This window comes from Podarcis raffonei, chromosome 8 (assembly GCF_027172205.1).
Source record: "Podarcis raffonei isolate rPodRaf1 chromosome 8, rPodRaf1.pri, whole genome shotgun sequence".
Lineage (NCBI taxonomy): Eukaryota > Metazoa > Chordata > Lepidosauria > Squamata > Lacertidae > Podarcis > Podarcis raffonei.
This window is the reverse complement of record NC_070609.1, coordinates 57454589-57597831: the sequence shown is the minus strand read 5'-3', so window position 1 is coordinate 57597831 and position 143243 is coordinate 57454589. Positions and strand designations below refer to the sequence as shown.

Here is a 143243-nt window from a genome sequence, read left to right as displayed (position 1 = left end):
CAAATGCTCAGCTAACATGTGCATAGAAATGCACAGCTCAGTGGGGGGCGGGCACCTGCAGAAATGTGTTTGATTAGGAGGGACATAAATATTTGCAAAAATGTTTATATTAGTAAAAAATGTGTGCTTCGGGACAAATTTGCCCCCAAAATGCTGGTGAATTTTCAAATTTACTTTTTTTAAAAAAAGTGATGTGTAAATGTGGAGAACTGAACTTAAAACTGAGATAACTTATAACAGATTCACACATCCCTAGTGTGTGTGTAAGTGTGTTGGTGGGAGGGTGGGAAGGAGTGCACATGTGTGTGCATGTACAAAAGCAGGCATCAGAGGTGCTACTTGGGTCCCTGCAGCTCATAGCAGAAGAGCCCAGATGGCCAACCTCAATTAATCGAGACTATTTTTAAAACATGATCAAGCCATTAATCAGCTAATTGTGCCAATTAATCACTTTACACATTCTGTCCTAAAGAGAGCGTGTTAACAGAGCTCATGGCTCCTAGTGAGAGATTTGCTGTGACTGTAAGTGCCATGATTCTGCTTATCTGTACAAGAAAAGGGTTGAGGGGGTCAGGCAGTATGGAGACTTTACATTCTAGTTCAGCGTTGTGGAATATTGGCATGAATTAGATCAGCCGTGATGCTGGCAAGTGCAGCCAATGACTGTTCTTTTGGAAACCACCACCAGTCTGGGTCAGCAATCAATTCTCCCAGAAAGCCACTGTGAGAAAACAGCTAAGAGTGAAGGTGAACCCAGAGTGGTCACAAGGATATTCTGTTTGCACAGGCACCATACAGAGGGATGCTTGAGGGATCTGGTTTTTGCAGATTCTTAAATGAACATTTACCTGACCCACACCTCTTGAACTAGAGCTGGCCAATGCGATCCCCTCCAGATGTTTTGGACTACAACTCCCCTCATTCCCAGCTAGCATGGTCAATGGTCAGGAATGATGAGAGATGGTACCTGGAAGACATCAGGTTGGCTACTTCTGCAGCAGTTGTCTGGAGATTAAAGTAGGGTAAGCCTGATTCACTAGAGGTGTCAAGTCAGGAGCATCCCAGAGGATTTCAAGGCTCCAAGGTGAGACCTGGTGATGTCACAGGGGGTGGACTGCAGTTGCTATGAGCATGTCAAATAAAAAGTCTAACACATGAGCAAATATGTCACTAGTTGAAAATTAAGATAAGGCATGGAGACTTCAGGTCAGCCTGGTGGGGTGGGGTCTGGCAACCCTATGATTTACACTATGAGCTCATTGAACCAGGGCCGGGGAAGCTGATGCTCTCCAGACATTGCTGACACCAACTCCCATCGTTCCTGACCATTGTCCATTCTGGCTGGGGTTGATGGGCTTTGAGTCCCTTCATCTGGAGAGCTACAGATTCCCTGCGTTGTAGAATGAGTGTGATACAAATGTGCTTAATAATAACTCTCTTTGCCATGCTCTCCATCCCTCCAGTGGCTCCACTGACCCTCATTCACTTGGGTCATTAGGGGAAATTGCTTGAAAGAGCATTAGGAGAAGTATATACTAAGATGTCTAATTTCCATGAGAGTTAAAAAAAAAATATTGCAGACTGTTGTGGAAATGTGATGAACTGAATGTAAGCTGGAAAGATGAGAAACTGAGAGACACCGAAATCAACAGATTTGCCTATCACTAACCAGTGCACTACCACGAAAGCATGGACATCTGATACCATTGTTGCAACAGCATTGTGTGCCTGTTGCAAGCAGATATGGAGACATAAATAGTAGTGTGGAAAAACCTGAATGCCAGCTTAGGATTCAAAATGAGGTGGATGATGAATAGTAAAGACCTTGCACTTGTCCAGTTTTATCACAATAATTTAAATGTTGTGAATGACTGTATACTGAGTTGGAAGAACTAACACCTAGTCTTCTATGACCCAACACTTGCTTGTTAAAGGATTACTTTCAGGGTTTTTTTGTTTTCATGTGTGCAAAGAATTAGGAACAATGTTCCCTAAAGGTAAAGGACCTCTGACAGTTAAGTCCAGTCGCAAACAACTCTGGAGTTGTGGTGCTCATCTCGCTTTACAGGCCAAGGGAGCTGGCGTTTGTCCGCAGACAGTTTTTCCAGGTCATGTGGCCAGCATGACATGGCACAGTGGAACACCGAAACCAGAGCAGCGCAGGGAAATGTCGTTTACCTTCCCACCAGAGCAGTACCTATTTATTTACTTACACTTTTTGGTGTGCTTTCAAACTGCTAGGTTTGCAGGAGCTGGGACCGAGCAATGGGAGCTCACCCCACTTCGGGGATTCAGACCACTGACCTTCTGATCAGCAAGCCCAAGAGGCTCAGTGGTTTAGACCACAGTGCCACCCGCAGTCATTGGGTTGATAGGCAAATGTCATAACACCAAGAGCTGCAGAACAGAATTGCTCTTTAAGGACAGTAAAATATCTCAAATGGGACGCACAAAGGCTTAGTCAAAATAAACATTAGATCAGAATGCGCAAAGGCAAGAGAAGTACATCAGAAAGCCCAGGCAAATGACTCAACTGGATGCCCTCTTGGTCTCTGCAGCATCCATGCTTAAAGCCTCTGGACACTTCGCATAAACAGATCATTAGCACCCTACATTTCAATCGAAACAGAGAAGTATGCGAGTAAGAAGCAAGCAAGTGGATGTATCAGGAAACAAAAATGCCCTGAAGAGAATGCACAAATCCTAAGAGAAATCATGTAGGTACTGACGTTTGGCTGCTTTTTCCCGTTTGAACAAATGTTGGGGTGGGCATTGTAGGGAAGAAGTGTGCCCTGTTTCACATTAGAAGAGACAAACTGCTTTCACAATTGACTCACCTTCCTTCTCCCTCTCCCCAAAGGGCCAGGGCCAGCCCAAACCATTTTGCTGCCTCAAGCAAAGGCCAAAATGACACCCTCCACTCCACATATAGAAGCTGTCCATATACAGAATCAGTGAGGTCTGACCATCAATCAGGTTGGCTTCTGCATGTGGTATTAGACTAGGGGAATCTGGCCACTTTGGTATATCTCTCTGTCGTCCCCCCACACGCACTATCTCAACCACAATTTGCATTTTTGTGAGAATTTCTCCTAACATACAGTTTTCTATGCAATTTTGTATAATATACATGTTTTTACAAACCAATTTTCCCCTCGTATAATGCATTTTTGCATATTATGTTCACTGATGTACATTTTAATGCACATATTCTCCCCCATCACAAGCATTTTTGCACATGTTGGAGATTTGCATTGCAAAATTAGAAAAAGTGTGGAATTTGAAAGGTGACTGTGTTTCGGTTCGCACGTTGCTTTGGAAAGTGTGAATTAGGTAGGCTTGCCTTCAAATGCATATTGAAATGACTTTCTCCCCTACCCATGGGTGGTAGCGGAGGTGCCCCAGTCAGGAAAACATCTTGGGCTAGCGCTGAACAGGTACTTTGAAAAAAATGCAATGTGTGGAGCAGCTTTTACCACCCTTCAGGGAGACAGACTTCGTTTAAGGAGAGTACACTAAGCTTTAGAGGGAAATGGGCCAGCAAGCCAAGGTAGCTGTGTGTGTGTGTGTGTGTGTGTGTGTGTGTGTGTGTGTGTGTGTGTGGTGATCATGCCTATGCCACCACCTGCTTCCCAACTGAGCGGGGAACGGGGAAACAGAAACATGAATCAAGTACTGTTCTGCAAAATTAACAGTTTCCACTCACACCTCTTTTCCATGTCTCCTTTCCCTATATAATTAAGCAATAAGACAAGTCATACTGCGAGCTGCCACCGATTAATATACTCCTCAGGTGCACATTGAGGCACAAGGCAATTGTAAAACCTGTATTTTAGAAGCGGCTATTTTCTTTCTTTCCCTTTTCTTAATGTTAAGATATTTACAGTTACACACATGCTTTTCTAAACGGCAGTAAGTTCAGCAAACCTGTAGTTTGGAGTGGGTGGCATCTGCGTGAGAACATTTGGTCTCTTATGTTCTTTGTCTCGCGGAAAAGCTCCACACACATTTAATGCAAGGTGGATATATTTGAACCCATTCAGAGGAATTAGTCTAAATGGCCTGCAGCCTTCATTTTAGAATAGGTTTTCTTACAATAGGAGCTGAAGAATATTTCCATGACGGCTGGCTAGTCCCAGATTCCCATAAGTGGACAAATGATGGAGGAGATCCATGATTGCATCTCTCTGCCCCCACTTTAAATTTTGTAAAAAGCAGTGGGTGCAAGTATTTATGGGAGAGGAGCCTGGACCAGAAGGGGGACCATGAGTAAAAAGCAGTGGAAGGAGATTATGGCACTGCTTGGGAAGGGTACATGTCAGCGCTGCCCAAGGTCCCAGCTCACACAAGACCAACGCTGCTTCTTGCTCAAGTTAAAAAGTCTTTATTGAAGTTCAGTCTCATTTCCAGACGCGCAGCGCGCAACGCTACATCTATCCATCAGACCGTAGAAGTCCCATCTGAATCTCCTCCCCCCTGACACCAGCTTAAGATTCTAGCCTTACTCCACCTCTTCCTCTGTTCCTTCTTTCTCTGGGTCCTTCTGCTAGTCGGAGTCTCAGCCCTCCGAGATTCTTCTGACGCTGATTCTCCCGACTCCTCCCCCCCTCTCTTTCGGGCTTTAGGACCTGGCTCCCAATCCGGGTTTTCTGCTGTCCCGCGCTCCTCCACATTTGAACTTGGCGCGCGCGCGCAGCCTCCCACTTTCCTTCTGACCGTTACACTTGTGTCACTGCTCCCCCTTTCGGGGAGGCTAGCTGGACCTGGCCTTCCCTCCGTCTCCCCACTTCCCGATGGAGGAGAAGCTGGTCCTGACTCACGTGACTCTTCCCCCCCACTGTGCTCTGGCGGGGGAACTGGCCCTACTCCTCCGCTACTCCTTTGGGACTCCCCTCTGGTTCCTTGTTTATGGATCGTCCCTCCTGGGATTCGCCTCGCCCTTACCATAGGCGCCCCCTCCTGGGAATCTTCTGATTCGCTGGAGAAGCTCATGGAATCTCTCGGTCCACTGTCATATTCCCCTACGCTCCCCTCTGATTCCTCTCCTCCGCTCTCTATTTGCTCTCTCCCCTGCTCTTCTGCTCCTGAGCCTCTGACAGTACATGTTAAACTATTGTCACAGGTGTACGCCAGCCTGTAATCACATAGTTCAAAGTTCAAAGTTGGAGTTAGGGTTAGGGTTAGGGTTTATCAGCAAAACCACAGACTTGGATGAGTGTCAGACCTAATGAGCTCATTCCCAGTAGTTGTACTCCATGAAAATCAGTTACCGAAACTGAAAGTCCCCACCTCTTCACAGCCAACTAAATCCCCTCCTCTCCAGGGCTTTCCCCAAGCAATCAGAGACTACGCCTGTGTGCAGCCAACCTCTCATCTGCCCTTTTCATGCCTCTTATAGTGCTGGGTGACAAGGATAGAGGGGAGCTTGTTGCAGCAGGAACAGGAGACAATCGTGACTCTTCAGCAGCTTGAATCATCTCTGCCTCTTGACCTACTGGCGGAGGAAGAGGAGTGCGGGAGATTCAGGTGGGGTGCCATCATGGCTGCCCCCCACCTGCGCTGAATGCCATGCCCCCAGGACACATGCCAGCCCCGCCCCTGCCTGCTCTCCGCCCCCCCAGTGCCAGAGCATGAAGCTCCGCCACTGTCTTGGCCTTCTACTCTCCTGGTTCAGCTTCTGCCTCTGATTCTACAACTGGGAACTGTAGCTCTGTGAGAAGGTAAGCTGCAAGCTCCCAGGATTGGGGGTGGAGGCTATATGCTTCAAATGTGTGTGTTTGGTGTGGATGTGACCTGTGTTCCTACAGTGGTGGTAAGAGGCATCATCTTGCCCTTCACCTCAAGCAGGTTCTCATGCTCTCTCTCTTTCTCTCCCACACACTTGCTTTTTACATAAAAAGACGAGAAATCCCAACAAACATCTCCATAATCACATTATGCTTCTGGTGCAACAGAACAAACGCCAGAGAGCACAGAAATGCCATTTACCTTCCTGCAGCAGCGGTACCTATTTATCTACTTGCACTGGCATGCTTTTGAACTGCTAGGTTGGCAGGAGCTGGGACAGACCAATGGCAGCTCACTCCGTTGCAGGGATTCGAACTGCCAACTTTCTGAGCAGCAAGCCCCAAAGGCTCAGTGGTTTAGACTCAAATGCCACCCGTATTCCTAATGTATTTCTAGGCACATGTTACCCTTGTATATCTGTTTTTGTACACATTACTTGGCTAGAGTACTGCATTGCAAATTTCAGAGAAGTGCGAATTTAGAAGGAGGATTGTGATATTGTTTCGGGGAAAACAAACTTTTTTTGAAAAGTTGTACCTCGGGTAAGTATTTGATAGCAGCTATAATTTGTGCACTAGGAATCATATGCACAGCAGCTGCCACCATGCAGATTTGCAGATAGCCTCCTCATCTGCTCTGGAGCCCTGTGTGTTAAGAAGCTCTGCTTGCTTCAAGACCTCCAGTCTGCTTTTCATCCCAGATAAGTGCTCCCATTAACTGCAATGCGTGAACAAGCGCTAGACCTGAAAAAGATACTAAAACTGTTCTTCTAAAAGAAGTAGCACAGTTTCTGCACAGAACCGTTTCTGTATTTCCACACACACACTCGGCATAAGAGGTTTTCCTCCGTTAGCTCTGGATAGAAAAATCTTTTGAGACCACAAAGTGGGCAGGAAGATGTCTTTCTGTTAAATTCCTTGCCAACTGATTATCTTTGGAGTCTGTTCGAGGGTTTTTAAGGAAAACATTGTGAAATGTATTATTTATCTGAGTAACCTTTGAAAGTCTCAATCCAAATATGACCCATTGAGTTTTATCTGAAGGGGGAGAAGATGGTGCAAAAATGACAGGTGCTAGGTGCTGTGTGTGTGTGTGTGTGTGTGTGTGTGTGTGTGTGCAAGAGAAAGAATGGGAACAGCTATTAACCATCCATGTATTTCTTATTACAAGTGTGGCACTCCAGACCAGCAGACCCAGCAAAGATCCAAGAGCTGCAGAGGGCAGGAGGCGTCTTACAGCATCAGGAGCCAAAGGGGAGAAGATCAAACAGCAGGAGCCTTTGCGAAGATGGAAGGCAACAGCAGGAATGGGAGAAATGCTGGAGGGGATAGAGAAGGCAGAACAGTCAGGGCATCCAGGGGGAACAGATAGGGGGCAAGAAGTCCAAAGCAGTGGGAGGGGAGATCAGAAGGAAAAAGGAGGCGAAGAAGAGATGGAGGACAGCAGGATAGGAGGTAGAAGTGCAGAGAAGCAGGGGGTAAGAGAAGGTCAAGGCAGAGCAACAGGAGAAGGAGGCAAAGAGGAGTGGGAAAGAGGTTAGGAATTGGAGGTGGGAGGGAGAGGCAGAGAGAATAAAACAGGAAAATGCAACCGAAACCAGCACAAAGAAGCAAAGGAGCTGCAGATGCTAAAAGCCTGAAGGAACAACAGCTGGGGAAGAGAAGCAAACTCAAGTCATCCTGGGGGGCACCTTCTTGCTCCATGCTAACCAATTCTGCCTGGGGAGTCACAGGTCCAGAAGGGTTCCCCCCCCCCTTTTGCAGGTATATTCTATAACATGTGACTGCCTCAATAATGAAGGATTTATACTGGACCATCCATGCATCAATCCACTTTACAAATTGTTCCGCAGTGCTTCATATTTTTGCTGTCTGGGGAGGGACTCTTTGTGCTATAGCATAAGAAAAGCAGGGGCAATTAGTGCATGCCCCATAGCTTCCTGCTGAAATACTTTAGCAAAACAAAAAACACACTTTTATGATAACAAATAATATTCCAAAACAACGTATACAGCATGCATGCATCAAAACAGTACTGTATAGCCATATATAGCAATGCATGATAACATCAAATCTCAAGTGCAAGCAAAGAGAAGGATTTCTAAAAATCATTTTTATACCACACTAATGTTCTGGTTTATTTGTTCTGCTTTTGTTGCACTATAACACAGGAGTGCTCCTCCAGAAAGACCTCTGAAGACTCAAAGAGCAGTACGGGTTGTTTGAAAGTCCTTTTGCAATCAGTCTCACGCTGCTTTTTGAACCTCTGGTTTTTGGCGGTATACGGAGTTGTGCAGAGCTGTTTGCAGAGCCCCCTAAACATCCCAGCACTGTGCTTTAAAAGTCCCAAAAACGGGGACATCAATGTGCAGCATCACCTGGCATGACAGTTACTTCAGGTGACTGACAGGTGGCCACTCACCTTGTCAAATTTGCCCTTCCAGGGGTGGGGAGATAAGGATTTGGCCTGCTGTCCAGAAAAGTTTAGTCACCCCTGTGCTATAGACAATATGGATCAATAGACTGACTCTGTGTAAGTCAGGTTTGTGTGCCTGCACAGAATATGGATTCGAAGCAGGAATAGCACCACTCATGCCTTGTAAGAAAAGCTACACCTGTGGAAATCCTCTTTTCTGGAAAGCCAAGAAAGGCATAGGGACCCCATCCTCCTTTCCATCTGCTTACCCTCAGCAGCTGTTCAGAGACCCTTTATGCCCCCCCCTCCCTACAAGCCAGGAAAGGGATTTTGGCAGGTCCCTACAATGTCTGCTTTTTTGCTTTAAGACAATCATTAAAATTCCATTTGGAGAGGCCTGGATTGAATCTCTATTACCTCCACTCTTTTAAAAAAGATCCTCCTGGTTTTAGAGGAAACTTTCTGCATGTAAGAACTCTGAGCCACATGGATAAAACATGAGAGGCAGGCTGAGCAGAAGCCCTAAACCAGGGAGATAGATAATGTACTCCAGGAATGCAGGAGATCTACAGGAATCTGTGATCTACATTAGTTCCTTGCTTAAGGCCACCAAGCGAAGGAGCACAAGGCTAATCCTCCGTAGGCTGAGCGGCAGACAGCACCAGTCAAACAGAAAAACAACACATTGAAGGGATTAAGGGGAAAAAACAACCCACACACCCCACAGACAAAAACCAGCATTACAATTTTTGAAAAAGGGTGGAGGAAAATATGGCAAGCAAATAAAGAGCAAATAACTCCCATATTTGCTGAAACCGGCTCACACCGGGGGTGAGCACAAAAATCAGTGTATTATGTATATGTGTGTGGTGGATCACCACCACTGTAGCAATGAGGTCTAATGCGGGAAAAGCTTCCTGTCCTTCTCGCATCATGGCACAAAGGCGATTTTTTTCCCCAGGGGGTGCCAATGGCACAAGGGGCCCTAAATATGCCTCTGCATGCACACACGCCATTTGAACAGAGCCTTGTATTCTAACCATCTCTCAGACAAGCAGAGCTGGTCCTTCTGTTAGGCAGGGTGATGCAGATGCCTCTGGCAGCAGGTAACTGGGGGAAACAGAGTGCTTGCAAGGCGTTGGAGGGCATCAGAAGATGAAGCCAGCCTGTTGGATCAGGGCTGGTGCAGCCATTAGATGGGGTAAGGCTGCCACCTCAGGTAATGAAAGACCCTGAGACGGCACCCCATGGGCACCTTACCACCTCTGCCGGTGGCAGAGAAGTGCCACAAAATCTTGCAGAACGCATGAGATCTCGCTCAAAATCGGCACCAATGCTGGTGCCACTTCTCCACAAGAAGTGGAGGTAGCGGGGCAGGTGGCACAGGCAGCAGCAGCAGAGCAGCACTTCCTGTTTCGCCACAAGGGGCAAAACAGGCTGTACTGCCTCTGCAACGACCCATCTAGTTCAACATCCTGTTCTCACAGTGGCCATCCAGATGGCCTAATGTTCTGGTCTGCCCTGACCCCCGCAGTCAAGTATGGCACATGTCCAATAGTTAAGTCCTTATTGACAAAGAAACCCTTACAGCAGATCCCATGGTGCTCCGGATACACACAACATACACACACAAACTTCTTATCTCTAGGCAGCTGTCCTCAGGTGGAGCAGTTGCAGCAACAGGGGGACCATGCCCCTGTTGTAAGCCAAAAATGGCTTATCTCCTGGGTTTATGCCAATAAAAACCCAGAAGCTTGAGGACTTAGGAGTCCAAGGTTTATTGCAAAGCAATAGGTTACAGTCGAATCGTTCCACAAAACTACAACCACGCCCAGTGGTTCTGGCAGTACAATCTATAAAGTTCCAAACAAAGGATTTCAATTTTCACCAATCGTGTACATCATTACCTCATTTTATGTTTAATACACATGCGCCATTAGCACTGGCAATTTATGCTGGTTCAGGTTTGATTCTCACCAATTTCTGTTGGCTAAGCTTTAATTCTCACCTTGTGCTGTTACATTGTGTTAGCCTGCATGTTGGGAACCTGTGTTACATGTAGCCATTTGCACTGTGTAGCAACTTATGTTTCATAAAGCAACAGGTTACCACAAGTTCCCTATTAGAAGTGCACTCAAGGATTTCCAGAGGTACACATTATCACATTTATTGTGGCCCTTTGGCTTATGCACCCTCATCTGACGGATGCACACACACAGCCTGAGGCTTGTCCTACACTGAAGTCATCTCTGCCATTCCTCTTCAAACTCCTCCCAATTCTAGAAGACAGGGGGGAGGAAGATGGCGGGGAGCCTACTGGGCCATTCCTTACCTGAACAGTCTCTTGCTCCACCACATCCTGAGCACCTCCCTCCATCTCAGACTGCCCTGCCCCTTCCTCCTCTTGCTGCTGTCCTGACTCCTGCCTTGCAGGGAGACCAAACCCCATTAATTGCCATCACCCTTCCCTGAGTCATTCCTTTGCCCTCCCCACAACTCTTCAGAACCCTGCCAGTCCCTGACACCTAATGAGAAGCCTGCAAGCTGGACATGAAGCATGACTTGGGCCAGTCACTGTCTCTCAACCTAACCTGCTTTGCAGGGTTGCTGTGAGCTTAAAATGGAAAAGGCGGATTGGGGGGGGGGGAGAGAAAAAGCATGAATGTTATCTTGGGAAAGATGGGATCACATGCAGTAATAAATAAATACAGCATGGCCTGCGGTCTAACACATAGGTAGCAGCGTCATTCAAGCACATTGCTGGGCCCTGCAAATAACCATTTTGGAGGCAGGTCCTAAGCGTGTGCCTTGCAGATGACATTATTGCTCTTCCAACACCAAAAAAAAAAAAAAAGTTGACGTGACTAAATGGATCAGAGGAGGCAGAACTCATGGTGCAATTATCATTAATAGCCTGTCTTCCGGTTCTTAGCAAGACTCTGGCGCTGCAGTGCTTTACCTGGGTCTCTTATAGATCCTTGAGCTGGGGGAAATCAATGGGACAGGGCTCTCTAATAACAGCAGGCTCTTCTATTATTTATTTATTTATTGCCGCATGAGGATCCAGAGATACTCCCCCCCCCGCCGCCCTGCTGTACCAAAACAAAGAGGCAGCTAGTTTTAGTCTGTTTGCCTGTTTGATTTGCCAAGATGCAAATAAGGGCAAGTATATGAGGAACCTTCGGCCCTCCAGATATTGCTGAACTTCAGCTCCCACCAAGGATGATGTGCATTGCAAGATGCTATTTGGATTCCTTAAAAGAAATTTCCCGTGGAAGAGGCACTGAATGCACTGGCCTGCGTAAAGTTGGGCTGCAATAATTCATCAGTCTGATTGAGAAACTTTTTATTGACAGTAGTCTGAGCTGTCCACCAGTGAATGAAATAAGTAAAAGAAGCCACCAGCCTCTTAAATCAAAGAAGCATCTCTTTTCATTCTGGATAGTGATGTATGGTCAACAACATTTCTAATAAAAAGTAGCCTAGTGGCGACTAAAATAAAACGGTGGTCAGTCTCCTAAAATAGTCACTTAGCCATGTTTTCTGCAATCAAACATGTGTATTTCCCCCTTGCAAGATAAACCCCTCCAAAGAAAGTTTCCTTGGAGTTCTACAAAATTCTTCTAGCACTGTCATTATGCTGAGAAAGATTATGACGTAGTTCAACTTTAATTTCACTTTAGGATGAAACTTAGGGCTCCTTGTAGCCTTACCTGCAACCCCATATTTCAAAGACAAATTTTGTTATTTTGTTTTGCCTGCCCCCAAACAACAAAACAAAACAGCTTGGAGGAAACGCAGGAACTTCTCTGTGTTTTGTCTTGTCTTCAGTTTGTTAAAAAGAAGAATAAAAAGAGGTTCTCCGTGGCTTTCCTAAAGGTACAAATTCCTCAAGGGCATTGAAACTTCCGAGAGAAGCACTGTAGCTCGAAGATGTTACTTGACCTAGCATAGCACTCTGCCCACTGAGGCCGGTAGAAAGATTATGAAATTTTAATTTGTCTGAGAGCAAGATACAAGAATAATTGGAGCCCAAGTGTCTGCGGAAGGCTGAGAACCAAGAAGAGGACGGAATGCCGCAACGCTGAAGCTTTTCTAGGGCCACTCGGCTTCCCTCTGCTATAATATTAAACACAAAAGCCAGGTATTCCTCTTCAAGTTGCTATCTGGGGTGCCTTTGCAGAATTAGGAGAGGCAACCTGTAAGGCTATATACATGAATTCTGCCTCTCTTCAGGCCTGTGTGTCTTTCATTTCTCCACCCTTGTTTGAGGTTATTGGTGCCAACGCAGAAACAGAAAGGCCTTAAAAGAAAACCTGCGCCAGAGCTGAAGCAAGCAGAAAACAGAAAACCCAACAAGGCCCATAGCTAGAAATCTTGTGCAAACCAGCTTAATGGGACAGGGAATCATCAAGCAGCCAGCATGTTAAGTAACATAGGCTGTGTAAATACTATACCTTTAAAGCAAATTCAAAGCATAGCCTTACCCACAGAGAATTCTGGGCACTGTAGTTTGTTAAGGGTTGCTGGGACCTGTGACTCTAAGAGGGGTAAACTACAGTGCCCAGAATTCCTTGAGGGGTAGAATATGCTTCATTCCATCACCACCCCCAAACAGTAGGTGGAGCCACAGCAAAGGAGAGGCAGAACAGAAGTAATTTTAATTTTGTCCCTATCTACCTCTGCTGAGTTTAAAAGGGCAACACCAAGAAGGAGGAAACAGACCACCAGGGCCACGCCCTGGCTGTAAGCAAGAGTGCAGGAAGGTGGGGACTGGGCTGGCTGAGGACAGAATGATGTTGGCTGGGCACTACCCTATTTACCCAAATGGATCATCCTCCACTAGCACACCAAAGACAGGGTAAAACCCATGTGTCAAAACTGGAAGCTGTGCCTGACAGGCCCCTCCTAGTATGGCCAGCCAGAAGGGCCAATACAGCTCATTTTACTAAAACAAAAATAAAAATGTGTACCTCTGCAAACTGGGTTTTTTCCCCCAAGCTTGCTGAAACCTCCCTCTTGTGCATAGATGGTATCATTTTGGCCACATTTAAACATCCACATTTGGAGAATGATTTCTGTATTAGTATACTGAGGTTGTAATTATATTTGCCTTACCTGCTTCTTGTAATTAAGTGGATTTCTTATTGTGACTGTTTAATTTGGGCAAGATTTAATTCTGCTGTATTCTGCTCTGAGATCAGTAATGATGAATGGAGGATTAGAAATAAACAAACACAGGGACAAAGCCATAAAGCTGGAGGGAGTCTTGTAAGCCATTTATCACCATCATCTGTTTGATTTCTTGCTCACCCTTTGCCATAATGTTTCAGGGCAGGTTACAACAATATAAAAACACAAAGTTAAAATACATTCTAAAATGTATAATCAAGAATTCTAGCAAAGGCACTCAGGAGGGGAAGGCCCTGCCCACCTCTGCTCCCCTCTCCCAATTAACCTCTGTCTCCAGGACCCACCCTGTAGGTCTCAGGTTTGGATCCTGAAATCTCAGGATCTGGGATGCTCCTGACTTGGCAACCCAAATTCCCAGTGGATATGAACCATGCATCTGAGTCATGGGGGGAACCACTAACAATGACACACCTGGAAACCCCACCAATTGGGCAAGGTTATAAGGGCTCAGGCAGTCCCTGAGGCATCCTGGGCCAAAGTGTTGGGCCAGCCCTGTCTAGAAGCAGGTAAAACACAGGCTCCAAAAAGGAAACTATTATATGGCTGGTTAAGCCAGGTGCTTGCTATTGTAATTACCATTTCCATACACCGTCTGCAGGAGCAGTAAATTAAGCAAGAGCTGCTCCCCACAAGAATCCCAGAGGGAGCTGTAACATTCCAGGGCACATACACTGAACCTCCCAGGTGTGTTTTTTTAAAAGAGAGAGAGACAGTGAGAAGGCAGACTTAATGAAAGGCAGCTACCCAGATGTAACTGTCCCAACCTCAGGATGGCAAAGCTGTTAATGTAAAAATATATTAGGAACATGGCTTTCCTCTTTCTGGAAACGCCCAGCCTAGAGTGCTTGAAGAGTGCCTGGAACAATAGACAGCATTATCTCCGCCAACCAACATAGAGGCCAGAGCTTTTCCTTTTCTTTTTTTAGGCTCAAGAATTCAATTTTGTTTGGATGATGGTGGTGGGTCTGGTTTCTTTCAGCATCGCAACAGTAAAGTGGGGAAAAAGTAGGAGCTGGAACAGATTCGGCTCTCCTGTGCCAAGGTGAAGTTTTGCTGAAGAGGCTGGCCGTCAGTCGGCTTTGATTTTACAAATGGCCTGTGATAGGAAGCAGGCAAACTTTGAAGGTAGGTAGGGAGATAGCAGAGGCAAGATATCAAGCCCGCCCACATTAACCGTGAAGAAGGTTGTTTGTTGTGCTTGTTGACAGCTGGTGTAACACCGCAGTGGCTAATGTTGTGCGAGCTGTAAGGCGGAAAATCCCTGCATTAAAATCTCACCACAGCCACAAACAAACCTGCTACTATGCTTCATCTGTTGTATCTGTGATACGAGGATAACAACACTCAACTGCCTTTGCATCTTGTTGCGCAAATAGCAGAGATAGAATAATATTAAACAATCTTAAATTCTAGGGGCAGCTTGAGATGACCTTCTTATTCAGCATTTATCCCAATTTGCCTTCCACAAACGTGACATGATGTTTAGACTGTGTCTGGTCTTTGTGGAGCATTTGTGCAGATTTGTTTAAGGGGCTGTTTTAGGACAATAAACACTCATCCTGTGTTCATCCTAGTTTGCTTGTGGAATGTCCACACCAGAGTCTGCCAGTCCATTCTCAAAGGCCTTCACTTTTGCCTGGAGCAGATACCTCAGACCCTGAGCTTTCTTTAAAAAATAAATAAGTTTCTAGTCTTTATAAGAAGAAAGTTATGGGGTAAAATGCACAGGTACCTTCTAAGCGTGTTCTGTGAAATGAGAGTGAGTGTGTTGTGGCCACCTGGTATATTTTCCCCAGTATAATACTGAGGAATGTTGCCTGTTGCTCTTAGACAATCTCTCTCTCTCTCTCTCTCTCTCTCTCTCTCTCTCTCTCGGTGTGGGTGGGTGTGAAATCAAAATTCACCATCAGGACATAGCTGATTTCCCATTGTAAGCATAACATTGTTGTGGGTGCCTGTCTGATTTTGTGTCACCATGGCAGCCATTTTGGGTTATGCCATGAACTCCATCAGCCATTTTGTGACTGGTGTCCCCAGCACACACATTTGAAATGTGCCCTCTGATCCAAAAAGGTTGTCGACCTGTCAGTCAGTTTTCCTGTTAACCATTTTTCATCCCACACTTTTCAATGCATTTCCCCATCACTTTCCAAACTGAGAAAGGTTCTTAAAACAAAAAAGGTGGATTGTTACACTAGTCCAAATACCGCTTTGAATGTGTGCTTGAATTCATCCTACGAAGTACTTACAATCTGGAGGCATCCTTATTGCAATGATAACAAAACAAAAAGGCTGAAATCCTATGCACACATACTGTGTGTGTCAATGGAAAATTTATTCAAATCTAGTTTTCCTGGCCAAATGGTGCTGAGAGCAGCTAGCAACATAAAATCTATTCATATCCAGTATACAATAATTTAAGTGACAGTCACGACAATTGTTGTTGCTGTTGTTTAGTCGCTTAGTCATGTCCGACTCTTAGTGACCCCATGGACAATTACAATGACAATTACAATGTCTAAAAGTGAGCTATCTCCCTTCCAAATACAGTGGTACCTCGGGTTACATATGTTTCAGGTTACATACGCTTCAGGTTACAGACTCCACTAACCCAGAAGTAGTACCACGGGTTAAGAACTTTACTTCAGGATGAGTACAGAAATAGTGCTCTGGCGACGCGGCAGCAGTGGGAGGCCCCATTAGCTAAAGTGGTGCTTCAGGTTAAGAACAGTTTCAGGTTAAGAACGGACCTCTGGAATGAATTAAGTACGTAACCAGAGGTACCACTGTAGAATGAATGAACAAATAGAAATGCCTTCAAATTCTGCCTGAATATGGCCATCAAATGGGGTGGCCTGATCTCCCCCAGAAGAGAGTTCCAGTGATGGAGACTCAGTGTTCCCTAGTTTTGTGCTTAAAAGAGCACTTTCAATTTTTCTGTTTCATCCCAGCATATGGCTTATGGAAGTTACTTGAACAATGTATTGCTTATGGGATCAAAGCCCATCCCCTATGTATGACTTGTGGAGGGGTAGCTGGGCACCCCCTCAGCCATCATTTTATATCTGGATTCACATCTTATGCCACGATTTGGTACCTAGTTTAAGTCAATTTACCTCAGGGTTTCAGAACCCTACCACCACCAAAGTAGATCCTGAAAACCTAGTGTATTTTATTTATTTATTTATGATCTAGGTTTATATTTCATCCTTCAAATTTATTAATGGTGCCTGCTCTTGATACAATCACCCTACTTATATCTGCTGTGGGACTTCTAAGCTAGGCAATGTGAGAGGAAAAGTCATTTGTACAGGAACAAGACTGGGCATGCACTGCTGGTGAAGAGGTCAGGGGCGGCTCTACCATTAGACAGAGCGAGATATCCACCTCAGAGCAAATAGCTCCTGGCTCCTAGCTGCTCTCTCTGAATCCCCTAGCTAATTCCCATTCACCTGAGCCAGTGCCCCGCTGGCAGCAATGGTTTCTTGTCACTGTTCTGAGGTAACTGAACATGTCAGGTCTAGTCATTTTCTCCCAGCATACCACAGTTTTTAAACATGTAAAGTGATGCCCGTTGACACACAGACAAAAAGCATCAATTTCCTATTTGCGTTCCTGGGGTCCCAACTGGAGGTGCGTGAGTGTCTTGAATCCTTGGCCTACCTGGCAGCAAGTTCAGTATGCCAAATCCAAAGTTCAATCCACACGAGCAAAGCCCAGAGGTCGGGAAACGGAGTTGAGAGTCAAACCTGAAGCACAGTCCCTTAGAGGCCCAGGAGCATCCAATTCAAGGTCCATCAACATGGGCAGTTGAGCAGCTACAGCACCTCAGCTCTGCTTCCCTTTTGTAATTTGCATGCTGATTGCAGCTTCTGGGCTTAACGAAGCATGTGACCCTCACCTGTCCTGAGCCTACCTCAGCTGAGGGATGACACCTGGCCCTTGCCTGCCTCAGCCTCCCAAAGCACCCCTCTCACTGCTTCCTACACCTCAGAGCCTGCTGTGTTCGTGGGGACAAGGCCCCTCTGGCACTGGTGATGGGTCCTGCTGCTCTGGTTCCTGTGCGCTGACTTCCAACCCCTGATCATCCTCCATTGCACTGTGAGAGCCAGTGTGGTGTAGTGGTTAAAAGCAATAGTCTCGTAATCTGGGGAACCGGGTTCACGTCTCCGCTCCTCCACATGCAGCTGCTGGGTACCTTGGGCTAGTCACACTTCTCTGAAGTCTCTCAGCCTCACTCACCTCACAGAGTGTTTGTTGTGGGGGAGGAAGGGAAAGGAGAATGTTAGCCGCTTTGAGACTCCTTTGGGTAGTGATAAAGCGGGATACCAAATCCAAACTCCTCTTCCCCATCCTTGTCTTCCCCTCACTGAGATTCTCTTCCTCCTCTCCGTCGTCCTGCCAGTTCATGACAGTGAGCAGGGATGAGACATTGGAGACCTGACAGATCACTTGACTAAGATGTTGGCTGTCTGGTAGCAGCGGGGGACATAATCTTGTCCTTTGCCTCAGTCAGCAACATGCCTTAGCCCGACCCTGTGAGAAAAGCCACTTTTTTGCATTTTAATTGAACACAACCAACAAAATAACTTTAGCATAGATTAGGGGGTTTCCAGGCCAGAGAGGCCCACCCCATCCCCAGGTGTTGTGGAGACCAGAAGCCAAAGGTTCATAACCAGGAAAGTGCAAACTGTACCTCCTCATTGATTAATTGTCCTAAACGAGAAACTCTGAGGAAATCGGAGACGACGGGGATTACTGCTAGGTTTTATCGCTATTATCTTCCATTATTGCCAGTTCCCCCCCTCCTCATTATTTTGCTCAGTAAGAAGCATGCTTTGCTTTTCCTTTTTTTTTAAAAAAAAAGGAGGGGAATAAAGACAGATTTAAATGAGTGTCTGCAAAACGTGGGTTACGGCGAAGCAATTCAAATAACAAGATTTTTTTTTAATTGCAGAAATAAATGCTATTAATACCTCCTTTCTAATTAAATTCCTTCAGAAATAATACAGGGGTATTCTTGTCCTCCTGCTCGTTCTTCTCCCGTCATCTTTTGATTAACTCTCTTCATGCGCAAGGAATTAAGGCATGACCTCTAACTTTGCAAAAGATGTGCTGTTTTTAATATTAACATTGGCCAGCCCTCTTCACTGTACTTCGGAAGGGTGTTGGGAGGAGAAATCTAATTACACACAATGGGGGTATGATTCATACATTACGAGCTGCATTAGAATGATAGGCAGCAAAACATAACAACATAACACCTTGCCTATTGTCCTTTTTAGTGGATTACAGCACCCTTCCGACTCCATTACAAACCGTTCTCTCTCGAGCGGATACGTTGCACAGATCGCACAATATATATTAAAGCTGCCCGGAGATCCTTGGGGAAAGGCGCTCAATACTTTGGGGATCCCTTGTGCAGAAGCTTTCAGGCCATCTAATTTAAACTTACTCTGAAACTATATTTCACCCTGAAGCTCCGTCTGAGGAGCCAGGCTGCAGGATTCCCCACGGTACGCGGGGGGATGCGGGGAGGCAAGGCGCACCGTGACATATTTTCTGATACTTTCCCTGTATTCAATCCTTCTGGAGGGGGTGTGACAGACCAAATATTGCAAATTTCCTCCAGTGTAATCCCAGTGCTCCTATTAGGAGAGAACATTATGCAGTTTGATGTATCTGGGGCATCAAAGGCCCTAGTACATGCGTGACTTTTTTCATTTGGAGGAGCAGACCCTCTTGTCCTGGACATATTCTCTTTTACCAAAATAACATAACTGAGCAGTCTTCAGCTGCCTGGAAAGGAAAATTTAGCTTTAACAGAAAAACAGAAGGGTCTCCTTTTTAAAAAAACAAAACAAAACACCACCACATACACCTGATACGTGGCCTTCTTCCTTTAGTTTAGACCTGTGTATCTATACGACTTTTGTAGTTGCGTATTAGGATTTCAGGACACGGTTTTCACATATTAGCGTAGCAAACTATGATGCTGTTTAATTCAGCCAGTTTTCAGCATAATCTACCCCTAATTCAGAGTAGCCAGCATGGGGTCTTCTGGATGTTGTTGGATTTACAGTGCCATCAGCCTCATCCAGCATGACCAATGGTCAGGGATGATGGGTAGCTGTTCCAACTTACTTAGTGTACTGGGTTAATTATCTGTGGACAGCACCCTCTCTACAATTCTATGATTCACTGCCATATTTTTTTTTGGGGGGGAGGGCACATTAGCCCAATACAGTCTTGTGCTTTTCTACCAGATTTATTGATGCAAACATTATCTGATGCAATATTTTTGCAAAAGGCAATTATGGGCTTTAGTGATTTCTTTTTACACAATCAGTCTACAGGGAGTTAACAGCACCAGGCTTAGCAATGCTTCCCAAGGGGTGACATCATGTTTGGGTGCTGCTGGGGTTGACTGCAAGCAACTGGGCGAAGTAAGAGCCATTGCCTAAGTTGAAACAACTCTCTAACTCAAGCCCACATAATATAAATGGGATGAACTGTGTCTAGTCCTTGACATCTCACCAGCTGCTTTGAAAGCCTGTTGAAAGCGTGATCTGCTCACATTTTAATATCCCTCTTCAGCAGAGGCTTAATGTACCTTTAGTTCCATGCCCTCGTCCCATTGATGAGAGGTTTAAGGTCAATGCATGGATAAATCCTTTCTGGTTCAGATTCTTAAAATGTGCAAGCCAAATCTTTGGCACATCTGCCTTGTCAGAGGTTAGAATGGAGAAATATCAAGGTCTCAGAAACTTTAACATCTTCTGCCCAGGTTTCATCAGCATTCCTTTAGGTGTCATTTCTTGTGGTTTTGACATTTTCCTTTTAAGAGCTTCTAGTTGTTTCTTTTTCTCAATGTATGTAAATGCTATTGGAGCCTTAGTAAAGGAGGTTGACTAGAAGTGGGTTTTTAGATTTGCTGTTCTGATTACTGTGAAAAAGCATTATCACGTATCAATTTTATTTAAAGGGACAACTGATCACAGTCTGAGAGCTGAAAAAATAATGTTGATTTTCTTTAATGGGTGGTTGAGGTCCTTTTTTTTTTATGAGAGCTTAATTCTTAGAAGAAGCTTCTTAATACAGTGGTACCTCTGGTTACGAACTTAATTAGTTCCGGAGGTCCATTCTTAACCTGAAACAGTTCTTAACCTGAAGCACCACTTTAGCTAATGGGGCCTTCCCCTGCTGCCGCGCTGCTGGCACACAATTTCTGTTCTCATCCTGGGGCAAAGTTCTTAACCCAAGGTACTACTTCCGGGTTAGCAGAATCTGTAACCCGAAGTGTTTGTAACCTGAGGTGTTTGTAACCCGAGGTACCTCTGTACAGGGATCTCCGGGGTATATTTGAAATGGGAAAGCCTTCAGAGTTGGGGGGAGCTGGATATAGCATACTAAACTCAGTGGGGGGTGCAGGGGAAGAAAATAAAAGAGAGAATTTGGAGAAGAGAGAGGTGTACTTAAGGCTAGAAGCATCTCTCTGAGCATCTGATGGATCTGCTGCCTGTTTTAAGTGTGCCTAATGTTTGCATCCATTTATGCTCTACTTCTAAATTTGTGAATGAAGCAAATATTACCAATGAAAATGCACATCCAAAACAGTTACACAGAAACACAAGGGATGGTCACCCCAGCAAGTGAATAGCCAGTGCTATTTTTTCTAGAAAAAGAGGTGCTGGAGCTCACCACAAACTTCTCCCTTGTTCTTAGAATGGCCATGGCACCCACCTGAGAGGTGCTAGAGCTGAGCTGATGTGAGCTCTGGCTGAAAAAAACCACAGTGAATAGCACACTCCTAAAGCAAACCTTTTCAAGTATAAGGGTGAATCATGTCTCCATTATTAATTAAGGGGAAAAACTGTGCAGATGACCCTTTGAAAGATCCACAAGGATCTTATTGACTGCATTTGGATGTTGCAATAAACCATGGCTTAGCATGATGGGAATGAGTCTAACTAAGCCTTTGGCTCGTGCTACTCTTCTACTCTGATAGAGCCATGTAGAGGTGTATGGAAGTGCTCCCTTTCCTTTTTTATTAAGTACAGTTTGTTGTTTTGCCTGCCTTAACTATGGTTTGCCTCCAATCGTTTGACTTTACCCCCAATGGCTCACTCTTCCATTGTCTCTCGAGAAAGACGGATGCCAACAGCTAACATGTCTATATATGTCTGTATAGCTGTCAAGGATAATACTTCACGTGTCTGATGAACTGAGCCTTAGTCCATGAAAGACCATCTCTGTTGGTCTTTAATGTGCTACAAGACTCTTATTACATTTAAATTTTAACTGTGTAGCATAACAGTTCTGTTAAATGAAATTGGTTGGTGTTTCCTCTTTCCCCTTTAAAGGGGGGAAAGGCAAGGAAGGACCACCCATAAGAAAAAAAGAAGAAAATGTTTTTAAAAAACACTAATAAAGAATTATATTTTTTTAATAATTTCAAGCAGAAAATATATAGGATTTCAATTTTTAAAGCTATTTTCTGCTTGAGGCTATTACAATATTAATTATTCACTTGTGTGGGTTCCAACACTTTCTATGGTGTTTTTTTGGGGAGAAAAACCAGAACAGTTGCTGCAGAATGGGAACAGGAAATTAAGTTTTGAATATTTCCTTCATAAAAATAGGACCGTTTACTCAAGGTAACAGTCCACCTTCACCTCCAGAGCTTAAGGATATCTGATGGGATGAGTTCATTGGCCCTCTCAACTTGGCAATTGACTAGACATAGATCTGTTTTCTTCCCGCTACATGTATAAACGGAAATGTATATCATGGAAAGCTGATAAGAAACACCAGTCAGGAAGCCAAGAAAGAACTTGGTTGCCTCTCTTCAGAACAGACAAGTGGCAGAAAAATTCTGATACCACCCAGAGAAAACTAAGTCCAGTGCCACCTAGTAATTAAACGCCATAATGATCCTATTAATTCATGCATCTTATGAGGCTTAGTGAGCGGCACTCAACCCTGGCTTCAGGCAAAGTTTATTCTTGGCCTCTTTCTTCCACCTCTCTCATCTTCTCCTGCTATCTCTTTCTAGAATGAGAAGATAAGGTAGACCCACACAATTTAAGGAAATTGAATAAGGGTTGACCTTCTGTTCCTAGGTCCTTTCATCTTTGACCCATTTATCAGTTGAAAAGTAGAAAACGGAATAAGCGATGTATCTACAGGTGGAGGGATTGAGATTGTTAAGAATGCAGAGAAAGGAGGAAGACAATCTGAGGTAGACCTCTTGCCACTTGGGTGAACATAGGTTACTTCCTGTTCATATTTCACAGCCCATGGTTTCTTCCTTCATCTTGACCTTCCCTTTTCCCATCCTGTTAATGTCTCAGTTTCTTACACTATTGGGAGTGGATTGTGTGCGGATCACTGTAACTTCTGGACAGGTCAGCCATCTCAGCCTGAGCGCTAACTACATGGATACCACTAATAAGAAGAAACGAATGCATCAAACGCACGACTCTCTTTATCTTCTCCTACCCCTCTCCATGGCACTCGGCTTTCTTCTGCTCTTGTTGTTCCTGCCCTTTCTTTCTTTGTCCTCTGATTTTTCTTCCGCCCTTGTATAGATGGTTCTGTAACAAGGTAAGGATGGGAAGTTGACTTTTTCCAGGGCTTCGCTGCCTGAACAAAGTCTGTCTGTTGCTAGCAATTCAAAAGGGAGGAGAGAGAGAATGGCAAGTGTCAGATAAACAGGCGTTCGCATGCACACAGGGTACAAAACTGTTCCCATTCTTTTCCTGCCCCGGCTCCTAGGTCAGTTGAAGGCAATGTGGAGAAATTATAAAGGGATGCACTTGTGGAATTTGAAAATGGCTATCTGAAAGGCAAATGTGAACCCTGAAGGTTCTATTGTGCAACTGAAAGCAATAGATGCAACACCGGCCCTACCATTTGGGAGTGTGAAGCAGCTTCCTCAGCCGGCAGGTGCAGACAGAGCTGTGTGTACCAATGGTCCATGGTCCATGGCCAATATCACAAGGGGTTCAGGCAAGATACAACATGGCAAGACATGAAGACTAGACTTGGACATTAGAACCCAGAGTTATTGTTGCTTTCAACAACTGGAAGGTTCAAATGCAAGGCCTCATATACTCAGGCCTCCTAAACTACACCCTAACCACAGCTGCTGGCCGTGAAGGAGTACCTTGCTCCCGACAGTGATGGGATTGCTTACTCATGAATAGCCTGACAGCTCTGGGTTCACTAATGCATACTGTGCCATCACTCTTTGGCTTAATGTAGAAGCTTTTGATGCCAGTGCTCAGAAGGGCTGGGCATGGAGATGCTCCACCTCTTCCTCTGACAGTTCCAGGAATTCTTCATTGAAGGCCCCTCAAAGGGATCCTCAGGATTGGATCCAGGGTGCCCTTTGACCTGTGGCATATCTGGTTCATCCTGTGAGGACTCTTAAGTCTGGTACCAGGTCAGGGCTGGGCATGACATTTTAATATGAAACTAACTATAGTAGATTTGCAACTTATGTGGTGTTTATGTGGGGATGGCACATAAAGCCAAACTCACGTTTAGTCAAAACTGACCCCACATGAGCAATCGTACCTTCCATTACTTTTAAGCTCTCTGCCTTGCCTACCAGGCTCTGGGAGGCTCCCATGAGATCAGAGCCTTGGTGAGCTAAGCAGAGAGCTTAAAAGCTCTTTCTGTGCTGGGAAAACCAAGCGCTTAATTTGTACAATTTCAACTGGCCAGTCACCAAGCACATAAAGTTGAAATCGCAAAAGTTAAATGCACGTAAGTTGCACATCAGCTGTAATTCACAATTCATTACACAACACGTGACGTGAAACAGCACTATCCTTTGAAGTTCAGATTTTGCAGTGCAGTTCTCTAATCAAAAGATGTTTAGCAATGTGTGTGTACTGGAGGAAAATATGCACACAAATGCATATACTAGTGAAAATACCATGCAAAAGTGCATTATCTTAGCATAAATTGCTATCATAAATATGTGTGTATTAGGCAAAAATTGTGTATGGAAATCCGTATCAGGAGAAATGCACAGAATATACTGATGAATTTTCATGGTGAATTTTTTTCCAATTAAAGCAAACTGATACAGAAATGTGCCCAACTCTTCTTAAGACTGGAAAAATGAAAAAATTAAATTGACGGATTTGAGTCCTTATTTCTGTAGCTTGTCATTCCACCAACTGACCTCCCTCAATGAGGGCAAAACAGCACTTGCAGAGTTTTCGAAATCTCTTTAGACAACCTCCTGGGAAGGTTAGTATTGCAGCATCAATCATAGCCCTCTTCAAATTTCCAAACCATTTTTCTAATTATTTTGTTATCTTATTTTTTTTCCCTTTTCCTTTTCCTGTTTCTGAGTTAATTTGATTTCCGCCCTTTTTCCTCTATTATCAGAGCCACGTTTCCCTTAATTAATTTTCTTCTTTCTTTTGTACCCCTACCTACATGGTATTAAATTTGATACAGTTTCAAACTCTAATACAACAAATTAAATATTTACCCAAACAATGAAGATTTAATTGCCTTCAAAGCGTGTCAGATATATTTATTCATCAGCAAATTAGAAATAAATTTCATATTAAAATACAGGGGCTTATAAGTAGATTTAAAAGCAGTATATATATTAACAAATTGTTCCTTACATTAGAAATGAATAATATTGTTTTTTATCTTAAAGTCCAATTGTTACTAAGTGCCACAACCCTGGCCTAGGCCTTAAACTCAGAAGAGGAACCTGGGAAGATTAAGTCTCCACCTGCACTCTACATTTAAAGCAATACAGTGGTACCTTGGGTTAAGAACTTAATTTGTTCTGGAGGTCCGTTCTTAACCTGAAACTGTTCTTAACCTGAAGCACCACTTTAGCTAATGGGGCTTCCCGCTGCCGCCACACCGCCGCCACATGATTTCTGTTCTCATCCTGAAGTTCTTAACCTGAGGTCCTATTTCTGGGTTAGCGGAGTCTGTAACCTGAAGCGTCTGTAACCTGAAGTGTCTGTAACCCGAGGTACCACTGTATTATACCTCCTTTGTGGGATCCTGGTTATTGCAGTTTATTAAGGGTGCTGAGAGTTGTTAGGAGACCCCTGTTCTCCTCGCAGAGCTACAGTTCTCAGAGTGGTTTAACTATCAATCCCTCATTGCAGGTAACTCTGGAAATTGCAGCTCTGTGAGGAGAATAAGGTAAAGGTAAAGGGACCCCTGACCATTAGGTCAAGTCGTGGCCGACTCTGGGGTTGCGGCGCTCATCTCGCTTTATTGGCCGAGGGAGCCGGCATACAGCTTCCGGGTCATGTGGCCAGCATGACTAAGCCGCTTCTGGCGAACCAGAGCAGTGCATGGAAATGCCGTTTACCTTCCCGCCGGAGCGGTACCTATTTACGGTATCTACTTGCACCTTGATGTGCTTTCAAACTGCTAGGTGGGCAAAAGCAGGGACTGAGCAACAGGAGCTCACCCTGTTGCGGGGATTTGAACCGCCAACCTTCTGATCGGCAAGTCGTAGTCTCTGTGGTTTAGCCCACAGCGCCACCCGTGTCCCATGAGGAGAATAGGGATCTCCTAATAACTCAGCATCCCTAACAGAGTTATCAGAATTCTTGGGGGGGGGGAGCCATAACTATTTAAAGTGATGTGATGCTGCTTTAAAATGCATAGTGGAGATAGGGCTCAAGTCTGTCATGCTACTGACTGGGGAAATGGACCAGGCTCCTGATACTGAAGCTTAAGGCTGGTGATTGAGACTGTGCAGAACTGGAACCAGGACCATCATGAGCACCTTCCCCTGCTCCCAAGGATCTTGCACTTCTGCTCCTGTCCAAAAGCATCAACACAATAGCACTGGGAGAATGTTAGCTAGAGCCAAAAACCTACAAAAGACAGAGCGTTGCCCCCGTGGTCTAACACGGAGAGCAATGGAGGTGTTTAGATTTGTTCAGGTTGGGGCAGGTGGCTAGGATTCCTCCTGTGACTTTCTGTCTCAGTAACGGCAAGACATACACCAGCCCAGTTCACACATAACAGTGAGTCAGTCTCCTACAATGCAAACAATGCAGTGATCCTTAAGAGCATGTGCCCCCCTTCTCATTATCTTTCGTGTGCCAGAGGAGATTGGAAGCTTCCAGGTTCTGTTTTAAACAAGGCACAGCTCCTTGTTACATCTCAGCTCAGGGAATTGTGATTTAGTTAAATTTAGCCCAAAGGTGGCCCTCCAGATGTTGCTGGACTCCATGCCCTAGCCAGAATGGCTGAGGATTATGAGAGCTATAATCCCAAAATATCTGAAGGGCCACAGGTTCTCCAGCCCCGGGCTTAAGCTCTAATTCTCCAGCTGTTGAGGAGCTACAACTCCCATCATCCCTGACCTTTGGCCATGCTCAAAGAGGCTGATGGGAATTGGAGTCCATCATATCTGGAGGGCACCATGTTGTCTAGCTTTGCTGTAGCTGGTGATAGCACATCAGGATCCAGCTCTGATTCCTGACCATGTTTGCATTCTGGTTTTTTTAACTAACTTCTAAATCACGGCTGAGCAGGGATATGAACTTAAGGGATCTCAGTCCCACCCATTCTCTCACAGGCATAGCAAACCCTAATGACCTTTGATATTCCTTCCCCTCCTACAGTTCATCTGCCATATTTGTCAGCTATATTAATTATGCCAGTCTGGGAGCTTCCTAGCAAATGCTGCCACTTGGACGTCAGTAGTTCAGTAATAATGATGACTGACAGCAACCAGTTCCACTTCACACAGGCGGCCAAGTTCTCGTAAGCTTCATTTGGCAAGAAAGCTGTTAAACAAATCAAAGGCCTTTATAACTTCCCCCCCAATGTTCTAAACATCCACCCACCACACATTTATTAAGAATTCACTGCCATGCCATCATTGGATATTCAGGTGAGAATTTAAGTGAACACCCTGAGAGCCTTGACAGTAATTCAGTATTAGTTAAGCATTATTTGACAGCTGTACAAAGCAAAACCATTATCTGTCATATATTCTGCCGGGACCTCCCTTAAAAAAAAAACACACCAAAAACATCCAAGACCAGACTACTGTCATTCTCACCCACTGAACTGCATCCTAGCAGGTGATCCAGGCTAGGAGCTGCCAAGAAAACAATTGGTGTCAATTATTCTAGTGTTGTTCTTTCTTCAGAATTTAGGGGTTCAAACTTCCAGGCTAATTGTTGGGGGCGGGGGAAAGAATTGCTTGTGTACATGTTTGTTTCCATTTGCTTCTTGGCTTGAATTGTCCACTCTCTCCTCCTCTCTTATCATGCACCGTATTTTTCGCTCTATAAGATGCACCAGACCACAAGACGCACCTAGTTTTTGGAGGAGGAAAACAAGAAAAAAAATATTCTGAATCTCAGAAGCCAGAACAGCAAGAGGGATCGCTACGCAGTGAAAGAAGCAATCCCTCTTGCTGTTCTGGCTTCTGGGATAGCTGTGCAGCCTGCATTCGCTCCATAAGACGCACACACATTTCCCCTTATTTTTTAGGAGGGAAAAAGTGAGTCTTATAGAGCAAAAAATACAGTATTTATATTTTCAAAACGTAACTCAATCCAGAGCTAAAATACAATCATAAACAAAGTTGTCGGGTATTATCGGCTTTAGTAATGCATTATCAGTGGGTTTTTTTGTTGTTGTTGTTTATTCCAGATGGATGTTGTAGAGATAGGTGTATTACATTCAGTCCACTTACAACCCTAGATTCCAAATCCTTGCTTATGCTCCTTAAACGTCCTCTTCCTTCCTTCCTTCCTTACCTCTTTAATACACCACCTTTTCATCAAATGAGCTCAAGGACCCGTACACATTAACCCCCTCCTCATTTTATCCTCACAACAAACCTGAGAAGCTGGTTAGGCTGAGAGGCAGGTCATCCAGGCAGCATCATGTCTGAGTGGGGATTTGAACCACCATCTCCCCCAGGTTCAACACTCTATCCATTAAGCCACACTGGCTCACTGGCTGTCGCTTGACTTGCTGGCATACAAAATAGAGTTGTGCCAGTCCACAGAGAATCTGTATGTTTCTTACCTTTTAAGAATGCAATGATTGAGTGAGCTTTTTCGTTAAGTGTGATTTGCCACACTTTGGCACCATCTTGCTTTGTGACTAGACTACCATGGGTGGAAACAGTAAATCTGGGAGTAGAAAACAGTAAGTCTGGGAGTGGGCAATGATGGTTGGTGCCCTGTGTGTGCGCTTTCTAATATTGCCATTGAAATATGTGTAATAGATTTTCCCATCGCAGTGGAGTTTGTGTACTAAAGTAAAACAACACACAGCAGCAATAAGAGATTCCTGCATTGCAGGGGGTTGGACTAGATGACCCTCATGTTCCTTCCAACTCTACAATTCTATGATTCTATGTATGTAATAAATTTATGAAATTCAGCTGCTCCCCACTCAACCCAAAGTTTCTTTACTTTGTGGTGCAGTTTTGGGCACTATACAGAAAGCAAATTTTAAAAATGGGGGAAAAATGCCTTTAATAAACCTTTCTCCAGCTTGCTTGCTCCTTTTTGTTTACTTTTACACACAAACTCAGTGGAACAAGAAAATCAATTAGGCAAAATTAGCTTGCACAGCTAAGCCATAACCGTTTATTGAACGGTTATGCTCAGAGACCTGAGTTCAGGGGATGACCTTGAAATTCCCAGTCTGTTGGCTAGTGGAAAGCCAGATAATTTTGGAGTTTAATGTGTTTGATTTCCAGGAGGATTAAAACACAAAGTATTTTCAGATCATTTCCTAGGAGTGTATAACAGTACTGCATGAATGCAGTTCTTAAAGAGGCCGCAATGCATTTGGACTAGTTAATACTAGAGATGGTGGGGAAATTCTGTTTGGTTTGGTTTTTAACGTGAACCTACCTAATTCACACTTCCTGAAACAATACACAAACCAAAAACACAGCTATCCTTCAAAATCACCACTTCTCTTAATTTTGTGATGCAGCTCCCCCCTTTAAAAAATGCACAAAAACTTGTATATTAGAGAAAAACGTACATAAAAATAATTCATAAAATAAACTATATTAATTAAAAGTCATAGCAAAAAATCATATATAGGGCAGAAGTGAATGCAAAAATGTTGCATATTAGGAGAATTTTGCACTAAATCGCTGACAAATTTTCAAAAGGACTTTAAAAAAAACCCAAATTCATAAACTGCTGCAGAAATGTGGAGAACTAAACTCAAGGGTGGAAAAATTATAAACTGGTAGTGTGTCATTGGACTCTGATCATTCCTCTCGCTTGTCTCGATGGAGGCTAGAGAGTGATATGTAGAAACTAGCTTACTGTAGAAAAGTAAAATTTACAAGTGTTGTTTTACCCAGTTTTTCTTCTGCCTCCACTCACCACTGGTACCGTATATGGCTCTTGGAAGGTTGCTTAGAAGGAAATGTGGCCCTCCGGCTAAAGTGGTGCCTTCGCCCCTGAGCTAAGCTCTGCTTGTATATTTATGAATAAATAAAATACTGTAAAAGACCGGTGTGTGTCTCTCATGAAGGAAGCCAACTCCTGCTGAGTGCTGGTTCTAGAATTTGCAGGAAAATGGGAAGACGTAACAGTATATAACTATTATGTAACTGATTGTTTAATTATACAGTGGTACCTCGGGTTACATATGCTTCAGGTTACATACACTTCAGGTTACAGACTCTGCTAACCCAGAAATAGTGCTTCAGGTTAAGAACTTTGCTTCAGGATAAGAACAGAAATTGAGCTCCGGCGGCACGGGGGCAGCAGGAGGCCCCATTAGCTAAAGTGGTGCTTCAGGTTAAGAACAGTTTCAGGTTAAGAACGGACCTCCGGAACAAATTAAGTACTTAACCTGATGTACCACTGTATTGCTTTCTTGCTTCTGATTAGGGATGAGAGAGAAATCTGGTTCCATCTGCATTTTAATGCAAACCTACTTCATTCGTGCTTCCCAAAACTATATGTGAACTAAATCACAACTTATCTTTCAAATAGCTATAAGTTCTGCAGCATCAATTACCATCCCTTTCTGCATTATGCTCAAAACCCATGCCTGTGAGCTGTGTGTGGCATGAGGAGACTTGAAGCACTGTTTTCAGAAAGGCCTGGCTATTTGTTAACAGTGGGGTCTGGACGGGAACTCATTGAGTAGAGGTGCTGCAGTGTCCATTGATGTGTTTTGTTGGGAGGAGACATGAGGCCATCCTGGGTGGGGTATGCTCCTATTATTGTGAGCTCATTGTCTCCCTCTCTCTGTAGGTGGCATGTGGATGTTGTCACCACACCACAACAGCCCCTGAAATTTGCCTTGATCTGAATATTGCTTCTCCCATCAATGATTACAAAAAAATGCATATAGCAGGGGGCAGTATGCATAAAAACGAAGGTATTATTGAAAGCAATGTGCAAAAAAATGCATTAAATTGCTTGCAAAAATATGCATTGAAAAACGTGTTTCTTTAGGAGCAAGAATGAATTTTCACAAGGAGTTTATTTAAAAAGAAAAAAGAAAAGAAAATTGCTGCAAAATGTGAATAACTAAATTTAAGACTGGAAAAATAATAAACTGAGAGAACCAAAATGGACATATCGTTCCATCCCTATTGTGATGGGAGTCAGATGTCCAGCAACAGCTGGCTCTCTCTGCTGGATAGACTTGGGCTGTTGCACTAGTATCATGGCGGCACAATTCTCTCACCCCCTGTAAGACTGCTCATCTGGTGCCAGCATTTTTGCCATCGTCAACCATTGGATTAAATTCACCCACAGCCATTCACCCCCCCACCCCAAGTTATCTCTCCATGAAATAACAACATCCTCTAATCCTAGAAAGAAGATCTCTGGAAACCACAATTTCCTCCTTACCGCCATAGCTTAGTAATGTTTTCATGTGGCTCAATTTGCAGCTACAAATGGATGAGGAACTTACACTTGGGATGGGTACGAGTTTTTCTTGTACCGAGACACCGTAATCGCTTGCATCCCAGCGATGCCTCAAATTGTCTAAGTGATGGCGTCTCCGCCAGGCAGATGCTTTGAAGCATAGCAGAAGGTGATTCTAGTAAGATCTTAGCAGGCTTTGGTCTAGGAAAGAGAGGTTTCCAAGGGCAGCCTAAGAGGAGACAGAGTAAGTTATAATGAAGGAACTCCTGCTCTGGAGGGAAGGAGTATTCTGGGAGAAGTGATCCCCGCTGAATACAGAAGGAGTTTCAGACAGCTGTGAGTGCTGAAGGAGAGAACTGATGGTCGTCTCTTCCATGACCACAGGGTCGTCTCGAAGGAAGATGTCGCTCATGGACAACCCGACTCTAAATGAGGCTCTCTCTGCAACAGCTGCAAGATGCCCCCAAAGAAGGGTTCAACTTCTCAAAACTCAAAAAGTGATATTTTCCATTCCCCTTTTCTCACCCACTCCTGCTTAGATTTTCATTAAAGAGGAAAACAGACAGGAGACAGCTTCTTTTCTCCTTTTTATATATTTTCTCCAGTAGCACTTGTCTATAACTTTTGGCTAGTGATATTCAGTCCGTTAATTAATCCAATGACCGTGATGCTGTCCTGCAGGCATTAGGAAATGTTTTCGTAGGGAAGTCCTAAAATTTAATTGTGTCAGCTTTTAAGAGAAACTCAAAATGCTCCTTAAAATAGTGGTCATTTTTAAAAAATAAATAAATTGGGTCTTCCATTTGCATTTACAGTATCACCTGCAAGTTTCCACAGGGACATAGAAATCTGACTTATACTGAGTCAGGCCATTGGTCCATCTAGTTCAGGGGTCAGCAAGGTTTATCTTGCCTGGGCTGGATCAGTCCCGCGGAGATCCCTCTGTGGGCCGTATCATGTGCATGTGTGAGCACACATGCCCGCAATTTTCAGTGTCTGTGCATGCCGGTTTAGTGCAGCACGCAAGCAGGCAGCTCGGTTTGGGGGCGGCTCGGGGGCCGGTCAAACAACCTCTGTGGGCCAGTTCCGGCCCAGGGGGCCTTAGGTTACTGACCCCTGATCTAGCTCAGTACTGTCCACACAAACTGGTAGCATCTCTCCAAGGTTACAGCCTGGGGCCTCTCCCAGCCCTACATGAAGATACTGGAGATTAAACAAGGACCATTGAGCTGTGGTCCATTCCCACGACGACATCACACTAAACCAGGAGGGGGAGCCTGCGACTCTTCATATGCTGCTGGAGGACAGGTCCTACATGTAGGTTGTGTGGAAGGATCTGACACCAGTCTCTCTTCCCCTCCCTGCATCTCCATGAATTTCCTCAAAAGTTCATACAGCCCCTGTGTGTTTTCTTTGAGGTCACCAACCCCACATGCAAACTGTAATCACTTAGGGAACATAAAATCAAGTGAATGTGTGTAGAAGAGAGTTTGCTGCTGACACCCAGGGTCAGGTCACCCATGAAGTGGCCTGAGGCAGCCACCTCAGGTGACAGAATCCCATGGGGAGGCAACCCCTTGGGCATCCCCACTGGCCCCAGACGCTGCCAGAGAAGCAGTGGCGATTTCTGGTGAGATCTCGCAGGAGTTTTGCAAGATCTTTCCAAAACAGCTGCCATGCTACTCTAGTAAGTGAGGGGCAGGAGAGGCACTTTCCTGTTTTGCCTCAGGCAGTGAAATGGGATGGACCAGCCCTGCTGCCAATCCTTCCCATGTTTACTTCATGTGTTAAGATTCATGTGAGCAGCATCCCTCAACAGGGCTAAGGACATCAATTACTTGTCTTAGAATAACCTCGTTCAGCATGAGCAGTTTCCCAATACGGGCACATAGGGGTAAATCTCCTAAGAGGAAAAAATCCTATTTTGCCACGGAAGGAAGCAAGTCTATGATGGGAATAGCCAAAGAGTGGCTGGTTCCATCTGAACTGATGAAGATCCCTTGGTGTCTCCTTCTTCTTTGGAAGCATACAGGTGGAACAGCTGCTGGTAGTGGCAGTTCTGGGATGGGGGGTGTTAAATGGTAGTTGCGGGTGTTTGGTATGGTCAGCATGTTTGCTTGTTCTTTTTGGTATTGCTCCTCCTTTTAAATGTGGTTTTAAGGTGGTCCATTGATATCAGTAAGATTCATACAACGTGTTTGTGCAGTGATCATGTCCATGCGGAACAGCAGCATCATGAAATACAGAGGGCATCCAATTCCAGTTGGTAGTTCCAAGGATGTCCCGCACCACCACTCCACACAAAGTCCCTAACAAACTACAGTAAGCCCGCAACTTATGAGGAGATTATGTTCTGGGGATCACACCTAAAGCCAAAATCGTGTATAGTCAAAACCCATTGAGTTCAATGGCAGATGGGATTGCCAAAGTCATTTTTCCTAGAACCTCATCCCCTTTTCACCCCTTTTAAGTTGTTGTTGTTGTTTGTTGTTTTCCCAGGTGCATAAAGCTGACTGCACACAAGTTTAAATGAACACAAGTTGCAGCTTTACTGTACTGTAAACCCTTTGTTTGTCTAAATTCTAGAATATTACACCTGCAATCTACCTGGGAGTAAATTTCATTGAACTCAATGTTTTCTTCTGAGTAAACATGTGTAGCGTATTAATACCGTCAATGTGCTGTTTTTCGAAATTTCAGGCTGGTACTCAAAATGGATTTATTTCCTCCTAATGTCTAAATGGATTAATTATGAAATACCTTTTCAGATTGCATATCTGTACACAACAGAAGGGAGGGTGTAACCTGCTTTGTCCGTTTTTATTCTATCTTCTATTTAAAAACAAAAAACCTCAATATATTGAAGAGATGTGTGCTTGTGTGTTTCAGGGTTAAATTTTGGAACAAATCTGCATCTGAATAGCCTATTTAATTCTCTCTTATGTCCTCATGATGCACACTGAGTCATCCCAAAGCATCCTCCTCCTTCATGTGAGGATTTGTGCAACATATCTAAGACCCCGGGGAAATAAAGCAGTAAGATCAGGGTGAATCTATGACAGGTTCCCAGGAGCAGATGCAATGCAAAACTGCTAAAAGGCTCTGCCTGAGGCCATCTGCAATGCACAACTCCTACAACATCTAAGCCCATTTGGCAGGAAGCAACTGGAAGCCTATAAACAAGTGAGAGTTTTAATTGACCACCATCTGAATGAAGTGAGCTTCTTAAAAAGGCACCTTGGCCATAGTTAGGAATGAAGAAAACTGTCTTATACTGAGTCCTTAAGTAGGATATGGACAGACTGGAATGTGCCCAGGGAAGGATGATGTCACGGACTGGCTGGACACAAAGGAATGGTGGGAGGAACCAGCTGGGGAAGAAGGCTCAGAGCCCAGGGATTGTGGGACGACAATAAGTGGTCAGAGGGAGAAGAGGGAAAAGATCCTGTCAGGTGTCAAAAGAAATAAACAACTGACTTTTAGAAGACATCTGTGTAGGGAGGTTTTTAATGTTAGGTTTTTTACTGTGCTTAATGTGTTTAATTTGTTGGAAGCCACTCAGAGTGGCTGAGGCAACCCAGTCAGATGGGAGGCATATAAATAAATCATTATCATTGGAGGAGGTTTGGAAGCTGAAGAGGTAACAGGGTTTAGTGAGCAGGGAGAGTCTGTGGCAGAGAGAAGTGCAGAATCAGAATTGGAGGCAGAAGTAGAAGACAGCTCAAGAGGCAGAGTTGGCTCAGTCTGGTGAAGAAGCCAGGTTTCTCCCCCAATTGTTGCAACAAGCTTCCCTTCCCTCTGGTCTCCCAGAACCAGAAGAGGTATTAAGAGGAAGGAGCAGAGACAGGTGTGTCGGCGTAGTTTCACTTTGCTTGGGAAGGAGCCGGGGAGGAAATTTAGTCAGCTGTGGACCTTCAGCCTCCACAACTGCCTCATAGAGGCAAGACAAACCGAGAAGAGCTGCAGTACTCATTAGGCCTGGCACACCGGAGCCAGCCATGCTTCTTCTAATAGTTAACTTCACTTACCCTGTGTTACTGGCTGGCTCCCTGACAGATGACAAATATGGTGAAGGACTGGGAGACCAAGTCCTATGAAGAAAGGTTGAAAGAGTTGGGTATGTTTTGCATGGAGATGAGGTATTGGAGAGGTGATGCCAGGCATATTCAAATAACCGAAGGATGATGGAGGAAAATTGTTCCACAGGGTCCCAACCAATGAGTGAAAAAGACAAGCAATGAGATTTTGGAAAAACATCAGGAATGGTCTGGAACTGATTGCGTCAGAAGGTGGTGGACACTCATTTGTTTGAGGTTTTTAAGTAGGTACCAGATAGCCACCTAGCAGGGATGCCTCTAGTGTTGGGGGTTGATCTAAATGACATTCACAGTACCTTTTGACTGTCTGATTCTGAGTCAGTTCTGCAACATTTAGGTGAGGGATCTTTCAGAGTCCTACCTGGAGATTGAACCTGAAACTTTTGCACAGAAAGCATGTGCTCTACCAGTTTATGGCCAGGATGAATGATGGTTATATAGAACCTCCAGCTTCAGAGGCGGCATGCCACAGTACCTGTTACCAAGGAGGACCAGCGGAGATTTGAACATAGCCATCTTCAAGTATCTGAAGGGCTGTCACATGGAAGATGGAGCAATCTTGTTTTCTCCTGCTCCAGAGGGTAGAACCCAAACCAATGGATTCAAACTGCAAGAAAGGCGATTCTGACTAAACACCAGGAAGAATGTTCTGATGGTAAAAGCCATTTGGCAGTGGAATGGACTCCCTTGGAAGTTGGTGGACTCTCCTTCGCTGGAGATTTTAAAGCAGAGGTTGGCTGACCACCTGCTGTGATTTCTTCATGTGCGATTCCTGCATTGCATGGGGTTGGAAAATACCCTGGGGTGGAGTGAAGGATCCTGGGCTAAACTGGCTTTTTGGGCAGGTTCCTGCCTTATCTTCCCCAGATAAAGGACAATACACATCTGTGTATTGTCCTTTACCTGTGGACACATTAATAAAAGGAGTTGGAAGAATCTCAAGTAAGCTAGCTCGGTGTAAGGTACAGCACCCCACAATATTATTCTAGGCCCTAGAACACGGGTGTCAAACACAAGGCCTGCGGGCCGAATCTGGCCCGCCAGACCTCGTCATGTGGCCCGTGTAGCCGCCGCCGGCCGCCAGCCTTCACCTTTTATTCTCGCTTTTTTTTTTTTGACACAAGAAAGCCGCCTCTTCAGCGCATGCACGGCAGCCTACAAGCCAGAGAACGTCTGCCCTCTAGCGGCGCCGGCCGTTCTACACAGGAAACCTCCACTTTACATGCATTCAGGAAACCTCCACTTGTTTTTATATTGAGTGCATGCCATCCTGTGATGTGACAGATCCAACGGCTGCCTGAACCCTTCTCTCCTGTACTGTAAGTCCTACAGATACAACCGGCCCTGAGGGTGAACAAACTGCTGATGCGGCCCCCAATGAATTTGAGTTAGACACCCCTGCCCTAGAACAATGTGAGAGAGGAGCAATTTACAATCTAGGGCAAAGGAAGAGAAAGGCCTTTTACCTGATGACTCTCCTCTGGCCCATCAGCCAGTTTTTCCATAGACTCCTTTCATAGCTTGGAGATTAGCAGAGACTCTATGTGCTGTACAGTTCCACATGTTTATTTCTATTACTTTAGCTAGGTTTCTTTTTCATTTTGTATGGGTTTTTTTAATGTTCTTGTGAAGCAGTGAGAAATATGTATTGTTTGTATTTTAAGACTCTTGCGAACCATCTCTCAAGAGCGTTCTGTTGAAAGGCAGAAAAAGCATAATTGGTCAGTTTAAGACACCTGATTTTATATACAAATCCCGTATCTTTGTTGTTACTTGTAAGTGCAAGATTACATATTATTCGTATGATGGTTGCTGGAACAGAAATGTCACCTTTTCCTCTCATGCCTACTACTTTGGCAAATTTGGGGGAAATAGTTTATTTCTTCCAGTTAAAGGATGCCCCCTTCTGGAGAAAAACAAATGGCCCAGTAAGCTCAGAAATGCAAGAGGAAGAGAACATACCTTGTTTGTGATTAATCTTCAGGATGATTACTTGTATGAACTACAGCTCTTCTGTCAAACTAAACTGGCACAGTTTGACAAAGCTGTACTATGCGCAATGTAAAATACAATGCGAGTGATTCTTTAAAATGGAGATTGGCTGAGCTGTAAGTTCTGTTGGAAGGGAATTTCATGAGGAGAAGTTGGGGGGACAGACAGAGATCCTTCTATTGTTATCATATGTAAAATGTAATCGCAAGTCCCTTAGGGATTTGCCATTTATTAAAATGGTGGGGCAGTGTGGCACCCTTATTCTTAATCTCTTCTATGCATCAGCAACAGTGATTGTGCTAGTCGCCTCCATATGTATCACAAACCAGCAAGCCATATGTCAGACTGAATGCATCTGGTGTGTGTGTGTACAACAGTAGCAACAATGCAGAGCATTAGTGGTGGTAGCTCCCCTGCTCCCCATGGCAACAGATGCGTCTTTTGGGAAGCACTTCCTGCTTCACTTCCAGGTATGTGGCTACCATTGCAAGGGGACATGTAGCAGTCCTTTCAAGTGAGGAAGGGTATGTAGCCAACAATCCAGTTTAAAAGCAGCCAGGTGTCAACCTTAATGCCGTGCCTGGTGCCCAACTGTATGCACAGAGAGCTCAACAAGACCACTGTCTTCCCCAATAAGCCAGTGCAACATCCAGGGGTTATATTCAGGTTGGAAAGTACTTTATAGGACATTAAAACATCACAATGTATGAAATGCAGTAGGGCTGGGAATTAAGTATGAAACAGAGAAAACTAATAAAGTGTTGACACTTGCAAGTGTCCTGTGAAAATTTACATTTTGAATGGTAGTTAACACCAATAGTAGTGCATCAGAAATCAGCAGCCCTCAATTTGTTGAGTAGAGGTTTGGATCAGTTTTTGTAATGTATTTTTTTATTATCTTGTGTTTTTAAGCACTGAATGCATCCTTGAATATTGCAAAAGCAGCCCTAAAGTATTTATTTGTAACAAACACTGCCTTAAGAAAGAAAGAAAAAAAACAACACTGTTCCAACTGTTACCATTGGCCAAATATGTGATTTGTGTTTAAAGAAGGCAAAATAGCAAGTGGAATTAGAGTATATTATTTCCTGCAATGCTTGAGAGAGCAGTAATGCATGCATATATATATATTGTAATATAAAGCAAGTTGTGGCAATGTTTAGTTTTGAGAGTCTATGGCTAAATGTCTGTGAGGCAAGTTATTCCATAGTTTTTCTGAATCTTACAATGCCACATCAGACACAGTGGAAACTAATTTATCTGGATCTCCTGGAAAAGCATAATGAGTGGCCCAAAGGCTAGCGAAGTATTCATAACGAGTGTTCAAGTCTGGCTAGGAGCTTACATATACAGAGGAACAAGTTTATCACCAGACAAATTATCTAAGTGGAGCTTAAGTCACAAAGAAATCAAATGACAAACTGTGGAAATAAGTCCTTTATTCTGGGATGATATTGGTTTTTTAAAAAAATGTTAGTACTGGGAATCTACAATACTGATAGTTCCACAAACACCTATTTTCACTCTGCCACTTAAGTAAAAAAAAAAGAAAGAAAATACCCAGGAAAGTGTACAACAGAAAACAATACACATTTAAGCTTGTCTGGTGTACTAACACACATTTGTCAGGTGCTGCCGTCTTGCAAGAGGGATGATGCAAGCAGGGACTGCCGTGTACTCCATTTAATCCAGGTGTCCAGTCAAGCTAGGAACTTTGGCTTGGGTACCCAATGATGCTGTGCCTTAGCAACTGTGAAATGAAGAGTTAAGTGGTGAAATACTCTTAGCCTTTAATTTTTATAGAACATGTTTAATGTTCAAAGTGGCCTTCTACATGCGAGAAAACAGCCTCTTGTCTGGACTAAAATACAATGCAAAAAACAAAAAACCCAACCATTCCTTTACTTCAGAACTTATCAGTGCAAACTGGAAAACTGAAACCAGAATAGGGCAGCTGTCACTTTCTGCATGCACTCGTTTTTCCTACAAGCCTCTCTTCAACTCTCCCAGAATCCTAAGGGTGCTGAAAATTCACTGTATTTTCTCATTTAAATCAGTATACTTCTCTCATTTATATTAGCTTGGACTCAGAGATAGAAAAACCAGGACCAATGAACAGTTATGGTTCTTGAGAACAGCCTGGATTGTGAAGGCTTGGGATCTCACAAAAGTTGCCAATGTGGACTTAAATTTGCACAATTTACTCCAAAAGTCATTTTGGGGCACGTCACAGAATTTTGAATGGATCTCTTGGAAAATGAGGTAGCATTGGGGAGGGAGGTGCAGATATGCTCCAAGAGCAGCAATTCCCCGTTTGACCTTTTGAACTTTAACAGACACTGCTGTGATATTTCTTGGCAGTCATGAAGGCTGCAGGCATGGACTGCACACAGTCCTGGCCCACATCCACAGGACTGTACAGTTTGGTGTTCTCATATGCTACTTGATATGAAACATGAACTGCTGTTAGTGCAGTATAAAGAATATATGCATGCAAAAAGAACTGGCTCCTAGCTTAGCTCATAAATGAAGTCTGCTTCAGTTGACAATTACTAAGAGTTCAGAGCTTTGCAAAGCTTTTGGACTCAGGAGAATATCTAGAGAAGCAAGAGCCATAACAAGACTAAATAATACTCATCAAGCCAGGGAACTGTATAACTGAATAAAAAGAATACCATAGTGGCCACAGCAATCCTGGTCTTTGAGGCTCCTTATTTTATTAATCTTAGACAAAAGTCATGAACCCTGAAAGAAGTGCCAAAGTGTGAGAAGGATTGCAAACTATTTGTTTAGCACCTCCCTCCACTGAGCTTCAGAATAAAATTTTCTTCCAGCTTCCAAGTGAGCACAATTCTCTATCCTGTAAATTCAAGGATTTACAGCCCTAGCTCAAGATTCCAATCATTATGAAGAAGTAGGCATGAATGGAAAAAAGAGAGATCTACTTTCTCAAGCACTACCTCTCCCCAGTCCCCGGACCATGCAATCATCATCCGAGGCCCTTCTTCGTGTGCCCCTACCATGGGAGGTCCAGAGGGTGGCAATATGAGAATGGGCCTTTTCAGTGGTGGCTCCCCAACTGTGGAATGCCATCCCCAAGCACCACTGTTACATAGCTTAAGTGCCAGACAAAAACATTCATCTTTCATCAAGCCTTTGGCTTTTAATTATCTATGGTCCTTTTATATGGATGGAATGTATTAATCTAGTTTTTAAAAACTGACTTGTCTTTTAGATTGTTTTTTAATGCTAGTTTTAATGTGTGTTTGCACTTATATGTTTAAAAGAACTGCAAGTGGTTTTTAGTTGTCTTGGCAAAAAAAGTGATCAATAATAATACCACTTTGAAAGTAGTGCAGAAGTTTGACTTTAAGGTTTTAAACGCACACAAAAATAGTGGAACACCCTCCTTAGTCCCCAACGTGAGCCTCTCCAGATATTGCTGGTCTCTGAACTCCCTTCAACCCCAATCAGTGGACAGAGATTATGGTAATTGTAGTCCAAAACATCTGGAAAGCACCAGAAGACTGTCCTAGAGCATCATGTTTGCAGTTGCTGAATTTTGCACACTTAAATTTTGCACGCATCTTCTGCAAAGAAGGTCACCATTAACCCAGTCAGTCTCATCAACATCTAGAAATGAGAAATCTACATTTGAAATCTTACTGAAGTTGTTCCAAATCTATTGGGCAAGGATGGGGAAGCTTTTTTGCTCAGATAAAGGGCCAGATCTTTATAAGAATTGCCCTCTCAGTCCAAATATGACAAGTGGGTGTGGCTGCCTACCAGTCAACACCCTTATGGTGTTCCCAAACATGCACTACTGCTGTGTGAAGAGCAAGAAAAAAATCTTTCCAGCGCTTCACATAGCAGCATCAGGCACTTGGGAACCCCACGAGTTTCCTTCTCACCCTTCCATTGGGGAGGGGCGGGATGACAATGAAGCTTTCTTTCTGTCCTTCAGCTCTGACAAAGGAGGGAAAGCAATCTCTCCCCACACTCCCACAGAAAGGAAAGCAACATAACAGGCTATAACATGTGTATAACATTATGCACCTTGTATATTGGATGGAACACTTTTAATGACTTGTTTAATGACATAATGCCAAGTTTGACTTGCGATCCTAGCTCTTGGAAAGGAAGTGCCAACCGTGATTTACCAGTTTTTATGCAACAACATAATACAGTTTGCTCCAAGCAGAAAATAGCAAATTGAATCGAAGAGCCGGGGTGGATGAAGAGAATGGATGCTCAAGGGTAAGGCTCCTTCCTGCAGTACCCAATGTGGGTCACCCAGGAGGTATTTGAACCCTTGGTGAAGTTCACCAGGCTGCCCACTACTCCATACCCTATTTCATGAATTGGGGAAATGTTTATTGGAAGTGCAAAATGACCACCTTTCATTCCTGTGCATTCAGCACCAAGCTTACCCAGCTCTCACCTGGTGTTGGCAGCAAGCCCGGTCTGCCACTAAGCAGTGGCCGCTTTGCAGGCAGATGTGGAGATGGAGGTAGGTGGACTGGTCTTTTAGCAGACTTTATCAGAAGTGGCGGAGGGTTGCCCTTTGGGCCAGCCAGCCCTGTTTGGAAAGAGGGAAGAAGAAAGCGTGGAATGGGGGGAAATGGCCAACATTTCTTTATTAATTGGTCACTCAAACTAGAAATTATTATTTCACTATGGTTGCTATCCTGCCTTTCCACAAATATGCACCCCATGCTGCTAACATATATCAATGATTAGTATGTAATAATATACCAAGAAGTTGCACAACTAGCAGCTAAGAAGCAGGGTAAGATAGAAACAGCAGCCGAGTATAAAGCACCTACTATCGCCTACCAGCAGAATATAATCAACTCAACAAGCAGTAGGCCTGTCTTAATAAATGTTTTCACTTAATGGTCAGCGGTCAGAAAAGGCACCAACCAAGGTTCTCTAGGAAAGAAGTTCCACAGTGTAGGTGCAACCACTGAAAAGGCCCTCTCTCGTGTGCCTGCCCAACTTGCCTCTGGTGCTAGCAGATGCAGAGAACAGCCTCTGCTGATTAACTACAATATCTGGGCATGCTCATATTGAAGGAGGTAGTTTTTCATATAGTTATCTTCCAGTAGGCCTTATCCAAAGGATTTTTTGTTTTTAAAGAAATTGATTCAAAGAGTGATATTACACTGCATATGTAGCATGTATGCATGTACAATGCATATTTTAACATTTCTGGTGGACCAATTAAGTTTCACTGTTAGTTACCCTGGGTTTCTCATCTCACCTTAGGTCTTATCCCAGAGTTAACCATCAACCACACCCACCCTTCTATTTCCACTTTCCTCTCCCTGCTTCACTGTAAATTTTAATAAAACATCAATACAGTTAACAGGGTTACCAACCTGGCGTGGGAAGAAGACCTGTCAACGGTCTTTCACCCAACAAAGCTGGCTTAGCTGAAGATACAGATGACTGGCCTAACACAGAATTCCGGCCAGGAGTTGGAAGAAGGGGCGGGGGTTTGCTTAGAGTCTGGGGGAGAGCACTAGTGCTTGGCCGGACACTTGCTGGATACACCGTGTCTTCAGCTGCAACAGCTAAAGGGTCTGTTTCTGCAACAAAGCCTGGTTTAGGAAAACCAAGAGTTAGCAAGCAACACACAATGATTAGTGAACACCCGATTTATTAAAAGCAAAGACTGTAGTTTGCCTCTGATTTATGGGAATAGCACACTCTTTAACTACCTACTTTTTCCCCTCAGGGAAATACCTCAGATCTTTTAAAGACGCCTCAAGTTAGATTTACAGACGTAAGTTAAATTTATTTTAAGGACTGAGCTTCTGAACTCTTCAGTTTGCAGAACATAATAAAGGGGTCGGGGTCTGCCATTGTTTTCGCGAATATTAAGGTTTCATATTTTAATTTAATAACTTGTTATAAGTGTAATGTCTTTTTGCTACGTGAAATGTGATGGTTACCAGAGGGTGGCAACAAACAATGGAAGTGCTTGCTCTTTAAGACTGTTTTTCCACACTGGCCTGGGGCTCTTCCATGGAATACTTCTTGTCACCCCCTAATGTGGTTGCTGCTCCTTAAGTAGCTTAATTCCTGCCTTCCATCATTAAGAACTTAGCAAGCAACAGTAAAAGCCCTGCCACACGATAAAAACACGCAGTTTCCCCCCGCTAGTGTATGAATGGGACTTTTAAAAACTGTCTTCTTGCACAGCAGTAACAACATGCTTTGAAGGCCTAGCTGGAAACAAGGGTCACTGTGTAAAGAAGAGCTGTGTGCATGCGTGTCGTGTGATGTACATGTGAGAGTCTGGATTCATTTTAACCACCAACACACACCCAGGCAAGACCTGCTGGAAATATTACCCACCAATACCACATTATAAAACTATGTCTACAAAGCCAAAAAAAGAGCAAGGTAGTTTTAAGAAGTGTTCACATTCCAGTAAGAAGTAAGATTTTATGGCTTGGGGATGGGGTAGGATTAACCTTTACATTCCATATTTTGATTATTATTTTTAATATAAGTTTTAACCAAGAGCCCGTTTTAAAATAGTGGGATTTATAGGGACATTCTTGGGGAACAGGTGGGAAAGTAATGAATACCTTCAAGCTTATTTCTCCTGGTCTTCAGGAAGTCACTTATTGAGTTCAATTCTTCCATATACAAATGTTTTCCCTCACTTAACAGAAAGAGGAGATGTCTAATGCCTAGAGGCACATGGTAACTGTCATAGAGATCCCGCTCTAGGTAGTCATTCGCCAGATCAGCTGCTTTGTGTGAAATCTCTGTGCGTTCCTGTTGTTCGCGCTCAGCACAAATTTTCTCAAACGCCTTAGCTATCAGAGCCAATGCATCCTCCATGGGCATATTACGGTGTACTATAGAGAAGAGAGATACCTTGCTTTTTAAAAGGTTACATCAAGACAAAACCAAACACAAAACTGCTGTGTTCCTGAACCATTATTCTGAAGTTCAAAGTCAACGTCTGTTTCAATACGAGCAAATTTATATTTTTAACTGAATGTTATATGTTCATGATTCAACACAAACACGCTCAGTTCTATTAAGTGTAATGTGCACATTTAACTATTGAGATCTCATTTGTGTGTTCATTTAAAGTAAGTTAATTTCATGCTTGGAACAATTTTACAAAAACTTTTCTAAATAGAGGAACAGTTCTAAGAAATTAGTGTTGAAGGTGGGTTTGTTTGCTTTTTAAGATCCAGAGAAAATACCCAATCCAATAGTTTACTTTATTGTTTCAGACAGAAGGTGAAATCTGAGAAGTGTACAAAAACACCCTCCAGTAAGATGAAATAAATTTTGCTCAGTGTAGAAAGGGTTTACAACTGTATGAATATTTAATAAATGTAAAAAGTGTTCCTCAGCACATTCAGCAGTTTTGTGAAGCAGTATTAATTTTCAGTTAGAAGTATTATTCCAACTTGTGACATGTTTTAATATTGTATATGTGTTGAGGAGGAGATCTAGATAGCATATTATGAATGGGGACCGTTTCTGAATGAATCTAAACTTACTTTTGATAGACTGATGAAGCATGATTACGGTGCAAGAGGAAAGTGTTACGTTAGATGGTTCAACAAGAACACAGAATGGGGAACCATCATTTTTAACTTCTTGTAGGGCACGTGTAAGACCTGATTCAGATGTAAGGTATATCATTTCCACAACAAGGCCATGATCCTGCAACCGATGGCCTATGGCTGTTGAATATTCCCTTGAAGGAAAAAAAGAAGAAGCAGGTTATTTTACAAATAATTCCTCCCCAAATATTAGTGCCAGTGTTCTAGTCGCTGCCATTATGTGTGCACGGAGAAGACTCAAGAGTACCAGACTTGTTATGTCAACAGTATTCCTTTGGGATTCAGGCAACCCACTGGAACTGGGAAGAGTGAGCAGATCTGGTTTGGATGGTGGACTTAAACAATAACTGAGCAGTTGTTTATGCAAATGGAAGCTTCATTGTGAACAAGGCCTATCCCAACTGCAGGGTATATACAGAGCTTAGGGCTGGAAGCTATAATTGAATGTTAAGAGCGTCTGACAACATATTATGATTTTCAATTATACTTTTTAACTATATGCTCTATACTGACATACACTTGTTGGTGAGGCAATACTCTTCTTATTTTCATTTAGTTTTCCCTTTTGGGAAACACAGATTTCTTTATCATACCAAACTGAATAGCAAAGCCTTTGGCTGCCTGAGGAATCCATTCAAGCAAGGCTGCATAGAGTCCTGAACTGGGACACATGGGTTCAATTTTCCAGTTACTGTTAAGCTGCAAAACCGCTTGGCGTCAAGGAACATTTGGACAAAATACACTTAAGTGTGGACTCATGAACACCTGTAAAATAGGAATTTGTGGGGTTTGGAAACAGGTGTGTATGGAAATTTGTTTATCACTGTGTGATTAATTGCACCATAATTGATAATGCGTATGTGAAGACATGTCAACTTTATATTCTGTTATTTTAAATGTATTTTTGAATCCAAATTGGTAGGACAGCAAGAATTAAATATCAAAGTAATTAGGAAAATTACCACCTGGTTATGGCAGTACATGTATTCTTTGACTTTTACTAGCACTTTATAAACAAAAAACACCTTTCGTGTTATGAAATCATGGCAATGCAACTAGGTTCTCAATCTGGGTCATTCCGTGCTAAATATGGACAGGAAATCAATTTCAAAGGCTTTAATTTTACAACCAAGATAAAAAGATAAAATCATGTGGGCAAAACACTCAAGTTTATCCAGTTAGATGGCACTGAGTGCCAGCCATGATGATATAATGTGATTAACTATGGGTACCCCAGCCTTTGTAATATATGTTGGTTCACATACCTGGAGCTTCAGCAATATAAAATATAGGTACTATGCACAGAACACGCACTGTGATGTTAAAAGTCTGTGTCCGTGAAGTGTAAAATGAATTGCCAATGTTGAAATTAATAGAAAGTACAATATTAGAGAGCTTTAAAGACATGCATTAACCTCAGCTACCTGAGAAAGTATGAACAGTTGCTAACTAACATTTTATTACATTTGGGCAAACGTTTTAGTAAGTGTTACTTTGCAATGACTCTTCTGGATTTAAAAAGGGAGGCGGTCATTCAACCAGAAAGGAAGCTGCTCGTGTTCTCAAGATTGTAGGAAGAGGTCTAACGAGAGACCCAAATGATTGATATCTCCAATATATCCCGCTCTATGGACTCCCAAGATCTGCTAGTGATATTAGCGGCCCAATGGATGAAAGGCAGAAACGTATTCAACATTTCCATGTGCTACTGGATGGGAAATTAGAAGAGGTGATGGAAATCGCTTACTAAAGCAAAGCAAAAAATCTAATACAACCACCCTATATTTTTCTTATTAGTATAATATCCAAGGGAAAGTTAAGAATATTTAAGGCATGCTTAAACATCATCACACAGATTCAATATACTTTCAGTGAATGAGGTGTTCAAATTATGCTGGTAACTTTTTCAGTGAAAGCCTACAGCTAACTTTGGCACTTTAAAAGAGATGGCCATTACTGTTTTGACTCAAAATATGCTTGACCATTATGTGGAGAATCAGAAAATAGTTTTCAGTGGGGTGGTTTCAGAGCAAATTAAGAAGCTCTAGTTAATATTATAACAGACTGAAGAGTCAGGTTGGAATGACAAAGTGAGAAAGACTTGGTTGAAATATCATGGAAATTTCATTGCTGTGAAGCAGAAGCATCATATTTGTCTTGAACTGATAGACACACTTTGTATTAGAAAATATTCCGGGCAGGGACCACACCAAAATGTTAAAAACAATGAAAGGTATTAACAAGTAGTTGAGTACAAGAGTATAAATACGTATTTTGTTTTAAGAAGAATATAAAAGTAGTAAAAGCTATTTTAAGAAGCAACATAGAATGTTAAATATCAGGTGCTGATATGCTTATTGAAGTTCCTAGCATTCCAAGTCGGCTTACGTAAACACTCAGTACTCAATAACAGCACAATCTAATTGATTAAACAATCTTACAGGCTGCCAGACCACCAACTTTATGAATACCCACAGTCCCGTAAACATAGAGTATGCTTCGTAAACAAGATTCATTCAGCTTAGTTTGTCATTCAAATGTTAATCTTAAAAAGTGTTGAAATATTGAGAAAGTGTGTTGTTTTTTTAAAGTCTAATTACCAGCACTACATTATGGGAACATCAAATTTCTGTTTGGGCGATCAAGGAAAAAGCGGATTTATAAATGGAAACTTTAAGATTGCAGAATAATCTCTTAATGTAAGCACTTATAGTAATTAATATACAAAAAAGAGAAACTTATCTTGGTTCATATTGTACATTTAAGATTCAGAGAGGGGTATGGGGTGGGATATACGGAGAATTGGTTTCAAAATTAATTATTAATTTCATAAAATTTATAGACCGCTTGACTATAAAAAAACAAAAAAACCCCTCAAAACGGTGTACAAAAAGATACAAGAAAATCAAGGGGGGAAATACATATATGCAACCTGCTAGTTGATGGATAAAGACTGTATTTACCGTGATACAAATTAACAACATTACAAAACTGTTTAAAGCAACCTTCCTGCTAAGTATAAACTGGTAATCAAAAGTAACAACTTCAAGAAGCACACGAGTTAAGCCCCAAACTGCACTGGATCATGGCAGGCCCACATCTTTAAATGAAAGTCTGCCACACTATACAAATCAGTTTTGGGGGGGAGGGGTTGTTTAAAGGGCACAAAGAGTGTGGGTGGTAGGAGGTGACCCCCATTACTTTTATCCCCACTGCGCATACCACTAGGTGCTTTTCCCAGGGAGGCTCCAATACCAACACAGCTAAGAAGAAAAGAACCTGAGGGAAAGTTTTGGCATGTCCCTTTAATATCTCTCCTTACATGCAAATAAGGCAGGTCCAACTTTAAAGACACACCCCTGCTGCTATCCCATGTAATACAGGCTTTAGGCTTGCATAACTGTCACAGCTGGTACCATTTCAGGTAAAATTTTGGTATGGAAGCAGAGAAATCCTAAAAAGATTAGCTGTATTTGCTCAAAACCAAATTACACATTAAGATGTTAGTTCACAGCTCAGCTCGAATCCTTAAGTACATCTTTAAAAACAAACTCACGCTTGATCCTTGCTGATGGAAACAATGACACAGTCTGAAGGTCGGTCTTTGTCGTACTCCTTCTTTAACTGCTGGTAAAACTGCAAGTACAGCTTGTCCCGAAGAACGTCCTTTGTGTAGTCATCATCTAAAGAGATACCCAGACAGGCTGAAGTGGAGTTGCTTAAAGGACTGCACCCTCTCCTTGCTAAGACAATTGCAATTTCAGGGTAGGCAAGTCAACACATTTTAATAGCTCCCAAGTAAACAGTCAGAATTTAGGAATACATAACAGGCATCTTGGCCCATAGGACTGAGAAACAGAAGCCAACAATATTTGACATGCCTATCACTGATCATCGGTGCAAGCCGCCAGAGAAACTCTCTCTTACCTTTTTGAGAATATTGGTATCTCTCATAATTATCTTCATTCCCTGTTGATGGATGATATTGCTGCCCAAAGAGTTCTTCAAAGCTAACCATACAAGACACAAAAGTGAATCAAGCAGAGTTAAAATAAAACTTCCTGTTTTTGAAGAGTGCTCTCTCTCTTTACCTTCTCATACTGGGGCGTGTGATTAATGTATAAACATTTTTCTTGATGAAGCATACTGCTGGTCACTTAGTGCAATGCTTATACCAGTGATACAGCTAATTGGGACCCCAGAAGACAAGGGCATAGTGGGGTGTCCTGGTAATATTGTTGAGGGAAGCATTTGATTGAACATTTGAATCAATGTTTAATAATATGAAGGTATAAAATAAAGAATAAACAAATGACATGGCATTATACACACACACACACACACACACACACACACACATATATATATATATATATATATATATATATATATATATATAACATGTGTGCATGTTATGTGTACCTGTGGCTCTTGGGCTGCTGTCCCCCCCCCCCATTTGATTCAATTTGTTTAGGAGATTAACTGCTGGTATTTGCTTCAAACTGAATTGTAAATCACCTTCTAAACTGAAAGTATATAGCATATATCTAGGTGCAATTTTAGAGAACAGGAAATTCGCTTGTAGCAAGCAAGACTCAGGTACTTATTTGTCGGCATCATCTACTTTGATTGGCAGCCACTTTCCAACATCTCAAGACAGCAGTTTTACACACCAACTGCTATCCTTCCTTTTCTAACTGGAGATGTCAGGAAATGCACCTGTGACCTTGTGCATGCTGAGCATGTGCTCTACCACAGAGCTGTGGTCCTCCCAAATTTAGGGTACTCTCATGGCATGAGAAACTGTCTGGTCAGTGTGGTGCTGGGCATGCTATGCAAAGGCCACAGCTTTGCATGGAATCAGCGCCTGCCCAAAGCCACCATGCAAGAGCCATATGGGCTGGTTTTAGCAGTTATGCTCAAAGAGAGCTTGAGATGAGCCACTTCTAGGTGTTGGGAATAAATATATTATGGAAATTCAGCCTTTTCTAAAAGCTAAAAATAAAAGTGTATGTATGAACTTCATATGATGTTATACCCTTAAAGTGAATTCATAAAGAGCCAAGTAAAAAGAAACCATACTTAAATCCTACGTTCTAATTGAATACACTGAACTTTCAAAACACTGTTACGTGCTGAATCCATTGGTCTGTATCTGTTTCAAAATAGTATATAGCCCAGTTTTCCTGAAATGTCTCAATATATCTGATGAAAAGAAGAAATTTTAGGACATGAGCTTATTTGTTAACATTGGGTTTCACATCTTCTTTGAGCTTTGGGGATGGGGTCAGGTTATTATTCAAATAAGTACTGAGAAAAACCCCTCTAACCTGTTAGCATCTTCATAGTCCTTCGAATAACCCTCTGGAGACGAGTAAGAGCTCTTCTGAAAGGTTTTGTAAGGATTTATGCTGTAAGGGACAAAAAATGTAACATATTTAAGATGCTGGATTGCCATTGTTTGCACCTCTTCTGGAAAGCTCAGTTCTACTTTTACAATATAGTACAAGATTGCCAGGTTCATCTATGTGCAGTTATTTACCAGAAATCCCACTAGGTGGTTGATTCCTCAGCCAGCTTTGCCTGCTGGCCACTTATGGATACTCATGGAAACACAACCACACTCTGAAAAGAGAAAGTGTGATAGGCTAATGAGCTGCTCCACTGTACTGACTCTTTGCTCAACTGGTATTGGCTTCCTATGCTTATTTTTCTACCCAAAAATGTAACTGCCAGAGAAATTGTGTACTCTTTCCCGTCAAAACAGAACCACAAAGTTAAACAACTGACCTAGGATAACAAATGCTAGTAGGGTGAATCAGAGAAGAAGCTAATTCAAAAGAACAACAGCAGCACAAGCAATGTCTCCTTTTTATATTTAAATGTAAAAAGACAACATAACCATCAAACTATTTGAAGGTTTTTTTTAAAAAAAGTATTTTAAATGATTAAAACATTGAGGATTACTTACTCTAGAAGTCGTGGAATCCATCCAGGTCTATGCCTAGACCCAAAGTGGAAAAAAGTAGGTTAACTTATGCAGAAGATATGCTGCAAGCATCTGTCATTAATTACATCACTGTAGAAGTAAAAGGTGCAAATTGTCTTAGAATATGAAGACCTTATAAATCCCAAATGCTTTAAGACAGAAGGATAAGTTGAAAGGATAAAATATGAAATTATGTATTTTAAAAAATGGGGGAAGAACAGAAGCCAGTATTGCCTGTATTAATATTCTTTTTTATTATTACCTACCATTCACCCTAAAAAAAACAATATTAAGAACAATTTTTAAAAACTTAAAATCAGAAAAATAAGGTGCATGACTCACATACACATAGAAGTGCACAGAAATTCACCTAGAAGTATATATCATAAATGTAAAATGTAAGAAAAAAATCCCTCAAATAATTATCAATGAAATATTTTGATGCTCTTGGAGGATGGGAGGAATTAAATATAAAAGATAATAAAGGTGTAATAGATTGGTCTATGAAAAGTCTGAGGGTATCTTACAAAAAGTTACAACCCAAGACATACTAAATTCTGATCTCTTAAATGAAGAAATACTTAAGTGCATTTTTTTTTTACAATGGGACCATCTATTAAAAGAAAAAGGTGAAAACATGATGCATCAGAAACCCAGTTGGAAGCAAGGCATCTTAAGAAATGCTTATTCTGGTTCGGAACAGGAAGGATAATGTTCAACAATCTGATTTCTTGGGAAAGAGGTTGTCGGAACCGAGAGAGGGATAGCTATAGAGCAACTCAAACATAATAGACTTTCAACAGTGTAAAGAAGAAACTATTTAACATCATAAAGCATTAAGAGAAGAAAAATAATAAGTAAGAGATATGATGATTTAAGGAAGCTGCAGCATGCTACTCATGTCAATGAATTATGTCAATGATTCCCTTGAACCACTACAATGTAGTATTATATTTTAAGTCTAGAAGCCATATCACAGGGAATGACACAAATAGAGCAACCACCCTTTCCTGCCCCCTTCCAGATGAACTCAGCAATCCAGCTGTGCTACACATATTTGTTTAAGCTGCTGGATTTGAAGTCTGCACAGGTTGGGTAGAGAAACCCATCCAAAAGAAAAAAGGACAACAGATGTATAGTCTGGAAAGTTATGTCAAGTATCAGAGACAGCATAAGGATGACAGCTGCTTGGTCTTGCCTCATTTGCTGTTAACTATAGCTAAAGGACAGATAAAAACAAATTCAGTTCTGATGAAGAAACTAGCTTAACTTTGAACATAAGAAGCATCGTTCTGAACCCTTTAAGCAGAGCTTCCATCTAAATACACAAACATATAAAGCCCAAGAGGCCAAGAAACTCAGTGTTCATTATACTGCCCAACAATGTAATGGTACTAAATATAGCACACAACTCCAATCTTTTACTCCAAGTAAAGTTACTCTTCAAGTAATCCTTGTTGGTACAGAAATGTCCCACTGTGCAAGACATTTATTTGGCATGCGCTAGTTGGTGTACTGAAGCAACTAGAAAACAAGGTGGGATAAACCCCCCAGGACAATAAGTGTTGCCAAGGAGTATGTGATAATAACAGCCATTTGCTGGTGCAAAGCAGCAACAGGGAGCGGCCTTTTTCACGTAAGAAATATACTTGAGGTAACTACTTATGAGGTTCCATCTTAAAATGTCAAGGTTATCTCATCAGTGCACCAGTTGCTAGCAATGAGCTGAGAAAACTATTATTAGCTTCTAAAACAGAAGGGAGATTGGTAATATTATTCAGTAAACCCAGTACAGCAAATGTTTTTTCTTCTCACCAATAATTTATTTCAACTGCCTCAAATGTTTCTTACTAAGGAAAGAGTCTCATTTTTTAAAATTCCACTGGCTTTCCTCATCTCACTCAATTCTAGAAGAGAGAGTAGTTGCAGAAGGCCAAACATTGTTTGGTGGTTGTTTATAACCTCACTGTGTGGTTACCAGTAATCATGGCAACTGATCATGCCATGAGATAAAGGCTGTTATTATTTAACGTACTTAAATAATATTACAGTGCCCCCCTCACCCTGCATTTTCCATGCTGCCACATGGTAACATCCTCTTCACTGCGTGGGTAGTCACTACAGGACTTGAAATGAGAAATGAGAACAAGATTGTACAGGGGCACATGCTCTGAATGCAGAAGCTTCCATCTCAAGCATCTCCAGGAAGGCCTGGCAAAGAGTTCTGTCTGAAACCCTGGAAAGCTGTGGCCAGTCAGCACAGCGGTAGATAGCACTGAGCTGGAGACCAAATGTCTGACTTGAACTAAGGCAAATACCTGTCACTAACGAGGTGGAGGGGGGTGATAGGATGTGACCATAATATATTTATGGGGTAGAATTCCACATGGACTGTAACAAATGTTTGGACTGCGCAATCATTTCAGATTGCCAGACAGAACGCTCCCCCCATTACATCCTGATCTGGGGGTTTTCCTGACACCCCCAGAACCACTTTTTGGGCGGGTGCAGGCAGGAGAGGGGTAGAAAGCCCTGTTGCGCAAGTGGAAGCCCTTTAAGTGAAATTCGCCTGTAGTTTCTAAAGGTTCTATAATTGCACTTACATTTATGCACAGAATTCTGAATGGCATCAACGGGATTATCTCTTGTATTATTAAATGTCAACTTCAAAGTATTTAGCAGAGCACTTAGAAACATATACTGTGTTGCTTTTAAAAGGAAATGATCATTAAATTGGGAGTAAAGCAGGGGCAGGGAAGTTCTGCCCCTCCAGATGTTGTTAGACCAGCTCTCATCATCCCTGAATATTACTCATGCAGGCTGGGGCTAATGGAAGTTGGCATCCAATAACATCTGGAGTGCCACAGATTTTCCACCCTTCGACTAAATAATTAAGAGCATTTTACTAACTCTGAAGTAGAAGTAGTAGTAAAACAATTTAACTACAGCTTCTGGGATTATTAAATTCCAACCAATCATTTTTAACTGTAGAAGAACAAACAGATAATGCAATTTTATTTTACCTCTTTTCTGGAACAGGTGTTTGTGCTTGATCTGTAGTTACTTTGACCCACGAAGACATTTCAGGTTCTATATGAGGGGGGGAAACTATTATTTTCATCAGGGTGAATTATTTCCAAAATAAAAATATTTCACAGACCTTCTCTTCACATGACAACCATTACACCAATAAAGACACAGTTAACCACATGTTTCCTTCCGACTATCACTTCATTCCTGAAATGAAACAAAGGCCAAATGTTCAAGACATTTTCTTACTCCAAATTAACTTGTTCATTAACTATATTCACCTTTTCACTCACAAAAAAGTGAAGGAACTGCAAAAAATATTACCAGGATACTGGGTCAAGTAGACTTGCTTTCTAATGTCATTTATTTTGAGGGAGTCTCCAGGTTCACATACAAAGTCTATTAATATTTAGTATTAGAAATGTCTTTTCCCAAGTCAGGTTAACTGAAAGGTTTATGAATTTAGAAATTCCCCCATGGTATGTGACCTTCTTGAAACTATATTTTTATGTGTTTATGTACCACGATAGTCTAGCTTACATGGGATATTCTTTGGGGGTGGGCAGATCCTACCTAAATGAAGAGACAGGTTGTGGACTGAACTTTCTGTTCTTTTCCACTCAAAAAAAAAAAATTGCTTCTCCAATAAGGAATGATGCCTTATGTTTTTCCATCACAAGAGCGCAGAAAAAACACACTCTTACCCTCTCTGGGGAACTTCAGTCCACAAAATGCTGCATATAATTGCAGGCTACCAGTTCAAACACGATTACATACATCGTGCAAAAAACACACAAAGCAGCGCAAATATAGATAAAGATAGCAGGGAGGGATTTGGAGATTCTTTGATTAAGCAGAGGAAGAGGACATGTAATACAAATTCTGCCAAATATATAAATATTGTTACAAAAGCTGGATGCCTGCCTCCCTCTCTCTGCCAATGGGTGGCAAGAGCCCATGGCTCACACCTGGGGCAAGAAGCTCTATTATATTTTAATGTTCTCTATTGTTCTCTTGATAGCCTTAGCCAGGTAGGTTTGCATAAGCCAGCCCAGGAATTTGCTGTTAACGACTGCAATTAGTCCTACAGGAAAAAGCAAGGGATAGTATGCAGATGATCAGCATATATAATGAGACAGAAATCCAATATCTGTATTGAGACCAGGTCTCCCCATAGTTTTCAGTTTAGTGAAAAGTTGACATTCATAAACTTCTCTTTCAAGTCTGTTTCTGAAATTCTTTTGTAATAAGACAGCTGCTTTGAGATCCTGTATTGAATGTCCTGAGAGAGTGACGTAGTCTCCTACTGGCTTCTCTGTCTTGTGATTCCTGATGTCAGATTTATGTCCATTTATCCTTGGATTCCTGTTCAGTTGTTAACAGTCGTCAACAGGTTTACCATACCCATTGAGTCAATCACCCATCTCTTACTACCCTCCTGAGAAAAACCCCACCCCACCCTCCCACTATATATAAGGGTCTGGTGACTTCTGTTTCAGTGTACTGTATCTGAAGAAGTGTGCATGCACATGAAAGCTTATACCAAGAACAAACTTAGCTGGTCTCTAAGGTGCAACTGGACAATTTTTAAATTTTTTTATATATATTTCAACTATGTCAGACCAACACAGCTACTTACCTGAATCTAATACCTAGAAAAGGCAGCTTAGAATAAAAGCAGCAATGGGTGGGGGTTGCTGGGAGGGAGAGCAGGAGTGGAGCGCTTCCCACTCTAAAGCCCCAAGGGTCTTTTTGCCAAAATATTTTTTAGCCAAAAAATTTCAGTATGGGTGTGGAGGAGAGGAATAGGAAATGGTTCACGTTGAGTTTCTTCAAAGGCTCATAGTTGGAAAAGATTTGCAAGAGTCTCATTCTGTTTTGGATTTTTAATGGTAGAGCATCTTAACAGTTTTGCTGTGGATTGTGCGTTTGTGTGCCTCCCCAATACCAAATGTTATTGAGAGCCAGCATGGTTACAGCACTGGACCTGGGAAACCAAGATTTCAATCCTCACTGGGTGACCTCAGCCAGTCACTCCCTTTCAGCCTAAACTACCTAACCTACTTCATGGGGGTAAAAAAGGGAAGGAGGAGGAGGCCTAGGTACACCATTTTGAGCTCCTTAGAGGAAAGCTTGGATATAAAGACTAAAACAAACAAATAATGAGCCGATGCACCACTTCAGTTAAGCATGTGAGACTAGGAACAAGAAGACCCAGCTTCAAATCTCAAACCCATCCCCCCAAAAGCAAAAGCTCTTTGGGTGAGCTTCTACCTCGTAGGACTGTTGTGAGAATAACATGGTAGCGAGGAAGGGAGAAGGAGGAGGACCATGTTATGCCACCCTGAGTTCCTGGCATAAAGGACGGATGAAGAAAAACACAATGGTGATTATAAACAACCCAGAGACCCGGGGAGTAATGCGGAACAAATATGCAATCCACTTCCCCACCTCGAATCGCCGCCTTGCTACCCTCTTCCCAGTCGAGCCCCCCCCCCGTCCCAACTCACACGTTCAAGGCTTCACGAATCTTCTTTCGCCGCCGCCGCCGCCCCCCGAAACGGCCTCAACCTTTTCTCTCCCTTCCCGCAGACGAAACACAGTCAGGAGGAAACTGGGAGGGAGCGCGGCCGGGGCGGTAACAACAGCGGTGGCAACAACAGCGGCAGCGGCGGCGGCGGCGGCGTGAATCAAAGACAAACACGCTACCGCCCATCCCCGGCTCCTCCTCTTCCGCGGGGCGGAGCATCCTTCGTGCGCCTGCCTGCCAGCCCGAGAGCCGAAAGCGAAGGGCGGCCATTACACGCGCACAGCGCCCCCGGCGCCGCGGCTGAGCTAGGCCGCGGCCTGCTTGGTTTCCATGGCAACGGCACGGCAGTCTGCGGCGACTCCCGGGTCTCAAAACGCATCCCTATGCACGCTTAGCGGGCTTGTTGATTCGAAATGTTCCTCAGCCGCCTTTCTTCCAGTGGGGCTTACAAAGGACAGGAACGTCATTCAGTCAAGAGTGCGAATACAGTACAATAGCAACAAAGGATGTGATCCTGCCTCTTCTTCCCAGTCCTAGTCCAAAACAGAAACTTATATATGAAAGCTAGGGGCTAAATGTCCCTTAAACCTAGATTGTGGGTGCAACAACGGAATGTCTAGGCGTGCTTTTTTCGTAACAAGAATAGAAAGCTGAAAATGAATGAACTGCAGCTAAAATGTTATGTTCATTTTTCACATGGTCTCTAGTCCTTCCCCTGCTCAGCCTCCTAATATTCTTAAGAGGGCCTCTTCTCCAGTCTTAAGAGTGGCTGGAAGTGGGGAGGCAGAAAAAGATCCCCCTTTCCTTCCACTCTGCAGTTTTAATCTGAAATCTTAGGCGCAGAGGCTGCTTGCGCTAATGAAATTCCCTGTGGCAAAATGCACCTAGAACAATGTGAGTTTCGAACACTGGTCCAAAACTATAAGCAACTACAGGACATGGTTGCATGGCTCCAATCCTGTTTTTGCTTCATCCTGGGGGGTATAAGTTCCAGTGAGGCTTATTTCTCAGAAGTAACTCAGGGTTGGTTTAGCCTGAGTTAGAACTTACTTTAGCATTAGGTTTTTTAAAAAAAAAATAAATTAAGCTAAATAACAAGCAATCAAACAATTCAGCATGACACAGCAAACCTCACAAAGGTCAAATCAGAGATCCCTTATTTTATAGTGAAGGCATTTAGTGCTTTTAGTGAAGACTGGCAAGGACTGTTTTAAATTCTTAATTTTTAAATAGTGCCTGGGTTTTTCTTTAACACTGTGGGATAAACAACGGCAGCAAATAATGTGCAGCACCAAGAAATCCAAGCATTGTTATTCCTGCTGTGTCTTACAGTAGTAGACCTGGCTAATAAGCATAGTAGTGGTGCTGATAGTGGTAATAATACCTTACAGAAGTTTAATGTGATCTTTTAGAATTTGTTTGCACTATTTTGTGAACCACCCTGGAAGTGCAAATATATAACGTTCATCGGTCAATTAACTGTCAGTGAAACCTCTGCAAAGACACAGCAGGAACGTAAGGATCTTTCGCAGCAACTTTTAACAAATTCTAGGGACCAGACGATGGGTGGTCGACGGCACAACGCTACTGACCGTTACGCATGCGTATTCTTCTTTGCCCTTTCCCTTCACCTCCCTTCTTCAGCCTCTTGCCCATACGTAGCCTGTCCAATGAAGATGAGGTTTGTTGGACGGCGGGCGCTTGAGGGAGAAACTGCCCAATAGAAAGAAGCGACGCTTTCATTGATTTGAAGGAAGTTCGAGAGCTTACGGCGCTACATGGGAGGAGGTGGAGGAAGAGGAAGGAAACCGTAGACTTTGCGTCTGTGAATGGTGATAGTCTGCGAGTTCTCCTTATTCCCTGCCCCTCACAATGAACTCGCTGGAACAAGCGGAAGGTAATTCGGGGTTCCCCTGAGGCGGGGCGGGGGGCGTCATAAAGGCACCAGCCTCCCTCCAGGCAAAGGACATTTTGCCTGTCCTGTATCCTCCTTTTCTTCCTCTCAGTGTCCCCAAAAGAGTTTCTGAGGCAGTGAGCCGCGCGGAAGAGAAAGAAAGCGGCTGGACCTGCAAAACTTAGTCTTCCCGATTAAATTGTCCTCCCGCTGCAGGGCTGACAACTATCCAACTGGCCCATGTGGTTGTGCCTTGAAACAGCAGACTGGTCCTTGAGAGACGAGTCGTACCATGACAGTCTTGTTGGCACTGGGTAAGGATTAACAGATGTTGTTGCGGTGGCATAAGCTTTTGTGAAGTGGATTCAGGTCTGCGGAAGCTTACACCACAATAACATTTTGTTAGTGCTGTACCCATCGAAGCTTGCAGCCAGTTTACCTGTGAGAGCACCTCACCCCCATATATGCCCACTTCACCAGTCTACGGAACTGACACCGTTGCAGGTGCCACATAATACCCGTTCTGCATTTATAAGATTTTTTTAGTGTAGCAGCACCTATACTTTGGAACTCCCTGCCTATGGATATAAGGCAGGCGCCTTTCCCTACCCAGACATGTAGAATGTTGATGTATGTTTTAATCTGTTTTTAGTTTATTTGCTTATTTTATTTTGGAATATTTTGCATAGTTGTTTTTAACTGTTTCTACTGATAATTTTATTTATTGTTTTATTCTCATTCTAAACTAATTTAATTTTTTAAAAAATAAATAAGTGGTATAAATTTTGTGAAATAAAATAAATAATATCTGTTTGGCACCAATTCATGATCTTCCTTTTCCAACAAGCCTCTTGAATTGAGGGTTTTGCTGTTGTTTTTAAATCCCAATCTGTATCCGTAGTGGAATTTAAATTGTTTTTAAATACAATTCCAATGTTAAATAACTTCCGGAGGTTTCATGGAAAATGATACATAGATAACATAAATAAGTGCTACAAAACACTTTCCTTTTTAGACACCAGTATAAGACAGTATTTTTTTTTTATCTCCATGCCTTCAAGTTGCTCCTCAATTGCTTTCTGCAAATCAGGTGGTTGTTAAAAAGAACACAAGCAAATCTGTTGATTTTTTTTTGAAGCCACTAGTAACTGAACTTTTGTCAAAAAGAACAAAATTACTGAAGGCAGGGTTTAGGGGATATTTCACAGATGGTGCAATATGACCTTATTTTAGACCTATTATTGGTACTGTTTATTGTTGTTTTGAAAGCCGCCTTTTAATGTCTGCAAAATGTGCATGATGGGAATAGTCAAACCTTTTTTCAATTGTGTGCTACATTCCCTTTGGGTAAACTGTGGAGAGCTGTATGCTGGTGGTCAAACCTAGTAAATGCGTTGTTGATTAACTAATCTGGGATAAAGTCTGCCCTACTTCATATTTTTCACTGGTGTAAAGTAAATTTAAAACAGTTTAACACCACAATCCAACACTTGTCTACTCAAAAGTAAGCCCCATTTTGTTCAATGATGCTTACTTCCAGTAAGTATAGTATTATTATTATTGTTATAATAATAATAATAATAATTTATTATTTATACCCCGCCCATCTGGCTGAGTTTCCCCAGCCACTCTGGGCGGCTCCCAATCAAGTGTTAAAAACAGTACAGTATTTCAGCATAAGTCTACTTAGATGGTTGCCTTTCTTTATTTCAGATCTCAAGGCTTTTGAAAGAAGGCTTACTGAATATATAGCTTGTTTACAACCAGCTACTGGACGCTGGAGAAGTAAGTCAAGCTCTCTAAGAGCAGTACAAATTTGCCTATAAATGCTTCGATCAAATTGTACCTACATAGTGTAGTATTAACATTTCAGTAGCTTTTATGATATATTTGTGATGCAAAATTCTGCATAAGAAAAGAAAATATGATAAATAATACTGTCTTACTGCCAAAGAGAACTATAGTACAGTGGTGTCCTGAACTTCTGAAAGCAATTATTTTTGGAACTAAGATGAGGACAGCAACTTTTTTTTTTTTAGCATACCAACAATCCTACAAAGTAGGTTAGGCTTAGAGATACTTACTCAAGACCCTTGTGATTCCTTTATAGCTGAGCAGGGTTTTATTCTGGATTTCCCACATGAAAGATCTCTATTTATCTGCCTATGCGTCTACTATATGTTCATTATGCGTTTGAACACCTCTTAAGATATTGCCACCAAAATTTGCATGATGATTCCTGAGATCAAGGAGCAAACATCTATATTTGAATACAATTGGATTCTATTTTGAACCAAGATGGCAGACTGAACCTTTCAAAACTGCACTGATTTTTTGATTTATTGGAATTCCACGTACAAGGCTGCTAGTTAATGAATAGTCATGCTAATTCTATGAAAACAGAAGTCCTCTTCAGACATTACTTGCGTGAAGAGGGGCAAACTGTTTTAGGGCGTAACTTCTGTAGCGGAGAGTCTGCTCTTTGAATGGAGGCATGCTTCCGTCTATGGAGCAGCACTCAGTGACAGAAATTGTGCCCCAATACATTCGGGATGGGGCTAAATGCACAACACTGCAGCCCCCTTTACTGTGCTTCTATTTTTCATGTGAGGAATGCCTGAATACTGCTGTAGTTAATTGTTGCCTATGGAAGAGAGGTTACTTCTGCTCTGAATACCCATGTGTTGGAGAAGTATTTATTGAACTTGGAAATTTGCAACACATTTAAATTACTAGCTAACCTAATAAAAGGCAGTTCTTCCGACTTTTTGTGCCTATTGGAAATTGCATAGAATTATCTATTGATGGCTGTTCCTGTGCAGATATTTTTTTAAAGGATGAATGAGGTACAGGAAGTGCTGTTCAATGAAGTGCAGGTTCCACTTATTTCAGTGGAACGTAAATCGCCCAATTTAGTATGACTGTCATGTTCTTTGAGAATAACTAAGACCTTTTTTAGAAGTTATGCCTTATATGTTGTGCAAATATATTGCTTCTAACATTTTCCTTTTCCATTAGTAATACTTATAGTCGTATCAGTCTGTACAGCAACTGGTGCCTGGAACTGGTTAATAGATCCTGAAACGCAGAAGGTGGGTAGTAGCATTCTCAAATGTCTTGCTACTGTGTTGCTTTCCTATTTAATCTATTTGAACTTGTGGCATAAATTCATGCATAATGCTATGCATATATTAACAGGTTTTATAGACTGCTGGAAAGTTCCCCATGGTATCCTATAGCCAAACCTAGACATCGTGTTTAGTGTCAGTTCAGTATTTCTATCCTTCAGGGTGGACTAGAACAATGTTTGTGTTACAACCTGGGATCTGGGATTGCATCATGATTTTTGGCTTTTTAGGTTATAGCTTAATCTAGTAGCTAGAATGTTCTTAAGATCATATCTATGTGTCTATTCTTTGGGACACTGCTAGCCTTCATAATTGCAAAGGTAGGAAGTTGGGACCTTTATGTCAGTCAGAGCTTATGAAGAGCCCTGCTGGATCAGACCAAAGATCTGCCTTGTCCAGCATCCTGTTTTCACAGTGGCGAATGAGAGGGAAATCAAATCTGTTACTTTATATATTAATTTCTAAATTAAGGTAATAATTTAATCCCCCCTTATATTAGTGTTAAAATTAGTAACTTGTTTGCCCCTCATTCTCGACTGTACAATATTCTTCTTTTAAAATTAATTGTATTAATTTCAAGCTAATCGTGTATTTACAAAGTGTTGTTTGGTTTTCTCCTAGGTTTCTTTCTTCACATCTCTATGGAATCATCCATTCTTCACAGTTAGCTGTATTACTCTTATAGGTTTGTTTTTTGCTGGAATACATAAAAGAGTGGTGGCACCCTCAATGTATCCTTTATTCAGTACCTGGCATATATTTAACCATGATCACACTGGCAATAATTTCAACTGAAGAAACTTTTAGCTACTGTTCTATTCTCTCTGAGAACAGAGAGAGTTTGAACACTTTTCTTGAACGGGGAGTATGGACCTAAGCTCCTGTACTCCCTTCTTTGTGGTGACATGTGAATAAGATCATCTCTCAGGGTGGCGCTTTCCACAACATTGTGTGTGACCCTACAGCCACTCTGCAAAACGACTCTATGGTAATTGTTCCCAGGATATAGCTGGTGTGCAAAGATAGCCACAGAACTTTGCTACCTATTACTTTACAGATAAAAAAAATACAGAGAGCATACAACTTGGGTGGGAAACCACCACCCAAGGGCTGAATGCAGCCCGAGACCTCCCCATCTGACCTTCAGTGCCTCTTCTCTCTAGTGCAATCACTTTGCTTTGCTTTGCCCTGACTCTAGAGACTGGTATGTTTCTTTGATGTTTTCTGTTCAGCATAGCAGCGCGATGTCGAACAGTCCTGGCAGAATACAACATGTCCTGTGATGATGTAAGTGGCTTTGGTTTCCCTGGCTGAATGTGTCTCCTCCCCTAATAATCTTCCAATACACATTGTCTTACAGCCTCTATTGTCTTTAAGTTCCCAGTTTACTCTATGTGCTTCTAGTTTCTTCCTCCCATCAGTGGACTCGAGGTGGTCTATTCTGCTTGGGACTAAGACATTAAGGATCTTTTTGCCCTATATCCTTCTATAAGAAGTGGCCTAAATATTCCTTATAATGTTGCTAGTAGACAAACCTGAGTGGCCTCCTTATCTGACATGAAATCCTTAAATTATTAAGAAATGAAAGATCAATCAGGGTGAATATTGTGCTATCTTTGGTCTGTAGCATGAAAAAAAATCTATAAATTTTGTAGATTCATTGCACAGGGGACTGGTAACCTATGATTGTAGTTTGCATATAAAAAAGAAAAGAATTGTTCTAATAACTAATCAATTAGATTCATAATCCTTGCAAACAAACTCTGTTCTCAGTTTCCACTCTTTAAGCTAGATCAGCCTTTGTTAACTTGGCTCTCTCCAGATGGCCATGCTGACAGGGCTGATGGGAGTTGTAGTTCAAAACATCTGGACAGCAAGTTGGCGTAGGCTTAGCAAGACGACGGAGAAGTAATCCCAACATAGCAGGAGTTTCTGTAATGTGAAAGTGATTTCTTTCTTCCCCAGACTGGAAAACTAATATTGAAACCCCGGCTTCACGTCCAGTAACCCATCATCTCCCTTCAACTCTACTTGCTGCTGTGGAAATGTAAGAAAAGAACTTTGTTTGAGAGAGTGAGGCCAAATAGGATCGTGGGGTGTTGAGTTGACAGCAAAAGCGTGAAAACATCTGGTTTATTTATTCATAATTTCCTTGCGTTTTCTTGTCTGTTTTATGCTTTCAGTTCCTTCTCTGGCAGCAGTACGCTGTACCCTTCCAAATGCTGGAGGACTCTGACTCCCATCAGCCCCAGCAAACAGAGTTGTGGGTAAGGGATAATGGGAGGTGTAGTCCAATAGCATCTGGAGGGACACAGGTTCTCCAACCCTGCCACATAGTATTAGTATGTCTCTGGGGTTTCATCTTCAGCAAGGTGGGAGCCTCTATTTAGAAAAGGACTCAATGGGTTTTATGATGTGCAAATCACTGTAAATAGAAAATGGAATCAGTATTTGAAGAGATACTTAAACCTGCCATTCACACAGCGTTTTACCATTACATTTGTTCATTAGTCATGGCTATCTCCCTCCCCATCCAATGCTGCATTTTATATATAAAAATTCTTCTGGCAGAATTCTTCTTGGTGCGTATTACTTTGAATTTTGTCACAAAAGCTCCTGTTCTTCAGTTCCTTGCATTAGCAGTAGCCTATTTTCAGCAAATTCTATGTTTAGGCTTTTAATATTATAAAACCTCTGTGTGTTTGGGACATACAGTAATGATGTATTGTACGTGAAATTTACACTGTGGTAGTTTTGCCACGAAACTAGTATTGCTCAACTTCAGATTACTTGATAAAAAGAAAGTGCCACAAATGTAACAAAGCTCAAGGTAGATTCAGACTTTCCTTTGGGCCCAGTCTGGCATAATGCTGCCTGATTCCTTAAGCATCATTAGGCAACCTGCAGACCTGTGTGTGCTTTTCCCTCTCACGTGAAACTTCTTTTCAGTTTCTGAGCTAGCGAAAGTTACTGCTTCCTTGGTGCCAGCGTTTTTGCTAACCACATTTGGTGCCAAGCCAGTTTTCAAGCCTGCTTCAAATCACTGCTGCAAACTGTGGTTTGACATTAGCTAAGGTTGGCAGAAATGTTAGCATAATGCATTAATTCACTGTTCAGTGGAGCATAAGCTGCATTATTGATATTGCAAGAGAGGGTTAGATGCCCGGAGGAGGAGGAGTATGTGAAGCTGTGGCACGCTATCTGATTATATGAGCAGGCAGCATGACACTTAATGCAGGACCATCTATTTCCCTCCCTTTGCCCAGTTGGATCATCCTAATCAGGCATGACAAATGCATAGTAGCCACTGAGTCAAATTCTCTATCCTTAAATGCCCGTGGAACTTGGTGGATAGGGGATGGCAATTGAAATAGCTTTGTGAAGAGGCAAAATCAGCCATCTGAATCTACCTTTAGTACAGAAAAGTGTTAAAACTTAAAAGTGGCTGTTACACATAGTATGACTTTGAAATACTGACACAAAGCAATTTAATTTTAAATCCTTCCTGTGCCTTTTTACAAGACCTGTTTCAAGCTATTTTAAGAAGAGTATAAAACTTTAAGAGCACAAAGCAACTGGCAGTGTAGGAAATGCTGCACCTCAAGGAAGATTTTGTACATACAGGAAACCAAAACTACACTTGTGTCAATGTTTAATTCTCCTTTGAATGCTGCAATTAAATCCTGTGCTCTTGAAGTCTACTCTGCATTTCTTGCTCCACCTGTGTTTTTAAGTGCTGTAAATTTTTGTAGGAAATGTGTACAAAATAAACATTTTATTTATAATGATATGTTTGCTGGCTTTTGTATTTGAAATTGCAAGTATATAAATGTTAGGAGTGCTGAAATCTATTAATTTCACATTTAATGCATCTCATGTTACCAACTTTTGAAAATTCAGTTTTTTAAAAAACTGCTTCAGATATATAGGGTAGGTCTGCTTCTGCAATTCTGCATCTACAGGACAGGTGTGGAATTTCATACAGTACTGTAGTTGTATTCCTGCAAAATTTCAGACAAGATCCAGAACAGCCATGACAGTCTTTAGCAGTCTGGGGCAACGTAGAGATGGATCACTTAATTGGATGAGAACTTTATCTAAATATAGTCATATGAGTTTTGTCATTAATGGTATTCAGTAATATCTTGGGCTTATTAGAACAAGTATTTGGTTCTAAATGCTGACCCACTGACATAACAAGTAAGAGAACAAACCAGAAAGTCTTCCATTAACCATAGTTTCCCGTGGCTTCTGAAACATGAAACTCTGGCTAAGGGGTTCAGAACAAGCCACTGTGGTTTGAAGTTGGTTTAATGTCTTGTCTTGTTCTGAAGCCATTACTAAGCAGTTTCCCAGTTTGGTAAGCTATAAATGTTAAGGGAAAACTTTCTGGTTTGTTTGCCATGCATGCAACCCCTTCATACAAGAAAACAATCACCTAAATTGGCAGTTATTAGATGCTTTGATACTGAAGCAACTAAAGGAGGACTTGATGCTTAGTATTACAGTACTGAAAATCTTTTTAATATCTAAATTACAGATCATGTGAAGATGTAAGACCTTTGAACATTGCATAAATCTCAATTTTTGTTTTTCTAGATCATGATAGGTTCTGTTTTTATTTAGTTTTAAGTCTATACAGTCTATATTTGGGTTCATGTTGCCACCAGCTTGATTCCAAAAAATCTGCAGTCTGGCTTTCCTAAGTTGCAGAAACTTTCAAGCTGCAGAAATCCAAACTATGGCCTCAACAACTCCCCCCCCCCCAATTGCTTAGGACAGTCAGTATGAGTCTAAGGGACCCCCCTGGTTTAATTACTCAGCTTGACCACAGTAGTTCAGATATTGGTAACTTCAATATTTGATTGGGGCTTCCCTTGTACTTGATCTGGAAATGGTACTTAATGTAGAATGCTGCAACACAATTGCTGATGGGTGAGACCCTATCAATCATTTAGGATATCAGCACCTACTCTTTGGAACTCCCTGTCTGTTGACATCAGACAGAAGCCTTCGCTGTACTCTTCGGCACCTGCTTAAAACATTTTTGTTTATGCAAGCCTATCCAGAAATGTAGAATGCTAACATCCATTTAATCTTTTCATGCTTACTGTTGATTTTTGAACGTTTTTAAATAGCTGTTTTTAATAGTCTTTTGTTGGTAATTTTACTGTTTTGATTTTATCTTTCACAAACCTCATAGAGGTTTTATTACAATCAAACACCACATAAGTATTGTGAAATAATAAATAAAATAAACTTCTGAAATCTTGGGAGGGGGGAATGTAACATTTGATGTATTAGTACCAAAATATTAGCTTTACAAAGTGTTTATTCTTATTTGAATTTTACGGCTGTTATGATATAATGATCTTCATCAGAATCAGGCCCATGCAACCCCAGGGGCTAGTCTGGGCATGTCTAATTTTCCGTAAGCATGTAAATGAACACTCCCCTTCCCCTTCTGGATAACTGAAACCGCCAGTCTTCCCCAGCCTTTGCTGCAGTCTTACATTTTGAACCAAGACAATGGAAGAGGAAACTTCACAGCAGGGAATATGTGGGAAAGATTCTCATCAAGACAAATATACTGGAGAACTTGGGGTATCATTTCTCCTCCTTCTGCGCAACAAAGGAATTTCCTGACAATTCCATCGATTTTTCCAAGACTGACACTGGCGGATCACCTAATATGTGGTATAAGAGACCGTTCATTTTCTAATTATTTTCTGTGGGGAGTAGCTTGCATTTATTATTTAAGTGTTCGCTTTGCCGTACTGCATAAATAGAAACTAATGCTTCAGTCCTGGCCTCGATTTCCTAGGAGTAAGTCCCAGTGAACTTGCTTCCGAGGAAATGTGCATAGCACTGTGCTGTAAGATATGCTTGAGGGGAACACGCGTTGTTTCACGGGCTTCTAAAACCTTAATAACGCGAATGTTTTTATTCAGTTTTAAGCCTATGCAGCAGTGTTCTGCATTTGGGTTCATGTTGCCACCAGCTTCGTTCTGAAAAACTTTGCAGTCTGGCTTTCCTAAGTTGCAAAAATTTTCAAGCTGCGGAAAGCTAAACCATGGCTGCTGTCCACAAACCTCTCTTTTTTCTTTCCATTGCTTAGGACAGTCAGTATGAGTCTTAAGTTTTTAATATGTGACATTTTAATGTATTTTTAATCTTTGTTGGAAGCCGCCCAGAGTGGCTGGGGAGACCCAGCCAGATGGACGGGGTACAAATAATAAATTATTATTATATTATTATAAGAAGGCAGTGGTTTTCAACCAATGTGCTGGGGCACCCCGCAGTGCCTTGAATGATGGTCAAGGGTGCCGTTTGGCAACACTAGCCTCTGTCCCTCTTTCCTTCCCCTCACATCTCTGAAGCCCTCTCACATCTCTGCCTCGCAAAGGCTTGCACAGCAGCTCCCCAAGTGAATGGTGCCTCTAGGGCTGACCAGAGGGTGCTTCCCAGGCCCTTGTGGGGCAGTGGGAGGAGGCACCTCTCTGGGGTAGGGTGGGCCCTGGGGTGCCTTCCAACTTTGCCATTCTAGGATCCTGTGATTAAGGCGCCAGGCGAAAACGCTTCTCTTCAACCAGGCATTAAGCTCAGGATTATTGCTTTGGTTTTTGTTATGTATTTTGTGTTCTCGTTTTTATGTTGTGAACAGCCCTGCGATCTTCAGGCGAAGGACAGTATACAAACTTAATTATTAAAGTAATTAAGTAATAGTAGTAACAAATAATAATAATAATAATAATAATAATAATAATAATGCCACCTTGAAGTGTGACATAATATTCCAAGACCCCTGAAATGATTACGTAGAAGCGGCTGGTGCTATCTATTTGCAAGTCCGTGCAATCAGTACAGTACTTACTTGGGAGCAAGCCCCCTCAACTCCAACCAGCGTGCTGCGGAGTTAAGCACACAGCTGGATGAGCTGGCGGAAAAGGCTTTTCCCAGCTTATTTTAGCTGAGATGCTTCTCCCTCCGTCTCCCAGCTGCTTCTGGCTGCAGCCCGGCCCCCAGTGCAAGCGCGTCCGGGGCGGACGTTTCCCGGGGAAGCAGCAGCAGCGGCGCCTGCGCCGAAGCCGCACACGTGGGGGTGAAGGCCAGGCCAACACGCCCCGGTTCCTCTCCTCGCTTTCCTTGCCGTGGAAGCGTCCAGGGTTTGCAAAGATCATGGGCAAAAGCAAGACCAAGCGGTTCCGCCACGAGCCGTTTTCTCCAGCGGGGACCCTGAGCGTGCAAGACGGGGAGGCCGGAGCAGGATCCCCGGCCGCGGAGTTGCTGGAAAAAGTAAGCGCGGGGCGGGGAGGGAGGAGGGAGAAACCGGATTCCGCCTCCTTCCCTCTCCGAGCCCGAGAGCGAAAGCAAACCGCCTGCATGCATAATCGCCCGCCAAGGGGTTTCAGCTCGGGTTGCCAACTTACCAGGAAGGACCCGACCTGGTCTCCTGCGCGCGCTCCAAGGGAGCCTGAATGGAGGTTGCTAACTGACCTGGCCTGCTCCCTCCCCCCTCCCGAGAAATCAGCGAGTGAAGCTTCTGATAAAGGGCGTGAAGCTGAAATGTGATCGCTTGCTCGTGCCCTATAAGAGAGCAAGCTCTTGATAAAGGCAGATACAGGGTTCAACTACGAACCACGAGGAACAAGACAGATCGGTCTTCCACCTACCTTTTCTTAGGGTGCTTGTTGTTACTGCAAAGAATAAAGTGCTTTATTCTGTTGTCTATGCTCTGGTAACCTCTAGGTTATGTTATGGTTGTTGTTTAGTTGTGTCTGACTCTTTGTGACCCCATGGACCAGAGCAGGCCAGGCACTCCTGTCTTCCACTGCCTCCCACAGTTTGGTCAAATTCATGTTAGGCTGTCCAACCATCTCGTCCTCTTTCGTCCCCTCAATCTTTCCTAGCACCAGGGTCTTTTACAGGGAGTCTTCTCATCTCATGAGGTTATATTACTGCAAATCATTATAGGTAGAGATGGTTCGGAAACTTCAGCTCATGTAGAATTCAACAGCCAGGTTGCTCACCAGAGCAAGATGGTTTGAGCATATAACACCAGTCCTGGCCCGACTGCACAGGCTGTCAATAAGTTTCCAGACCCGATTCAAATTGCTGATTTTGACCTATGAAGCCTTAAACGCCTCAGGGCTGCAATTCGTCAATGTCCACCTCTTCTCATGAACTGACCCAGACCCTGCGATCCTCATCTGAGGCCCTTCTTCATGTGCCTCCTCCATGATAGGTCTGGAGGGCAGCAACATGAGAACGGGCCTTTTTTGCTGTGGCTCCCCATTTGTGGAATGCTCTCTCCAGGGAGGCTCGCCTGGTGCCTTCATTACATATCCTTAGGCACCAGGCAAAAATATTTCTCTTCTCCCAGGCCTTTGGCTAATCAAATAATTCATGGCTTTTTAAACGCTCTGTGTGTGGGGTTATTGTTTTTGTTTGTCGCTATGGTGTGTATTTTTGAGCTTTTATATTGTAAACTGCCCTGGGCACCATGAATGAAGGGCAGTATAGAAAATAAATAAAATCTGTCGGTGTCTCCCACCCTGTGGTGTTCTAACCTCCCTCGTGTGTGCCTCTTTCTAGCTTCAACACCCCAGCGCTGACATGCGAGAATTTGCCTGTGCCAGCATCTCCAAACTCTTGCAGCAGAAACAAACAATCCCAGCTTTTCTGCAGAGGGATGTTGTCCGGTGTTTGGGTCCCATGCTGCTCGATAAGAGTTTGGCAGTTCGAGAGACAGCGGCAGGAGCTCTTCGGTGAGTTAGAAATGGTGGCAAGCTGGAAGAACAGACCACGAAGAAAGCAGTGTTTTAAAGCATGCTCAGGAGGGCATGTGGGTGGTGGGCTCTGAGAATTCATGAGCATCTGTTTCCCCCCCCACACACACACCCACACTTAAATGCATAAGACCATGTCTTGTTCAGTCACACCATAAAGCCATCCAGATGCTACAGAAGGCAACCAAATCAGGGAATGGAGATAATGAGCCTTTCCCTGCTGTTGTCCTCAGCACATGGTATTTTGAGATATACTATCCCTGAACGACGAGACTCCATTTAGTGATGGCTATTAGCAGTTGATGAATCTGTATAATCCTTTTCTTTTTTTTTTAGCCATCTAAGTGGTGATACATTTCATAGGTGAATTCCATGGTGTAAAGAGCACACCCCTTAGGTACATAGAAAACTGCCTTCTACTGAGTCAGACTGTTGGTCCATCTAGCTCAGTATTGCTTTCTCTGATTGGTCTGGTTATACCAATATGTCCCCCGGACAGAAACCATTGTAGCCTTTGGTAGATAAGAGTATTAGATCACAGCAGTTGTTGCTTTGAGGCAAATAGTCTCCATGCCCAGTGACAAGCACATAAGCCCATCCTTCCCCCATCTCGCTTCCCTTTTATATTCAATCTTGTTCCTTATCTTCCCCTGTTTATCATCATTCTGTTTCAAATATACAGGCTACGAGCTCTATAACTAAAAGAGTAGCATTCATGGATAAAGGGGAGGTGCAAGCAATGTAGGAGGAACCCCAAGGTTTTTGTAGAAGAGCAAAATAAACTTTTTGGGGGGAGAACCTCAGAAAAAACTTCCCAAAATGACCCAGTGAGACTGAGTGCAGTGTGGACAGAACACCAACAATATGGGGGGCAGGGATGTAATGGAGGGGCAGGTACCCTGAATAAACATTTGACACTGCAGTATTTTGTTGCAGATCCCACTTGCTTGATAGCAAGAACCAGATTTTCTGTTACTTTGCAGAGGCCCAAGAGACTAACAGCAGCAGCATAGTTTGCCGAAGTTTAATAGAATACTATTTTATATCTAAATGTTTTGTACCACTCAAGTGACAATGTACCCATCTGTTGTTCAAAACTTTTGGTTCTTGTTTTAGTTGAATTTTTTCTGATTATGTATTGTTGTTGCTACAGATGATGATGATAATAATAAACCTTAATCCGTTATAACTTATTTTAACAAGAATCTGAACCCAAAGTTTTTGGCTGTGTTACAGAAATCTCAGTGCTTGTGGAGGATTCGACGTCTGCGACGACATGGTCACTAAAGATATCATGACTCCTCTTGTAGCTTTGTTGAAAGAGGTATGTAGCCAGCATGGTGGTGAAAGAACTGAGCAGTGAGCCAGGAAGCTCCCATTTCAAATCCTACCTCCACCATCAACTCACTAGTCAGCCTTAGGCTGCTTTCATACGGCACTGACCAAACAGTGCTCATCTAGTCCAGCATCTGGTTTAGCACAGCGCGCGAGTGGGCAACTCAATTCGGGGGCGGCTCGGGGGCCGGTCAAATTACCTCTGCGGGCAGCTTCCAGCTCATGGGCCTTAGGTTGCTGACCCCTGGTTTAAAACAACTTAAAATCACAAAAATTGGATGGGTTCTAAAATTATATACACCATGTGCTATGATACTACTTTAAACAGTCAAGGCTTTCCCCAAAGGATTCTGGGAGCTGGAGTTTGTTACGGGTGCTGAGAGTTGTTAGGAGGCCCCTATTCCCCTCCCAGAGCTATATTTTCCAGGGTACCTCAGGAATGTGGTACTATAGTGCTTTTAAATGTGTGGTGTGAACATGGCTCTAATGCCTTCTTGCCACTAGGTGTTTGCTCTGATTTGTTCTGCTTTTACACCCCGCTTTTCATAACCCATCTTGCAATGCAGTGTCGAGCAGGACTTGAGGAGAGCAACGGCTCTCTGAAGGAAATCAAAGATACACACAAGAACTGTATGGAAGATATTGCCAACGAGGCTGTAAACCTCCTCTGGAATGTCTGGTGAGCGCCATCTTGAAATACTTGGTGTCGGAGCTGGGTCCAATTCTGACGGCCCCACTGGCCATGGTGGCTGCTGCTCACTGAGATTGGTGTGATGGAAAGCAAGGAGACCCACAGTAGCTAGAGCCAGAACCAGTGAGAGGCAGAGGCAGCTAATTCTAGTTTTGTATCCATCCTTGTCCCCTGCTGAGTACTACAAAGGCGCAACGCCAAGACCAAGGAGAAACTGTCAGGCATGGCCTTCCCCTGCACTCTTTGTAAATAAGAAGGCAGGTGGAAGGTTGGTTGGTGGGGTGCAGACTGCGCATGGTGGTTGAGCTATGGAACTCCCTCAGGAAGCAGTGATGGCCACCTACCTACATGGCTTTAAAAGAGGTCATGAGGTGAAGAGGGAGCGTACACACTGGTATTTCCTTGCAATGCTAAAATGTGGTTTAGCCTTACATTGCTTTCTTTGTTCCAGGATCAAAGAAACATATATTTTTTTTAAAATTAAGTTTTCAATGTGCTTGCCAAGCTGGTTTGCTAAAGATCATTTTGTGTCTTTGTTAGTGAATGTAACAGTACAGCGGTCTCTATATTCAACAAACAAGGTTGCTTGGATGTTGTGCTCCAGTATCTGAAGAGATTTCGCAAAAACGTGGACTTGGCTATCGCAGTGGGTGAGTAAAGGGACATGTTTATGGGAGGTTTTCAGCCACAGAGAGCCTCTGTCAGGTGTCTCTTGCAGATATGAAACTCTCTCAGGTCCACTGGTTCTGGGGTTTCTGGGCAAACACATCCTCCAGAGCCTCTCAGCAAGCTGGTACAGTGGTACCTCGGGTTACAAACACTTCGGATTACAGACTCTGCTAACCCAGAAATAGTACCTCGGGTTAAGAACTTTACCTCAGGATGAGAACAGAAATCGCACACCGGCGGCACAGCGGCTGCGGGAGGCCCCATTAGCTAAAGTGGTACCTCAGGTTAAGAACAGTTTGAGGTTAAGAATGGACCTCCAGAACGAATTAAGTTCTTAACCCAAGGTACCACTGTATTGAATTCCAGTTCCACAGGTAGAGCTGTGGTTGGCAGAAACCTGTTGCAACTGAAGAAACTCATACTGTTTTATTTCTTCTTTAGCAGCATTTGTATACTGCTTAATTGTTACAAACCTTTAAGCATTAGACATGAAATATAAAATACAACTATTAAAATTACTGATGGAACTCGAAAGGCAAAAACAAGTTAAGCTAATTCCCCCCAATATAAATAAAATCAACAGCTTAAAAATATACATTATGAAATAATATGGTATATTAAAATACATGTAAGTCTTACCTAAACAGACAAACAAACAAACAAAATATTTTAGGATGCTCCAGAAACAGTACAGAGAAAGCAGCTGCCTTATGTCATTGGGCAGGGAGTGTAGCTGCTGCCTCACTGAAGGATCAATTTCTTTACAGAATTCTTTGCAGAAAGAATGCTGTATGGCACTTGTAAAAGTGACAGCTCCACAGATTGAATTGGTTGAGTGGGCATATATGGGTAAGGTTATCTTGACAGATGTGTTTTAATGAGTGACATCTTGGAATTGCAGTCTCAGTTTAAATGCTTTCTTCTATCTCCACAGCATCATGTTTACAGGCTGTGACAGAAGATAATCCAGACCTGCTGTCGTCCTTTGATTCTTCTGCACACCAAGTTCTGGAAATGATCTTATTATCATCAGAGAAAGGCATGGAGGACATTCTTTTACGGACTCTGGTGGCAGGTAGGTTTCAACTGGGTAATGAGTACTGTGTTGTGGCAGTAGCGTAATGGGAAATTCAGAAGTGCAGGGTCCCTTCATGATAGTCACATCTGCTCTCCCTTCTCCTGAATGCCATTAAAGAGGAGGACTGCCTGATTTTCCCTGGGAGTTCCATAGCTGGGGTCCCACCACAAAGAAGGCCCTGTCTTGGAGCCATTCCTACCAATGTGATCACAAGCAGGGCCCCTCATCCCAGATTTCAGGTCATAAGGTATGGGTGGAGGCACTTTCAAGGATTTGGGTTCCAGTTCACCTAAGGGCAGATACAATATTTGTACCTCATCTTTATCTTTCCTGATCTGCATATTCATCAGAATGATGTGATAGCAGCTGTTCGTGGACTTGAGTGCCTTCTGGCAGGTGGGGAAATTGCAAGTGTTTTGGATATTCTCCAATGTGGGAACTCCCCGCATTAAGAAAATTAGAATGTCAGGGAGATAGCTAGCCTAGAACTCTTCTCCTGGGTGATTTTCTATATGCAAGGAGTTGTTTTTCATGGAGGAGCACTTGCACTTTATTTGCTCCGCAGATACTATAACCAGGGTTTATGGCTTCTATCTATGTTAATCTCTTTCTTGTTTAAGGTGTCACTTGGAATATAAGGAACACCCTGCCATCTGGTAGCCAGGCAAGCACCATGAATGCCATCCTGAAGATTTTCTCAGAGTGCTTAGCCATTGATGCTGGTGAGATGATTATTCAGATGAAGGAAGTGGAAGTGGAAAGGTTGAAAAGCTCAGCTGAACCAGAGGCTGAGGGAAATCTGGGCGATGGGGACATCTCAATACTTAATAACGATGAGGAGATGGAGGAAACTCCTAAAGGAGCCACCAAACAAGAAAGTGACATTTCAGATCTACTTCCGGTAAGTGTGGCTGATCTTAGCCCTAGATGTTGCAAGCCAGACTTTCTCTGATGGAAAAAAACACATACAAAACCAGTACTGTTTACACGATTTTGGGGGTGGGGGTGTTTCACTTTTCTAAAGGAACTGAGTGTAGGGTGAAGGGTGGTAAAAAAATTTTAAAGCATCATCAACCTCTGCCAATTTGGTGATTCTATTAAGTGCTTTTTTGGGGGTAATATTACATGCTTTGTGGGTAATATTTCTGAAATTTGTAAATTGTAATTATATAGCATTTTTATGTATCGTTTGTACACAGTTTGCTTTTCTGGTAGTTCTTTGTGTTCATTGTTGAAAGGTTTATTTATTCACATCACCTAAAATGTAAGATGATGGTGATTGGTAGTACAGTTTGCTGCTGAATGTGGGATTTGTATTGTGTTTCTTATATTGATTCTTTTTTTGGGGGGTAGAATTTGTAAACTGCTTAAGGATTTCTATTGAAATATGAAGGAGCACATAAAATAAATAAGTAAATCGGCCATACTGCCTGGGGCTGATGGGAGTTGTAATCCAACTGCATCTGGTAGGCCCCATGTTGGCTATGCTTGGAGGTAGGTAACCCAGTGCCAGATAGGGCCACTGTCTCTGTGACATATGAGTTGGTGGCACTGTGTTGCACTGGCATCGCTCCTTCCTATGGGTCCAGGTTCTAAGATTAGGGCCACATTCACACCATACATTTAAAGTGCCATGATACCACTTTAAACAGTCATGGCTTCCTCCAAATGGGAGATGTAGTTTGGTACGAGTGTTGAGAATTGTTGGGTGGCCTCTACTCCCTTTAAAGAGCTGCAATTCGTGAGTTGTTTAACAGTCAGTCCCTCTTCACAGGGAACTCTGGGAATTGTAGAACTGGGGTGGAAATGGGATGGGTCCCATTAAACTACAGCTCCCAGAATTCTTTGAAGGGAAGCCATGACTATTTAAAGTGGTATCATGACACTTTAAATGTGTGGTGTGGCCTCGCATTGAGGGAATTATGTGTCTACCCATGGCAGTCGTACTGTGGAGTCCTGCAGGACATTATTCTATCCTGAATGCTGAATGCTGTTATTTATATACACATACACAAAGCCACTAGAAGCAACCATCTGGCGATTTGAGGCTCTTATTTCTCCGTTACCTCTGAATCAGGCTGTTTTATTTGTTTTTATGCTAATTTTATTGGTTTTAGGTGGCATTTTTGTGCTAATGGATATTGTTTTTATACTGTACACAGCGTACACCATGCAGAGATTTATTAATTTTTTTACAGAAAGTTGTTTAGAAATGCCTTTAAATAAATAAAACAAATGGACAAATAGCATGACCTGGTATATCAAATACTTATTGTGTTATTTGCTTTGTAGGGCAGTAAGCAGGAGGTGAAGCAGGTGGCAGCTTTACTCTTAGCTCAGCAGACAGCCCTGGAAATCATTGTTAACATGTGCTGCAATGAAGGTATTTCTGTTGCCCTTTTGCTCAGGTGGTATCTGGGCTTCTGTTTCCTTCCTCTTGTAAAAAAACCCCAACAAAAACCCTCTCTCTCTGGCCCTGTCTGCACTATACATTTAAAGCAGTACCATGCCACTTTGAACAAATGATCCCGTTGAGATTTTTTTTAATGCCACAACTGCATGTTTTCAGACCCCTCCGATGACGAATGGGAAGAGTTATCCAGTAGCGATGAAAGCGACGCCTTTATGGACAACTACAACGAAGGTGGGAAGCTTCTGTCACCCCTGTGCCTTTCGGCTGAGCTGCACACAGCACTTCGGAACCACCTTGTTCCCAAGAAGGTAGAGTCCTCCTCTTCCCTCCCCACCCCACCTGTGTGCCAGGGTCCAGATGATCACGTGACCAGTTAAGTTCTGTGGAATTGCATTTCTGGAAAAGTGCTTTTGTGAAACTGGGATGTGGAGTTGTGGTTCACTTTTCATAGAAAGAAGTCTACCTATGTATCTTTTGGTAAAGTAGGTATTAGGAAGACAAAATCCCTTTTGGGGTGGGACTTCCCGCCTCCAGAAAAAGAAAACCCAATGGTGGCTGCAAAATATTGGCTGGCTGTTGGAGGGGAAATGCAAGGAAGTATCCTTCACTGGAGGCAAGGAAGTATTCTAGATTGGAGGTTTTCTGCTGTTCCAGAGAGTAATGCCCAGACCAAAGAATTTGAATTACAAGGAAGGAGATTCTGACTAAACATGAGGAAGAACTTTCTGGTGGTAAAACTCACCTTCATTCGTGTACTTTTCACTGGAGGTTTTTAAGCAGAGGTTTAAGCAGACTAGATGACAGTTGGGGTATCTTCCAACTACAATTATATGATTGTAGTCCATCATCTTGTTCACACAGTGGCCAACCAGATACCTATGGGAAACCTACAAACAGGATATGAGTACAACAGCACTCTCTCCTCTGGTGGTTTCCAGCAACTGGTGTTCAGAAGCATTACTGCTTCCATCTGTAGAGGCAGAGCATAGCCTTTTCCTCCATGAATTTGCCTTTTAGAGCTATCAAAATTGGTAGCCATTACTGCTTCCTGCAGGTATTCCGTTGTTTAACTATGTGCTGTGCAAAAAAGAACTTTCTTTTACCTGTCCTGAATGTTCTTTCCTGAAGTCAAGGATGCTAACATAACTGTTGTGAAGATTATCAAGGCTTTGTGCAGTAAAGCACTGAAATTCTGCGTCAAAGCAAGAAATGCTCAATTCCACAACCTGTATGAATTGCAAATTTTGCAAAGCAAGAAAAATTGCATATTTTGCATAATTTATCCTGCCATTAAAACTGTTGCCCTTGCACTTCTTTGCAGCCATAAGGACTGGAAACATATTTTGTTTTTTAAGGAAAGCTGGTGTTCTTAGGAATTTGAATTTTGTACTTGGTGGTGGTGAAGCATAACAGCCTTTTTCTTTTCCTAGATACTTGAAAAAACTGGGTTTCCCAACAGTGTTGCTGTTGAAGTCTGCATGCGCAGTCCAGCTTGGAAGCCACTTATTAAAAAGTAGGAGTTAATTCACTTTTGTTATGTTTCCAATCATATTATTAGGAAAGCAATGTGTTTCCTCATTTGTGGGGTTTCCAATAGGATCCAGACTCACTGCTATTGAAAAAAAGAACTGGGACTAGACGGGGATTTTTTCTTTTCCATTAAGACAAGAGCACTTTTGTTATTTAAGAACTGTCACTTGAACATCTGAGCACTTGCCTATTTCATGGTCGTCACTTTATATATATATAAACAGTCTATTTCAGTGACCTGTATTGCTGCACTTCAGTTATTTTTTCCTCTCCCCCCCCCCCCAACCCTTTGAAAACACTTGAGGTGGTTTTTTTTGGGTGGGGGGAGATTCTTGAAATTTATAAAAAGCATTTATGTATGACTTAATTATTCAGTTTTCTATGTAGGGTACATAAAAACAATCCACAAAAAGGGGACTGAAAATTTATCACAAAACTAAGCACTACTTTAGCATGCCTGCTGGAACAAGAAAGTCATAGTTACGTTCAGCAAGAAAGTTCAGCAAGAAAGGTGCCTGTATAATCTCAATTGGGATGGAGTTCCACAGGCTTGGTTCCACTGCACAGAATGCAGGACATTGGCAATATATAAGGGGCTGCTCTGTTGTTCATTTCTTATTTGCACTGTCTCACCCTTTCCTACTTTAAACACATCCCTTTAAGCATGCCCACATTTCAGTGGAGGCTGGGGTTGGACACCCTTTCTCCCGTCTGTTCTGAATAGAGGAGGGGTTCCCAGAGCCCCCTGTGATTGAGTACAGCATTGTCCCTGAAAGGACAGGCATGTCTCTCTCTTTTTCTTCCATTTTAGATGTGGCAGCCATTATGCCATACCTCAATGGCAGCCATTTTGTGTTAGAACATGGCTCCCCCCGGCAACCATTTTGTCGTTTCCCATATCTCCACAGGAACCATTTTGTGGCTAACACCCACAAAATTCCACTGGCTCAAAAAGGCTGGCAATCCATGATGGAGCACATAGCCGTATGACCCCTAGGAAAATGGGGGTTGGAAGATCCATTCTTTTGATTGGGGGTTGTACTGTTGGTGTTCCTCTTCTCTGCTTTACGGCTCTTGATTAGGGGCTGTGCTGAATGTTCCATTTTCTTACAGGTTGAACATGGTCCAGTATAGAGCCCTGACCTGTCTCCACAGCATTTTGTTGGTGTCTGATGTGGAATGTCTTGGGGGTGCTTCAGTCCTTCAGTCACTCTCCCAGCACCTGTCCCAGTTAATATTTTCTCAGCCAGGTGTGTTTCATGTGCTACGGTCATGGCTACCTCAGCAAATCTCTGCCCTTTCCCTTCATATTTCTCTCCTTTTGCTTCTCCTTCCCCCACCCCACATCCCACTGCTGTTCACAGTTGCTACCAGCATCCCACTTTTATTGTATTTCCGTACATCGTGCTGGTTTACACATGGGCAGTATGGGGTTTTTTAAATTTATTTACAGCAGGGTTTCTCAAACTGTGGTCTGTGAAGCTTCATTCTAGCAGTCCATGATGTATCTGTGAAGAACACTTAAAACTGGAATTCAAATGGCCATACAATAAAATGAATATGAGAAGTGAAAGAAGCAAGAAAAGTACAATTAAGAATGATAGACACACACCCTAAAAACAGCATAACACAGTAGGCAAACAATTCTGGAGGAAAACCGAGAGCGAGGACATACTGGATGGCAGCCAGATCAGAGTCCTGTTGAAGTCTGGACACTATCAAGGAGGAAGCCACACAGATGTCCTGGGGCAGGGAGTTACGCAGCCTGGGGACAACAGAACAGAAGAAGACCCCTACAGGAGAAGTCCAAAGGCCCAACTCTTGTTTCCCACAGTGGGAATCTCTCTTACTGACGTTCTCCATCAACACCCATATTTGAGGTGTTCTAAGCCTCCTGTGCCTGGCGTTCTCTGGTCCATGGGGTCACGAAGAGTCGGACATGACTAAACGACTAAACAACAACAACAACAAAACCTCCTTATTTAAACTTGTGGAGCATAAACTTAAAAAACTAGCTGACTGCCTTAGAGCACCACAAACCCAGCTGAAAGTCTTTTATCAATGAATCATTGATAACTATAGCCAATGTTGATTAGGCATAGTTTCTTGAAGACCTTGTCAAATGGTTGTCCTTTTGCCAAGAGCTTTTGCCTAGAGCTGGTTAATTTGGGGACGAGATTGCGATGAGGTGGGGATGGCAAAAGTGTGTAGACAAATGCTGAACCTCTGTAATGTGGGGCGCTACTCGAAAGAATTAAAGAGTGTTGAGAATCACCAACATTTCCCCAGATACCATATGTGTTTATCTCAACGAAATTTGCCTCCATGTAAGCGTGTGTAACTTCTTGGGTTTCAAGCCCTGAACAACTTCATTGGGATTTTTTCCTTTTGTGCAGAATTTTCAAAGGAAATTGAATTCCTGGAAGCTGTAACCAGCGCCTTGCGAGCCCTTTTGCAAACGTTGGCGTCTAATAATATATCTCAGGTGAGACTGCTTTTTTCCCAGGGGTGGAGGTGCCAGAAGGGGGATGAACTGAGAAAACTGGGTGAAGGAGAAGTATGGAAAGGCTGTTCTCCTAACGTGCAGCCAGTGTCTCCAAACATGTACAGAGTGCTTTTTTTGTCTATATCCATTGCTTCTGTGCAACCTGTTTGTAAGTAGCTTGAGGTGCTAGCCCTCCACTTTTATATGTTTGATCCCTTAAACACTTGAATTAAAAAATGTTCTTTGACATTTGCTTTTAAACAACTTGGATGCTGAGTGTTTTATCTCTTCCCCTCACCAGTCCCAATTTTTATTCTTTTAAACAGAGCATGTCTCCTGAGCAGCTGATGACTTTGTGCGAAGCCGGTATTCAGAATACCAATGTTAGTGTCCGAGTAAACGTGGTTAGCATTCTAGGAATTGCTGGCAGTGTGCTGGCCAAGGTGGAAGACACAGCAGAAACACTAAAGGTAAAACTTCTGTATGGAAATACCTATCTCTCACTTCTGGCAATGACATTACTGCTTGTAAGATCTGTAGTGATTTTTGGGGTACCTGTTTCTGTGTCATTTCAGATGATTGGGAAATTCCTCCTTGACGTTGCAACGAAGGATCCTTCCCTTGTGGTGGTGGGGGAAGCTCTGGATGCCCTCTTTGATGTGTTCGCTGACGGTAAAGAAGCCGAAAAGGCAGGAGAGCAAATAAAGTTGTTATATTCACTTAAGGAATTCCAGCCAGTTTTCAAATCGCGGGTAAGCCTATTTTATTCACTGTGAGAGGGAAGTACTTGAAACACTAATAGGGTTTGTGACTTCACTAATGCCACCAGTTGGGAAAACTTGTCTTTACGGCAGTTGCATCCAAGATTCATGTTGAATACCTAAAAAAAAATAATCCTTGTTGAGGGGAAAAAATGAGAGAGCAAGTTTCTAGTCTTCATTGGTTCAATAATATCTCTCCAAAGATGGAGGCAAGTCAATGTTGTGAAGGGGATAGAAGTGTTAGAATGCTAGCGGTGAGAAAGGAAGGTGTTTGGTTTCCCCCCTTCTCTTTTTGTTGAGCCCCATCTGTCGTCATAGACCTGACCCAGCTCCTTGTCGGCATCTCATGAGAGCCGTTCTTCGGGTCTGTCCTTCTTCAGTGTCATGTTGCTCTTAAGACAAACTTGCCTAGTTTTGCTCAGATAATCAGTGTGTGCTTCTTTCACAGCTGAACAGAGGTTATTGAAGATGACCAGGTGGTTTTTATTAGGTCAGGCCAGTGCTAGCTGTTTGGAATCTCGGAGAATTTGGCTTTTTGTGAGGATTGAATTTTAGGTTTTGAGGGGTTAATGCAAAGGCATCGTCTGAGAAATAATTGCAGTGCTGTACCTGCCAGCCCCAGAGAACATGTTGCTCTGGAACACAAGGAAGGAGCTTGTCTGCCAGCCTGGGAGACAGATGCTGCTTAGTCATTTCCTAGTTTGCCGAGTCAAAGTGTACTAGTGTGGGTTCTCCAAGGAGGAGAAAGGACTAAGGGGTTGAGTGCGCACCTATGTGTTCATCACTGAGGCGGGGAGAGTCGCTTCTGAATACTAGTTGCTGGGAGCAACAGGAGGGGAAAGTATTCTTGTGCTCGGGTCCTGCTGGCAAGTTATCCTTAGGCATCTGGGTGGCCATTGTGAGAACAGAACTCTGGACCAGATGAGCCATTGGCCTGATCCAGCAGGTGGTTCTTATGTTCTTAAGGTCAAGTAAAGACTTGCGCATGTGTGAATGAGCTAGCACACATCATCCAGCACTTCCAGACCTTTCCTATCAATCGACACCGGCCTAATCAGTGGTGGGAGTTCACACATTCAGTTCACATCTAAACCATCTATTCAAAGCAGCAAACCATCAGCCCCCACAAAGATTCCTGGAAACTGTAACTTGTTTAAGAGTATGGAGAGTTGCTAGGAGACCTTGAACAAACTACAGTTCCCAGGGTTCTTTGAGGGAACCATGACTGTTTAAAGTGGTATAAGAGTGGCTTTTGAATGGATGGTGTGGTTGTGGCCTTGGTTGCAAGTTATCCATGACAAAAGTAGCAAGCAAGCCCTAGGATCAGCACACGACAGCTGTTGAGGCCTCAGCATCCCTGTAGGCGCAACTCTGGTGCCTGTCCTGAGCCCTTCTTGAAACAGAAACAAAAACCCACCCACAATCAGCTACTGTAATCAGCAGTGACCAGCTTGGTTTAAAAGCTGTCGTTTTAATTTCCCATAATGCCTACACTAGGGCATTATGGGAAAATTTTAAAAGGCGACTTTCAGCTGCCCAGTGCTGTCTGTTGCTGATGACATCAGATGATTCCACTAAGACTCACCTACACAGAAGAGCTCCATTGATTAGGAGGGGACCCAACAGAGGGCCTTCTACTATGGGCCCCCTCAAACCTGGAGCTGGTCCTGATATTTGAGCATTGTACATATGTGAGTCTGCCGCTTGGGTTGTAGCCCCCTAAGAGGTACTGAGATTAGACCAACTTCAACTAATGAAAGTAAATCATGTGTGTTAACTTCAGTAGGTCTCCGCTGAGTAGGACTAGCATTGGATACCACCTAAAGTGTTGAATTATCAGAGGGAGGGAGTGCTCACCAGGATTATGATTATTATTTATTCCATGGTTTTATAGCCCACCTTGATCACTGAGATCATCTGCAGGGAGCACTGTTGGACATTCCCTGTGTTGGTGAGGCTCATTTGACCGTAACAAGAAACCAAGCCTTTAGTGCAGAGCTTACTAAATTGTGTGTCGCGACATGTTAGTGTGTTGGCGCGTCACACAAATGCTCCCTGTGCTCCTCCCGGGGCTAGAAAAGGGTTGATTTAACCTCTGGTTTGCTAATAAAACCGAATTACTGCGTTGTGAAATGATACACGTCTAAAAAGTGTATCACCAACGTGGAAAGTTTGGAAAGCTCTGCTTTAGTGTCCTCAGCCCAGTCCTGTGGAACACTTTGTCACTAGAGATTCAGCAGACACCTTCTCTTCCGACTTCTAAATGCCTGCTGGAAACATTTCTGTTCTGTCGGATTTATACAGGCAATTGAGAATACATCTTTCCATAATAGCTTTTTTCTGATTTTTAACTTTTTACTGTATGGTTCTATGTATAATTGTTGTAAACTGCTCCAATTTTTTATGAATAGCGGAATAGAAATATTTTTAATAAATAACTAAATCCCTGTTGGTGGAGCACTGCCCATTTTAAGCTTGTGACCCTTAAACTACTATGATATCTGAGTGAGTGAAGATAATTTAGTTATTCTTGCCATCCACTCCAACTTGTTACCTTGGGCAAGAGACATCAATGCCCTAGTTTTGAAAGGACTGCATACAGCATCTCCTTTTGCAGAGGAGGACTGTGGGTTTTTGTTTGTTTGTTTGCTTGTTTGTTTTTGGATGGTTTAGGATTCCTCTCTTGTAGAATTTCAGCATAATACATCTGTCTTTTTTCCCCCTTTTGAATTGCAGATGCGGAAAGAAGGGAAAGGACAGTACAGCTCAGATCAATTATGTGTGCTTGACAATGTGAAACTGAACTTAAGAAGATTCATTGCCTATCAAGAGAAATTGGAGAGAAAATAATAATTTTTGAATAGAAAAAAAAGACTGTAAAGCTATATTTTTATTATTGTTTGTTAAATACTTTAGCTTGGGATTTTTCTATAGCACCTTGCAGTGATTGGTGGCAGGAGAGTTAAGAAATTGTGGAGTTATGGAGCTGTTAAAACTGGATTCAGCATCCGTAAGTGCCGCATCATTTGATTTTGATTCAGTGTTGACAGTAGCCAGAATGTGCCCTTAAATACTGGTAAAAAGTATATGTCACCCATCAGTTTCTCAAGAACCAGCATCAGATTTTAGGAGTAAGCTCTGCTGAAGGCCTAATGTAATATTCCTAGTCTTCCAGCCATCATTAGAAGATTGGGAAGATCTTGCTTTCCTTCCACTCTCCCTATTTCATCACATGGCATTCCTCCCTGCCCCACTTTTCAGAGATAATTGGAGGGTAGTGTTGGGCCATGGTTAGCTCAAACCGGAGTTTGCACACCAACTTCTAACCATGGCTGCCAGCTCTGATTTGATATAATCATGGTTAATGTTAACATTGGTGCAGACATTAAAAGGGAAGTGAGGGAGCATGCGCAAGCCTGTGGAGTACTCCCACTCTCTTAACCATGGTTAAAAAATCTAGACTATTACATTGGTACTGGCTTGAAATCTCTGGATTTTATTTTCATTGTGTGGAAATATACATGCGTGCCATGTACAAAAGCATTGTTCTGCAAAGGAAATGTGAATTTAATTTATGTTGGAAGACTATTAAAAAGGTATGCTTTTATAGACTGCTCTGAGGGTATAATTCCCTGAAAAACCAATATTTGCTTTTAAGTTGATCTACTTTAATACACTTAATATTCTTGTGGATTAGACCCAAGTGGCTTTAGCCTAGGGGTGGCTTTGTGCCAACTACATATTAGCTAACTGCACTGCAAAAACATACCAAGATTCTTTCAACCTGTAATATACTCTTTGCCATATGTATCAGGCTCAGACTAGCAGGTGGGGGAGCCCTCCCTAAGTACCAGTTTTGATCCTATAGGTGCCAGCTGTACGCAAGGTTGGAAAAATATTTCCAGCATCTCCTTTTCTAGGCAGCGCCTTGCTTGGGATTTTTCCAGCCTGGGCTATATAAATGATAGATTGCTACCGACTGCTACTGTTGAGCAGCTACAACAGGTGTGACTGTTGTCACTCTGCAAAGTCACCCACACCTGTCACCTTGAAATGTGTTTGCTGAACAGTTGGGAAAATATAGATAGCGCAAAACCAGCTCGAGATTTCCTTCGAGTCGATTAAGTGGATTGAAAGCAGGCATTAACAGAAAGCAGCAGGTTAGCCATGTTGAGCAATAGAGTCGTGCGGCACCTTTTGTTACCATAAATATGTGTATGTAGAATGTCGGCTTTCGTAGGCAAGTGACTACTTCCAGCAGCATCAGATGAAAAAGGGTATTTCCTTCAGAAGCTCATACAACAATATATTAGCTGGAGTATAATTCTGGCCTCCGTTTGTGGACGGGAGGCCATGGAAGCTCCAGGAAAGAGAATACTGTATGCTGTGCTGGCATTCTTCCTGCCTTACCCAGCTCACAGGGTGTCCAGCTTTAAAGCTGCCTCTTCTACCAAGGCATCAACTAGCACAGGTCTCATTCTGTGACGCAGTTCTGCTGGCTCCTGACAGGTGTGCAGCATGCATGTATGAACATCCGAAGAGCCCTGCTGGGTCAGACCAAAGGCCCATCTGCTCCAGAATCCTGTTCCTACAATGTCCAACGAGGTTCCGTGGGGATGTCTGCAAGCAGGATGCCACATGTGGTCAGGTGAATTGAGGTTTCGAGTGGCCATGCCCTGGTGTATCACTCACCTGGATCCTCTGCACTGCACCCTCCGTACAGCAAAGGATTGTACACACAGGTCTTCTAAGGTGTCAACTTGCAGAAGGCTTCCTGAGCAACACAGCAGAAGAATCTTCAGCATATTATTCTTCTACCATTTGTAGCATAGACTGTTGTCATATCACCTTGAAACTGTTATATACTGTATTTTTCCGTCTATAAGATGCCCCCATGTATAAGACAACCCCTATTTTTGGGGACTCCGATTTAAGAAAATGGGGGGAGATGGCCCCCGTGTATAAGACACCCCCAAATTTTGGACATTATTTTTTAGGGGGAGGACCTAGTCTTATACATGGAAAAATACGGTATACTAGGGTAATATACAGAAGCCAAGAAAATACACTTTATTTTGTTTCTTAATATCCCCCCTGCCCAAAAATCTATGAGGGTTTTTCTTTTTTTAAAATTGTGTATTGTTGGATAGAGAAAAAAGGCTATTTGATCAGTGTCTCCTCCCTACCTTGCATAGAAAAGGTAATCTCGTGATGTTTCAAATGGGCAGGTAAATGAGCTACATCATAGTGGCTCACACATAGTTTAGTGTTTTTGCACTAAACTTGGATGCATATAAATAAATATTTTTAAAGTATTTGCAGATGTGCTAAAATATACATTGTTGAGATTACAAGTTGGAAGGATTCTGTCTAGTAAACCAAGTTTTAACTGAATAGTATTTTATTTGAAAAGTGATTCAGAACCATTAAGTACCTATTTGTCTTAAGTTGTGGGGGTGGAGGGGCATGACATGAATTGCAATCACACAAAATACGTAAAATATTGGACATGCTGAAGCCCTGTGATAATGGGGAATTTCTGATTTGTGTTTATATCCCTGGCTGACAAAAATAATCACACGACTCCAGATCTAGGAAATAAACAATACCTCTAAAGACATGATAAACTGACCACCTTAGCCATACTCCTGCTTTCATAGGGACATTTTCTCTCCACAAACACATTGCTAGTTCTGCATGAGGGTGGCAGGAATCAGAGAGAAAATTCTTGGCAGTGATTGTTAAGTGCTTGCTTTCTCTGCTTTCCTTCTCTTAAACCTTTTGGGTTTTGCCATGGTGTGGTGAGAAAGGAGTAGAAGTTGCAAGCGGTGTCTGTTGACAATATCAGACAGAGCTGTAGGTAGCGTGAAGGCGCCACCTGGAACTTCTTGCTCTGAAAATCTCAGCATCAACTTTTCTGGGATAAGAGAATCTCATGCTGAGGATTTACAGAGGCCATGCCTCTGTCTCTTCATATTGTTCTGGCTGATAGCACTTTCATGTTGCTAAATACAAACACAATATAAACAGTACCTGCTGCTGGCTAATTTCCTGCATTGTTTTGGTGGGAGGTGCTACACATTTAGAAATCAAGCTTCCACTTAGTACATTTTTACACACCATCTGCTCAAAGCAATTTTAATCATGCATTCAGAGATGGAAAATCTCTGTGAGCCTTTGGTAAGCGAAACAATTGAAACCTTTTTTATATACAATCAGAATGAGGAAACTTGAATGAAAACAAAGCAATCTCCCTTACCCAGTTAATTGAGACCTGTGTTTATTGCTTCACTACCTTTTGCCCGTTTGCCCTCCGACGAAGAAATGACCAGTCCATAATTTTAATGGTAGGTTTATTGTAGCTGTGAGAGACAGAATAACAACAAATTGCTTCGAAGCAATTTGATGTTATTGTTGGGGCAGGTTCCCTGGGAATCTCCATAGGACTGTACTTCAGCTTCCTTTTTATTCAGCGAAGTGTGTATGTATGAGAGAGAGAAAATGTTATAGTATCCAAATAATAACTCTCATCTCAGATTCTTATTTTGATCAGACCAGTTGATATGCCTTGCTGAGTGAAGGGTTTAGATGCTCATTTTGGGCAAGACGAAAAAGGTCAGTGCTTCTAGTGGAATATATTTGTCTTTTGCTACTGAGCAACACTAATGCCTTGGGGTGTGGGATTCACCTTACAATTGTCATGTGATGTCTTTGGCAATAAGTGTTTCCCCGCCCCCCCATCTGTAAAACAAATTCCCAAGATTTGGGTGTTCGACCATTCTTTGTAGGTGCAGTTTTCTTCATAGCTATCTACAATTTCTGCAAATGCCAGATTAGATTGCTGCCAGGCATGCCACTGTAGGTGGTATGGTCTAGCTCAGGCTTGCTCAACCTCTGCCCTCCAGATGTTCTGAGACTACAATTCCCATCATCCCTGACCACTGGTCCTGCTAGCTAGGGATCATGGGAGTTGTAGGCCAAAAACATCTGGGGGGCTGAGGTTGAGGAAGCCTGGTCTAGCTCAGTGAAGGGGAGTGTGGCCTTCTATATGTTGTTGAACTAAAGTTCCCATCATCCCTGACCATTGGCCATGCTGGCTGGAGTTGATGGGAGTTCGAGTCTAGCAACATCTAGAGGGCCACAGGTTCCCCATCCCTGTCAAGTGCAGAATGCATTTGAGTGATAGAGGGACACAAGTACAAGTAAATAACGTAACATTTTTTGTTACTCCTTCAGATCTTTTCAACTTGACAAACTACTTTGTTTATGTGGCTTCATAGTGGTTAAGATTCTGTGAATTATTTTTGCTAATGGTTTCGATGAACTTTTGTTTGTGGAAGAAGGGGTAGCAAGGTGTTCTCCAGAAAGGACACTCACATATTTAGCATTTAGTATGCTTTTTAAGGCCTGAAATTGCTGACCTGCAGAAACTAGTTCAGGCCCTGAATACTATGTTGAACGTTATTCTTATTCTTAATTTTTTATTGAATTTATATACTGCCCTGTACCCGGAGGTCTCAAACAAATGTGTTCTGAAAGACATTACAGTGGTACCTCAGGTTAAGTACTTAATTCGTTCTGGAGGTCCGTTCTTAACCTGAAACTGTTCTTAACCTGAAGCACCACTTTAGCTAATGGGGCCTCCTGCTGCTGCTGCGCCGCTGGAGAACTATTTCTGTTCTCATCCTGAAGCAAAGTTCTTAACCTGAAGCACTATTTCTGGGTTAGTGGAGTCTGTAACCTGAAGCGTATGTAACCTGAGGCGTATGTAACCTGAGGTACCACTGTAAATCTCATCAGTTCTGGATCAACTGCAGTATTTTCCTGACTGTTTCAAAGTGCTGGTTTTAATATTTAAACCCCTGTACACTGCACAGTATACAGGTACTATTTCTGGGTTAGCGGAGTCTGTAACCTGAAGTGTATGTAACCTGAAGCGTATGTAACCGAGGTATCACTGTAACAACTATAGAAGTTTGCACTTGAACAAGGACTATCCCTTTAGTCAACCAGACAGTTTATCTGGTTATCTAATACATCTACCAGTTTTCTAATACATCTACCAACACTGTCTTCACTTACTTGCATGCTGTATTGCTGACCTCAGCTCTTTGGCTGCCCCCTCCCAGCATTTAATAAGTGTGTGTGTGTTTATATAACACACATTTCTCATGTTGATAATAATGGTTCAAAAAAAAGGGACCCGCAGAAGTCCCTTTTTTGAACCTGACCTTGTGATAGTGGAAAAGGGGTGCCCATTTATCATTTAAAAGATATTTGTGGGGGTGGTATGGGGACAAAGAAGTAACCTCAATGGATGTTCCCATAGTAAGTCTCATTCTTTCACTGCCATCTAGTCTGGGCTATACACTTCTTTCACTTTTGTGAATAATAGCAAACATTTTGTATACTACAAAATATGTGAACATGATTAATAAATCTGGGAGGAAAACTCATGGATAAGAGCAGAAAGGGAAGATAACCAAAGCACAACATGAAGAAACAATCAAGTATCTGAAAAAGGAAGGATCACTCTAATGGCAGTGAGTTTGATGATTACCATATTCTATAAAGTGAATTAAAAAGCAAAAAAAGGTGGAGAAAGTCAGAGCCACTGCGTAAGTCAGAAAAAGGCATAATGGTTATAAGCCAATCTATGGATTGAAAGAAGCTGGGGGAAGGTGGGAATCGGAAGATAAAGCTGGAAAGTAAAAGGTGCTGTGGTCTATGCATTTCTGGAAGCAATGTTGTAAGACAAGCCTGCAGTGCGGTTGACCCACGCTGAATATAGCCTGTTAGTCCAATACTACAGAGAGAAAGAGTTCAATAAAGCTTGCTTTCCTTACCTGCTTGGGATCATAAAAATGAGACTAAAGGGGGAAATGGTGCACTTTTATCACAAATTAGTCTCATTTTATTGAATTTTGCAAAATTAGCTTCTTATTACCAGAGGCAAATCATTGTTTCCAGATGGAAGATAGAAAGTGGCTTTATATTGGTCCATGTCGCTCAGTATTGTCTACACTGATGGCAGCTCTCCAGGATTTCAAATGAATGTTTCCCAGCCCTACCTGAAGATGCTGGGCATTTAAGCTAGGATGCTTTGCTACTGAGCTGCAGCTGTAATATTATTTCCCATTTAATTAAATGATTTTGTCAGGCTTGGTTATTGTTCTGTCTTGACCAAGTCCTTAAATTTAAAACAAAATTGGGGGAGCTGTCAGGACCTGGGAATGTGAATTTGGCAAACTTATTTAATCCTATATGTGTTAGCGAAGCATAGCATTAGTAAGTACGTAGAGAGCTGACCGATGCGCTCTACTCATAATCAAAGTGACTATCTTTAGTATTACGGTACTTCACAAGTTCCACAGAGGAGGCATGGTATGAAAAACCAATTGGTATGGTGGATAGAATGCAGGCAGGCCTAAAGGAGAGATGGTACATCTGTTTATGAAGGTAATGGACACAGACAGCAACTGAAGGAGAGTGTGTGGTGTTGTCTCTCCAGCAAAAGGTTTGCGTGCATGGAGGTGTGTGAGAGCAGTAGGTGGTGAGGATAGTGTACAAGGCCTCTTACAATGTAAAGTGACATAAATGAACTATTAGAGCAGGATGGTCTAACATGCAGTCCAAGGGCCACGTGAAGCCCTCAGTGCCTTTTTTGGCAGCCCTTGGAAACATTTGACACCCTCCCTACAGCTCTTGAACTGCCTTCCCAAAGCCAGGAAAGCAAGATTCTGGGCTTTGGGAAAGAGGCTTGAGGGCTCTGACAGGGTCCTACGGGCCTCTAGCCTAAGGTTACCAGACGTCCCCATTTCCCGGGGACAGTCCCCAGATTTACAAATCAGTCCCCATACAAAATCCATTGAAGTTGAAAAGTGTCCCCGGATTATTGAAAAAAATCTGGTAACCTTACTCTAGCCTCCTTTCCAAAGCCTAGTTAGTGCTTTCCCAGCTTTGGGAAGAACATTGGAGAGCTCTAGGACCCTGCCTGACCCTTGTGCCTCCTTTTCAAAGCTTGGTGCCTCACTTATCCCTTTGGGAAGGCAGCATGCTGGTCTGGTGGGGCGTCAATTTTTGGCCTCGCCCTCTGCACAACAAGGCAGTGTGCGATTTGCAGGTTCCATTTTGAAGTACTATTGTGGTCCACTTGGAATGAGAAGTTAAGACTGCCCTGTATTAAAACAATCATAGGGATGGTAGGGGTGACAGATTTGGGGTTGGGGTAGCATGAAGAAATAGCAGCTTGTCAACAAATAAATTTATTATCTTGTCATTGCAGGCAACTCCCCTATGAAGAAAGGTTGTGATGTCTTGGATATTTTAGTTTAGAGAAAAGATGAGAAAGAGGTGTCATGATCCGGGTCGTAGCTAGGGGTGGTGAGGTGGGCCTCCGCCAGGGGTGCAGACGATGGGGGGGGTGCAAAATCGGCTAAAATATGTCCATAAATATAAATATTGATTATTGCCTCATAAGAAATGGTTTTCAATAGAGAGTGAACTGAATGGAGGAGAGTTGGAAAGAAGAGATAATTTGTCCATGGCTAGGGGGTGCAATCTGGACAGTTCTGCCAGGGGCGCAAGATCACCTAGCTATGGCTCTGGTCATGATAGAAGTTTATAAAAGTATACATGGCATGGAGAAAGCGGATAGAGAAAAGTTGTTTTTCCACTCTCATAATAGTACAATTTGTGGACATCCAGTGAAGCTGAACAGTGGGAGATGTAGGGCAGATAATAAGAATAACTTATTCATGCAGCACATAGTTAAACTATGACACTTGCTCACATACATGAGGCAGTGATGATAGCCACAGACTTAGATAGCTCTAAAAGATTAGGCAAATTCATGGAAGTTGGAGGCAGCAATGCTTCTGAATACCAGTTGCTGAAAACCACAGGAGGGGAGAGGGCTCTTGTGCCCGAATCCTACTTGCAGCAGGATTCCCACAGGCATCTGGATGAACAACAGGATGCAGGAATAGTTGGGTCATAAACCTGATTCAACCGGAGCTTCTTTTGTTCTTACAGGAGTACTGTTGCTAGGATTTTTAATGTTCAAAGCACCAGCTAGTTATGGTGAGGCTTAGGCTGAACAGCCGAAGTACGCCGCTGGTGTAGCTCCCTGAAAGTTTCTGCAGCATTAAGTGAAGCAGTCCTTTTAAGGTGCCACAAGACTACATTTTGTGTTACACATATTTTAAATGCCTCGGGTGTGTGTTTGTGTTCTGATAAAATGGCCTCTAGTCCACAGAAGCCCATACCGCAATAAAATCAGTTTCAGCGCAACCCTGCGCCTGCCCCGCTCAGGAGTGAAGTCCTTTCCCGTTCAAATGGGACTCGCTCCCAGTTCAGCGCGTATATACAGGATGGCAGCCCAAGCCCTCGAAGGCGCCGAGAGGTCTCGATTTTGGCGCTTGCCGTAACCAGGACTTAACATGGCTGCACCTCTGGACTCTTGCCATGATGGGAGTTACGTGATGGCCCCTTTCACGCGGCGGAAAGAAATGGGACGCGGGGGTGGGGGTAAGACGACACGACCAGCCCCATGATCCCGGGTCAGCCTTTTTAAGGGCTCCCCCTTCTATGACCCCAGAAACGCGCCTTCTCCTCCTCCGGAAGAACGCGGGAGCTTCTTCGCTGTGTCTGTGTCCCCCCACCCCATCCCAAGTGAAAGAACGACGTAAGAGCTATTGTTATATCACGAAATAACGATGGTGATGGTAACAGTAATAATCTCTAAAGGAGAAAAGAAGCGTGCGTGCTTAGTGTACAGCGCGGCCCGTGTGCCATGGTGGAGGATGCATGGACTGGAGCGCGCCTGAGGGGGAGAAGGACGACGACGACGGCAGAGGCAGGCTGAGCCAGGCCGGGCCTAGCCGAGCCCTGAACCGCGCACGCTTTCGGCAGCAGCCAAGCCCGGCCACAGCGCGGTTCTCCCGTCGTCGCCGCCGCCTGCTCCTCCTCCTCCTCCGTCTTCCTCCCACGCCTTTATTACGCGCGGCCCGTGCGGCGGCGGCGGCGGCCACCTCTTCGCCAGGGCCCCGCCTCGCTCGCCGAGAGGGGCGGGGGTTGCTGTGTGCTGGAGGCGGCGGCGAAGGAGCAGCGATAGTGGGAGCAGCCCAAGCAAGGAGGAAGCCACTCAGCGCCCGGCCGACCTCTCTCGCCCCGGACCGCCAGTCATTTCACTGGGCAGAGGAGGAGGAGGGCGCCGCCGCCGACACAGCGCAGCGGAGGAGAGTCTCCCTTTTCTCTCTGAATTGCTCGCCGCCGCCGCCGCCTTCGTCCGCCCGCCATTAGCGCTGCGAGCCGGTGTGCGCCGCCGCGCTCTCGGCCGGCTGGGCTGGGCCGGGCCGGGCCAGGCGGGGGAGGAGTAGCCGCCGCCGCCGCCCAGTCTCTCGAGGGCCGGGTCCCCGTTTGATGGATCCCCGGATCGCCTGGTTCCAGCCAGAGCAGCTCGGCCCCTCGAACCGCCTGTGGATGCAGATCTGGGAGACCACGCAAGGGGTCCGCAATCTCTACTTCCAGCAGCAGCAGCAGCACGAGCAGCAGCGCGCCCAGCAGCAGCAACAGCAGCAGCCCGCCTCGGCCGCCTCCTCCAGCAGCAGCAGCAGCAACACCGCCGCCGCCGCCGCCAACCCCGGGGTCGGCCCGGCCTCGCCGCCGGGCATGTCCCGCGGCCCCCGCTGCGACCCTCAGCCCGACTTCCTGCCGCTCGAGAGCGCCAACCACCAGCAGCACAACCACCTCCACCGGCGGCAGGCCTCCTCGCCGCAGCCGCCGGTCGCCACCGCCTGGGCAGGCAGGCCCGGCGCCCGGGCAGCGGCTGCAGCCCCAGCGCCTCCTGTCGCGGCCGTCTCTTCCTCCTCCTCGTCTTCTATTTCTTCTTCCACCGCCGCCGCCTCTTCTCCTTCCCCGGCGGCCGCCGCCGCCGCTTCTTCGGCAGCTGGCCCTTCTTCGTCTTCCACTTCATCGCCGCCCGCCGGCTCGGGTTCTTCGGCCGCCAGCAACAAGAGGAAGCGCGACAACAAGGCCAGCACCTTCGGGCTCAATTACACCCTCCTGCTCGGGCCCGCCGGGGAGAGCGGGATCCCGGCGCCGGGGGACGGGCCCCTGGGGAGGCCGCAAGCTGGCCCGGACGAGCCCGCCTACACCGGCACCCCGTGGAAGAAGGCGAACTACAGCCAAGGAGTGGTGGGGTGAGGAGACCAACATGGGGCTTCTTTCTCCCTCTCTCCCAACCCCCAGTATCTCTTTTTTTCCACCGTGGAGGGAGGCTTCGGGAAGGGGATCACATCGGGGAGGGGGAAGTGGGGTTAGGATAGGGAAAATAAAAGGGGCGGGTAGTGTGACTAGGCCCTAGTCAAGGTTATAAAACGGTGGAGCAGTTGCTTCCCGGCAATGTGTACTTAATGTATCGATTGGTAAGAACAAGTATTCCAGGCAAAGGTTCATTCGTTCACTTTTCCTTTTACCTCCTTTTTTCTTTTTAAGTGTTTCTATACCTTTGGACCTAGAGGTAGGCCCCACAGGTCGAGTCCCAGGTGCCTGGGGGGCAGAAGTTACTCAGTGGCCAGGCTGTGCTATTCCACATGTGCTGGCGGATTCCTCCTTCTTTTTCAAGGATCCTTTAGCATTGAGATTTCCATAGCTGTGCTCCAGTGCTGTTTGAGCCCCCCCCCCTGCTCATAGGCTAGCATTGAGAAATACTGGACAGAAGTAGAAACTTGGCCAAAAGCTCATACCTACAAGCTGGGATGAAGAACTTGCGGCAGTGATACCAGTGTCAGGAAGGTGGTTGGGATGGTAGCTAGGTTAGGCTGGAAAATATATGGTGGAATAGGTTTGTTGAAGGATTGTTTTTGCGGGCTAGTCTGGATTAAATGATTGCCGCTCAAGGCAATGCTGTTGTGCTCTTACTTTTTGGCATTGGGGCAGGGGACAGAGTTGTCTTGCTGCAGAGGTCTGAAAGGGTCTGGAGTGTGTTTGGGGATTGGCCAGATTTGTCAGCTGCTCAGGTTTGAATTTGACAGAATTTGGGGTGCAGTTAGCATAATGGCCATTGGGTGGGTGCATAGGGGAGAACATGTGGCCATCAAGACCCCTGTATTACTGTTTCATTTTTTAATCTGGAGATCCACAATAACTCATATGAGTTGCGTATGTGAGATTCTTGTAGCATTTTTCATTTTATTCTGCAGCAAATGATGTGCTTTAATAGGGGGTGGTCTCTTTAAAATGCTGTCTGGCAATCTTGGCCCAGGAGCACATGGCGTGGGAAGCAAGAATATGTTCCTGTTCCTATCTGTGATGCAAGTCAGTCTCTCTCTTTCTCTCTTCCTTCTCTCAAATTGGGATCTAGTGCACCCCTTTCTTTGTTTCTTTTGAATATGGGGATTCCTCTACCATTGTGTGCTATGTGCATCCAAGTTGAAATGCAGGAAGGGGGGGAGCTTTCACATCTCCTGTTACGCAGATTATATATTTTTGCTGTGGTGTGCTATTTGGTCATTGGACATGTAAAAGGGTGGAGAAGCACTCAGGTGCAAATTTTTTTCTATGGAGGGAAGAAAATTAGTAAATGCATGCTACTCATGTGTTTGAGTACCACAGCAATAGGTGCACATGTGCACGGTATCAAAGGACACGCTGAGGGTTGAGTCTTTCTGTGCTGTCGCAGCATGTGTTCCAGTGCATGGTAGTGCGTGGGCCAGGAAGCCTACTACACACAGAGAAAAGGAGCATGGCATTCAGGGGCTATACATTTGGGGTTTTACCAAGGCCTGTGTGTTCAACACATCAGGGAAGGGGATGTCATCTATCGGCTCATCTATCGGCTCCTGCAAAGACTTGATTTTCTGTACAATCCACATTTTCTAAAGAGAATCTTTGTCACTCATAATGTTACATTATGCAAGGTCCCAGGAGATAGGTGCCTTTCTGAATACAAATGTTTTGCCTGTGTGCAGTACAAAGAGGGCGTGGAAGAAAGTCATCTGCGCAGTTGATGCACAACTCCTCCATGGCACGTTACACACACGTTTGTTAAATTAAATGTAAGGTATTTCAACGTGTCTTAAAATGCCCCACCTGTGCACAAAGCCCCATTCCTGTGCCTCCATCATATCCTGTCTGCTCTTTTTGCTTTTATTTTTTGACATTGCTAGCATTTTAAAGTTCTCTAGGAAGTGGCCATGCTGCCTGTTTCTTCTGTGCTTGGGAATTTTTTTTTAACTGTAGTAGCATTCCACATTCACTGTGTTATAGTACACTTCAAATGATTTTTACAGCAATATGTAACATCTGTCAACAATGTGTTAGTCATGCCCATTTAGTTTAGGGGGTCTGCTCTGGGTAGAACTAACATTAGTTACAACCTGCAGTGTTCAGCAAAAAAATTTGGCCTTTGGATTTTCAAAGTAGTATGCAGCTTTTACTTGTTTGATTTGTGTATCTTTAATCGTAATAATCTTGTGTATATATGGAAACGTTTCAGCGATTTTTACCCCGACTTCTCATTACTTTCTAATTTTACAAATGCTGGTGCCATTGCAGAGTCAGCATTATTGTTTTTCATTGCAGGGTGGACACATTGTCCCACAATCACAGACGGTTAGAATGTGTAGAAGAGAGAATATTTTAGCTGCATATTTATTGCTGGTGTTGCATGTGGATTTATTCAGGTAGCAGTATATGTCTCTCTTAGAACCTGCTTCAAGGCATGTGGGACCCATATGAATCTTTGCAGTAAATGTAATGTTACCTCTGGAGTGCAAAGTGTTTGCTTAAGCTGAAGAAAAGAGTTCCATTTAGAATTCCCAAACTTTCTGTTGACAAATCTGGTTTCAAAGAATGGAACTCCTGTAAGTTTCTCCTGCAAAGCAGATTATGAAAAATCACCTCCCCTTCCATCTTGCAGACAGGTATAGAAGTCTTACTTTGCATTTTTATAATATCAATTACTATTGTAGAAATTTGTAGTTTAATGGACAAACCTTTTCTCCATGTGCACTGTTTTCTCTTCTGGGGAATCCGGTAATTTTGAGATAGGCTTGTACTGTACTTCTGAAAGTGGCTGAGGCTTGATTGTCTGTTAGATGTTGTTTTTGTGCATTTCTTTAAGTACTGTCCCCTGTTTTAGTGTGGGTATTAAATTCAGTAGTTTGATGCTCTGTGATAAACATAGTTTAGATCCCAAGCCATAGTTTGTGCTTCCAAACATGTAACCAAATCATGGTTTAGAGCTGTGTATCTACTGTCATTTAGGTCCATAGGAAACTGCCTTCTATTGAGTCAGACTGTAGGCCCTTCTAGTACAGTATTGGCTATACAGACTGGCAGCCGTTCTCCAGGACTTCAGACCAGGAGTCTTTCCTATCCCTGGCTGAACAGGATTTTACCTGGGACCTTCTGTATGCAAAGCAAATACTCTTAACATGAAGCTACAGCCCTTTCTATCAGCTCATCGCTACTGTCTCTAGGCATAGCAGCCCCCAGATGCCAAGCTGTAACTACAGTCTGTCCATTCATACATCACATCATATCATAGTTCAGCTCTTTTTCTGGGGTGGATGCAAGGAGGAGATTGGAAGTTTTGCTTAGTTAACTGTGTTCTGTTATTTATTTTATGTATTCAGGGGTATTTATACCCCACCTGCTAACCAAAGTTCTTGAGGTGCCTAAGCTCAGAATGTGGTTTGTTTCAATTGTGGCTGGGAAACAAGCCAGGATCATAAACCACATTTTGAATTTGGCTTGTTTCCCAAATAATACTTCAGACTAACCATGTAAATGGAAATGAAAGCTTTTGGTCATGCCAGAGGGTAGAGCTAACAAGCCCAAGGGTCATGCACATAACTCTAAGCCATAGTTGAACATTACGTCCAAATGCAACCACAGTTGGGCATTGGGTGTTGAGAAAGCATAGGAAATAGTGTGTGCTACTCAGATGCATTGACTTGTGAGGTAAACTAATATTGTGCTCTGTAGTCGCAGTCAGAATAAGGCTGCATAAAAAAAAACACCTCAAGATAATCATCACCTCAGATTAGTAATCGTTGCTCAAAGCAGATCTCATGATCTTTCATCTTGGCAACTCCTGTGTTGACCTAAGTGTTATAATGATGATCATTTAAAATGTAATCCTAACAAAAATATGATTATATTTATAATTTTATTCTTTGTTAATACGCACTACATCTTCAAACCTTTGCGGATAGTTTTGGATCTCAGAAAACTGGTCAGTATAATACTTGTGGACAAAATCTTCTGATGTTTTTGTTATGGTTGTAGAGAGCCTTGTAGGCCATCTATTCAAACTCCCTGTTCATTGCAGGAAATCAGAGCTTGAACATCCTGTATGGCAGAACCCACCGTTCTCTCATGGGCTTCAGTGTTGAAATGTTCCAGCTGTTGTGTGTCTGTCCTAAACTCTAGTTTATCACATAGTTATTTATTCTTACAGCACCTTGTTTCCCTAATAACCTGTCTGTCTTGCAAAAATAAATTGCTTTCATGGTGTAGCATTATAGATACATGATTAGCCACTGCTCTGGCCAGCACTCTGATCCCATTACAGTGGTACTTCAGGTTACAGACTCCACTAACCCAGAAATAGTACCCCGGGTTAAGAACTTTGCTTCAAGATGAGAACAGAAATTGCGTGGTGGCGGTGCGGTGACATTAGCTTCAGGTTAAGAACAGTTTCAGACTGTTCAGAACGGACCTCCAGAACGAATTAAGTTCTTAACCGTAGGTACCACTGTATATCTTTCCTGACTGCAGTGTTACAAGATGCTAGCAGTGCTGGCTACTTAACCTTTTAGCTTGCTCTGAGTAGTATTAGTATCTTCTGCTAGTGGTGCTCATCCAGTTGCAAGCTTTGGTTAAAGAACAGTCTTACATTGGGTCAGGCCATTGATCCATCTAGTCAAATGCTGCATGCCTTGACAGCAGTAGATCTCCAGCATTACAGGTATAGATTTATTCTGTGAACCGCCCTGAGACCCCCAGGTATAGGGCGGTATATAAATTCAATTAATGATGATGATGATAATAATAATAATAGGTTTTGCTCTGCTATCTCAGATCCTTTTAAGTATCAAGATCAGAGATGGAAATTTGGGCTTCACACATGTGAAGCATGTTGTACCCCCTCCCAGTGAATCAAAACCATTTCCTACCTGTACTGTTTCTCAAGCTGATCAGCACTACCACTTACAGTGGTACCTCGGGTTAAGTACTTAATTCGTTCCAGAGGTCCGTACTTAACCTGAAACTGTTCTTAACCTGAAGCACCACTTTAGCTAATGGGGCCTCCTGCTGCCGCCGCACCACCGGAGCACGATTTCTGTTCTCACCCTGAAGCAAAGTTCTTAACCTGAAGCACTGTTTCTGGGTTAGCGGAGTCTGTAACCTGAAGCGTATGTAACCCGAGGTACCACTGTACTAACAGTCCTCCTCCAGCACTGGAATTTCAGTGAACTCAAGCAAGCTTAGCTTCCTTCCTAGTCACCCATCAAGCTACAGGGTCTGATTTAGACATGAAATACATGTTGAGTTTAAAATAATAAATTGTAGGATTGGAAGGCCCCAGCCTTCAAAGCAGGGTCATCTCTTTGCCAAAATGCAGCTGAATTTACTGGCCACCGTTACTGCACTTCATGGAGAATATAATTTTGCAGTACTTTTTTGCCCATAAAAGTATTGTACTATGTTCTTTCACACCACCCATTTTAATAATTTTCATTTTAAAAATAGTTTTTCATTATGCTTCAAATTTATTATTGAAGGTTCAGAAATAAAATACACGAGACAGTAGCAGGTTTAGCAAGGTGCACCAACAAAATGCATGTCTTAAAATAATTTGTACATACCACAGAGCATTTGAACCCATTCTGTATCGCTGACTAATGGAACAGCTGTAGACAAGGCGATAAAGTTCTTATACAGGGATACCCAGAGAGGCTCCTGAGTAATGTTATCCATTAGATGTCTACCAATAAATTGAAAGGTAAGACAGTCCATTTGAATCTTTGCACAATAATCCAGTATCAGTTTTCCTCACCTGTCTAATTGTCTGCTTCTTTTCCACAAAATTGTTCCTCAAGCGGCTCACCACATATCAAATTAACAATAAGTATAACAATTCAAAAACATACTGGAAATGGTCATCATGTCAATAAGTAAACAAAAAAATCCATACAGCACTGTATAAAACAAGACAAGCTGAAAACTAAACAGAGAATGATGCCTAGCAGAGAGAAAATGTGTGTTGGGTGGGGAGGGGGAGAATCACCATTCGAAAAGGGTGTTTGTTCCACAGAGGTTCATTGTAACTAAATTGCATGCATTGGATGGGAACCACACTCTCATGTGTGGCAGTCGGTTCCTTCCCTGCTCTTCATGTGCCTCCCCTCCCCTCTCTGAACATCCCCATCTTTCATTTAGGAAGGTAAAGATTACAGCTGCTCCTTCAAGTTCCACATGCAGTCATAGTTTTAATACTGCTCACATTCTCCTACATCATACATTGCTTTCCAGGCACTTAAGAAACCACAAGCCAAATCTGACCACCTAGACTTTTGCCTGATAGCGTGTTGCCCAAGGAAGCCCTCCTCCTCTTTGCCCTGCACTTCATACCAGCCTTGATCCGACAACTTTCCCTTAACAGCAACAGCAAAGAAAAGACAGTGTGGACAGGGATTCCCTATAACCATGTTATCCAGTACATGTAGTTGAGATCCAAATTTTCCAAACATCCAGGGGACCCAGCAGCATCTCTCATCTGGGATGATGCAGATGTTCTAGCTCTCACCCGGAGGGCCCTTATGCCTCCTCTTTTTGTAGGCTCTCACACCACATGGTGGCCAATAACTTTCACATTTGCTCATCAATTCAGGAGGCGGGTAGGGCTCTCGTGGTAGTCTTTGAAGTGGCAGCACCACTTCCCTTAATTCCAAAAATACCTTCTAATCTAAATAGCTGCCTTAGTAATCAGCATTTATATTTTATACAATTTAGTGACAAAAATAATAATGATCTCACTTTATTATGGCCTGTTTCTGACATTCTGTATGCGGAAATCTAGCAACATAGAATCACCTGTCATGCTACTACATTTTGAAAACCCTTTGGGTCAACTGTATATATTTCATTATTCTCCAGAATGGTACGAGTAGCTATTAGGGTGATTTTTTTGGTAGATTGGCAATATATGAAAAAGTTCACAGACCCATCCATTGATACTGCCTTGAGATTTATGGGTATAGGATGGTATACAAATTTAATAATAATAATAATACCAGTAACCATTTTTTATCCAAATTAAATCACATTGAACATATTACTGCCCTACTCATTGTTTGATGACAGAGTACTTCAGCGTATTTCCCCAAAAATATTATACCAAAGCACATCACTTTTACTTTTACATTTACTTTCTCTAAATGTAATAAAATTAATTTGCAGTAACCATGCATTTTTTCCCCATCCAGAGTTCATTGGCGGAAATGAGCTAATTTTCCAGTATTGTAGTGCAAGTAAACATGAAGTTGCTAATAGATTGGAGACAAATTCATCTTTCCTTCCTTCAGCGTAGTTCAGCAAAAAAATCAGTCCACTTTGGGGAAATGAGATGGTAACAGTCTGAAATCTCTTTAATTTTCTCATTTTAAGGCCAAACGCATAAACTATATGAATATTTTGCTGTTTTTATTATTTAATCTCCAGCAGCATTGGTATTAAACATTTTTTTTCAGCACTGAAAGAGGGAGACAACACTATGTGATAATAGTTTAGTGTTCAGTAATATGAACATGACTGTGAACAGTGTTAGAAACTGGGATAGGAAAGCTAGGAGCCAAACGTTTTCTGAAACCTGGATTGTGAGCGCCAAAACAGAATGTCTAATTACCATAGGGTGGGTGTGTCAGCAACACTTTTTATTTATTAATTTGATCAAAATGAATTAATACACAATTCACTTAAGTGACACATTGTTAATATCACATTTTTAGCAGAAATTGTTAATACATGTTTAATTTGGTGTTTACAGTAACCATACTTCAGTTTTCAAAACACTCTACTCTTTATTGTTAAACTCCTTAACATACTGCTGATCCTTAACATATACTTTGAGGCTTCAAAGAAAATACATTTCAGTAATTCTTGAGTGTTAGCCAGGTGCAAAAAATGGCGCCCAGACTTTTGGAGGTTCTCACAAATGGAGAATGTTTAGGCACAAAATGCACCTGGCACCTTGCTAATTTCAAACCCTGCCTGTGAGTAAACAAGAGGAGTAAACGATAGGGAAATCATTTCTCCTATTTTAATGTGCAATAGGGCCCAGGCATAGAACTAGGACATCTGTGTCTGAATCTTCCACTGGAGTGTGTGAAATGGGTTCTCTCCCACTAAGCTATGAAGTCTCCCCTAAAATGCATACCTGAAGGTGCGCAGACTCTTTAATTCCTGCCCCTTCCAGAATACTTCAAACTGCTGAATGGGTGTGCCCCATCCACAGCTTAACTACCGTATTTTTTGCTCTATAGGACGCACTTTTTCCCCTCCAAAAATGAAGGGGAAATGTGTGTGCGTCCTATGGAGCGAATGCAGGCTTTCGCTGAAGTCTGGAGAGTGAGAGGGGTCGGTGCGCACTGACCCAGGCTCTCCAGGCTTCAGGGATAGCCACTTGAAGCCTCCGGAACACAATCCGGAGGCTTCGGGTTCCTTTTGCTGAAGCCGGGAGAGCAAGACTCTCCTGGCTTCAGCAGAGAGGAAGAGCGAGAGAGGGGGAGGAGGAGGAGTGCGGTCCAGGTTCCCTGTGCAGCCGCCTCAGCTCCGTGCCTTGCCCCGGGCGGCAGCGTCCCGGTGCCTCTTTCCTCCACGGCAGCGCGGGCTACGGGGAGAAAGGAAGAGCGAGAGAGGGGGAGGAGGAGGAGCGCCATCCAGGTTCCCCGCGCAGCCATCTCGCCCCCTGTCTTGCCCCGGGCGGCAGCGTCCTGGTGCCTCTTTCCTCCGCGGTGGCTGTGGCAGCGGCGGTAGCGGGCTCTGGGGGGGAAAGGAAGAGCGGGGGAGTAGGTGGAGCGCCGTCCAGGTTCCCCGCGCAGCTGTCTCGGCCCCGTGCCTTGCCCCGGGCGGCAGCGTCCTGGTACCTCTTTCCTCCGTGGCGGCCGTAGCAGCGGCGGCGGGGTGGAGCGAGCTGGACAGGCGGCGGTGGCCCGGGGAGTGCAACGCGTCAGCCACCTCCCCTTTCTGGCCATTCATCGCTTCCTCCACACTCCAGTTGAAAAGGTCGCTTTTTAAAAATACAAACAAACCACCTGCCGCCGGGAGCCCAGTAGGAAGTTGTTCGAGCTGACATTCTCCGCCCGCCCCCGTCCGGGCTGGGTGAGGCGGGCAAGCGGCGCGTCTTCCCCCCCCTTTCTGGAGCACACGGCCAATTTGGGAGGGAAGGGACGCTCTTCCGGGGTGGGGGATCCGCTCCTGGTTGCACCACCGTTGCATTGGGGGAGGATGCAAACCTGAACGAGGAAGCAGATCCTGTGCGGGGCTGCACCGAGGAAAGGTGCGCTGCGTCGAAGGTTCCTATTGAACTCAATGGCGCTCGTGCTTAGTTCGCGGGGCCAGAGGGCAAGCCTCTCTGGTCTACTCAGAAGCAAGTCTCAGCGATGCTGAGGGAATCTCACTCCCAAGATAAGTGTGCCGGCTGTTGCAGCCTCAGGCGCAGCAATCCAACTGTAGCTGCACTTGATGGCACGCTTAGCTCACGTGGGAACGAAACCAAAATCAGGGAAGGCGAAGCTGTGACGTTCCGGGTGTTGCTGGGCTACAAATCCCATCACCGCTGGCTGATGGGAGCTGGAGCCCAACAATATATGGAGGGCTACATCCTTCCCACAACCTATATGTGGAAAAGAACTACGGAAAAGGGGGAGAGAGAGATACTAGGCTATCAGAGATCGCAGTGCCTCTTCAGTCAAGTGGGAGGAGAAATGGAAGGGGCTCCGTTTCTCCTGCCGCTTCACTGAAGGGGCGCTGAGCAGAGAGGGGGAGAATTTTTCCCCCTTGTTCTCCCCCTCTAAAACAAGGTGCGTCCTGTGGTCGGGAGCGTCCTATAGTGCGAAAAATACGGTAGTCCTTTTAAGGGTTGATCTGTTTTAAGGGAACCATTTATCTTTCCAATCCCTCTGTACCCTTTTAAAGGAATCTTGAGCTGGAGGGTATTGTGGTCATGATGTACCCCATCTGTGTTAGGCTCCAGCTGCCAATATGAATAGTCTTGTGTTGTTCCTGCACTCTGCTGTCATGCTTTCAAAAGTTACAGGGCAGCTTGAGAGCAATGCACACATTTAGGTGTCAGCCTTCCTTCCCTTTATCCTTCCACACCTCCCCATAGGTCTCTTGAAACCTACGTGTACACACATACACAACTTTTTCTGCATACCTGGAGTGCCTCTTGTGTTTGCAGGAACTTTTCTCTCTTGGTGGCTGAGTTTTGCTGTTGTACTGGTAGGCAGGGGCTGCCAACTTCACAATTAGAAGAAATGATGTTGAGGTTTTTCATCATTTCCTATATATATTCTCAATCTGAAGGGTTTTTGAATTAGCTACACTGTTAACAGGGGTCAGCAACCTAAGGCCCATGGGCCAGAAGTGGCCCGCAGAGGTCATTTGACTGGCCCATGAGCCACCCCTGAACTGAGCTGCCCACTTGTGCACTGCGCTAACCAGCACAGCACAGGGACTCGCTTCCGCGGTGTCAGAAATGGCTTCTCCGCATGTGCAGACATTGAAAATCACAGGGGGGCACGCACAATCCGGCCCACAGAGGGATCTCTGCGGGACCGATCCGGCCCAGACGAGATAAACCTTGCTGACCCCTGGCTATTAATTTTACCTTTCTCCAATCCTGTTAACGTGTGGCAGATTTCTAGCACTGGCTAATCCAATATTGCTATCAATCTGTTGGTGCCAAAAAGTACATTGCAGACTTTCACCTTCAAGCTAGCTAATTACCAGCAAATCTGATAATGCCACATGTCCCAAGCTAGCAGTGCTTTTCTTACTGCGTTTCCCATATAGAGTAATTTAAAGCCTTCAGATTGTCCCATTTTGAATGTAAGCTTTTCCATAACTTTTATAGCAGTTACCTTACTCTTTCTGTGCCAGCTATGTATTTATATTCAAAATACATGTGTACCAGCCTTTCAAATAATTTTCAAGGCGTTATATATATATTAATGAGATGTAAAACAATGTGAAATCCAATAGAAATATTTTTTTTTAAAAAAACCGAACACCATAAATGACACAGCAGTTGATAAAGTTGAAGTCAGAATTCAAATGTGAGCAGCAATAAAAGTTCTAATGATTGAAGGCCTGGGCAAATAAAAAAGTTTATATGGCAACTAAAGGTCATGAAAACGGGTACCAGGTGAGTCATCCTGGGCAGGGGAGAAGCATCCTATAGCTGGGATACCAGCACCAAAGAAGCTCTCTCCCCAATACCCACTTGCCTCGGATCATTATAATAGTCATTCAGGTTCATGTGGTAGCAGATTCCTAGGTTTCATTCTGTATTCCAGGGGTCAGTAACCTTGATGGGCACATTTGGAATTTTGAGAAAGTGTCACAAAATGGATGCTATGGGGGTGTGGCATAATACAAAATGGCAGCCACATCTAAAGAAGCAGAAAAAGACAAATCATGCGAGTATTTCCTGCCCACCGGCACTTTTCCTTAACAATGGAAAAAAGGCAGCTATATCAGCCACCACTGCACTTGTTCACATGGAGAAGTTCTTTATACCTCTCCTCTGTTCAGAGTGGTAGGGAGGGTGGATGAACAAACCTGGCATCCAGTGAAATTCAGGCATGTTTAAGAGTGTGTGGTCCATGTAGGAGAGGGCAAGCTGGTGCAAGTAGGAACTGAGCAGAAAGAGCAAACACTTTCTGGTGCATTGTTGATTTTTTTGGGTTATATTTACAGAGACCTTTTGCAGGCACCATAGGCGGTACTGGCTTTGGTGTCTGCAGGTGCCATCTTGGTGACCCCTGCTGTATATTATGCAGTGTACAGGGGTTTAAATATTAAAACCAGCACTTTGAAACAGTCAGGAAAATACTGCAGTTGATCCAGAACTGATGAGATTTACAGTGGTACCTCAGGTTACATACGCTTCAGGTTACAGACTCCGCTAACCCAGAAATAGTGCTTCAGGTTAAGAACTTTGCTTCAGGATGAGAACAGAAATCCTGCTCTGGCAGTGCGGCGACAGCAGGAGGCCCCATTAGCTAAAGTGGTGCTTCAGGTTAAGAACAGTTTCAGGTTAAGAACAGACCTCCAGAACGAATTAAGTACTTAACCCGTGGTACCGCTGTATTTATATTTTTAAAAATAAGATTTTATTAAAGTGTTTTCATAATACAATAAGATAAAAGAAACCAATCTAAATAAAAAGAAAAACACAGAGAAAAAGGAAACAGAAAATGCAGAGTCCTCTCTTAACCCATGTCTCACACTGAGTGATGGACCCTCACAGCTCTTACCTAGGAGCTTTCCTTTCCTTCTCCCAGTCTCTCATCCTGGAAGGTCTTCCCTTCCCTGCCTCTCATTAAGGGTCCTTCCACCAACTATCCACCCCCTTCATGTGTGTGTAATCCTTAGACCCCAAAAATGGCCCAGAGTAGGGGACACCAAAGGAAAACCTAAAAAGAAAATAAAAAGAAAAGAAGAAAATAAAAAGGACTTCTGATTTTCTGTCTGTCAGTTACATGCAAGAAATTATTCAAAATATCCACTTTACAATGACATCCAACTGATCTACTTTCTGTTAGGCAATATTTCCTCAATCCTCTGACCCAAATGTCTTGGATTATTTCCTTTTCTTTTTCACACAAATGTCAGCAATGGTTTTTCTCTTCTCAAACCTATCTGCTTTGTCTCCAATAACCTCAACAACCATTCCTCCATATTAAACAATAAGTCTTTCCATCTTTGTCCACACAAAAGTCTCTCTGCTGTAATAATATATTAAGATAATGTTTGATAGTTCTTTTCTTGTTATATAGTCTTTAATTGACACCCAAGAACTGGCGAGATGTGTTCCGACTGGCCAGTTACATGTTCTGAATCAATTGTAGTAGCCTAGTCTTCAAAGGTATGTACAACATCCATTAAATATGACTTGGATGTTTTAGCGTTATGGGTCACAATGACCAGCCAGGGTTTATCTAAAAGGGGCTGCAACTTGTGCTGCGACCTTAGCTGCTGAAAGGCCTTTTGTACCAGAGATGCTACTCAGACATTTTTGAAGATACTTTTGAAGCCTCTGGGCTAGTGTGGTGCATGCTGCAGGCTCATAATGTCTTCCTTTGTATACATAGGAAGGGGGAGTTGAGCCTGGGATCTCATGAGGAATCATGGGAGTGGTTCATCCCAACAGCTACCATTGAGGTGATGCTTTTGTGGCCAGTTACATAACCTGATTTAGTTGTCCTATTTCACTTCACGGGCAATACTTTCTCCTGAAACGGGCGTCTGTGCTGTCAGGTATAGCCCTTTCGACAAAGAGCTCCAACAAGGGAGTGATGAGGTGCAGCTATCACATAAAATCAATGGTGTGATAATTATGGATTTTATGGTTTAGGTTTCGTTAGTTTTTACCTGCTGATAGAATACTCATTCACAGCAGAAAACTGCCTGTGTTGCACAGTTGTCATTGACTTGTCATAGTGTGGTTCCAGTTATAGAATGCATTATGCTCCTCTGTGACTTCTGCCATGTAAGCTACTACACTTGGATGCCAGTCTGTCTGTTTGTCTGTCTCTTTGACTGTCTGCCCCATTCAGGCAGTAACTAGTCTCCTTTATTACAGTTTATTTTTGTGATTCTATTATTGTGAGTTCTCTTCCAAAAAATGGGAGCTCATAATGTGAATGCAGTTGTACTTTTACACAGGAGCAAATTAAAAACAATTATAATGAAAGTCTGGCTACTTGTACATTGCTTTTTCAACAGATAGTGTGAATTATTCCTACAGATCCTGCTTCAGGAGATGGTTACTGCACTGGGGAAATGAAATTAACATTGCCTTATGTTCTCATAGGCTACAGGCCATGCCAGTCTTCGTTTGATTGTTTCCCTTTGCTGATAAGGAAATATTTATCAAAATCTTGATACTTTTGCATGTGTACATGGAGGAGGGCAGTTAATATTTTAAAATTTTTCTTTATAGTAGCCTATGCTTTTGAAGACTGGATTCCTATTGAGCAAGTGGATTTTGCTCAAATGATAGCTGATAGCTGCTGAATATTGTATGCATGTGTCCTGGTGCAAATATATTTGGTCAGTTGGCAACCCATATTTCTTATATGGTTGGTAGTATGAGGGCAGTCAACAGTGGTCTTCAGAAAGAAGGGCTTTTCCTTAGCTGTGAGGAAAACCCAGTTATTGTTGGACCTGAAAGAGAGTAGTACTCTTCTGGGATACATTGTAATTGTCGTTTGAAATGTGCAACCATCTAGGTCGTTTGTGCTGGCTGGTTGTGCAGTCATGGATACTGAGAAATATGTGTTGATTTTAGTTTCCAGATCCTAAATCAAGGGTAGGAAAAGGTTGGCCCTTCAGAAGTTTCTGAACTTCAGTTCCCATCAGTCTCAACCCGCATGGCCAATCAGGGATGATGGGAGTTGTCATCCAGAAGCACTTGGGGGCACGGCGGCAAAGGTTTCCCAGCCCTGTCTAAATGAAAGAAGTGGATTGAAGTCTAGGAAAAATGTGCCTAAAGACTGATTTTATTTTATTTTTTTAAAAAAAGATTAATTGGATGTAAATTGTTAAATCAACTACTATGCCTATGAACAAAAAATACTCACCTGATTGCCTGTGGTGTAGGACTATTCTGGTGACTATGGTTGTCCCTAGTTTCTGACTGCACTTTCTTCTGCTCTTTATGGCGGGGGGGGGGGGTGACAGCAGACAGGGAGAGAGAGGTTGAGCACTGCAAACCCTGCTCTGTTTGTCCACCTGAGCAAACACAGTAGGATATCTTGGCTGCACTTTCTCTTCTCCACTCTTGCTCCAAGTATAGATGGACACAGAAAGTCTGCTCCATGTTCATTCATAACAAGGAGGGCTATCTTCTTCCAGCCTTTAAGTCTATAACCATAAGTTTGAAAGGGTGGGAAAGCAATTGTTGTTAGCCATGAAAACAATGTAGTACAAATGGTAGCTGTTGTCCTCGGACACCCCCTTGTTTATTTAGCTAGTCCTACTGATTAATGTCAATTAATTTCATTGATTCTACTCTGAGTAGACCAAGCATTAGCTACCACCCTTTATTTTTACAAGGCAAGTTTTCTAATTTTCAAAGTACTTTACAGTCTTCATATTTGTACCCGTAGAAGTAGGACTATTGTTTCCATTTTACAGATGGCAAATGTATATCATGGCAGAGACAGGAGTCAATCTCAGGTCTACCAGATTCAGATTTGCAATACTATCCACCCACTCATGTTTGCTTTCACTGTCCATTTGGCCTTTGACATTTTATTTCATGTTCCAACTTGAAATTTGTGCCCTACAATGACCTTCAGGGCAAATTCCAATGTTGCAAAGTTACATAACTTTAAAAGTGTGCAACTGCTGTTTTTGGGGTGTGCACATATGTACAGGGTTGCAAACTGAATGAAAAATTTGTGTTCTTTTGACAAGTTACTCATGGAGATTTTAATTGCATTCTTATATGCCCAGAGGAGAGATGAATAGCTCAAAAGTAATGCATACTACTCTTCATCATGTTTGTGCAAGTGGAAATATTTTCAAGCAATTGGCAAGGCATGGTTATAGAAACTTGGCCTTCCTATATTTGGCAGTGCTCCTATCTTTGTTTATTACTAGAATTATATGGCTACTTATCAACACAGGTTCCCTGGGTAGCATACGGGGCAGAGAATAAAATGCAAGATAATAATTACAAGCATCAAGAAAGATAATAAAATGCAGCATAGAGCTTTTTAAATAGAGCTTTTTAAACACTTACACAATGAGATCCCAGAATTTGCAAGTTTAAAATGCTAGGTGTTTAAAAGGCCTGGATGGCTATGAAGATCTTCACCTGCTGCCCAAGAAACAATAAAGTAGGTACTAGGAGGGCCTCTATTTGGAGGTTATTCTACAGCAAGTGTTCTACAACCAAGAAGGCCCTCTTCCTAATAGTCACTTGTATCACTTTACAGGGGCACACAGACTCCATTTCCATCAGCCAGCATGGCTAGTGGTCAAGGACAATGAAAGTAGGAACCCAACTCCATCTGGAGAGCCTCATTTTCCCAACTCCTGCTTTAAAGTTTCAAAACACCACTTTAAATTCAGCCCAGAAGCTAGTGAAGCTGATAAAACACTGGCATAATGTAATTGAAATGCCCAGCTCCAGTTAGTTATGTTATGGTCCTATTTTGAACCAACTACAGTTTCTAGATAATTGTTTAAAGGCATTGCAGTAGCTGGAGATTACCAGTGTGTCTGTAACCATGGCCAGGCTATCCCCATCCTCATATGGTCATAGCTGGTGTATCAGATGAAGGTGATTAAAGTTGTTTTGAACCACATAAGCTCCTTGTGCTTCTAGTGACAATGTTTGATTCCCAAACACTCCAGAACGGCAAACACTCTGATCCTTTGTGGTGACGAGTGCAGCCCCTTTCAGAACAGTTTGAACACCAACCACCAATAAACACCTACCAGCAATACCTCCTTGTCTGAACTGAATATCAGTTTAACCCCTATCCAGTCCTTTACTGTACCTTAGTATTGTTTCTAGAAGTGATAAGTCAGTGTATGTTCTGTGAATCAAGTGTTCACAAGATTTCCACCCTGACCCATACAAAGTCCTGCAGTTGCATATGACAACTCACTCCTTGGCTAAAAGCTATTCCAGACGAAACTTCTTGGCAGGCAGTATGTAGCCTGTTGATAATACATTGTTTATACCTAGTTTAGAAGGTTTCAGCAGTGCTTTGTCTTACTCATTTTTGATGATTTTTCTGCAAATTGAACATCTTTCTTAATCCTTCTCCTTTCCCAAGGAACTTGGCATAGTAAGAATGAAAAACTCAGCTGACTTATCCCGCTGGGCAACACACTGAGCTATGTAACCTTCCAGTTCTTACATTCCCAGGGATGAAATTCCTAAATGACCTTGTCAATTCTTTGAAATGAAACTTGATAACAATCTGAGCTTTGGTGTGGTATTAAAAGGCTTACTAGACTGTTTTAACATCAAATATCAGTCGATCAAGATTGCCCAAACATTTCTTTAAACTCTGCTTTTAATAATAACACAGTAAAGAAATGTAGTTCAAAATAGGTTGAGTCTGTCGACACAACCAAATATCATGGCTTAAAAGGACAAAATTGAGGTGCAAATCATGATTTTTGGCTTCTTTTGGCCATACAATTGCATTGATACGCAACTAGGGATAATTGCAAATCATGTGGTCATTCTCTCTCTCTGGTAGTTCTGTATTAGTACAGGGGAATCCCTGCTTCCAGAGGGGTTCCTGGCTGCCACACGTGCCAGTGGGATGGGTGCAAATCCAGTCCATCCCGCTCTGCTGCGTTGTGCTCCCACCCTGCTCCCTTTGAGTGCTGAACACGACATGTATGACATGCTGATCGCACATGCAGGTGGGAAGGTGCCTGTGTTACTTTAGGAGGCATGGCAAGAAATATTTTAAATCCTGTTATACCAGCATCAAATGTACAGGTGACAAGCTTACTACACAGAGATGATGAAATTCATAAGCTTCAGTCCCAGGGATTTTTCCAGCTCTGTTGTTACAATACCAGTATTATCTACTTCTGGTGTTAAAATTGAGCATTGGTTGATCATATCTATACTTTTGTCAGGAGTATGTACTGCTAATAACCATTAATTATACAAGGCCAGATTTTTTTAAAAAAAACTATTATTGAAGTTGCATGTAAAAAAGATGCATTTAAAGATATGACTGTTGACCCAGTATAGAATTTATGGGGAAATCTGCTTTTAAAGTGGTGGCATTTATTTAAGCATTTCCCTTGAGTCTAGCTTTAATAAAGAAAAGATCATTCAAATGGAAATATTTTGTGAGGTAAGACGGTAAAGGTTAGAGTGTCGGACTAGGACCTGGGAAACCAGGGTTCAAATCTCCACTCTGTCAGGAAGCTCCCTGGGTGACCTTGAGCCAGTCATTGCCTCCCAGCCTAACTTCCCTCACTAGGTTGTTGTGGAGATTAAATGAGGACAGGGAGAACCACGTATGCAACTTTGAAGGCGTTGAAGAAAAAGGTGGGATACAAATGCAATGAATGAATGAACAGCATGATAAGAAAAACTATGCAAATAGCTTACATAGCAACTCTTGAAAATTATGCTTTTTTTTTTTTTTGCTTAAGTTATATTAGAATTAATGCTGTATTGGAATTGTCCTTCAGGTCACTGATATGTCGATTTATCTGTTCTCCCATTGGTGAAAGTAATATTTAGAGAGCTGATTCTTGTCTGCTGAGAAAAAAAAATTTGACCCTTCTCTAGCTAAACTTAGTTGTGACTAAGGCCCAAACCAAATGTAATGGGCCAGCCATGTTTGCATTCATGTGTGTCCCCTAGTCACACTTAAAGCAAACATGTGTGTCTTTTCACCCCTTTCTTTATTATTTTTTGCATGAAATACAGTGTGTGGGCATGGGGAGCAAAATCACACACCCCAACTGCTCTCATCTATTCAAGCAGCATTTTCACCAGCCTGACTCACTTTTCTTAATTATGCGATGGGTTGAGAGAAAAAGCACTTGAAGCATCAGAGCAAAGTGAAATAAGGTGGACTAAACACATGGCTAAGCTTCATTCCCCCCTTAGTTTCATTTCATGTGGATAAGGCACCCCGCTTTATACGTGAATAAAATTATTGCATTTGTCTGGTGGCATGCAATTTAACCCCAAGTTCCATTGAAACCAGTGGAAAATCTTAGTTGCCCCTATCCCATTATTTTTGTAGGACTTTTCATTGGATTTGGGCTTTTAAGTTCAAGGTGTGTTAAAATGTGCTCCTGAGTTTGCAAAGGCGTAATACAAAAATAGAGTGCACAGCAAATTCTCAAGATGAGCTGTGAGTCTGGCTTCCTCCCAAACAGACATGAATACTGACAAATTGAATGCTGGCATAGCTGTCAGTCTTGACTCTTGCATGCTTTGAGTAAGCTATCTATTTTTATTTTTTTTTAAGTGTAAAACTGCTTCAGGCACTGGCGGGGAAGGGGGACAGAGTTTCTTGGTGTCACTATAGGGATCAGGCAGTTGATGCAGTGTGTAGCCAGTTGCTGTGTTAAACTTCCATGACTGGTGTTTTTTTTTAAGAGCCTGACCCCAGTAACCGATAGGTGTGTTTGTATTAAACAAAAGCAATTTTTTTCTAAAAATATCACACAGGTCTTTCACTTAAAGTAAGAGGTGCTTCTTTATGAATGACAAATCTCATGGCCTTCAGTGAGTCTTTCATGTAATGATAATAACTAGCTAAAGGCTTTGTAAGGAACTCTTACAAATTGTTCCAGAATTCATTTATATTCAGTATTCTTTAAACCCAGCGTTGCCTTCAAAATGACTTGCAGGCCGCTTACTTTTCTACAGCCGTCTTTTTTGAGTTTGAAATAATACATTTATTGTGCAAACTGCAGTAAAGGCAGCTTGGGGAACCTTTTATGAAGTTGAAATAAATAAAAAAATTGTCCAGTAGCAGTTGGTCTCTAAGGTGCTAAAGGTAAAGGGACTCTGGGGTTGCGACGCTCATCTTGCTTTATTTGCCGAGGGAGCCAGCGTACAGCTTCCGGGTCATGTGGCCAGCATGACCAAGCCGCTTCTGGCGAACCAGAGCAGTGCATGGAAACGCCGTTTACCTTCCCGCTGGAGCGGTAACTATTTATCTACTTGCACTTTGATGTGCTGTCGAACTGCTAGGTTGGCAGGAGCAGGGACCGAGCCACAGGAGCTAACCCCGTCGCAGGGATTCGAACCGCTGACCTTCTGATCAGCAAGTCCTAGGCTCTGTGGTTTAACCCACAGCGCCACCCGCGTCCCCTCTAAGGTGCTACTGGACATTTTTTTATTATTATTTATTTCAACTGCGTCAGACCAACACGGCTACCTACCTGAATCTTTTATGAAGTAATACTGAAAGTATTCTAGAACACTTGTGTTTGAACTTTTAACATCTTGGAATTATATTATTTATGTAGGTTTCTTTCTTTTTTAAAAAGGGAAACCTTACATTATAATGAATTATTAGTGAGGAAGCAGAAATAGTTGGGGTTGGTGCAAATGACCCTACAAGCAGGGCTCCGCAGCTGCTGGCTGAGCTCAGAGCCCTCAACACCCCCTTGTTGGTTGGAGCTGCTGTGCAGCCATTATAATTACTTTATTATTTATTGAATTTCTATACCGCCCTATACCCAGAGGTCTCGTGCTTGCCTCCTGTCTGCTTGCCTTTCTGTTGCAGGAAAGGCTACCAGAGACCTTGCTGATTTGGCTACTGTGCAGCTGGAGAAGCTTCCTGCCTCCTTTTCTTGAGGAAAAAGAGGCATAGCAGTTGCTACCTTGGCCATTCAACCATGCAATGGTTCAACCAAGTGCTGCCCTTTCCTGCTGGGTGATTGGGGAGAGGGTTTGCCTGTTTGGTTCTACATTGCCAGTGCACTCCACGTGCCTCACCAATGCATCCAAAAAGACCCTGGCCTTCTTCCCAAGCTTGGAGCTTGGGAGGGTGCTGGATATCTCCATGCACCTGTTGGGGCAGAAATTACGCAGCTCTACAGTTCAGGAGAAAAACTGGGGGCTCACCATTCTTGCCAGACGTTTACAGCACACTTACCATGGTGAGGGAAGATGTGGAAGCACGATTGCTATATTGTTCTTATCAAAAAGGCTCAATCCTTCTGATGAATTTTAATTTTGTTGAAATTAATCTTGAGAATTAAGACAATGTGCCACTCTACGATTCCAGTCCATGCAATACTGGCGGCACTGTTCTTGTTGAATGGGTGCCTCTGTGGCAGACAACTCTGATCAGGAAAAGGAACACAAGTAGCCATCAGTGTCAGAGATTGTTGCCTAGGACAAGCACTGCTGTCTCCATAGCCCAACTACCTTTCATACTGCGATATATCGCTCGGTTTTTTGTTTTTTAAAAAAAAGTAAATTAAGAGGTGGCTGACTCCAGTGTTTCAAAAACAACAGCGGCGGCGGCAGCAAAGTAAAGAACTGTTTGGTGAATTCTCAAAATTTACATAAACCTTAGTTAACATTGTTCAGTTATAATATTGCATTAATTACATTTTAAAAATATATTGTTTCACAATAAAGGTTCACTAGTTCGTGTCTGTATCTAGGAGATGTAGCAGATCTGCTGATAATGTATCTTTTTTGTTCTAGCAAGAGGTAATGCTTTCAAAATACTTGATCAACATGTTAGGATGCTTATCTTTGGTTAAGTTTTAAAGGCAAGACTGAGGGAGTTTTTTTAAAAACAACAACAACACACCAAACATTTTGATGTTCTGTTTGAGGAATTAAAACACCCTAATCCTCAAGATTCCCATCAGTCCTAGCCAGCATGACCAGTAGTCAGGAGTGAAGGGCAATGTAATCTTTGAGGCAGCCCCTGCGAGAGCATCTGCCTGGGTAGTGGTGTCTGCAACAAAAGTGAGGTGGAGGCTGAATCCAGCAACTTATCTGTAACTGATGAAGCTCATCATCATGGGTTATACAGCACTGCCTTGTGTTGAGGCAGAATACAGTGGTACCTCTGCGAACGGGATCCATTCCGGAGGCCCATTCGCAACATGAAAAGAGCACACACAACCTGCAGCGGTACATCTGCACACACGCGGGTTGTGATTCGCCACTTCTGCACATGCGTGTGGCGTCATTTTGCGCTTCTGCGCATGCACGAGTGGTGAAACCTGGAAGTAACCCTTTCTAGTACTTCCGGGTCGCCGCGGGATGTAATCTGAAAGAACATAACATGAGGTATGACTGTATTGTCCAATAGGAAACAAGTTTGCTCCCCAAAGGAAGTTCATTTTTCTGCCTTTGTGGGTGGTGTGCAGCAACATCTGGAGAACCACAGGTTCTTCACCCCTGCTATAATCCAGCCAAGTTTGACATGTTTGGAGGAATGTATACCATGCTAAATGACTGTCAGTTTATTGTATTTTATGCTGTCTTTTTAAAATACACCTGTCCCCATTATGAGCTGTGCTAGAATTAGCATTTCTGTGTTCAACTTTGGGTATAAAGATGTACTTTGGAAACTATAAGTGGCACCCAGTGCTAGTCCTACTTAGAGTAGACCCATTGAAATGAACAGACATGGGTAATAGGCCATCTGCATTTTGAGAAGATGACTTTCAGTCAGTAAACTTGCTGCCAGTGCAATCTCCATACTCCGTGTCTGTTGTGGAATAAATTATTTAAAGATAGGAACCTATCTGCCAGAATTAGGAGAGAAGCAAAATCACAAGATGTGGCTTTCTACTAACATGCATTCTTGGGCTGAAATAAGTTTAATGAGTAGCAACTTGAACTTTAATCAGTTGGGAGAAACGGAATGCTGAAAGAATAATCTTCTTACCGCTATTGACATGTTTGAAAAATCATATGTTTCTGGCTATTTCAGAAGATGATTGAACTACTTTAACTTAAGAAAGCCAGTTAATTATCTAACCAGCTTTACTGAGTTTAAAAAAGTAGTTAAATCCAGGTTGTCTACCCCAGACTAGAGCAATGAAATTTACAGTTTGGGGGAACCTAACACATATATTACAGCAGTTCTTAAAGAGGTAATCTTTTGTAAGTATCAGATCTCACATTGAACTGCTTTATTATTGACAAATGTCCCCCAAACTGCAGATTTCATTGCTCTAAGCAGGAAGCAAACAACCTGGTGTCCTCCAAATGTGCTGGACTACAACTTCCATTATCCTGGACCATTGACGCTGGCTGTGGCAGATGGGAGTTTGAGTCCAGAGCATCTGCAAGGTGCTGGGCTGCCTACCCCTGCTCTAATCTGTGCATGGCTGCTGCTATTTGGAAATTAAGAAAACTTGTTCATTGAATTAGTGTTGTTGTTGTTTGGTTGTGTCCGACTCTTCGTGAGCCCATGGACCAGAGCATGCCAGGCACTCCTGTCTTCCACTGCCTCCTGCAGTTTGGTCAAACTCATGCTGGTAGCTTCGAGAACACTATCCAACCATCTCATCCTCTGTCGTCCCCTTCTCCTTGTGCCCTCGCATCTTTCCCAACATCAGGGTCTTTTCCAGGGAGTCTTCTCTTCTCATGAGGTGGCCAATGTATTGGAGTCTCAGCTTCAGGATCTGTCCTTCCAGTGAGCACTCAGGGCTGATTTCCTTAAGAATGGAGAGGTTTGATCTTCTTGCAGTCCATGGGACTCTCAAGAGTCTCCTCCAGCACCATAATTCAAAAGCATCCATTCTTCAGCGATCAGCCTTCTTTATGGTCCAGCTCTCACTTCCATACATCACTACTGGGAAAACCATAGCTTTAACTATACGGACCTTTGTTGGCAAGGTGATGAAGAAGTTACAAATAAAACTATCATGGTAAAATAGGCCTGAGTCAATTGAATTTTATTAATGTTCAATTATATTATTTACTTATATTTGTTTCCTCTCTTTTTTGTGAGTAGATCTTTGCAGCTTCTTTTTTGTGAGTAGATCTTTGCAACTTACCTGTGAAAGTAGATGAGACTGAGAAAGAGCAGCTTGGTCACTTTTTAAAATTATCCCTCTCCTGCTAGAATTAGACCTGAAATGAGTCTCTGATACAAGGCTTTTTTGAGTTGGGATGGGATTTTTTTGGCATTGGGGTCACAGCTGGAGGGGGAAATGGTTAGCCCTAACCTTCCCAGCTGTGACCCGCCCCCCAATTCCCCCCATGCTTCAGTCAGCCTTGAAAAAAGCCTTGCCTTGGGTGGAGGAGTAGGGTGAAGTGGGGAGCCTGGGCACATGCTTAGTGCAAATGCTTAGTTGGCAACTCATAAACTTGACAATGAGTACTTTGCAGCACCTTTAATAAAACAATTGCTCAAGTAAACCCTAAATGTTTTTGGGTTTTTTTGGCTTAGTTCCATATCTTGATAATTCCCATTGTTTGTGTATCATGGTGACTTGTAATATTTTCAAAAAATAGAATACTTGTCTTATAAGCTTCTCTTTTTATTTGCATTTTTTCTTGATTCTGAAACTTTTGGAAAGCTTCGCATGTTTTCACTTATGGTGAAGTGGACCATATAGTGAAAAGGAAGAAAATTTGTTTTCTGAACAATGTGATTTGTAACCTGTGTGCTTTTTAAAATTAACTCGGGAAAAGAACTCCTAGAAGAACATTGTAGACATTCCATAAATAATAGCTAGTTAACTCAAGATAAGTCTGCGTTTTCACCAAAAGGAAGCAGTTAGATGCACTAGTTCTTGCTTGAGAAAGGGAGAACTGTGGGAGTAATAATAATAATAATAATAATTTTTTATTTATACCCCGCCCTCCCCAGCCAAGGCCGGGCTCAGAGCAGCTTACAAGCAATAATAAAAACAAGATGAATGATTACAACTTAAAAACAAAAATAAAATACAACATTAAAATAATGGAACATTAAAATATTAAAATGTAGCCTCATCGCAGGAGGAGAAGGAAAAGAAAAAAGAAAGAGAGGGAGGGAGGGAATCAAATTGGCTCCAAGCCAAAGGCCAGGTGGAACAACTCTGTCTTACAGGCCCTGCGGAAAGAAATCAGATCCTGCAGGGCCCTGGTCTCATGAGGCAGAGCGTTCCACCAGGCCGGAGCCAGAGTTGAAAAGGCCCTGGCTCTGGTTGAGGCCGATCTAACTTCCTTAGGGCCTGGGACCACTAGGGTGTTGTTATTTATGGACCTTGAGGCTCTCCGTGGGGCATACCAGGAGAGGCGGTCCTGTAGGTATGAGGGTCCTAGGCCGTGAAGGGCTTTAAAGGTCAAAAGCAGCACCTTAAATCTGACCCTGTACTCCACCGGGAGCCAGTGCAGCTTGAAAAGCACTGGGTGAATATGCTCCCATGGCAGAGACCCCGTGAGGAGCCTCGCTGCAGCATTCTGTACCCGCTGGAGTTTCTGGGACAGCTTCAAGGGCAGCCCCGCGTAGAGCGAATTACAGTAGTCAAGCCTGGAGATGATCGTCGCATGGATCACTGTGGCCAGGTCGGGGCGGGAAAGGTAAGGGACCAACTGCTTGATGCGGGGAAGGTGGAAAAATGTCGCCTTGGCTGTTGCTGTAACTTGCGCCTCCATGGAAAGGGAGGCGTCAAGGATTACACCCAAACTCTTAACAGAAGGCAATGGCACTAATTGGGCCCCCGCAAGAGAAGGGAGTTGGTCCCTCATCCCCATGCCATCCCGACCTAGCCATAGGACCTCTGTCTTCGAAGGATTTAGTTTCAATCAGCTCCCACGAAACCATCCAGCCACAGCTTCCAAGCATCTGGTCAGTGTGTTCGGGGCCGAGTCGGTGTGGCCATCCATCAGCAGATAGAGCTGAGTGTCATCAGCATATTGGTGACAGCCCAGCCCAAAGCTCTGGATAATCTGGGCAAGGGGGCGCATAAAGATGTTAAAAAGCATCGGGGAGAGAATTGCGCCCTGCGGCACTCCACACACCAAGGAGTGGCGCGACGACATTTCCCTCCCTAGTGCCACCCTCTGTCCCCGACCAGATAAAAGAGCACAGCCAGTTACGGGCTATGCCCTGTATCCCCACGTCTGCGAGGCGGTGGTCCAGAAGATCATGATCGACCATGTCAAAGGCTGCTGACAAATCTAAAAGGATCAGCAGTCCTGACCCGCCTCGATCCAGTTGTCTACGGAGATCATCTGTTAGGGCAACCAGAGCCGTCTCCGTCCCAAAACCAGGACGGAAACCGGAGTAGACAAAAAACAACCAACACTAACTTGGCCAGAATTTTTTGCATTCTGTATCCTGTGGCTACAGCATCTCTGGATGTGTGTGTGTGGCTAACCATTTATATTTATCCCAGAGCCTGATGTGGGTGACTTCCATGCTCTTTATGCTCAACTTCTCCGTAATTTTTAATGCTAATAATCGGGTATAGACTAAACCAGGGATGGGGAACCTCTTACCCTCCAACTGTTGGATTCCCCCATTAGCCCCAGCTTGTATAGCCAATGGCAAGGTAGGATGGAGCTGTGGTCCAGCACACATTTTGAGGGTTCAACTGATGTTACACTGGCACAAAATCTAGAGTAGATCCCATTCCCTTTCCTTCAATCCTTTCATCACACCCTTTCCAGGGAAGTGTTCCTGCAGACATGCAATAGGCATAAAAGCTGGCATATATTTATTTAACTTATTTCCAAACTACAGTTTGTATAATTACCTGGAACATAGCCAAGCTTTGAGTTACTGCTCAGAAATATGATATAAAAAATGGCTATTCACCTGTTGTCGATAGCAGAGCATTCCTCATAGGGATGACACTTCTTGCTGGAAGAATCAGGCAGGGTCTTCAAAAGCCATCTGCCTAAAAAAATGGCTGCCTTGCTCTGAACAGTCATAAAGGTTGGATAGTTGGTATGGGGTTGCCCGTATACTCTGAAACTCTGAATTGATACCTGAGGTGACACGTTTGCTGCATTGTTTTTTGGCATGTGCTAAAATCTTTTACTTTTGGGGGGGGGAGTAGATCAGCTTGTTTTTACCATTTTTATTTGTATTTTTAATGTGTGGTGTGTTTTATGTAAACTGCTTAGATATTTTGATGATTTAGTGGCACGCAAATCTGGTTAAATAAAAAAAAACAGAAGGAAGTCCTATTGAAATCTGTGGAACCAAAGACACAACTACACTTACCCAGCAAAGATAGGTTTTCAACTGTGAATGTCTGGATGAGGGGCAGTTGTGGGTTACCTGTTAACCCCAGGATTGCCTCCTCTCAACCCACACCTCCTGCACAGCCTGCTTTTTATCTCAGAGCTTGAAAAAAATAAGATGAACATTGTCCAGTGGAAGGAGTTGCAGAGATGAATCTTAGGGTGACAAAAGTATTAAAAGAGCCCCTCCTGCCTGCTAGTATCCTGCCTGCCAGTATTTCTCTGCAAATGCTTCACCTCAGCAGAGCATTTGAGGCAAACACTAGTTTGTACATTTCCTTTTCACTTTATGAGTTGTAGGTCTGCTCTTATAAGTGATTTTAAATTGGTTGAGACTGTTATCCTTACCAGACTTGGGCTGTAATCCAAAGCACACGTAATGTGGATGCAAGTCCCATTGAACACACTTGGACTTACTTTCAAGTATGCATGTACAGGATTGGTGTTAAAGATTACAACTGAGACACTGTTCTTATTTTAGTCATATTACTGTGTAATTAGTCTAACTCATCTCTCTCTTCTTTTTCAGTCTTCATGAAGAAATCATTGATTTCTACAAGTACATGTCACCCAGACCTGAAGAAGAAAGAATGCGAATGGAGGTGGTGAATAGGATAGAAAACGTTATAAAGGGTCTATGGCCCAATGCTGATGTAAGGTTAACAAAATTCTGTTGTACTTTACTATTTTAAATATTTCTATGTCTGCTTGATGATTGGGATGTTCCTCCCCCCCCCCCCAAAATCCACAATTCCACAACTAGAAAATGTAAGCCCTAGAATGAAAAATATGTAAATGAGGCAAATATGAACAATTTCAACCTCAGTTGACATTAAGGTTATGATTTGTTGTGCACTTATTCTCAGACTCAGTGTGTTAGGAGCATATGAGAAGAAAGAACAAATTCCTGTACTGAATGGAAAATCACTGGAGATGGAAGCTCCAGCAGCCAAAGTTTAGCAGCAAGACTGATGCCTGGTGTTTTTGTGTACTAGGGGTTGTGGGTCTGCAAATCACCCCTTACATTCCATTTCACCACTTGCATGCAGCAGTTGCCTTCAACTGCATAGAAGGAAAGGGAGCAAAGGTACAGGGAAGAGAGATAGATATGCCCCAAAATAATTGTAAAACAAACAAGCTGCTGAATTTTGGCTATGATAAACTTTGGGTTTTATTCTGTAGCTGCATAAATTCTGTGACTTAATTGATTTGCAAAAGAGTAACATGTAAGCAAAACCTGGGGGACTGTTTAATATGTCCTTTACATAAGGTAGTGAAAGCAGGCTCTGAAAGCTGGTTGAGAAATTCATTTAGTTGCTTACTGGCTTAACAGACAAGCCATCTTTGCTGGCAGGAAGAGCACCTGTACAAAACCTGCCTGCCCCTTCCCTCTACTCATTCCTAAATCCATACTTTTCCTGTTAACTTGATCCAGTCATACTTGCCGTCCACATCTGGACTGAAATGAAAACACTGCAGTCTTATATTCCATAGAAATATTTCCTGTGGCTGCACAATTCATAGAAAGCTCTTAAACCCTGCCTCCTTTTTAGGGAAGAGGATTTCTTTCTTTCTTTAAGGAGTTTGCGTACACTCGGTGTGTTTAAGAAAAAAGATAAAACAGGATCGATGGCATTAAGCAAGCATTTATTAAAACTATGCCTTTATTTATAGAAGCCAGCAATTGTGTCATTTGCTCTATTGCTCCAGGGAATGTGCTTAGACGGAAACATTCCTAGTAAGTGAGAACTGTTCTTGGCATCAGCTGGGCTCCACCATAAGAGTGGCTGAGAGAGGCTTTAATTATCCTGGGGTTGGGACAACAGCACAGCTGACATGAAGAGGAAACATGTTAGATTGGTTTTGAAAAAGAAAGTAAACCTTGTTAAAAAGAACAAACAGTACACCATCGCATTTTAAAACTCTAAATTGTCCTTAGCATGACGCCATGCAGTTTCCTGCATAGGAAGCCTGGCGCATGCTTACCAACACTGTTATTAAATGTGGGGTGGCTAGGAGGGTGTGCACATGCCAAGAATCTTTCGGCACCTATCACAGTGACTCTCCCATGTCCACCAAGGAGCCTTGGATCAGGAGCGCAGCTAGAGTTATGCCTGGATTTGCATCACAGAGTCCTCATAATTTAAAGGGCTTTCTAATCTCTGCACACTAGTATTTACACTAAGTCCAGGATCAGTTCTTATCACTGATCGTTTCTATATAGCTGGTTCCATTGAAAGAGAGTTTCAATTATAAGGTGACCCAGGGTCCTCAAAGCTGAGCAGAATTAGCTCTCTCAGATAAAAACTTGTGTTGTTTTGACCACATTGACTTCACATTGTGTGTTGCGTAATTACGATAAGAGTGTGTGAAAGTTCAGTACAGGAAAACCTGCTGGAGGAAAGAGTTTGGCCTCTGAAAACTGCCCGGAGGAGCCATAGCTCAGTGGTTCAGGTGATGTTTTGCATGGAGGAGACCTGTGGTTCAATCCTTGATGCCTCCAGTAGCAAGAATCTGGTAGAATGTAAAGCATTTCTCATTGCCTAAAATCCAAGAGAGCCATTGCCAGTCAGAATAGACAGTCTTGGGCTAGATGGACAAATAATTCTGGCCTAGTAAAAGGCAGCTTCCTATGTCTCTAAAGATATTGTCTTGCGGGGCAAAGGGAGAGCTACCTGGGGGAGTTGTGCAAGATGGAGGGATCCTGGCTTGCTTTGTCTGATTCAGTAGAAGGAAGCTTCATAAGTTGATTTGGCAAATACTGTGCTCCTTCTTAAAAACAAAGGTTGAATACGCTTTACAAATCCTGCGGGAAAGGGGTGGGACATACGACTGGCTATTTGGATCCCGAAAACCACTGGGTTCAAAATAATCCTGAAGGTCACTTCAGGTTCTGCAGAAAAATTTGTGTGCTGCTGCGGCCTTCCCCAAAGAGCACATCTTGTTGATCTAAATTGTAGTTTGGAGAACCTGCGGTTACTGTGATTTGATTGTGCTGGAGCTGTGTTCCCCCCCCCCCTCTCTCTCTCTCTCTCTCTGTGTGTGTGTGTGTGTGTGTAGTGACTGTGTTTTCTCTGTTCTGCACAGCTCAGCATGATGATGACACAAAATGTCTAGTTAGCCAATCTGTTTGAAGAGAGCTGCTAAATTATGGCATGTGAAGGATATAATTGAAATTCAGAATTTTCTTACAAATAGAAGGCAGTAGGTACATTGTAGAAGGCTGGCATAACCTGATCAGACTATTCGCCTACCTCAGTTTTGTCAATTGTTGGTGGCACCAGGTGCCAGCTCTCAGGCACCTGATATTTTTATTTCATTGAACCTGGAACCTCCTTCATGCAAAGCAGATGCTCTCACTGAGCTTTGGCTTCTTCCCATTTGTCCAGTCTGGGGGGAATGGATAAAGCAATGCTCATCTCATTTTCCAAGTGTGGTTGAGAGCTGACTTTTTTTTAATATGGGCCCCATCTAACCTATCTAATGTAGTATCATACCAGTTTAAACCAAATAATCCTGGGAAATGTAGTTTAATAAGGGCACTGAGAAGTGTTAGGAGAGACTTTCACCTTCCAAGATTCCCAGTTCTCAGAGTGATTTAACAACCAGTGACTCTTCCCAAGGAACTTGAGGGAATTGGAGCTCTAACAGCTCGTGGCACCTTCTCCCAACCACAGTTCCAAGGATTGTGAGGCAAGCAATGAGTGTTTAAAGTGGTATGATGCTGCTTTAAATGTATAGTGCAGATGGGGCCATAAACAGAAACTAGGTTTTGAGTTGTAAAGGCACCAAGAGGAGCAGTTTATTTCCCCCTCCACTTTCAATTATTTTTGTAAGGGTTTGTAAGTTTTAAAAATTGAGTATAATGTCACTTTTCTTAATCATTACAATTCAAGTGGTATTTGGAATATAACAGTTATCTAGTTTTGAAATTTGTTAAAGTGCCTACTTAATAACATTACTTTTTAGAATTAGCAATTAGCTTCTATGGTGTTGAATATTCAGAGTTCAAACTCATGTCCTATATTATTCTTCAAGCTTTTCCAAAGTCTGCCAGTTGAGGGCAGCCACATTCAATGTTAACATTTTCTCCATATGTTTTTGGTGAAGGATTTTAACTTCCTACTTTCATGTTTTTTTCCAGGTACAGATATTTGGAAGTTTTAAGACTGGTTTATATTTACCTACTAGGTTAGTAGTCTTTAATTGTCCCTTATTCTTACACTGAATATCACATTTTTCCTTCCCTGCTTATATTTAACTTGTAAGTCATACTGAAATTGCATAACAGCTGTTTTGATGTTATGGAGATGAAAAGTTATATAATTTCACCGGAAAGCAAATTTGAAGTTCAAGGGAGTCAAAGTCGCTGTCAGCATCACTTTTCCTTTACTGACCTGGTTGTTGACAGAAGATAGTCCTGCACATTTATAAATTATTGTTTCTAGTTATGTATTTCCAACCTTTACCAATGGAAATCTGGCCAATATGACTTGCAAGTACAGTCAGAATACAATAATAAAACTGCAGTAAGATTTACTGAAGCTCATTAGAGTTGAGGAGAAGAGAGTCTAGCTGGAGCAGGTTTTGTCTAGTTCCCTCAATCTCCTGTTCGTTTCAGCAGGACATTTTGTGATCCTGTGGAGAGGAGAAGGGGCAGTCTACTTGGAGTAGGCATTGGTTGGTATATTTGCATGCCTCCCTTACTGTCTCTCACTCCTTTACACAGGGCAGCTTGTGTCAGGCAATGCCCTGAGTAGACACTTCAGAGACAGCTGCTTGAACTGTCATTTAGTATTTGACCTAGATGATGCTGTTCAATAAAATACCTACCTGCTTACCTACCTGGCCACCTACTGTGTTCTAACACCGGGCTGGTGATGCATTTAAGCTGGAGGATTAACTGATTTATTGATGCTTCTAACCCACATTTCAATTGTAAAACTCCTTGGGGCGGTTTAAAGTTAAAAGTCACAATAATAATAAATTCCAAAAACAATGACAGTGGTGTCAGAAAAGAATCAACACAGGGTAGAAGTAGCAAAATGAAACCATTAAAAGTGAAGGATGTAAGTTAAAAGCTCAAGTAGGTAGGATGTACTCAGCCTGGTATTTTAATGGTAACAGTGAAGGCTCCAGGCAAAGCTCCCGCAGAGGGAATTCCAAAGATGGGAAGCTGCCATAGAAAGGGCCCTTTCCTGCTGTAGATATTTGCTTTATATCTGAAGACAGGGGAATTTGGAGAATGACCCCAGAAGGTTCACTTGGGTCATGATGGTATTTCAGGTACTTGGTCCCAGATTCTGTAGGATGGCACAGGGGGTGGGTTATCTATGTTGGAGATATTTGTGTCATGCTGTGCCTTTGCTGTGGTTATGATTTTGTACATTCCCCTGCACATTTAGTTATATCGCCTCTGTGGCTGTGGTTCAGGGAATCATAGTGTGTTTCCCGCCCCACCCTATCTTGGATCCTGCAGCTGAGAAACACTCTGTTCCTACAAATTTCACCATAACCTGTGAGCTGGGAGATATTTGCCTGAGAGACTTGGGGACTTCAGAGCCATAAGCCACCAAACTGCCAGGGATATTAGTTTGTATATTAGGAGGTGGCCATAGAGTGCCGTTTCTTGAACTCTCACTGCCAAGAAAAGTGCTTTGAGTCACTTCTGTTCACTTCAGAAATACATGGCATGAACAGGATTTTAGATCCCTGCCCTAGAAAAGCTTTGTGTCAAATTTAATCACAGTTCTGTGATTAAAAAGAAAGGTCTTTCTGAATTTACTTCATAAAGAATCGTCTGTTAATTTGCTGCCTCTTAATTTCAGTGATATAGACTTAGTTGTGTTTGGGAAATGGGAGACGCTGCCGCTTTGGACCCTGGAAGAGGCTCTCAGGAAACACAACGTGGCAGATGAAGGTTCAGTAAAGGTTTTGGACAAAGCAACTGTAAGTTTCTCTCTCTCTCTCTCTATGCTTTACTAAAATTGGGTATTCTTTAACAAATAGAAAAAGAAAAAAGAAATACACTCAAGGAACTTTGTACTGTACAGCCGCCCTTGATCTCTGAAAGTTGCATGCCGAATCAGTAAATTATTGTTGATTGCTGTTGCTTTTTAAATTCTCTGTATCTGTTAGAAGTGGGTCCTCACACATGCAAATAAGGCCAGAAGATTGAGGAAGGGGCAATAGAGTGCTTGGTAAGGAAGATTCTCATCCTCAGCAAAACAACTATGGGGGAGGCTGAAGAACACAAACCATGCATCTTTTTCCGTGGGCACACAGTTACTGCAAATGTTGCCAGTGGGACAATTTGCAGCATCCTTTTAAAAGAAGCCTTCCTTGCTTTATTACTGTTTTGCGCCAGAATCCAGAGAACCACACAACTGGTTGTGCATGCCCAAAGGAGCTTTGGGTTTGCATTTCCCAACAAACACATCATTCTACACAGCAAAAGGACTGCCAAAACCAGTTTGGGAACACTGCATTGGGGGTTGTTTTCATTGGTGGTCTGCAATTCAAAGAAAAGTCTGGTTTCAAAGGGCATCCTCAAGCCTCTGGTCACAAGTGTTGTTGCATTCTGGTCTCAGTAAACAGCCAAATAATCTAGACTTTTAAAAATTTTTAGAGACGAATTTCAAATCCTTGATGTACTTTAGCGCTATGAATTTGAGTCTAGTTGCTATTGCTTTTTTCAATGATATTTCCTCCAATCCTTACATGTGAATTCAGCTCCTGATGATAAAGCCACATTTTCTTTCTGAAGTAACATGAGAAGCACCTCTGGGATGTGAATGGCTTGCTTCTTATGTCAGGCCTTATGTGAAGAATAGCTTTATTCTGTGGCCTCCTATCTCCCCCTGCTGCCTGTTCATGACTGAAAAGCAACTGCTTTGTGATTGGAGTATTATTGCATCCCTCCATGGTTGTATAAAGGACCTCTTGTATGTAGCAAAAGGCTGATCTCTGTGAAGATTGTTTTGTTTTAATTTTAAGTGTGTGCTGTCCTTGTCTAACACTAAGCGTATAGGAGAAAGAGAGTTCACTCTTTGAGATAAATGTGTTGTTTTGCTTTTTCCTCAGGTCCCTATAATTAAACTGACTGATTCCTTCACCGAAGTAAAGGTTGATATCAGTTTTAATGTACAGAATGGGGTAAAAGCTGCTCTTCTCATCAGAGATTTTATCAAGGTTAGTTGATACATGGAAACATGGGCTGGATATAGACACATCAAAGAAGCGTTTCAGTAAAACGCGTTGCAAACTTCCTATGAGAAATTGAGTGAGCAAAAACAGAACTCCACAGCGCCTTCTGGTGTCACAGTGTTAGAATGCATAAACAATGCATATAAAGTGCTTTTTCTTTGCCAGTGTAGCTGAGGCCATGGCTAAGCTTCAAGAGATGTAGGCAACAGGAGATTTGAGGCATGTTCTTGAAAATTCATGTTGCTTCTCCTCTCTCCGTTTCTTAAAAAAATACATTGTATTTCTGATGGTCTCCATATGTTGTTGGACTCCTTTCCCCCCATCAGCCTCAGCAAGCCTGGCCAGTGGTTGGCATAGATGAAACTGTGCAGTCCATAAAATCTGGAAAGCATCAGGTTGAAGAAGGATGCTACTAGAAAACCTCATCCCAACTGTGTTTAAAAGAGTGAAAACGATGAAACAATTGAGAGGGCCAAAGCATTTATATAGGGTATCTCCAATGGTAGATTTGCTCTAGTAGAAGCTCTTGCAATCTGCCTTCCGTTCTCCAGGCCTTCCTACATCATGTTGTCTCCCAAAAGCTTCTCCTGATTGTTTGAGAGCTCTCTGGTACAGTGTGATCTGTATTCTGGTGAAAAAGAAGCCTTAAAATGGGAAATGGACTTAATCAAAGCCTGTGAGAAGTTGTATGGAAAGGATGGTGGTCCTGGGGTCAGACCTGGCCTACCCATGAGGCGGGGTGAAGCAGCCACCTCAGGCGGCAAAAGCTCAAGCAGTTGCACCCCATCCACCCCAGCCTTTTTGCTGCAACCGGAACACTCCCCCGCCGCACAGTTTTGGGAAGAGGGAGGTGTTCTGGTGCATGACATTGCTGCTTGTCTTCCCCACCCCTGGGAAACACCCCCTCATCTCAATGAGTTTTGGTAAGAGGGGGGCATTCTGACAGCAGAAGAAGTGGTGGGATGGGCGGAGTGGCCGCAGCAGGGGGCAGGAGGTGGCACATTTCTGTTTCGCCTCAGGTGGCGAAACGGGATGGGCAGTGCTGCAACTACAACCAAGTTGAATGTGCCTGCATGCCAAGGCTATTCACAAACGAATAGAAATGGAAGTGTTAGCTTTTTGTTTGCCAAAGTGGTCCTTAGCACTCTGGGGCCAGTAAGAAGGGTAGTAGAGTCCTACGAGAGGGGCCGGTAGGGCTTGTCAGCCTGGGAAGGTAGCCCATCTAGGAGAAGGACAGCTCTGATCCTAAACCTCCACTGCCTTGTGGGATATCTTTGGGAGAAGAAAATGCTAAGGAGTAGACCCTACACAAATCTGGAGTAGAGTCCCTAAGATGTTTGAATGGCGCCTTCCAGCAACACATGCAGCTAAGCTGGTGCCAAATGTATTGCTCTGCTTTCGTTTGGACCACATCAGCGAGGCTGAGAGGGGCTTCTTATCATCTGGGCTGCCTGGCACCTCCTTACACGCTGCTCAAGCTTGCATCCTGGGGAGGTCACTCTGGTGCTGCTAACGCAGAGGTTTGACTTCAACCCCGGAGGCACACTCCATTGTCTCCCAAGACAGAACACCTGACCCTGAATGGTGTTGCTCCTTGTTTTTAATTATTATATCACTAGATGGCACCAGAGGTTATGTGTGGATCTGTCTGTGTCTCTCCCCAGTTAAAGTAGACTTTTTGAGCAGTCTTCCAGGTTATATTATTATTTATTACCAAATTTGATTGTACAATTAATCCAAGCATTTGGTATCTCGTACTATTTCCAGTATAGAAAGCTCTTATACCTTTAGCGTTGGATGAGTTTCCAGAGGAGTTTTGTTTGTTATTAGACAGACAACCAACAGGTTGTACATTTTATGGTGTGTACATTTTATGGAGTGCCTGTAAGGTGGCTTAGGGCAGTAAGTATGAAGGCTGATTTCACATTTTGTTCGCAAACTGGAAGTTAAAGTTCAGTATGAGAAGGAATCTAGAAAAGGAACCATACAGGCTTGTCCACTAGTCATGCTAGTCCATTATCTGTTGTTTCAGCAAGTAGCAAATCAGCAAATAAATTGGCAGGCCCTTTTTCTCTTGCAAGGTATGAGTACTTTGAACACCACTGAGTGACAGTTCACCTATTAAGCTGTCAATATATGCTGAGATCACAGACCCATATTCTTTGTGGAATACAGTGGTAACTCGTGTTAAGAACTTAATTCGTTCCGGAGGTCCATTCTTAACCTGAAACTATTCTTAACCTGAGGTACCACTTTAGCTAATGTGGCCTCCTGCTGCCGCCGCAGTGCCGGAGCACGATTTCTGTTCTCATCCTGAAGCAAAGTTCTTAACCCAAGGTACTATTTCTGGATTAGCGAAGTCTGTAACCTGAAGCGTCTGTAACCTGAAGCGTCTGTAACCTGAAGTGTCTGTAACCTGAGGTACCACTGTAAATGGAAGTCTAATTCCCATCTCCTTTTTCTCCCACAGAAATATCCTGTATTGCCATATCTAGTTTTAGTATTGAAACAGTTCTTGTTGCAGAGGGACCTGAATGAAGTGTTTACAGGTGGAATTGGATCTTATAGTCTTTTTTTAATGGCCGTCAGTTTTCTCCAGGTAAGTTGGGAGGAATTATTATGTACTAGGTCATTAGGTCATGAATGGCCTTTCCCTCCTTTTAAGTGTAATATCACTTTAGGGTACACAACATTGTAGTCCACCCATTGGCTGTAATAAAATAATTACTATAAAAATTGCATATAATGGAACTTAGTATGCTAACTAGTACTGCAGTTAAGTGGAATGAGCACTGCTTTAGTAATAGCAGTTCTAAAACATTCACTTGTTTAAACTAATTATTTGCTTTGAATTATTTTGTACCATTTCTGCCAGATGTTTTGGGGATATTTTTATCTGCAAACTAAAAAGTCAAAGACACATAAAGGAAAGGGTGTGGAGGGAAGAAGACAGAGAAGGAAGATCAGTGTGATAACATCAGAACAATGTGGTGAGGTAGCCTCACCCCAGATACGCCCATTCAGCTGCTTTGATTTGCTGAACTGCCACTGTTACGGGTGCTACATAATTCTTGTTCCGCATTTTGTTAGAAATTGATCTTTTATTGTGGCAACACTTAACAATTTGGAACTCCCTTCCTGTTGACATCCGGCAGGTGTCTTCACTGCACTCCTTTCAGCATGCCTGCTTTTTTTTGTTTTTGTTTAGGCAAGCCTGTCCAGATATGCAGAATATTGACAAGTGTTTTAGTCTGGTTTTGCATATCCCAGGTCCCAACTTCAACTCACTCACTATTCAGTGTGCTTCACTCACAATCTGGTTAGGTCTTTTTCATGTGTTAGGTGTGTATGTTGCAACTTTCCATTTCATTCCTCCTTCAGAAGAATCCTGTGAAGGTTGATCATTTATTTTGTTCTATTATTATTATATTATTTTATAGATTTGGGGCAGGGGGCAGAGTAAGGTAATGACTTGCCCAGACACCCACAGAGTCTAAGTGGAAGGCTTGGGGCATTTTGCATTGGAAATAATTGAGTGATGGGATATGTGCAAAAGCTTTTTGTGTTTTGTCCCCTGAGCCAGCTATTAAATTGGTTGATTCTTTAATTTCACTATTGATTTTAGTGTTTACATGGATTGTAAAGGAATCTGGAGATTTTTTGCAAATAAATTTTTGTTCTTGTTTCCCCTCCAATAGCTACATCCCAGAGAAGATGCTTGTACCCCCAACGCCAACTACGGTGTCCTTTTAATAGAATTTTTTGAATTATATGGGCGTCATTTCAACTACCTGAAAACAGGAATCCGAATAAAGGACGGTGGCTCATATGTGGCTAAGGATGAAGTGCAAAAGAATATGCTAGATGGCTATAGACCATCAATGTTGTATATTGAAGACCCACTGCAACCAGGTATTTGGGCTTTTCACTAGGCCATAGGAAAGTAAACAATTTCTATGGAGACTTTTAACCCAAGGATGCAACAAAGCAGCAGTAGTTCCTGAATTGCGTACAATCTAGTTTCAGGTGATTCCCAACAAATTGGGGGTCTAAATGGTACAAAATGTAATAATATAAAACTGGTATTATAAAATGATTTTATATCACAAATATATATATAACACATGACCCACGAGGATGACCCTAAGACCAAAATGTGTCTGAGTTTATTTTAGAGTTGAGTTAATTTCAGGTTATGTTTGTTTGGAATTGTTTATATTATATAGAGTTTTAGAGTTGAGTAATATATATATATAAGCCAAAAGTAATAGCACATATGTCTAAAAGTGACCCACCTTATATACACATGCTCACATATTTGTATACATACATACACACACAGATGCTCTCTCTATGTGTATAATGTGTGAAATTTGCAAATATCTATATTGTGTGTTTTAATATATTGCCATTCTGTAGCTGCAACTTGTACAGTAGAAGCTGGAAAGCAAAAAGCTGATGAATTATCTATATGTATATGTATATGTATATCCCTCACCTTAAGGAACACTGAGGAAGACCATAAAGTCAAAAAGCATTTGGGATTATTTTATTGAGTTGAATAATTTCAGGTTATGTTTTTAACTGTTTTTATATTTGTGATATAAAAGTGCAATATTTGTGTAATAAAATTGCTTATTACTTCATTTTGTATTATTGGGATATTTAGATCCCAGTTGATTGGTAAATTACTTTGTTTTGTTTTGTCGGGACTAATTTCCTTTTTGCAGTGTAAAATCATATTATATTCAGAGAAAATGTTTACCCGTTACAATCACCCTAATGGATGTTTTCTTTTTTTAAGGTAATGATGTTGGCAGGAGTTCTTATGGTGCCATGCAAGTGAAACAGGCCTTTGATTATGCATATGTTGTTCTGAGCCATGCAGTATCGCCAATAGCTAAATATTATCCCAACAATGAAAGTGAAAGGTAAACATTATATGTCCCAAGTTGGATCCATTAGTGATGTCACTCTTTCCCCCCCCCCCCATCCTTTAAAAATCCAGTTAACCTTTCCTTTCTCTTAAAATGTTCACAGTATATTAGGAAGAATTATCAGAGTAACACAAGAAGTCGCAACATACAGAGACTGGATATCAAAGCAATGGGGAATGCAGAATAGCACAGAAACATCATGCAATGGTAAGATTTTCCTATATGTAGGTTTGCAAAACCCTTGCAGCCAAAAGTTCACTTTAGATCCTGGCAGGGAGGCCTGTAATATAGGTATAAAAGCTTCTTCCTATTCAAGAAAGTTTGATTTGCATTATGGACAGTGGCACAAAAAGCTTCAGGCATAATGGAGCTTGCTTCTTAGTAAACATATATAAGATTGCATGGACAGATACAGAAAAGCAGAGGCTAGAAGCCTGCAAGCATAGGTTCATGATCAAGAGAGAAAAAGTTGACTTGATAACTGACTACTTTGGTAGAAAGAACACAGACAGTAATAAATAGTGGCATTCTCAAATAGAATAGAATATAGGCTGTGGAAGTTCCATAAGCAGTATAAGATACTTTGGGTTGTATCTGGCAGATTTTTTTCCCTCAAGAGTAGGCTTGCTGAAGTCAGCGGATGTGATTTAAGTCCATTAGTTTCAGTGGGTCTACTTGAGTATGACATACTGTAGTTGGGAGTTCTCATTTTAAAACAAGTTGTTAACCCTCATGAGTTGCAGACTGAAATGTTGACAGCAGAATCTGCTAGAGGCTTGATCTGGCAGTAGTCCCTTCAGTTTTCATAACACTTAGAATGGTTGAGTCAAAAAGAAAACCAAAGCTGCATAAACTTAAATTGGCCACTCACTAAATCAAGGCCTGCTATTCCCAGATATTCTGAACAGCATAAAGCCTGTATGGAAGCATGCAGACACTGATTATCCAGACCACGATATATTGAAAGCAGAGAACAGGAGGTAGAGGAGAAACTACAGTGTCAAAGATAGCTGAAAGAAGTACAGTTGACCATGCTTTTCAAACCACCTGTGGGTGATATCCTGTGCCCATTTACTTAAAAGTAAGCCCCACTGAACACAGGAATTGCTTCTAAGAAAACATGTTGTTGGGATGCACTGGAGGGATGAAAGAACTGCTGCAGGCAATTTACTAAATACTCCTATTCAGCAAAGGTTGATTTGTTTTATTGATATAGACCTAGGCCCCAATTCTAAACACACTTACTAGATATAATGGAGTTTCCTTCTGAATAAATGTGCATAAGATTGCACTGATGGACACAGAGAAGCAGGGTGGAGAAGCCTGCAAGGAAAAGAAAAATCATGATCCAGAGAGACCAGAAAGGTTATTTGATAGCTAACTATTTCAATGCAAAGAACTGAGGAATAAAAATGAATTGAGATAAATGATCATATCTATACCTTGACAGAGAGTCCCTGTTCTATACAGCATGTGTCAAAACATGAGTCTCTGAGGAGTGTGTGTTTCTGGTTACAGAGATAATGCCTTCCTCCCAGGAGTAGTATATGTGTTATAGAGAACCACTCTGCCAAAGAGTTGTTTGTGCAAATCATGGATTTCAACAGAAGTTTTAGCAAATTCTTTTGACGTAGCATTAACTGAAAAGTTCCATGTCTGTAATAGGCACTTGGAGCACTGTGTCTCTGACAGCAATCTTTGTTACGTCATTTATTAACACCCACAAATACTTTATGCAACTTTCCCAAAAGCTCAAAAGTAGTGTACAACCAACAAAAATGCTCCCAAGTTCTAAAGTTTAAAACGACAACATTTCACTTAGCTTTCCATCATGTCAACCTCTTTCAGCTATGCTATGCCATCCTTGGTGTGTCTTTAATGTAGCAAATCTTATTAATCTGTCCTGCCTTGCACAAGCTCTGTCAGGATGAAGCAAAGTTAGATCAGACCAACGCTTGGATAATTACCTACAATATTTTAGAGAAACTTAACTGGATTCAACTAAATACCCCCCCAATCCAGCTAAAGTTAGTAATGAAGAAATCCCTTGGGAAGTAACAGATCTACCTTAGTTGTGTTCATTGTGTTAACACCGGTTTCAGTAGTACATAGACATGACAGAGTTATTTGGTTAAAAGCCACGGTCTCAGACATGACTGGATTGCTGCCCTGAATGCCATTTAACACCTATTGTCATTCAGGGGTTTGAAACAAATTAAACCCGTCTTGCATGTCATTTTTGCACTAAATGCATCTCAGCTGCAGGCATGATGCAAAAGTGGAAACTGATTTTCTTTACAACCCATTATTGGTCTGAGAAGGGAGCACAGTGTGTTTTCATCTAACATGGGTGGGGAACTTGTGGCCCTCCTAATACTGCTGGTGTACATTTTCCTCAGACTATTCACCATGCTGGGTGGGGCTGGACTACATATTCCCCTGAATCCAAAACTCTCTATACTGTTGTGAGCAACTTCGTTGTTGTGAAAGAATGCTTATGTGCTCACTATTCTGTACTTTTTAACAGGTAATGGGGTGACCTTGATAGACAACCAGCAGTTGGACAAATGCAACAATAATCTTTCCGAAGGGAATGAATCACTAGGGAAACCTAGAAGTAAAACAGAGACACCAAGCAAACACTCATCAAATTCTTCATCAGGCCCTTTATCATCATCATCTTCTACACTCTCCAGCTCCAGCGACGTAGTAAGTATTGTGCCCTGGTCACTGTCCCATTGGATTATTGTAATACACACTTCCCTTGAAGCAGTGTAGTTACCCCAGCTGGCCCAGAATACAGCAGCCAAACTTTTCTCTGGAGCTATATGGAAGGCCATATTATGCAATTCTTGTGTTGTCTTCACTGGCCACTGTTTCCGGACTCAGTTTGAAGTGCTGTGGCTCTGGTCTTTTAAAATAAAAACCTAAGTTGTCAGGGAACATGGTATCTTGGGAATTGCCTTGTCCCATATGAACCCATTCAGAAACAGTGCTCGTTTTCTGAGGCCCCCCTTGTGGTAGCACCGCTGGCAGAAGTTCAGTTAATGGGAGCCAGAAAAACGACCTTTTAAAATGCAATGGCTTCCCCATAGAAATGTGCCCACCCCTCCAGGAACACCAGCTTTTAAAAGGGCTCTAAAGACAGCCCTGGTTCAAGGGACATTTTAGTTAAAGATTTCAGACTTGGATAAGTTATTCCTTTTGTCTGTTTTGAATTGTGCTAATAGTCTTTTTTATAGCAGTATTTCCCCCCCTCTTTGCTGCTTTGTGTCTTCATGGAGAGAAAGGCAGAATCAAACTGCTTTGCTCAGGAAAACCCCCTCCTATCACCACAAAGTTGTTTTGTGTATTTAGGGATGGGCAGCTTTGAATTTTCCTGTTTTTAAATTTAAAACAGTTTAAAAACGAAACAGAATTGTGAAGAGTTGCAAAAGCATATTTGTTTGCACTCAGTTATAAACTCATTCTTATCTTTTAGCTCCCGAAGGCTGTGCTTACATTATCAATTAAAACAAGACATAATAAAAAAAGAGATACAAACATGTGAGAGGGGCAAAAAAGCATAGGACAGTTCAAAAGTTTGGCAAAACATAAAAGCATGTAGCGAATTAATAAAAAGCCAAGGCGAAGGCTAGTAGTCTCCCTTCATCAGAAGAAGTTCTGAAATCTGGATGCCATAGTAAAAAACGCCATTCTGCCAGTCCCAGCCACCTAACCCTCCAAGGCAGTGGGAGATGGAACATGGCAGTCCTCTGAGAAGAGTGCAGAGGGTGGTTAGTGACACCGGGGTTTATATGAGTCTGATCTTCAAGGAACATAAGTTTTAAAATGAAACAAAACCATACAGAGCAAGCACCTCTAAGCATACATTAAAGCAGCACCTTTGTTTATGCAGCCCAGCGATTATGGCAATATCTGCTTTTCTATTTTATGTTCTTAGAAACTATATATGTTAGTTTCAGTGGATGCCCTAAAATTTGGTGAGCGTTGATTATTCACATGGGAATTCCAAAAACCACAAGATGGAAGTTTAAAATGTCCAGAAAGGGATATCCTTTCCCCTACTACTCATACAGTAGTGAATGTTCGCAATAATTAGGCAATTGTCAGGATTCCCTGGTGTACCCTTGCACACATTCAGCATCTCCCGGACTGAGATGGTCTCAATCTGGTTTCAATATGATGCTTTTGCTTTCTGTCTTTTGGGTTTGATATAAGCAGCATGTGCTTGTACAGCTGCACTTGTAACTGGCAAGGCATATAGCTCACCAGCCTGTATGGCGGCCCAACAGAGACTAGGTGATTCTCCAGCTTTCACTGCCTGGGACAAAAGAACAACCCAATGGATGCTGAAGCTCCCAGCAGCCCTTAGTACATTGCTGGTGGGTCAGTAGTTGTGCAGGCCTAGCCTTCTAGATCTGGGTTTCCTGGAAAGTGTATTGGCATCTGTAGGATATGAAAGAAATTTATGTTTGTATAGGACCTGCTTCCTTAGGCATTCCTGGTGCCAGACATGAGCCAAAATGATCAGGACAGCAAATATTTGCCAGAGTTGCATTAGCCTCTGAGATAATTAAAAAGAGGGGAAACGGTGTATGAGTTGGGATTGTCTTAAAGAGCTCTCTCTCCTCTAGCCTCATGGCTTCCATAGAAGCAGATTATCCAGAAAATGCAAAAAGAGCTAATTCCTTAGGCCTCTCTAACACAATAAAAGCTAGTTACATAAAGAAAAGGCGGGGAAGTATTGCATTTTATGCAGCTGTTGGTGGGTCTAAAATAATTAGATGGATGCTTGCATCAATCCAGCATTGTAAAAGCTCATTTTTGTGGAGAATATTTGCATAGTACATACATGAAATGTGATTTGGGAACATTCCCTCGGTACAGATGTGATTCTGATAGGTCACTGGATCTGGGAGCAATAAAGGGTCCTTATCACGTCTTATATTTGAGAGCAGTAGTCCCTTACCTGGTTGTAGTTTTGAAGGTGCTGACCATCTGAAAGAACTGGCCTCTCCTGTCTTTCCCCTTAACTGACATGTTCCTGCTGATGCCTGTTTCCCAACAGGAGTCTGATGGAACACCATGCAAAACCTCTAAACAGCTGGGCTGCCGCCAAACTACAGCAAACAGAATGGCTACTCAGGACATATCACTGGGATCCACGCAGTTGAGTGGGAAAATACCAAGTGGCCAAACAGTGAATGCATCCAGTGTTGTAAACAAGTCCCAGGTTGGTAGGGCATTGGGCTCAATCACCTTGGTCCCCTTCCTTCTTCCACTGCCAGCATTATTATCCTTAAGTGGCATCCCCACCCCGCCCGGGATTTCAGTACAGCATTTTGTTGCTTGCAGAAATTCTGTAACCTCAGGCGTACACAAGCTAGCATATTTTCCCTTGAGGTTGAAATCTGGAGCGATGGGGTCTCTTCCCCCTGCCCCTGCCTCTTCAGAGATTGATGGTAATGAGGAGGCTACTAAAATAAGACTTCTCCAGCAATAGGAAAGGGATCTATAAAAGAGGTTTCAGTGGTCACAAAAGAAATGTAGAGAAGTACATTTTTAGGCCATCGTTCTGAGCAAATGTCTTTTCCAGAGCGACATACAATTGAAACCTAAGATAAAAAATAGTGCAAAATTTAAAACTCTAAAAGCTCAGCTATTGTAAGTCATCAGCACCTGACACAGAATGTTCTGCGTATATGCTTTGAATCGTTATGATGTGTTCACACACATTTTATGGGGTACCTGTGTAACATCCTAAAACGGTTGCCTTATTTGCTTCTTCGGTTTTTTCTAGGCCACAGAGAATCAAACGTATTTGGGGAGCAATGGAACAGTAACACAGTCTCCGCAGGTGTAGATCTCCTTAGGGCTGTTGCGTATTTTTATTTAGAGGCGTTGTTTTGACAATTGCAGTGGTGCATTAGGGTGAGGCTATTGCCATTCATCTATACCACAGCATACCTTCATTGAGATTCCTGCATTGCAGGGTGTTGAACTAGATGACCCCTAGCGGGTCTCTTCCAACTCTATGATTCTGTGATTATCTTTCCAGTGAACATCGTTTTAGCTGTGTATTTTTCCCCAATCAAGTAGCTATTTTAATTACTACTTATTTGCCTATAATTTTAAAAATATTTGATGGTGCAGTAGCACAGAAATGAAAATGCATTTTCTAGAAATTATTCAAAGGGGATTAAAAAACACTGCCTTTTGCATCTTTCCTGTCAGTGCCATGCCATTTTATCTTTAAAATGTGGATGTGCTTTTGCTCTTCCTCCTCCTCTTTTTTAACATGATTGGAGTAGTTGCACAATAGTGCTGAGATTTTGAAAATTCCAAGCCAAAATTTTAGACATCACTTTTAACAATTGGTCAGTAGTTCAAAAAATGGCATTTGCCCAGTAGCTTGGATAGCAAGTAATTGAGGTGCATGCAGAGAGATTCATTCTATATACCCTCTGAAGGGTGAGAAGTCTGTTGAGATTCCATATGTAGCATACAATGCAAGATTAATTATAAAGCTGCTAGGAGCTGCTAGTTTGGAGTAGCCCTGGAAACTTCACATAAACCTTCCTGATCTGTCTGTGACTTCATTCCTTGTGTGGAAGCACCGTGGGCTGCTTGCCTCTCTGCTCATGTAACTGTGGCTGATGTTTTGCGAGAGCAAACAACCTGTACGTAGCGAGGGTGCTCACACTGGCTTTCTCGTCTTTTCCTTTGCAGCACGGATCCACGAGGTTATTCCGCACTTCTTCCAACAAAGGCTTCCAGGGTCCAGCAAATTCAAGCCATGGCACCTCGGTCATGAACAAACAGCACCAAGGCAGCAAATCACACCAGTTTTTCCACGGCAAAAAGAGGAAACACAAGAGGGACGTGGTCCTTCCAGACCTTTGTAGATAGTTCTCCTATCTGACAATTTTGACTGTTCTTCTGTGTGCAATGATCTCTCTCATGCTACAAGAGTAAGTTGGGACAGTGAATCCCCAGACCTCATCTGGAGTCTCAAAAGACTATGGGAACGTTGATTAGCAACGCATTTTAGTTTTTATTTTTTCCAGCTCGCCACGGAACAGATCATGAAGACTGATAACGGCAAAAGGGGGGGAGGGAGGGAAGAGGGAGCAGCAAAAGGCCACTTATGTGGCGAGTTATATGCTACCACAGGGTTGTTTAGGATATAAAAGCTTGAATGTAAAATAAATATTTCCCATCAGCTTTTATGCTGACCTGTAGGGGGGGTAGTATTCAGTGTGTTTAAGGGGTTGGAAATGAACTAAAATAAAAGGATAAAAAAGTGAAAAAAATACTATATTTTGAGGGAAGCCCAAAGTTCAAAGGAGAGTGAGTAAATTCACGCATGATAATTTTTAAATTATTTTTGCATATATTTACCATTTTATTGTGTATCTATAGACGACCATATAGGAAAACTGACATTTGTAATAGTGGATTTGTTAATACTTTTTACATAACATTGCCATTTAAATTGTAGAAACATCCCCCTCCTTTTCCCTCAGGACTAGCTTAAAAATAATAATAATCTGAACTGTCAGCTGAACATCGGACAACGTAGTGAGTTATATGGCTCAGAAATTGTGGTGTGCTTCCCCCACCCCTTAGCATTGAAATGATTTAATAGCACATTTATGTGTCTGTACATGTTGCTTCTCTGAAGGAAAAAAGGCAGATAAGATGCAGGGGCGCAAAGACTTGTTTATAAAGTGTAAAAATGCATCATGTGTCAACTTGGAGCTTGTATTTCCTCTCGCACGAGTGGAAAATGAACTCTTCACCTTCTTTCTGATGTGCCATCTTCTCAGGCAAAAAGGGTTATTCCAGGTTACTTTTCATCAGAAACCTTAGGGGTTTTTTTTTATTATTTGATAGGAAACCAAGCTACTTGAGGGGGGGCAGGGAAGGAAGCACTTTGCTACATGAAGGAAAACATCTCAAGTTCATTGGTGATGTCTACATTTTGGGACCTCCTCTAAACCTTATGTCTTTTTTTGTGCCTTCATCCCCATTTTTTTCCTCCTTTACCTTGCAACTTTGTATCTTTTTCTTAAAAAAAACAAAAACTTGAGAAATGGAACTGTTAAGGCAGTTGGAAAAAAAAATTCCCTTGTTATCTCATTCCTTTTTCAGTATATTTTTAAATCCACTCAAAGAATTAAACGGTCTTCAATAATGGAAATAAATTTGTATTGCTGTCTAAAGAGCTGAAACCTTTTTCATATCCAAGTACTTCTTTGTCAAAAATCTCCCACCCCCACCTTTTAAAAACATTTGAACATTTCCTAAGCTCAGCCATGCTGTGGGTTTTAAGACTGACAAGAAGTTCATGCGATGAATGCAAAATGGGACATGTAGGTTTGTAGTCACTTGCATTGTTTGCAAAAAGGATTTGGAGCACTTTAATTGATAGAATGTAAAGTGACTTTTACTGTAACATTTTTCTTTGAAGAGGAAAGTGTGTTTGTGTGCGTGCGTGAGTGTGTGTGTGTATTCAGTATGTAAGACTGTGTTCAGTGTATCCAGTCTGGAGAATGATGATGATCCTTTTATGAGGAATAATAATTAGCTTTTAGATGTTTTCTTTTATAATTGCAGACCAACTTGACCTTTAATAAGCACTGATCTAGTGCAAAAGCTTTTTAAGTAAAATAATGCAAAACGACCAAAAACTGTCATCACTGAAAACTTAATAAAACACACACTCTTGATGGTAAAGCATTTATTTAACTTCCAAGGAAATGGAGGAGGGAAACACAACCTAGCCCACCCTAATGCTCAAGAACACTAAGCTTAAAGGAAAAAGAATGTTAACCTGTCAATGTTTTCAATTTTAGATCCATATTCTGTTCTGATCAGTTTTTATCAACAATATTTTTGTTACTATAATTTGCTGCAAGTACATTATGCATTATTGAAAAGTATTTATTTTGAATTTTAAAAATGTTTTATAACTGTGTAGGCCTACCTTCACTGCTTTGGGAACAAATTCTAAATTATAGTAATCCAGTATTACTAGCTGCTGTTATCAAACGCTGTTACAAATGTGTAATACATCGATCTGTATTACTTAACCACACTGAAGGGTTGTTGTTATTATTTTTATCATTATTTAATTTTTCTTCTTCAAAGAATCACCCTCATTGTTGGAAACAAATGTTCTGTCGGGATGCAGAGTTTGGTGTTCCAATAAGCATGTGATTATTTTAATGTGGTGGTAGCGGGAAGATAATCTTGATTCCGTTGGGAATCTTAGGTTTGCCTCAATTTATGGTTTTCATAAATTTTAATGGAAAATTAGCTTTTCCTGGACTGCTCGAGTTTCATTTTGTAAACAGTATATTTCTTAACAGAAGACAACATCGAAGAAAAAAAAGCATGAAGGAGAAATTGAGGTATTTACTTTGCCTCAGATTACCAGCATTGTATTCATGAAACACTGTATGTCTAAGCAAAACTTTTATTTAAACTGGACAGTTGAACTGTTCGCCTTTTTCAATCTGAAGTAAAAAGAAAATAGCTTCGAGTTTTGCCTGCTCATTTATCTTGTACATTTCATCTCTGTATTCAACTCAAGTCTAATTCCTTTTTTGAGTTTGAATACTTTTTTGTGAACATTTTGTGGAAATATATATAGATATAAAATAAATGTTTAAACACCCACATTTTTTAAAATCATTCGTGACATCCATTTTCTTTTGAAAGGCATGCGATTCCACCCCCACTCCCCCCCATATCCACATGCGCACAGTCTCCAGCCACCCACTGCAAACTCCAAATGGCCAGACTACATAGGAGC

The 143243-nt window shown here is 42.7% G+C and overlaps 4 protein-coding genes across 9 annotated transcripts; 3 read left to right on the top strand and 1 right to left on the bottom strand.

Annotated features, from left to right (window-relative positions):
• Positions 1-38797: 38797 nt before the first annotated feature.
• On the bottom strand, positions 38798-56759 carry LOC128419469 (nuclear receptor coactivator 5-like). Of its 3 annotated transcripts, none has more exons than XM_053400206.1 (11): positions 56511-56744; positions 53992-54058; positions 50951-50983; positions 50310-50390; positions 48907-48989; positions 48536-48662; positions 44914-45113; positions 43978-44253; positions 42760-42981; positions 41809-41957; positions 38798-39128 (listed from the first exon to the last, which is right to left on the bottom strand). In XM_053400206.1, the coding sequence occupies exons 2-11, from the start codon at positions 54048-54050 to the stop codon at positions 39084-39086; spliced, it is 1275 nt and encodes a 424-aa protein (XP_053256181.1). In that variant the 5' UTR covers positions 54051-54058; positions 56511-56744; the 3' UTR covers positions 38798-39083. The 3 variants fall into 3 exon arrangements, with proteins under 3 accessions (XP_053256181.1, XP_053256182.1, XP_053256183.1); XM_053400207.1 differs by having other exon boundaries at positions 41820-41957; positions 56509-56737; XM_053400208.1 differs by lacking the exon at positions 43978-44253 and having other exon boundaries at positions 56509-56759.
• Positions 56760-57781: 1022 nt separating this feature from the next.
• On the top strand, positions 57782-65335 carry CNEP1R1 (CTD nuclear envelope phosphatase 1 regulatory subunit 1). Of its 3 annotated transcripts, none has more exons than XM_053400209.1 (6): positions 57934-58425; positions 60136-60207; positions 61441-61514; positions 62172-62281; positions 62783-62837; positions 63516-65335. In XM_053400209.1, the coding sequence occupies exons 1-6, from the start codon at positions 58401-58403 to the stop codon at positions 63555-63557; spliced, it is 378 nt and encodes a 125-aa protein (XP_053256184.1). In that variant the 5' UTR covers positions 57934-58400; the 3' UTR covers positions 63558-65335. The 3 variants fall into 3 exon arrangements, with proteins under 3 accessions (XP_053256186.1, XP_053256184.1, XP_053256185.1); XM_053400210.1 differs by lacking the exon at positions 57934-58425 and adding an exon at positions 58507-58736; XM_053400211.1 differs by lacking the exon at positions 62783-62837 and having other exon boundaries at positions 57782-58425; positions 62172-62235.
• Positions 65336-68601: 3266 nt separating this feature from the next.
• Positions 68602-84910, top strand: HEATR3 (HEAT repeat containing 3). The gene is made up of 15 exons (XM_053400200.1): positions 68602-68846; positions 70146-70318; positions 71576-71663; positions 72241-72353; positions 72906-73015; positions 73969-74109; positions 74733-75013; positions 76405-76495; positions 76682-76833; positions 77956-78038; positions 79169-79305; positions 80452-80540; positions 80867-81010; positions 81116-81292; positions 84038-84910. Exons 1-15 carry the CDS (start codon positions 68730-68732, stop codon positions 84149-84151), a joined length of 2010 nt encoding a protein of 669 aa, XP_053256175.1. The 5' UTR covers positions 68602-68729; the 3' UTR covers positions 84152-84910.
• Positions 84911-93327: 8417 nt separating this feature from the next.
• On the top strand, positions 93328-142970 carry TENT4B (terminal nucleotidyltransferase 4B). 2 transcript variants are annotated; one of them, XM_053400198.1, is made up of 12 exons: positions 93334-94503; positions 121807-121930; positions 125422-125468; positions 127106-127226; positions 128361-128468; positions 130954-131082; positions 132182-132395; positions 133288-133414; positions 133524-133627; positions 135948-136129; positions 138492-138656; positions 140153-142970. In XM_053400198.1, exons 1-12 carry the CDS (start codon positions 93725-93727, stop codon positions 140330-140332), a joined length of 2280 nt encoding a protein of 759 aa, XP_053256173.1. In that variant the 5' UTR covers positions 93334-93724; the 3' UTR covers positions 140333-142970. The 2 variants fall into 2 exon arrangements, with proteins under 2 accessions (XP_053256174.1, XP_053256173.1); XM_053400199.1 differs by lacking the exon at positions 138492-138656 and having other exon boundaries at positions 93328-94503.
• Positions 142971-143243: the final 273 nt, after the last annotated feature.

What these genes read in the sequence shown, in the direction of transcription:
- TENT4B (XM_053400198.1), top strand. Translation starts at nt 93,725, where the DNA reads ATGGATCCCCGGATCGCCTGGTTCCAGCCAGAGCAGCTCGGCCCCTCG. An exon ending in AGGTTTTGGACAAAGCAACT is followed by an intron (nt 127,227 to 128,360) that starts GTAAGTTTCTCT and finishes CTTTTTCCTCAG; the next exon opens with GTCCCTATAATTAAACTGAC. An exon ending in CACAGAAACATCATGCAATG is followed by an intron (nt 133,628 to 135,947) that starts GTAAGATTTTCC and finishes ACTTTTTAACAG; the next exon opens with GTAATGGGGTGACCTTGATA.
- CNEP1R1 (XM_053400209.1), top strand. Translation starts at nt 58,401, where the DNA reads ATGAACTCGCTGGAACAAGCGGAAG. An exon ending in TAGATCCTGAAACGCAGAAG is followed by an intron (nt 61,515 to 62,171) that starts GTGGGTAGTAGC and finishes GTTTTCTCCTAG; the next exon opens with GTTTCTTTCTTCACATCTCT. An exon ending in AGAGTGGTGGCACCCTCAAT is followed by an intron (nt 62,282 to 62,782) that starts GTATCCTTTATT and finishes TTTTCTGTTCAG; the next exon opens with CATAGCAGCGCGATGTCGAA.
- HEATR3 (XM_053400200.1), top strand. Translation starts at nt 68,730, where the DNA reads ATGGGCAAAAGCAAGACCAAGCGGTTCCGCCACGAGCCGTTTTCTCCA. An exon ending in TAACATGTGCTGCAATGAAG is followed by an intron (nt 76,496 to 76,681) that starts GTATTTCTGTTG and finishes GCATGTTTTCAG; the next exon opens with ACCCCTCCGATGACGAATGG. An exon ending in ACACAGCAGAAACACTAAAG is followed by an intron (nt 81,011 to 81,115) that starts GTAAAACTTCTG and finishes GTGTCATTTCAG; the next exon opens with ATGATTGGGAAATTCCTCCT.
- LOC128419469 (XM_053400206.1), bottom strand. Translation starts at nt 54,050, where the DNA reads ATGTCTTCGTGGGTCAAAGTAACTACAGATCAAGCACAAACACCTGTT. An exon ending in GACTATGAAGATGCTAACAG is followed by an intron (nt 48,990 to 50,309) that starts GTTAGAGGGGTT and finishes TTGTATGGTTAG; the next exon opens with CTTTGAAGAACTCTTTGGGC. An exon ending in CAGGAGAAATAAGCTTGAAG is followed by an intron (nt 42,982 to 43,977) that starts GTATTCATTACT and finishes TTCCTAAACCAG; the next exon opens with GCTTTGTTGCAGAAACAGAC.